This window comes from Carassius gibelio, chromosome B17 (assembly GCF_023724105.1).
Source record: "Carassius gibelio isolate Cgi1373 ecotype wild population from Czech Republic chromosome B17, carGib1.2-hapl.c, whole genome shotgun sequence".
Taxonomy (NCBI): Eukaryota; Metazoa; Chordata; class Actinopteri; order Cypriniformes; family Cyprinidae; genus Carassius; species Carassius gibelio.
Window position 1 is genome coordinate 22,125,547 of NC_068412.1, and position 128,686 is coordinate 22,254,232.

At 37.7% G+C, this 128,686-nt stretch overlaps 1 protein-coding gene across 4 annotated transcripts; it reads right to left on the reverse strand.

Annotated features, from left to right (window-relative positions):
- Positions 1–3,931: 3,931 nt before the first annotated feature.
- Positions 3,932–85,835, reverse strand: LOC127976210 (forkhead box protein N3). Of its 4 annotated transcripts, none has more exons than XM_052580478.1 (6): positions 85,533–85,835; positions 56,498–57,054; positions 41,349–41,485; positions 29,193–29,260; positions 10,176–10,284; positions 3,932–8,340 (listed from the first exon to the last, which is right to left on the reverse strand). In XM_052580478.1, the coding sequence occupies exons 2-6, from the start codon at positions 57,038–57,040 to the stop codon at positions 7,872–7,874; spliced, it is 1,326 nt and encodes a 441-aa protein (XP_052436438.1). In that variant the 5' UTR covers positions 57,041–57,054; positions 85,533–85,835; the 3' UTR covers positions 3,932–7,871. The 4 variants fall into 4 exon arrangements, with proteins under 4 accessions (XP_052436438.1, XP_052436439.1, XP_052436440.1 ...); XM_052580479.1 differs by lacking the exon at positions 85,533–85,835 and adding an exon at positions 83,868–85,492; XM_052580480.1 differs by lacking the exon at positions 85,533–85,835 and adding an exon at positions 74,815–80,494.
- Positions 85,836–128,686: the final 42,851 nt, after the last annotated feature.

Sequence of the window (128,686 nt, forward strand, 5' to 3'; positions counted from 1 at the left end):
CAGACTTGGTAAGCAATGAAATATCTTCCAGAGTCGGACTTTGGATTATTATTATCATGTTGTTGTTTTTTTGTAAACTTAATATTTTTAATGAATTTTGACCCTTTTTAACCAATTTCGACCCATTTTAAAATTTCCCATTGACTTGGACATTGATAGAACATTCAGCATCCAACACTAATGATGTCATTTTAATATATCATTGTAACATTTTAATGATTTCCAATAGTCATCTTTTGTACATTTATTTGCATAATGAATTGTGATTTTTATTTTATTTTTTTATATCCCTTTAACAATCTTTAGACATTGAATTATACACCTGTTCATTTTCTTAATTAGTATTTTAGTTCTTGTTATACTGTAAGTTACTTTATTATCCTTAAAACTAGATTAGTTTATTTGAGAAGTGTAAGATATTTCAAATGTTTTCAGATAACATATCTTGATTTTTTTTTCTTTATTTATTAGTAAGCATGCTCAAAAAATGGGGTAAGACAAATATACCGTTTGTGAATTAAGTTTCGCTTTGTTATCTGTTATCCTTGTCAATTTTTTTCTCAGGTAAATTGAATTTTTTTTAAATTTGAAAACCTGAATTTTTGTGTTTGTTTTTACACACCTTAAGGTGGCCCAGTAGTCCACAACACAAAAAAAACATGCCACAAAACAATGGAAAAAAAGTCACAACACAAAAGAAACAAGCCACAACACATCGGAACCTAGCTGCAACCCAAGAAAATTAGCACAACACAACAGAAACAAGTTGCAACAGAATGAAATTAGCACAACACAATGGAAATAAGCCCCAACAATGGAAACAAACCCCAACACTAAGAAATTAGCACAACACAACTAAACATGCTGCAAAACACAATGGAAACAAATCACAACACAACAGAAACCAGTCTCAACACAGCGAAATTAGCACAACAAAACGTAAAAAAGCTGCAACATAACAAGCACTACACAATGGAAATAAGCCACAACGATGGAAACAAGCCACGATACAACAAAATTAGCACAACACAATGGAAATAAGCAGCAACACAACAGAATCAAGTCTCAACACAATGAAATTAGAACAACACAACGTAACCAGGGTTTTTTTACTCTCGTTATAGATCGATGAAAGATATAGCAGAAATGTCTAACCACTCAAACCCTGGTGATTTCGTCGAGAGACCATGTAGATCTGGAACATATGCCTTTGCTGATGAAGTCCTGGCACGTTTCGCCAGCCATGTATGAGAGATTCCAATTTCTCCTCAAATCCCTCGACTGTGCCCTCATGCAAATCAGGCAGATTAAGGCAAGATGTATGGACTTGCAAATGTATTCAAACATTCTTCCCTTAATGCCACAGATTTGCTGTAATACTCCCATATTTGTGTCTGACTTACAAAGACTGACAAATTGAAGGCACCACGTGGCATATTTGAATGGTTATTATCTCATAGCGCATTAAAGACTGCACTTATTGATTAGCGCTGGCAACGAGTGTCTTGGTTTCCTGCTACTTTGCAAACGAGTAGAAGTTGCAGTTGTAAAGTGTTAGGCTAAGTTCACACTACCACTGCATCCGAAAACTCTAAAATGCTGACTTCGGAGGCAGCATTCCAAGGCAGGAAGGCATCAGGACTCGTACTAATCCAAATTCTGCTTTACTTCCTGTCTCTGGATGTACTTTTTTCTAATCTAATTTTGGAGACAGCATAGATGTATCCTTCGCAGCTTTTGATGTCCCACAATCCTGTGCGTTCCATTCTGTGATGACTGAGCTAAAAAAAAATAAAAATAAAAAGTTGGCGTCTGAAAGTTGCGTTTGGTGGTCACTTCATGTGTAAATGTATATTTCTGAATGACTTTTTGCACTTTTGATGTTATTTCTAGCGGGAAATCAGTATTATAGTATTTAAATATTTGTTTAGTTATCACAAAAACTCTTTCTATTTTGTTGTAGATCATTAAAACATTACACTGCCTCAGAAGTCTGAAATCAGTTTCATGAGGTTCATATAGGGGTGGTGTTAGCGCAGTGGGTAAGGCACATGCCTTTGGTGTGAGAGCCCTGGGTTCAAATCCACTGTGAGACGCCAATGTGTCCTTTTTTTATGTTACGTTCTGCCGTTAGACAAAAAAATAACATCCGGATGTGCTGGAATGAAAGCCACCTCACTTTGTTTCCTTGGCAACAAACACATGCAATATGTCTTTTGGAAGTGTGTTTTGGGGCTGCGCTCCGACTCTCGTGGGAGATTTCAGAGGAACACTAAGATAGATTGACTGAGTAAATGAAACAGCCTTTTGACTGCCAGAGTGATGTTTGCAGAGATTGTGCGATGAGGTCACAGGCATGCCAAACTCCACACAAACACACACAGACAGACCAAATTGAATAATGACATTTGTTTGGCGTTTAGTTTTGTTTTGAATAGAATGTTCTCCGGAATATGTCAGTGTAAAGTAAAGGGCGCATGTTACCTCAGCTCTGGTAACCTGTGCGTAACCCTTCCAAAATAGACAAACTCTGTATGTCTGTGTCTGGAAAAAAGCTTCTTGTACATTTTCAGTCTCTCTTTTCCTGTAGTTGCATAGCAACACAGGCGAGCATGGGTGTGGTGACAGGGCGCAGGGAGGCAGTGTGATTTCCAAATGCTAACTCTTTGATTGAGAATAGGCCACAGACTCCATCAGGGTTTATAAATGATGTGTATACAGAGTTCATTTTGGTGAGACTGGCAGACATCATCAAACTCTTTCAACAATTTTTAATGTTCATTTAATTTATGAAGATCATAAAATATAGTGTCAGTTTTGCATACAGATTTATTTGAAAATGTAAATATTTGCACTGTATCTTTAAGAATGTAACTGTAAGCAAAACCACTTATACTTTACAATCATATTGTTTGTTAAAGTCTATCATCTGTAAATGTGCAGTGTGTGAAGTTGGGAGGTCGGTGACTGGGAAGGAAGCGACAGTCAAGATCAATATAGAAATTGTGTCATGTTCCAGATACTGTCACTGCTGGAGTTTAGTCATGTGACATTCTGGGATCAGTACAATAAGATGACATCAGCAGACAAAAGAGAGAGACACAACATATTAAAGAGAATTTAGGGTTTGTAAAGGTTAACAAAACTTTTTGAGTTTTTTTTTTCTTTGTTTTAATATGTAGTAATTACAAAATTTCCCACAGTGAGATTTAAGGTCAGTAAGATTAATTTATATATATATATATATATATATATATATATATATATATATATATATATATATATATATATATATATATATATATATGAGAACTCGTGTTCAACAAAGGATGCACAAGCACAACAGCACAACTGTTTTTATCAATACTAGGAAGAAATATTCAACTGTTTTCATCAATAATAATAAATGTTTCTTCAGCGACAAATCAGCATATCAGAATGATGCCTTTTTGTCACTGATCACGTGACACTGAAGACTGGAGTTATGTATGCTGGAAATTCAGCACTGCCTTCACAATAATTAATTATATTATAAAATATATTAAAATATAAACAATTGTTTTAAATGGTAATAATCTTTCACAATAATACTATTCATACCGTTTTTTTTTGTTGTTTTTTTTGTTTTTTGAGCAGGAGAAACTTCTTTTAAAAACATTACTTTTAAATGGTTATGTAGTTTATTCCTACAATGTAAGTACATGTATATGTTTTTGATTCGTAGTCCTCATTGCAAACACATTTTATGGTGAAACAACAACATTTAGAAATGTCATATTATTCCAATCCAAGACAATGTCGTTAACTCTGGTTTAGGCAATTTTTTTTCTCTTTCTCTTCCAGTTAAACATGTTGAGTATTATATGATTTTATTTGCAATAATATCAACAATGGATTTAGAGCTGCACAAAACCATCATGCTAGTCCAAAATCACCTTTGCAACTTTTTTTTTTATTGCAACTGGAAGACAATACATCACAGAAACTTGATGGTAGGGTTGGAGAAAAAAACAAAACAAAAAACAAAACAAAAACAAATAGAATATGTCATAGCAATGGACAAAGTGGTATTTACATTAATCGATAAAATAGTTGTCTTTGGCAATATGATTCGAAGTCAAAGAAAATATAGAGTGCAATTACACCTCTATATTGACATATTAGCAGGGTGCACATGCCATCAGACTGAATATTTCATCACAAACCAAATGGACTCCGTTACTTTCATCTTAAACAACTCAAACACTTAACAGAATGGCAGTTAAAAGGAACCTTTAAAAAAAAAACAAAAAAAACAATGGGAAGAAAAAGAAACACTTCACCTCCTATTAACATTTTTTTTTTTTGGCTGTCTCTTCTTTATGCTTTTTAAAATGTTTCAAGTTCCTTCGAAAAGAACTAGAAAGGAAAAGTTCCGTAGTGAGTGTTGTCTTTGAAGGAAGGCAGTGTATAAAGGACTCATAGCTCTCTCTACCGGTTTCCCAGTTTGAAGCATATTGAACGGAAATGTGTTATGACAGATGTTTATAAAGACCAGCAGACAAGGTTATAATCAGGGTTATTTTGCGTCAATAAATGTCTAGCTCGGTTAGGGAAAGGCATGCCAACTGGAGACATCACATTAACACTCATGGGGCAGATATAACATTCAACACGCTACAAAATATCGGGTCGAACCATCATCATCATCATCGTAGGATGAATGGGGAAGGCAGTGTGACTTCGTGAAACACAGCAATGCAGTGTGATATTAACAGATATAATGGAGAACATCTTAGACATGAGTACTTGACAGAAATGCTACAACTTCTTGAAGTGTGTGACAGACATATCAAGTATGCATCGTCCATTTAGCAGTGTATAGAGCAGAGATGTTCACAAGTCTTTAACTTGGAGTCCGAGTCAAGTCTGAAGTCTTTATCGCCAGAGTCTGAGTCAAGTCTCGAGTCTTTGGTCACGAGTCCGAGTTGAGTATCAAGTCATTTAACGGCTCGCTAAAAAAATCTCAATCAGAATCCTCATGTACTGAGATATTCCTATTTACTAATCTGTTTTATAGGCTACAGACAAAATACATGATCTATGATCTGCTTTGTAAAAAGAAGGGGTGTTAAGATGTAATGTACATCCAGCCTGTTATGTTTTAATCCATTACCATGTTTTTCTGTAATCAAATTCTATAATAACAGTCCAATCTACCATGACACAGATGTTACAAAACCATACAAATTAAGTATTGCTTTATGATATAAGTCAGGGGTATTCAATTAAAGTTCAGGGTCTGGACAATTTATTGTATTTTTTTTTTTTACATGTATTGTATTTTTACATTTATATACATGTAAGGCCACGTGACAGATTAAAATAGCATACTGTTTTAGTTTTTTCAGGGTTTAGTTCCTGAAATCTATTACTATTTCATATTTTACTTAAAAGCATTATCTACTAGAAACAAAATAATCTGAACGCTCTCATCTTGAGCAAAAAAGAAAGATAACTAGCAGTTACAAAGTTTAAGTTCTATGGTAACCATCTAACATCAATTCTGGATGGATGCCGGGATACGGATGCAGTCCGCCTTTTGAATATCGGCTATAGAAGTATTTAAGGATAAAATTCTCAAAAATTTTCCCGAGTCATTTTCCTCGAGCCAAGTCAAGTATGGAGTCATTTCAGGTCAAATCTGAACTGAAGTCAAGTCTGAAGTCAATAAAAAAGCGACTCGAGCCCGAGTCACTAACTCAAGTGCCCATCTCTGGTGTAGAGAGTCATTACTGGCTTTGGCACTGAATCCTTAAGTTCTTTACTATACGTTAAAACGGTAAAAGTGCAATTCGGTGAGGTCGTGAAGATATATACACAAACGTTTGCACTGAGCTCTGGTATCACTTGTTTTTATTGTCTATAAGTGCTTAAATATATATGCGTGGAGGCGTAAATAACCGTCTGACTGCCTGTACCGAGAACCACTGAATCAATACTGATGACTCCTGAACAATGCTACATGTAAATATAGGAATAAAAAAAAAAAAAAATGAAGATCCAAAGTCTTGTGGAACAAAATGGAAGACCCTGAATAAATCACAGACATGCACATCTGGATTACATATGGAAGTAAAGCAGGCACGACAGCCGGAAGGGGACCGACACTCACTACGAACTTCTCGGACATTGACGTAGCGGGTATTCGAGGGTATTTGGGGCGGCCGCTAGAGTGGACCGAGACGGCCTGAGTCCCAGTCCTCGTATTGCAGAGAGAGTTTCCCAACAGTCAGTGTTTGTCCCTGAAGAAGGTAATTGTTAAAGATGCCTGCTTCAACACAAAGGTGATGAGGACGACAAATGGAAATCAAATCCGACAAAAACAACGAAAGAGACTAGGCCTATTGGCATATTTATATATGAAAATAATTCATGCTCCATGCTAAATACATTATTTACCTTACATGAACTTTGATTTTTTTTTTTTTAAACGGTCTTCTTTTATCTTTACAGAACCCATGCAACACGATTTGGAAAATCCTGCTGGCTACATTGCTTAAATTAAGAAAGGAAATGGTCTAGTGTTCATTTTATACAGTGTTTATCCTGACTGGATGAAATTGCTTATTACATCACGAGGGTTTCAAAAAAACAAAAGTTGTAAAAACGTAAACAAATGAACAAACACATAACAACTCCACAGTCATTATTTTCTGCTATTAAAATAAAATTGGCAGGTATTGTAGCTTTAGCTCCGAGTTTTCATTTTCATTGTGCCGAAGAAAGAGTATCACCATCCACTATCGGTTTAGATGGAAAATATCACTCAATTTGATTGCTTAGGAAAAAACTTGGGCAGTTTTAAGATACTTATTGGTAAATGTATCACTTTTGACTCCAAAAAACACTATGGCTAAAGCTTATGTCTTTACCCTCATCCCAGTGAACTCTGATTCATACGAGCCAAAAGAACAACTATGAGTGTTTTCCACACGATGCTTTAACGACCAGAGCATCAAGGGAAGTGACATCACAGAAACTGCTTGAGGATTGTCTTTGGCACTGCCCTGTGCTTCTAAAACATCTTATATTACAGCAGAGATTACAATAACCCATAATTATCACTAACTCGAGAACTACTCTGACACAATTTGTTGTCATGTTTTTAAAGGATTAGTTCTCCCCAAAATTACAGTTCTGTCATCATTTATTCACCCTTATGCCGTTCCAAACACAAATTAAGATATTTTTAATGAAATGTGAAATTTCTGTCCAGTTGAAAGTGTTTTCAGCCAAACCTCTGAGCTTCTACAACCAAATCTGAATGTTATAAACACTGTTTGCTTAATTTTTGTATAAGACTAAATTAAATCTGTTCATCAGACAAAGCAAAACCTTGGAATAAACCATTTAATGTATGTGGATTCGTTTTTTTTTTTTATGATCTCTTAATGATCTTATTAAAGTGTCAGAGTTTTGGTTGAACAGACTTTCAGTGGAGGGACAGAAATCTTTCAGATCTGACAGAATTCAATTTGGTTAAAACAAAACTTTTGGGGTGAACTCTCCCTTTAACTATGACAATGGGGCAGGACAATTTTTACTATCACTTTTTTCTCAGTCGAATGAAATGTTTTACAGAATATCTTCAAAAAGGGAAGGCTATGGCTTTAATCTCCGTAGATTAAAAAAAGAAATCACAATAAAATGAACTAAAAGTGAACTAAAACAAAGAACCCTCAGCGAAATGTTACCTATAAAGATAGGAAAACAAAGTGATTGTTGATATTGCCACAAATCAGTAGAATTCACCTGATGTCCTGGAAAAAAAATAGTAAATTCTATTCAAAGTGATGTTTTTTTTTTCTCTTTATAATACAGTCAGTTCATTATTTTTGCTCTTTCTGCCCCTTTGCCGTCCGGTTGGTGATATTGTTCAAACAGGCCCTGACTCCTGCCAAATGAAGCAAGGATCCGGCCGCCTCCTTCATCTCCTCGTCGTCACTTTCCGGAGGCTTCTCCGTGCGCCTCTTCTTTAGAGGAAGAGTGTCACTGGCCACTCTCTGTTTGACTTTTGTCAAATGTTGCCGTTTCTTGTGCTGGGCCAGAGCGAGGGCGTCCACGGACCATTCCTTGGGCTCCTTCTTGATTTTGCTCTTGTCGTCCTCCTCTGCATCGCTGCTGGCCTCGTTGGCGTGGAAGCTCACCTCGCTTCCATCGCAGTTGGCCTCTTCTTCAACATCCGAGCTGGAAGATTTGGCAAAACTGTAGGTGTGGTCCTCCTTGGGGTCGCTGTTGACCAGTGGAGAGTTACAGGTGGGCTCGCCATCACTGGTTATTCTGTATCCGAGTACTGACCTATTAACACAGACGAGACATGCATTAGTGCAAGTGCACACATGCTGTTCCTGTTGTACTGTGCAAGTGCTGAGTAAAACAAATGAACTACATGCGCTTGCTGTGTAATTATTTTGTGGAGCTGCTTGTAATTATACTACTATAGCAATTAATTATAATAATATGTGTAACATGGACACTCTGTAATGATGTTTCGCAGTTTTTTGCACAGATGGCAACAACCTCTGGAACACATGAATAAATTCATCCCATTTGTTATTATATAAAGCGAGTAAATCTAAAACACAAAATCTGTCGAGAATATTTCACCTAGGTAATATTTCACCTAAAATCAAAATAGAAAAAAATTATATTTACAGTACATACACTACCATATTCAAAATGTTTTTGAAGAAGTCTCACTAATGCTTAATTTATTTGTTCAAAAACACAGTAAAACAGTAATACTGTGAAATATTATTGCGATTTAAAATAATTGCTTTCTGTATGAATATATTTATGAATGTTTAATTTATTCCTGTTATGCAAAGTCGAATTTCAGCATCATTCCTCCAACTTCAGCCTCATATGATATGTCAGAAATAAAATAAGTTTAATATGCCAGTTTGGTGCTCAAAAATATTTCTTATCATTATAAACATGAAAAACAGTTGTGCTGCTTATTTTCTGGTATGCACTGCAGCCTTCGAGCGCCTCATCCTTAAATGTTAAAAACAATTAAACATTTGTCTCTGAAACACACTTGAGCTTTGAAGCACCTCTTCAGTCGGCCAACAACATAATTAATAAGCAAATTAATTGCTAGATTACAAAACTCTCCATTTTGGGCTAAAATAATGTGATGAAAATGGCAAATAAAGAGAGTTGAGCTCTCTTTATGCCTCTTACCCTCAGAAACCGTAATGAAGTGTCTTTTAAGTGATGCTTATTTTGTGCTTCTGGTCACAGTTTATATAGCAGTCGCTCTGAGTGACAGAGAACATCCGGCCGAGCTTTGCAGCAATGTTAAAACTCCCTCTGTGGTTCGAAAAATAGTCCTAAGAGCTTTTCCACTTCCTCCCTCATATGTGCATTTACGATTCATAAATTATAACCACAGCACAGCAGGCTAAAGAAACTGTTTCAATAATTAATGCTTAAATGCAGTGTCACTCATTTTAAAGAGGCAAAGAGGCAGTTTGACTCTTTGGATTGTATGCAGCCTGTCACTGCGCGATATGTGCATCATACAGCATCTGAGAGCCTGAGCAGACCCTGTGTGGAAGCATATGGACAGAGGAGAACTGTTCCTGAATGCTCTTTTCATAACAGAGGTAATTAGAGATATTTAACAGGTCTAGGTTTTTGAGCTTTCTTAGCACTAAGTTCTTATTCTATCCTTTTAGTACATAACACATCTTCTATTGAGCTGCAGCAGAGCTCGGAAATCTTGATTCCGTGACCGGGCCAGACCCTGAGCACATTTACCTTCAGCTGAGGGGACATTTCGTTTAGATTTTGCAGAGTGTGCATTGACACTAGCATGCAGTACCTGAAGGGTGCATTTGGTCATGCCATTAAAAAAAAAAAAATTGGTGTTTGTGATCAATTATACATGTCACATCATGCATGCCAGAGTACGGCCTTAGCCCGGATAAGACTTTGCACTGATGTCTGCAATGACCTGGCTGCTCTGATCTAATGAAATGTGAGGAACAGAGCAGCCAGACTTAAGAGAGTCAAAGGGAGAGATAAGATATGAGCCACAGCACTGCAATGTAAGCATGATTCCGAGCATGTCAATCATGTAATGAGTCGGGAAATGGGCTGAAAGTGACCAGAGGGACAGGACTGACCTGACAGCGGCTGTCCTGCTGACAATGGGGTTGATGGGAAGGGGTCGGATTCCTGGGAAGAGGCCCTGGCTCATCATTCGAGCTCCATTCTGAATCACTCCCTGAGGGACTGAGGAGAGAACACAGATAATGTACATTAATGCAAACGCTACCCGATAGCCTATGGGAGCCAAAATACACAATGTAAACAATCCTCTATTCATCATGTATAATAGCAGATATACAATCTATTCAAAAGCGCCACACCATGTTTAAGCATTTAGAAATCTGCTTAAAATGTTCACATTCCAGTTGTTGATGCTGCAAAGATGAAATTTCCCTATAGTTTCAAATACACTCAAACAGACAAGAGCTGTCTGAAATAATCGGTTTGAATCTGTTAGGCTGGCTTTTAGAAAATATTTTTTTCTAAAAAAAATTCTAAGAGTGAAAATACTGTTTTCCAAGTTTTTCATATTCAGTCATGAAGCATAACCACAAACCCTATGGATGATTATGGCTTTTCTAGTTTACTCATAATGGGAGATTAAAGTAAAAAACTGAAAACATGAATTGTGCTGCATCTGAATTAAAGGGTTAGTTCTACCCAAAATGAAAATTCAGTTATAAATACACACCCTCATGTCGGTCGAAATCTGGATCCTTTCTTCTCAAAGAGAAGAAATATTTAATGAACGTTTTAGGTTAACCCACCTATGTGACATGGACTATTTTATTGATGTGCTTACAACCTTTCTGGGCCTTGAACATGTTAGTTCTGTCTACACTCTTAAAAATAAAGGTGCTTCAGGATGCCATAGAAAAACCATAAAGAACCTTTATCATCTGAGGAAACTTTCTGTTTAACAAAACATTCTTTGTGGTGAAATAAGGTTATTCAGAATATATTTCAGATTTGACTGAATTGACTGATTGGTCCTTTGTGGAACCAAAAAAATATTTTTCCATGGCATCGCTGAGAAGAACCTTTTAAGCACCTTTATTTTTAAGAGTGTATGCAGGGTCATAAAGCTCTCAGATTTAATTAATAATTAATGGCATTTTGGGGTAATTTTTGGGTAAACTAACCCTTAAAAAAAAATTTAATTCTGATTTTCATTTATTAAAAAAAAAAAAAATTGCCAGGTCACATAAATCAGTCACATGATTTAACAAGGATGTGGTCTGTTATTTGATCGCTTGAATTATTCAATAAAATGCTGACAATGCTATATGTAAAAAAGTGCCCTTCTTAAAAAAACTCAAACAAAACAAAAACAATTGAAAGTCAGATTACACCATTAAAATATGAGAAGTATGTCAAGAAGAAGAATCCAATTACACACACCCTTTAACAAATATGTATTATAAAATGTAATAAACATGTATTATTCTTTATTACATATGACTTTTTCATGTAGGTCACACTCCACATTCAAAAAACGTTCATTCATCCCTGTTATGTGCATCAGTGCAGCATCCTCTTTTAATGAGGGTTAACCAAAATTAACCACAATTTTGGCGCTGCATTCAAACAGACCTAATGGCTGCTGCCCTTCTCATAGTCCAACTACAGGGCAACTTATAGCTCCTTCTGGAAAATAAACCTGGACTGCTAGCAGATGGCGAACACAAAAAAAGGACAAAATAACCATCCATTCAGAATCCAGCACACTGATCTGGCCATTAGGCGGGAGCATTGTTGCCTAGGCAACCGGTCCCCCTATGTATGCCATAGTCGCGGAACTCAACTAGGTGACAGCGAGATCCGGCCTCGAAGCCGAAAGGAACATCTGGGCTGGCTGGGTGCCCTCTTCACCCGCCTCTCCACCCCGAGGGAACACACTGCCATAACAAGGTGAAGTGATGCCCTGTGACAGAGGCCGTCCCAGCTAACCGAGTGCACAATGAGAATTGACAGAGATGTGCGCCTCTCCACCAATTAACGTGGATGGGCTAGCAAACTGAATAGCTAATGATCTCGCCCCATTGTAGGCAGTTCATGTTGAGCCATCCATCCAGGCATCAGAAACAACAGCAGGACACAAAAGCAAAGCGCATTCACAGTGCAGCCACATCAGGAAGGAAGCCAGTGAGGCTTTTGTGCCTGGGGATGTTCCCTCTTTTATGTGGATGAGAGCTGTTAAACAAAGGCGAAAAAGTGTTTGCTGGCTCAATAGAAAACAAATAGTGATCTGTGATGGCAATGAATGCGCCATTGACCGAGATTTTCTATGTGGCATTATTCGACAGCAGGTAATAAATAAAGAACCGTAGACGGTGACTTGGGCACACACGTGAGCTGTGCAAACATCAGCAGTGATTCGGCGGCGTGATGCCCATGGGAAGGTGTCCTGGCGCTCTCACAGGGCCACTGCAGAGGCAGTAAGCACACAAATGCTATCCGACTGTTCATCCGCTCTCTCTCTTGGTCTTCCTCTCAAGCGTATTAATGTCGGTGGCAGATGGCTCTGGAAACAGCGGCCCTAATGCACAATGCTGTATTAAAAAGTCAATTTCTCTCTAATTCTCTCTTTAACAACTGTATTCTAACAGGGGACAGCTGAGTTGGGTATCAGCGTAATGTTTGTTCCCACTGAAAATCTTATCAATCACTCCATTTTTATGCCATGCAAACCTTTACTGTAAATCAGGGTTATGATAGTTAACTAAATCCATTTAAAATATTTTGATACTTGTAATAAAATAAAGTTTAACTGAAATAAAATATTTTTAAATAAAATATAATTTTTTACAATTTTCATTTGGTCTAACAGAAATAAATGTAATAAAATATATACAGACAAAAATATAAAAATTATAATACAAATGAGCAAAACACACAATAAAATTGCTAAAATTTTAACTATAATTAATATAAAATAAAAACTATTCAAAATATTAATTAATAACTTCTGTTTTAAAAAAAAAAGTTATCAAAAACTATACATATATAAATAATTTAATAATAAAATAAAAAAATATATTAAAAATAAAATAAAACAAAACATTTTTTTGGAAATAGTTCTTGTTCTGAAGCATGCTAGCAAACGTAAATTTTAACGTAAAGTCTTCAGAACCAACCTTTGCCATATTTGCCCACCAGGGGGGCTCATTTACAACAAAGCAGGCATCTAAGTGAACAACACTTAGTCCACTCACTTCCATATTACCTTATCAAAGTAAAAAAAAATTACATTAAAGTTGATTCTGCACAATAATGCTCCCTTAAAGCCCCTCATCACTCAGTGCTTTTTTATACTACAAAAGTTTAAGTAAATGAAGCCTGAGTTTTCATTTTTGTGAACTATCCCTTTAATAGAAACTCCTTCACATGAAATGTCACAGCAGTCAATCTGTAGATGAGTCGTCCTGACAGCACTCCTCCTTGGGCAAACTACACATTCAGTAAGAAGTACCTTAAAAACGCTGCTTATACAAAGAGTTTGGGGCGAGAGTGCTCTTGGCCATTGTTTTCTCACAATACAGCTGGGGGCTGCGTGATTCGTACATTCGGGCCTATGACACGCACCACTGCTTCTGTAGAGCTGTAGAGCTTCTTCTCTAACAAAAGCCAAACAGCAGGGACTCCACATCCTCTCAAGAATCAGCCTCCGCACATGGGCTCTATGGCCACTGGGCTTCTTTCTGTATAAACACCAGTGGAGGAGGTGTACTGAAGGAGCTTTTGTGTTCAGCTGGCACACTTCTGTATGAACAGGTTCAAGTAAGCAAGGTCAGAGGTCATGTAGAATGACCCACTAAAAGCTTGACTATGATATAGTGAGAAAATCCTCAGCTTTGTGGCTGTAAAATGTACCGGCAACACAATTAAGAACAATCCAAAAAGAACAGTGCTTATTTGTGTATTAGTATCAATTCAGCATGATGATCTGAGATGATTTTCAATAAAAAAATAAAGTCAATTGTCTTTTAAAGAGAGAGTTCAATGCTGAAACATTTACTCACCCTGATGTCACTCCAAACCTGCATGATTTACTTTCTTATGTTGAACCTAAAATAAGTCATTTAATGAATGCTGGAAATCAAAAAGTTGTTGGTCTCCTTTAACTTCCATAGTATTTCTTTTCCTACTATGGAAGTCAATTGTGACCAACAACTGTCTAAGTTTGGAACCACACGAGGGTGAGTAAATGATGACGACATTTTCATTAAAAAGCTATGATGTCATCTCAGATGCACTACCATATTCCCCAAAATAAAAATTCTGTCCTAATTTACTCATCCTCAACCTGCAAATAGGTCTTTCTTTCATCTGTGGAACACAAAAGGAAATATTTTGAAGAATGATCACTCTGCTCTTTTATAATGAAAGCAAACAACAACAGCAACAACAAAATCATAGAAGTTCCATAAAAGTAATTTATATTATTTATATAATTTTAGTCTTTAGACTATACAACAGATTTTCTGGGAAGTAAATTTTTCTGAATAATGTAATATTATTTAATGAATAAAAAATATTGATTGCACTATTATTTAAAATGTCTAAATGTATTATTATTGTCAATTTTAAATGAAAAACAATTCCTTTAAATAAATGTTATTTTTTAGATATAAAAAGAAAGATATAAAAGTCACACTGTATAAGGGTTAAGCAGCCACAAAAATGACCAAAAAAGGCATGCAATGTGGAGCCAAATAAAATACATTAAATAAAAAAAAATGCACAAATTCCTGTCCCTTTATTTTCTTTTGTTCTGGTGCTGAACTCATTTTGGAGCCATATGGAAATAAGACTAAAAACTGAGCCAAACATATATCACCTGATTTTAAATCAGCTCTAGGAATGTCTGTGCCATAAATATCCAATTCAGTGAGTAAAAAAGAGTCCAGATTAACACCAGCAAGACTTAATGGTGACTACAGCCTTGTAGAAATGTGCCTGAGAAACAAGCATTTACATGCCCGCTCATTTAATCTAATACTGCATACACTGGAATCACTCCTCCGGGGTATAATGAGCGAGACACAGTGAGAAAAGAGATAAAGACAGATAAACACACAGACAGACACTGAAAGGAAGAGGAAAGGCGATGAGAAATGCAGATGACAAATTCCCTCTACTGTAAATTTGGCACCTGCTGTTGTGTAATAAAGCCCATGCATTTAGCTTAATTCTTTTCCCAGACGAACTATAGGAAGTATATTGGATTTGAGGGGATCGGTTTTCAGCTCGAATAGTTGCAGCGTGATAAATGTCAGCATTAGCCGGAATTAAAAGGAAGGAGCAGTCAAGTGATACACTGCTATCTTGAGGCATTGAGGCAGGAATAGCGGTGCAAAACGATGCCGGCGTCTTAAACAATTCTCCTACACGCTACAGAGAGCACTCGGCTGTGCTGATGGATTCCCGGGTTGCCATGAGAAGTCCTTCTGCCTTTCACGGCCAAATAGAAAGCCCCAATACACACTCGCGAGATGGCTAGCGCATACATCACATGCATAAAGCCTTGAGAGACAGAAACCGAGTTCAATAGCAGATGCCTTTTTGTTCATCGAGCCACAGCGGCTGCCACGGCACAGAACCGAATCCAAACAAAACGCCGTTTAAAGATATCATTTCAGGAGGAGTTGCTGTCAGTACACTGGCAGAGATCGAAGGGCCCTTTGTAGGTCACACAGTGACAAGGGACCTCCTTAGGGACTAATCTCCCGCTCGCTGCTTCACAACTATTTAGCAGCCTGCCATAGCAACCCAGACTGACATCTGAGTGTTCGCATTTCACTCAGATCCCGCCTCTCGCCCCGGTGACCAGGAGCAAGGTCAGGCCGCAAAGATAAACAGCGCACAGAGTCTCAACGTTACGCAACACTCCCGCCGACAGAAAGCAGATGCGAGCAAACGAACGCTCTTTTTAAGTCAGCGCCGGCTGCGTGAAACAGAGGCAGGCGGGATGCCAGCGCATGTTTTGAAGGCTCGGCGTGTGAGCTCTCCTTTGATTCTTCAGACAAATGAACATGTTGAAGTGCTTGAAGAATATCTATTATTCACAGGGTGGAGAGCCAGCGTTCATTTAAGTGCTAGACTCTGATGAGATTTTAGCACACGTTGTCAGGCACGCAAACTTAACAAGGGCCCCGGGGTTAAGCATTTTTAAGCGGCACGTCTTCAAACACAGCCAGCGTTTTTACAAATAAACCTGTAGTCGAGGTCAAGCTGAGGTATGCAAGTTTGAAAACAAAATAAATCAAGTCATTTCACTATGCTGGGTCTCGCCACACTCTTAAAGGGATAGTCTTCCCAAAAACTGAAATTGTGTCATCATTTAGTTGCCCCCATGCTGTTCCAAAGAACCTTTATTTTTAAGAGTGTCTGACAGTATCTGTCTTTTTCATGTTGCAATTGCTACATACAATCAATGGCATAGATCATCAGATCCGAATCCACAAAAGCAGCTGTCCCAGTTAAGCATTGAGCCATAGTAGAGGAACATCCCTCCATCTGGGGGTGAAAAAAAATCACAAACCCCTGTGAAAGGTCAATTACCATTTTTATAATGATGTGGATGGGGATTTGCTTGTTTGCAGCAACGACTAAGTCTAATTGCGCAGTAAATAACACAAAACTCCTTCCCAAAATACACCGTGTTGGCAAACAGATCATAGCCGTTGGATATTAGTGACTGAGGGAGGAAAACAGTCTGAGAAGGAGAGAGAAAGAGACAGAGAGGGGCAGAAATACTTGAGAAGGGGGGCTATAAACCCAGTCAGACTCCTAAAGTTAGTGTTTTTGTTGCAGTGGGCGAAATCTATAGTACACACACACATCAGAGCACTTTTAAATCCAAGTGCTTTTAAAAACTACTGCAAGCTAAAAACAGAAAGACATACAGTTTTTAGGTGTGCTGCCTCTTCATTTTCATAAGATTAAAGCGACTTCTGTATCTAGAGTGGGTCGACTCTACTGTACTGCTATAAACTAAGCTCGGAGGCATTCGACGCTACAGTGATGAATAAACACGAAGAGCGTGTTTGTGTGGGTGCCATCACGTGGTCCGTGTTGATATGCAGAAATTGCTCTAATTCTGAAAGAAGTCAGTAATTTCCCTCAGGTGCCCGCCTCAGGCCCCGCGGCGGTGCGTAGGCCTCGGGAGTGCTCAGAGATTAAGGGCTTACAGTTGGCACATTAGCTGCTAAATGAATCCTGCCCTGTCACTGGTAACGGGGCCACCTAGCTGTCAGAGACATTTCACTGTAGTTCTACTCCACCCCTAAACATACCCTTTAACAGGCAAATGTACACAAATGCTTACACACTTACAGTAGCTAATCTTACGGAGTATGAAATATAATTTTTGTTTTGGCCACAGTGCAAGGTGAGAATGCAATCAGAAAAATATAAATATTTATACCTGCCTGACTTCGAAGTTTATATTAAAATATAAATGATCATAAAAAAAAACGTCATTATTGGTTTACTAATGTAGTAGTCAATAAATACAAAAAAAGGCCAATAAAATACATTTTGTGTTTTCTTCTACACATTTTTAGAAGTGTAAATATATATTTTTGAGGACTTTGTGAAATTGTTTTAATAAAATAATTTAAATTAATATATATATATATATATATATATATATATATATATATATATATATATATATATATATATATATATATATATATATATAAATAAATGGAATAAATGAACTTTTCCAGGATATTCTAATTTATTGTGTGTGTGTGTGTGTGTGTGTGTGTGTGTGTGTGTGTGTGTATATATATATATATATATATATATATATATATATATATATATAGCACTAATTTTATCTTTAACTAAAAAAAGTTAAAAAAAAACAGTTAAGAAAAAAAAGTTTATATACAATATTTATCATGAAAAAATCTAATTTGCTTCAATCTCATATATTTTAATTAACTAAATATTACTTGTTCAAAAGCTAGCCATATTTAAAAATATTTTATCCATTCTTTTCAACTGAATACGTTTTTCACCATGAACAGATTTATGTTGATTCTAAGCAATTTGAATAAATGTATTTTTTTAAATATGCTTATTTACATAAGAGCTTTCATGTTTTATTAACAGTAAGTATGATTGATAAATCTGTCAAACACTGATTAAATGGTGTGCATTTTAATATACAATTAAAATACATCTTAATTTATTTTGATGTCCTAAAAGGGAGGAAACAGTTTCAGTAAATTCTTTGCCACATGTATAGCCAGAACCAAAACACACACACTTGGGTGGGCAAATTAGCCAACCATCAGTACTCCAAATTCAGCTCAGTTTTTGTTATGAGTGTGGGGTGTTAAGTTTCCCAGCGGTACCCCACAGGAGGGAGATGTGTTGTTTTCTCTCTTTGCTTTGGTGCATGTCGATACATGCTAGTGGAGCGTGAAAAGCCACTGCTACAACAGCGTCCACTCAAACAGTTCTTCTTCTCCCCCCTTCTGTCTTTATATCCCCAAACAAGGATTGTGGGCAGTGTGGCAGAGCAAAACACACATCAGCCGAACGGGATCAAACACTATGGAGACACTCAACATGTGTGGACACCAGTCAGTCTCACCCCCTCTGGGACACACCCTTCTCATAATGACCCTGTCCTCATGCTGCCCTCCACAACCCAGCAGATAAGCCACTAGCGTCTGTGTGTTTTATGAGCCTCTAATGGCCTCCACACGCATGAGTAGAGCTTAAAACAGTAGAGCGCGCTTGTTCTGTCCTCCCCCCTCTGCTAGCCCAGCTAAACACAAATACACACATGCTGGACAATCCTCTCCCTCACGTCTTTAAAAGGGTAGTGCACCCACTCACAATGATATTTACCCACTCACATGTCATTCCAAACCCCTTCCAATGCTTCTTGCTTCCACAGAAGACAAAAGGAGATGTTTAGCAGGATGCTCAAGCTGATTTTTTCCAAAGTGAAGAGTGATCAGAGGCTATCAAGCTCCAAAAAAAAAAAAAAAAAACATAACAGTAGATGACATGGGAGTTGTGCATTGTATTTTATGTTTTTGTGTGTGTGTGTGTGTGTGTGTGTGTAAAGAACAGACAAAAATAGAATTTGTTAGTACATGAATTTTTTTTAAAGATTTTCTTTGGAAATCCATAATTTTAATTTAATGCATGTAACCTAACAAAATATTATTTGGCAAAATATGAATATCTCTTTTTTTTTCTTAATTTGATTAAAAATCAGTTTTAATTTGATTTCAATTAATTAGTGAAATCTTCATCTTCAAGTCATTTTATAGAGATAATTTCACCTCAAAAAAGTATGAGACTTTATAGAGTACAATGTATATGGACTAATTTAAAGAAGCATTTACTCATCCTCAGGTCATCCAAAATGTAGATGAGAACAGATCTGAAGGAATTTAGCATTTGATCACAATGTAGAAAGCAATATCATGGATAGAGGACTCGTATTTTAGCCTGAAGCAATGATTTGAAGTTAAAAACACCCTGATGGATTTGTTGATTACGAACACACAGTACAATGTTTTGTACTTTCTCTGTACAAAACATTAATTGATGGACCAAAGTTGAATGGATCACTTGTGGATTACTGTGATGATTTTATCAGCTGTTTAGACTCTCATTCTGACGGCACCCATTCACTGTGATGTAATGCAAAATTTCTCCAAATCTGTTTTGATGAAAAAACAAACTCATATACATCTTGGATGGTCTGAGTGTGAGCAAATGTGAACTTTTGAGTGAAAAATTCCTTTAATTTTGCTTTTTGTCACCTTTAGAGCTTGACAGGTCCGGGTCACCATTCATCTTTTTTATACTACAGAAGAAAGGAAAGTCATACAGATTTCACACTACATATACTAAAGATGTGAGTACATTATGCCAATTTTGGGTGAACTATCCCTTTAAAACTCAATTTACAGATGCCCACAATGATATGCAAGAAAATGAAGAGCTGACAGGCACAGACTTTTTCCTGTTTTTTATTTTTGGCTTTGCACTGTAAAATGGCCCGGTGTGTTGAGTCGAGGAGGATAAATAATTAAACAGCTCTTTAAGACGTCTCAGTGAGTTCTTCAGCACCATGCACTCAATGTAAGATCTCCGGACGTCTTCCTTCCTCTTGCTTCCTTTCGCTCCCCTGGCCGGGGCTTGCTGTCGCCATGACAACTGCTCACATTTCACACACTCCAGAACAGTATATCATGCAAAGGCCGAGGCTAAAACAGGAAATAGCGCTCTGTGCTCAGTGGTGGCTTTCAGAGGCGTGTTTACAGCCGGTAATAGAAACCAGACGCATGGTGGCGACTATAAATGTGGATGCTGACATACACACGATCGGTGTAATATTATAATACACAGCCCATGTCTTCAGAGTGTATTTATAGAAGTTACTGTGAGGAAGCAGAGAAATCCGGATGCACTTTATATAACAGAGACAATGACTTTCAGAGCCAGACTGTTCTCAGGTCAGTTTACTGTGTGATCGTCACACTTAAATCCACTTGCCACTGACCTCAGAGCCCCTGTGAGCAGTCAGAGAGAGCGCGAGAGTAACGAGGTGAACCCGAGGGACGCGTCCAGATAAGACCTTGACGCCACGGATGGTTTATTTGTTTTGGCATTTTCAGTAAAGCGGACATAAAACAGAGCAAGACATTTTTTGAAGGGCACGTCAATGGAGCAGCACAAAGCGCTATAACAGCGCACGGAACATCCACACAAATCTTTTTTTTAGACAAACCTCAGAAGAGGAGCCGCTGAAGCACGGTGCAGGGTTGAAAATCAACAAAGACTTTCCTGTCCCAAGCCTGTCTTCCACAACAAAAGGGCCATTTGGAATTCGTGAGGACACAGAGGTGCTGATAGTGATCGAGGCTATAGGCCAAGATTTGTGTACAGTACAATGGGGGAGTGCTGATTGTCACAGTTTTAGTGCAGCGGGGAAAGCTGCAATCTGCTGACTGGTCAGTTTGGTTAGTTTCTCAGATTTAGTTTTGAGTCACATGGTCGAGGAAAGGAATTAAAGAAGATTGTAACAATTGCTGTCTGTCTCTTTTCTTCGGCCCTCTCTTTCTCTCACTCTCACGTAGCATTCTACATACATGCTGGGTAGAATTACTGTAAATGCATATGTTTTATTTTTCATCTATATTGTAACCAATTCAAGCGTAACCAAAATGAAACAGCTCAATTACATACACTAAAATTTGAGATCAGTAAGATTTTTTCGAAAATTCCAAACTTTTATAGTATGTGCTAACTAGTCTTGATTTGACATTACCATTGAAGTGCTACCTATTGCAATACAATATATTCACACAATAGCAACGCTCTCCTACAGCTTTTGCAATTCTGTGCTTATTTCTATCATTGGTATAAGTAGCAGATGGTGGTAATAGACAAGAAATGTGCAGTTTTATACCATCATGCTTACACATTCTCCAATCTTACAGCCTGAACCACTGTAGTGAAAGCACCCTTACAGCGGGACGGACAGTGATTGTTGAGATCGGACAGCTTTACAGTAGCATCCTTCAATATAATTTACACATTCCACAGAAAAAATAGCACGAGCCATGCCACTTGACGATTTCAATTTGCTCAGCAAGACGCAACACCCACGAAACTCTGTCTGTGAGACGGGCGAGAAAACAATGCGAAGAACAGATGATCTGCCGTCAGTCTCAGAGATGAGCATTCACTGCCTCTGAAGACCAAAGACTATATCTCTAGTTCTGTCCTATCTGGTTTATGTCTGGCTCCCTCTTATTTTTCTCTTTCCCAAGTGGAAAGTTTGAATTGACAAGGAGAATGGGCTTTGGAGGTGATGACCCACACAGAATTAGTGCAACATCATTGTTCATCGTTAAAAAAACAACTAATGCTACATTAAGTTCTAAGCTTCATCCTGAACTTTTTTAGACTACGGACAGGAATTTTTTCTTTCGCTCAACCCAATCTATTCCACCCTCATTCTTTCTCTCTGTCTTTTCATTTTATTGTCATGAAATAGATAAATATGAAGTCTTAAAGCTTATTAAATGAGAGAAGCAAAAGGAAGGCTTGTATGCATGTTTTGAAACAGCGAGAAACTGTATATTTGTGCAGTAAGCACACATCAAATCTGACTGGGCGTTACTTATAACTTATTAACAATAATTTTCTTATGTTATTTCATTGAAATACTTCTAAAACATTTTCAGGTTTAAATACAATTTTGGATTCCAGATTTGAATGTGAATCCCATTCTACATTAACATTTATACAGTATGCTTTATGTTGGCTGGGACCTTGCGAAATGAGGAGACAAGGGTTCCCCAGATGTTTCTCCCTGCTGGAAGGCATGTAGCTTTTAGCGCGGACCCCCCATTGTAAGCCGCGGTGGCATCAGAGGCAGAGATGAATACATTTCAATGTGACTTCTTAGTCACTCATCTGACTCATGTAGGCTCAAAGCCACCGCTGTATTAGAGAATGAAAGAATGACTGAAATGAAAATTCACGCATCTACCTCTAGAGAAGACAAGTAATGTCACCGGCATGACAACACAGCGCTCTATTGTGCTCTCTTTGCACTCCTTCTCTCAATGTTTCTCTTTCTTTCAGCTAATTCAAAGAGAGGAAGAAATGCAGAACAATTATGACACAGGAGCTATTTATTAGTGATGAAATCTGAGGAATGGCAGGTGAACTGAGAACAAGGAACATTGTCAGCCTGATCCCCCGAAGCAAAGTCTCCAGCCAAGAGAAAATCTCTATGGCTATGTTCTTTTTTTTTTTTTTTTTTTTTTTTTTTTTACTGTAATTTTGCATTTCTGTAGACAGATTTTCAAAAGTAGCCATGTGTTCTGATAAAACCAATTGTTTTGGACTTAAAATGCTGATTAAGCCAAGTTACATTCACATTATCTTGGTCTGTTAGCCCACAAAATGCAAAATGGTTACACTTTATATACACTTAATACATTTAAAATAAGTGTTGTTTGACATTCTGGGCTCAGTTCAAGTTGAGCTCAATCAACAGCATTTGTTGTCTCTGCTTGCCCTTCCTTTTCTTAAAAAAAAGAATAATAATACAAATAAATAAATAATTCTGCAATTAATTTAAGAAAACTACGTAAGTGTTTGTATAAAATTATAAGCTTCACATTTCTGCTTCTAAATCTCTTAAAATTGGCCTTAATCCTTCCATCGTACGTCGCTTAAAAAAAAAGAAAAGATAATTAGAGGTGAGTTGAAATGCAAAAAAAAATATTTTTAACAATAATTAAAAATGTTCAATTGAGCTTAACTTGTATTAAACCTGGATTATTCATTTAATGTACATATGGCTGTGATGTCATATTTATCAAATTAGGTTACCGATAACACTAATAACATTACAGTTAGGGAACGTTGAGCAAGGATGAAAGGAGGGAAAGCGCATAAACAGACACACTCTGACATGAACGCACATTCACACACTCGCATACACAAACTAGACGTGACTACATATTCAAAACACGACTCAGTTTTGTCACATCCATTTTGATACAACTTTCGTAGAACAAAGAGGAGATAAAAGAGGAAACATGCAAGACAGTAAGGCAGGCAGGAGACAGCGTTCTCGTTCCAGCACACACTTGCAGGCGTTGAGAATAATAAGGTCTGAAAAGCATTACTGAAAGAGTTCCACAGCTCCGTCCAATGCTGACAGCCTTTCTTCTCAGCAAGCGAGTGACTTAGCCCCTGAATTTCAAACTGTTGCGGCTGAGAAAAACTACACCGAGATGTGTCTCGGTGTAATTCTTCAGAATTCAAAAACAAAAGTTAATTTTATCGTCTCGTCTACATGATGAATAGTCGGCTTTTGGGAAGAGAGTTTTTTACAAATTTGGTTTGTGCACTGTTAAGTTGTGAGAATTTTTCTGCATTTCTTTGTTATTTTTTAATTGTGGACGTGATCGGAGAATATGCAAGCACTTCCAGTGCATATGTCAAAGCACATCAATGATGTTTTGTGTCCTGATCCTATTGGTCCGGAATGATTCAGTGCAAACATGAAGTGAAATTTACTACTGTATAACAACTCACAGATCAAATTGAGTCACAGAGAGGGGAAAGTGCACACCGGGTAACCAGGACATCTATTCAACAAGACTTCCTTCCTCTTTATTTTTAATGTCATGCCTCATCAAAAACACTGACCTCCTCATATATGTGCACCTCAATGAGCAAATCATGCATCTTGATGAAGAAACCATTAATTAACCTTCCAGAACAATGATAGAAAACACATAGCACCCTAGAAACACCCAAGGGTCCTCAACCAGAGGTCACCGGCTCAAATTTTTGATTTTGCTAATACTTTTTCGGAAGAAAGTCAGACATGTATAGTGTTGAAAGCCAAATTATTAAATGTCATTTAGTCCCATTGGTCAGTAATCCACTATTTTGTAGATAGGGGTCAAAATAGCAATTTTCACAGATTCAAAGCCAAATTTCAAGGGGTAAAAATGACTTCAGAAAGATGGGCAGCATCATAATGTTATTTTTACACAGAGATTGGTAGGTCTGTTAGTAAAATCTGATGACTTTAGGAATATTTGTTGTATTGTGTGCCAATGGTGACCATTCAAAAATAGGGAACCAGCACTTTTCAAGTTTTTTTCTCCAACGTTTGCATGCCTGCAGCTCAAGGAGTCTTAAAGATAGATACTGGGTCTTAACAAACTTTCCTTTTGGGATCTTCATTATTAAGGCCCTATTTGGTTTAGTTCCAGAGATACTGGAATTTCAAAATGGCTTCGGGAGTAAATAGTTAAAATGTACACATTTTCAGTGGTCAAAAACCAAATGTGGGTCAATTTGCAAATATTTTATTTTAAAGAGGAAAGTCTGAAGAACAAATTATATTGAAACTAGTGATGTACCTTCTGTCAAAACAGCAGCATTGAACATACCTGTCTGGGTGCCATAAATATTATTTTTCTAAAGTTTGCATGCCTGTAACTCAAGAAGTATTATATATATTGCAATATGATTTTAGATTCTAGTTCTTAAAAACTAAGATAAAGTTTTCTTTTGCGATCTTCGATTTTAAGACCCTACATTATTCAGTCCCAGACATATTGGGATCTCAATGAGGCTCCATCTTTTTATACTGTTGAATATGACTTAATTTAGGGGTTGATAACCAAATGTTGGTCACTTTGTATACAGCTGATACTTACTATATGTAAAGCAGAATGTCTGAAGAATAAGTCATGTTAAAACTTGGAATGCATCTTGTTTCCCACTGTCAAAACAATATGCACAGAACATATGGTCAAGTTGAGGCACATAACCTTTCTCTCTCTAAAGTCTATTCACAGTTTTTGAAATTTGGTTGATGTGACACGGAAGAACCCCATAGCAAATACCCTAGCATTATGAGGGATTTCCACAATTATGTAAAAAAGTTATAAATCACTGAGCCTCCTTTCACCAATTTAGCAACAGAAGCAGAGTTTGTGTTCTACGGCATTTCTAAACACAACCACAGCTTTCTCAAGGCTTTGAACTTCAGAGTCGCTACTCAACATGAAGAGGCTGGGAAAAAAACAAGAAAGAGCAAAAGAGAGGAGGGGATGGGGGGGGGGGGGGGGTTATTTGGTTCGTTTTTATTGGAGTGTCAAAAGGGCTTCCACAATCACCAAATCAATCCCAACCTACTGGTAGCTGGGCGAGAGGGGAGAGGTGCTTAGCTGTGAGAGAGTGTGAGAAAATAACAGACAGAAGACAGAGAGAAAGAGAAAGCAATGATCAGTTTTGCATTGAAACTGAAGGAGTAAATCTCATTGGTAATCCCTTATTAAATAGTTGTTAGAACTTCTTGGTCTTTGTGCGGTTCTGTGCTTGTCCTTTCCGTCAGTAAAAAGTCTGCTAAAATCCAATAAGAGGGCTGGATATGGACCGCTTGTCACAGTGTGCAGGATCAGCACACTAATTTACCACAAGCTTTTACTAGAACAAGATCTTAGGAAAGAATAATGCTACATGCACTTGAAAATAGCAAAACCATTGTTCAACTTTTTAATAAAATAAAATACACAAATGCATACTTGCAATATTATTCAAAAGTTTGGGGCGAGTATGTTTTTTTTTTTTTTTTTTTTAATTGATACTTTATGCCACAAGGGGGAAAATTATATTAAAGACATTTATAATATCAAAGTTGATTTCATATTAATACCATTCTAAAGCCATATAAATGCTATAAACTTTCAATTTATCAAAGAATCCTGAAAAAAATTATTGCGATTTACACAAAAAAAAGCAGCACAATTGTTTTCAACATTTGCAACAGTATTTTTTTCTTAAGTCCAAATCAGCATATTAAAACGATTTGTGAAGAAATAGAAAAAAAAATCGAATAATAATGTTTTTAAATTAATTAAAAAAATAACTATTCTATTTCCATTTCCTTCTCACATAACAAATCAATATTTCATGTCTGTTTATTTATTTATTTATTTGGGTGGCCATTGCTTTAGCAAACTTCCTATCTAAGAATAGGCTACGATCAATTCCTGATGGCCCTACACAGAATATACCGTTTCACCCAGAAATACATTACATTATGGACTTTGAAATTCCAGTTGACTTCATCAACTCGGCTACACATGCCCCAGTCAGTGTTCACACTCACTTACAATTTATGACATGTTATGAAGTTTCTAGTAGACTTCAAAGAAAGCCATTTTGAAACTAAATGACCTCTGGGCTTCCATAACTGACAATGTGCCAGTGATCGACCTGTCACCAATAAAAGTCAAAAGACCTGCAGCTAGTCCGTCTAGAGACTTCACTGCAAATCTTCATCCCAGAGAGTATAAGACGACAAAAATCGAAATATTTGAGTCTCTTTGTACTTTAGAGTGACAAGATGAAGTTTCAAATGATATCTGAGGATGCAAGTCAATCACGTTCTGAATAAACTCTAAACAGCACTCCGTCAGACATCATCTCCAAACACAGGCAAGACAACAATTTTCAGTGCTTGTTCAGTATTTGTTACAAAACCAAAAACAACATCTCCTTGATAAATGCTATCTCTGAAATAACACTTTCTTCTCCTGCCTTTGTTGAACCCATACCAAATCCATCTTTCTCTTAAAAAGGACCGTTTAGCCTTAATAACTTTTAGCCTTTTGAAAATTTCCTCCAAAATGGATAATCATATCAAGCTAGCATCTTAGATCTAATTGATGTTTCAATAGCTATGCAATAGACAGGGACTTGACAAGCAGAAGAAACTTTCACTTTAATGTTTAATGGCATATCTGAGAAAGAAGGATGTGAAGGGCACAGTACGTGTGAATGTGCGTCAGTGTGCGCTAGCACTTCTGAGCTCAGCAGATGCCCCTCCTACAAACGTGGCAGCCGTTGCAGGTGTATCGCTGTCGCCTCCCCACGCGTCTGATAATATCACAGCCACAAAAGAGTTTACAAAACACACAGCTAACTGCCAATTATACTGAACAAGTCGCTGCCTGCACGGCCCCTGATGCAGCGCTCAAAAGCTGCTCTTCTAGAGGGTGTGTTGTGATTTAAGCATGTTGAAGAGAGTGATGATATAGAACCAGGCAATCATTCGCACACATCAGATACTCATTATGGTGCAGGGGTTTATGTAAAAAAGCAAAATAATGATCAGGCTGTGAGTAAGCAGCTAAAGTTGCTCTTGGAGGTGGATGTCTGCTGGGCTTTGGGCTGCTGTGAGTGTCACACTCGCACCTCGGATGGAAAACATATTTATCATAACAGCTCTCACACCGCACTTCCATTAGTGTGCCGCTTTAAATGCCACCAGGTTAATTAAATCTCTGATTACTGTGATTCACATGTGGAGGGAATCCAGCTAATGCTAAGGAGAGATTTAAAGAAGGAAATTGTCAGGACAAGAATATCAAGCATATCAAGTGAAACAATCCAAGCCATTGGTCAATTAATTTCGTCCGTGTCAATAAGTCCACCACTAGTATCAATGGACCACAGTAGGCATTGCTCTTAAATTGATTAAAACTGTGTTTTGCGCACATGAACCAGGCATGTGATTCCATGCATAACTTCCTGTCCTCCATCAATAAAAAGCAGCAAAATTCATATGTAATAAATAGGAAGTCTATTATCTTTAAAACATTACTTACTGCTACTTTGCATTGACTAAACAAACTAAAAACACTGTAACTGTTATCGTGACATTTACTCTGCAATTGCTTGGGAGCAAGATACTGAGGAAAAGTGCACAACGACCCATCCAATCCTCTGCCTGCTGAGGCTAATGAGTGCAATAAGGCATTTCATTGCAGCCATTATTAAAATAAGCAAGGAAACAGCCACAAGGTCTAGTTTTAAAAGGTTTGCTATCGTGGATTCAACTTTAAAAGGGTTCTGTGTACAAAACCATTAGTTTTTTTAGGCAGACAACAAGCGCTAACCCTGTATAATACACATAATCATCTAATGGTGGAATATTTTATAGACTGCCCTTCAAGTTTAAAAAAAATTAAGTGACCATTTTAATTTGATTCCCAATATATTACGATATATCCTTTTCTGTAAAAAAAGAGTAAATGAAAGCCACAAGGATGCACAATACCATCTACAGACAATCATTTTATCCATTTAGCTTTCTTTGAATACTTGACACTTCAACAAGTTTGTTCAACAATAGGGAAAAGGACATGCACATCAAAACCGAGGGAAAAATTTCTCAGGATTACAGAATGAGAGAGAGAGAGGAAACAACTGAAGGCTGGCAGGATCCAAATGCCACATTGAAAAGAAGTGTCGAAAAACAGTCTCAGATTCGAAGCAGCTCTTTTTAAACCAGGGCAAACAAACCAAACAAACACCCACCCAGCTTATTCCTTTAGGAGCTAGCCAGGTACACGAATATGAGCTTTTTGTTGATGGAAGGGCTCATCTAAAGAGCATGCAAATAAATCAAGATCCCTTCTTGTAGTAGAATTGATGCAGATAAAAAGGACAAAATGGTTCAAAGCGTGTAAATACGGTAAGACACATCACTCTACCTTGAAGCAGGACTCCCTTGTTTTTTCTGTAATAAGGACTTCCTGGCCAAATTGGAGTACTGGACATACTGTAAAGAAAACACAGTGGAGAGAATGATGAGAAAGTGACACAAACAGATGATGTACAACTGACAGATGGACTGCAGTCCTGAAAAACAGACAGCAAAACGGCATGAACGATATTTTAAGAAATGAGCAGTGCCAAAAGACAGAGCGAGACAGACAGAGAAAGCTCAAATCCACAAAGAATTACCATGGTGACTGTAGCTTCTGCCAGTTTTTATGTTGATACTGTAAAATCGTAAATGAAAAAAGGATCACAGTTCAAGTTATCAAGTTATGAGATCATGTTATCACAATTTTACATTAATTATATTAACTGATGCAGCTAGAGATGAGCAATGCCACGTTTTCAAGTAAAATGCTTAAAAAAACATCGCAATGCAATTACCAAAAGATGTCGGTCTGATTATACATGGCTGTTGTAAAGGAAAAGATCAGATCATATTCAGTACTCACTCTCAGGTCATTCAAGATGTAGATGATTTTGTTTCTACATCAGAACAGATCTGGAAAAATGTAGCATTACATCATTTGCTCACCAGTGGATCCCCTGCAGTGAATGGGTGCCGTCAAAATGAGAGGCCACAATAGTGAACATCACAATAATCCACAAGTAATCAACACAACTCCAGTCCATCAATCCTAAATCCATAAATTTGGTTGTCCGTTGTCCTTTCGCATTAAAATCCACCTTTATATTTAAATCTGTGCATATTTCACTCCTGATTCAGACATTTGACTTTAAGAAAGTCTTAATGAAGGATTTGTTTCATACAAATACACAGACTTTCACTTCAGAATGCATTACCTGATGGACTGGAGTGGTGTGGATTATTTTTGGATTATTGTGATGTTTTTATCAGCTGTTTGGTCTCTCATTCTGACGGCACCCATTCACTGCAGAGGATCCACTGGAGAAAATCTATCCAAATCTTATTTGATGAAGAAACAAACTCATTTACATCTAAAATGGCCTGAGGGTGAGTAAATTTTCACCAAATGTTTATTTTGGGGTAAATTCTTCCTTCAAGTATTATAATAAGATGAATTTCAAAAGAACTTTTCTACAAGGTAAGTGATCACCATGTGAATTGTCAGCTGAAGGAGCTACAGTAACAATTAAAGCAATAAATTGATACATTAAAAAGAATCCAATAGAAGATCTAGTAAAATAGAAAACTAGTAAACCTTCAACAACCAAGTAGTAAACTTCTGGTACAATGGCAGGTTTTTGTATGGGAACTACAATATTTCTGCCCCAGGAACCAGCAAACAGCATTTGACCAAGTAAACAAAACATGGAGGCTTATGCAATGTTGAGACACGACTATGCAGCAACATAGTCATTACATCCTCTTTCAAATTGAGCCCTCGTAGCTTTAATCATTACTTTCTGGTGGTGAGATGACAGGCCGGCGCAGGTGATGGTGCTGCAGACTTCAGTATGAATTACACATTCAGCTGAATTACACATCCCCGACTGGTTAGACCTTTCTTTTCTTTTTTTGGCACAAATGAACTGAGCGATCAGGAAAAGCATGTCAGCGTCTATATATATTTCATTTGTATTTCTGGTTTTATAAAATGCCTGAAAACTTAACATCTAAATATGCTTGTGATGAACAGGAAAAAAGCAAGTTACTCTGCTGTCTGCAAGAATCAGACCTTCAGGATTCCTCACATACTGTATAGAGGCTATGGATTTTTCTTGGTGATCATGGACATCCTTTGAGAAGGAGGTCAACAGGTCCTTCATGAAAAGAAGTGATGGTGTGAGGCAGGATGTGTGTATAAACTCAAAAGGTATCTGAGAAGAACTTAAGGAACAACAGATCAACGTAACAAAACATCATTCTCAGATGCATGCGGTTCAGTATATTATTTACATTATTTACATATTACATATTAGTACAATAAATCAAATAATATATAATAGATTTAGTACTTATGTTATAATAAAATTACATGATAAGCATACATATAAAAAAAGTAAAGTGATATAAAATGATCTCATTAGTACAGAAAATATATATATATTAAAATAAATAGTATTACTAAATATAATATATATATATATATATATATATATATATATATATATATATATATATATATATATATATATATATATATATATATATATATATATATACAGACAAACTATCATAAGTATTGCAACAGAATGTTCACTGTAACAAAAAATGTAAATATTACATTTTATAATCAGTATAGTAAAAAAGTATTACTAAATAATATTGAATAATTACATTTATCTATTTTTAATTATGAAAAAATATTTAATCTAAACAAAAATTATTATATATATATATATATATATATATATATATATATATATATATATATATATATATATATATATATATATATATATATATATATATATATATATATATATACACAGTATAAGTTTATATAAATACAAATTCCATTTAAATCATATATAAAGATATATATCAAAGTAATAAAAACTAATAGAAAAGAGTAAAAAAGGAAAGATAAACTACTGTAAGTGTTGCAACAGTGTGTAAACTGCAAAGTAATAAATGTTGACCAAATACAGTACTCAAGAACATTTGTCAAGAATATGAGTGCTTCAAATATGATCAAAGTTCACAAATTCTCTCACAAATTTTCTCTTTGTCTTTTCCATCTCCTCCAATGCAATCTTCTTCCTTCAGTCGTGATTCCTCATGCTCCATACTGTTTGCATTCCCAAACACTGATCATTTGTGACGGCAAATATGAATTTCCTGACCTTTTTGTTTGGGATTTGTGAAGTACTGGAGCATGGTTTCACATTTAGCAAAGTTTCAGAAATGGTTTATCCACGTCTCTGTTTTCTGACAGTTCCTTCTGATCTGAATATGTTTCGCTTCAAAGGTTACGAAATGTATTTATTTATTTATTTCATGGATTAGCTGCTCAGTTTCCATCGATTATCTTCTCATGTACGATTCCTCCTCCGTCTCACTGTCTCGCTCAGTGCTCACTGTGAGCTTCACAAATCTAATCAGGAGCAGTCTAATCTTTAATTTAGCCCTCTATCCACTTTTTGCCTCCCCGTAGATTCAGTATGTGCAGACATTGGCTCTGTCATCTCCCCCTTCTTAATCTTCTTAGAGTATATTAACTAATTGAGAATTAGAACAAACAGAGGTGACACAGGGCTTTGAGCACATTTGTCTACGTGTTGTATTTAAAAGCCCAAGACTGCGGGTTGATGGGGCTGTTTTGGCTCTAGACCTCTTGCGATGAAGGAGCGCTCTATGGTGCGTGGCATCTCCAAGCGTGTGCCAAGGCTAATAAACACAGCACTGCCACTTCACATTTGCTAATCTCCACAGAGCTCTTTCAGACTTCAGGTATCTGCCCTGACAATTGAGGATAATTTAGTGTGAGAAGTAATGGAACCTCTCTATTTCTTTGCGGATCCATTAATTACAGTGTTCCGTCAGAATGTGTTTGATTTTTTTCCCCTCTTTTTTCCCGTTGAGAGTGATTAAAACATATCTCGGCACAGCTCAGACGCAGCTTGAGACGAACATCTTCATTAGCATACTAGTCGCCTAGCAACTGAAACATCTCTAACTTTGAGGTTTTTTCACTAACCTTACACCTGAGTACAGCACACAGTCATTACTAATGTAAGGATCCACCAGTTCTGATCCACTTATCCCCAAAATGAACACACACACACACACACACACACACACACACACAAACAGCGATACCTAAAACAAGCAAAAATGTCAAACTAAATACAAATACATTTACTTTTGCTCCTTACAACCACAATAAATGAGACTAATATCAGAAAAGTATACAAATATTCACTCCACAAAAATCAGAAATTGCGGATTAAGATATTAAGTTGAAAACTTGCAAAACAGAGAGCTAAAGGCAGAAATTAATATTAAATATTTAATGTTTAATGAATATGTAATAATATGAATAATGATAATAAATAATATTTTGTTATATATATATATATATATATATATATATATATATATATATATATATATATATATATATATATATATATATATGCATATTAATTACAATTTTATTACATAGATTTTATATAAAAATATACAAATGTATATTATTTAATATTTAATGTTTATGGTATTTAAAAAATATATTTTTTAATATTTATAATATTTTACAAATCTATATTTGATGATTATTAATTATATATATAATTATATATATTAATATTGTATGCAGTGTTTAATATTTATAATATTTATTTTATATTATAATTTATTTACTTCTTATTACATAAATGATATATTATAAATCAAATAAATTTTTTTAATCTGCCAAGATTTGATCATTGTGGCATAATCTCTCTCTCCTCTCTCTCTCTCTCTCTCTCTCTCTCTCTCTCTCTCTCTCTATATATATATATATATATATATATATATATATATATATATATAAATTATTATACAAAAATAAAATAAATATCTAAATAAGATAAATTATATAAAACAATCTGACTACAGCCATCGATAACAAATATTCATCCTTACTATCTAAGAATAAACAGTGTACAGTTCCAAAGTATTCGAATGAAATAAAACATACTCTTTTGTTGATTTAAACCGTTATGCGTAAGTGTTCACAGGAAAAGAAAAACTGCTGGCTGAAGAACAGTAAGAAAGAGCAAGATCCCTGCGGTGCTGGGTTCACCGTGCCATCTCTGCCTCTTTCTGCTTCTCCTTGCGTCTCTTTAGCAGTCAAGAGCAGTGCTTATACTCCTAATGCACATACGCTTTGTATCGGGTTACAGCTACTGTATGTGTTGCCATGGACACAGCATGCCTCATGATAGACGACCCAGGTCCTTATTTTAATCAGCTGTAAGAACCCAACCAAAAAAGCAGGAAAGCTTTTATGATATTACGTTATTTATATGTTATTATGTGCCCTCCACTCTCTGAACATAATAAAAAGAAATGAGATCTCCCGCTGCAATTATTTGGCCCATGGTTTCGCCAGTATAATCGAACACATTCAAAGAAGGCTACAATCAAACAGCTGCTGATGGAATTTGAGCTCATGAGGCCTGATGTGGCCTTGTATCAATAGCCGCTCTTGTTCTTGACTAAAGGAACTATTACTGTTACTCACAGTTAACATTAGGGATTTGAAAAAAAAACTCCTATTCAACTTAAGTGCAAAACTGTTTGTGCTACAGGCATGAATGATACTGCAAATCATACGGCTAGTTGCTTGGAAGACGAACATCTAAATTAAAGGAGGGAAAATCAGAGACTTGGGGTGTACTCTTTGGCCTTGGGACAATGTAGGAACCACCTAGCAACCAGTCAGAACACCCTAGCAATGTCATGGCAAACACCCTACAGGTCTCAATGCCGTGTTCTAGTATTTCCTAGTATTTTGCCGGAGAGTTTTGCATGGGCAAGCACCCCTCATTTTATTCAAAACATGTAAAATTCTATTTAAAACCTGTTGTATAACAGCACTTGAGGGGTGGAGGGGGGAGGGGATACGTCAGGGTACAGGGCCTGGAACAGAACAGAGCTGCTACCTCAGCCTGCATATGCATATCCTGGTAATCTAAGCGGAAACGACCCCGACTGGCTCCACCGGAACCTCTTTGAACCTGCTCTGTGGGAACGTGGCTCGCTCCTTCAGCTGAAATGCTTTTTAATCAAATGTTAAGGCCAACTATGAGAGCCAAAACCTGCTTCTTGAGGGCTCTGGCCGTGCGACTATGACTGTCAGAGCTTTTTCAAAAATGTTAACATCAATGGGGAAGGGCGCTCTTTTGCCCTTGCTGGATGTTGGAATGTAGAGTACACGGGCCACCGGCTGCAGTCATGCTGGGTATATACCCCATCTATTTTTAATCTGTTTGCTCTGTTAATGCAAACACTCACACCTTTCAAGGAACAACCGCTTTCTCCATCTCCATCAGGAGTCGGCCAGGGTTATTCATTTTTAAACAAAGCTTACCTCCTTTTGCTTGATTCTATAATCTCATTTCAAATCCTATCGCCCACTACATTTTCCTTTTACCCCTACAATCGCAATCCTCTTTAACTAATCTAAAGTCTAATTGGTGCCAGCACCGGTTCTCCCCTGCAGGTTACTTCTCGCCTTGAGATTTTTAACTTTTGTTCGTGTGAAATCTGAACTGCTCTCACCCGGGATCACGGCTCACAATGGAAGCTTTTTCGGGGCCAGAGGGTTGTGAAGACCGCACACAATTAGTGGAAGGAATTTCGGAGCAGATTCTCGCAGACTTCTTAAACCTGGCAAATTCCAAAACCTTAAACGTGACATACAGCCAAGTATGGTGACCCATACTCAGAATTTGTGCTCTGCATTTAACCCAACCATAGTACACATACACACAGCAGTGAACACACACCCAGAGCAGTGGGCAGCCATTTATGCTGCGGCGCCAGGGGAGCAGTTGGGGGTTCGGTGCCTTGCTCAACGGCACCTCAGTCATAGTATCGCCGGCCCAAGCCTCGAACCCACAACCTTAGGGTTAGGAGTCAAAATCTCTAACCACTAGGCCACAACTTCCCCTATGCAGGGGTGGTAGAGTGAAAACTGAACATTCCACAAAATGTTTTGCAAAAAAATATTCTTAAAAGATTTTTTAAATGTTCTTCACACTCAAAAAATGTAAAAACTGACCATTGAGAGGTACTTTGTGAAACCAAAAATGGTTATTCTATGGAATGACTGTGGAAAACCCCTTTTTGGAACCTTTATTTTTAATAGTGTGAAACCTATTAATTCCACATGAGTTGGAAAAAATTTATTTAGATTATTAAAATATTCCTCACACTAATAAAAAAATTCCTCTTTCAAGAATTATCCACTGAAAGGTTCTTCAGGGAACCTGAAAAGGATCTGCTATTACAGTGCTACAAAATCGCCCCTTGGAGCCTTTATTTTAAGTGTGTAGACGGTGAAACTCAAAGACAGCGTATTTGCAATTCGAGATTCATCTGTACAAACAACTAAATCACAGCTGGAGGGAAGTGGTTTTGGAGCACAATAAAAATGGAACCAGACAGAATATTTTCCATGGACTTTTAACAGGAAAAAGGCAGGCTGTTGACAAACCTCCAAAAGAACAAAAATACCTCAAAGACAATAAATCTCAGACGCTCTTCCAATGACTGCTTACCGCCACCCAAAAAAAGCCACAATCTTCCACAACCTCTTTTTTGTTTCTCTAAATCACCTAAAGAGACGATAAAAGGGGTTATGAGAGAAGCTAAATAAGATGTTTGTGTATGTTAAATTAACTTATATACTAAACACTCAAAATACCTCAATCGCTCCCAAACAGTCTTTCTGCTAAGGATTTTCTCTTCAATCCCATATTAATCAAAGAGACATGTGACACATTCCATCAGAGGGTTCATCAGTCTGGACTGCTGAAAAGCTAATATATCTCTGAACTTTATAGGAGGAGAAGATTCAAGGGTTTCTGCCAGATATTGAAAAGCCCCATCATTCAGAGCACCAGCCATTGGAGAAAGCGTGGAAAAGTGGGCTATCTTGTCATTTAGTGTTACTGAGAAGACTTGAAAGTAGGAAAGGTGGGGGCCGGGGCACACAAATAAACCTAGAAATATGGGAGAGAAAGAAGCTAAACAACACAATACCCGACTGGAGCTTTTCATCAGCTTGTACATTGAATTTGTTTTCTTAGTAATGCGTTTTTACCCACGGGCTGAAAAGACAACTATTAAAAATGAGAACTATGTCACTCTCGGTGCATTCAGCGTTTTTTTTTCTTTCTTTTCTTTCTTTCTTTCAGGGATTCATTTAAAATTAATCTCCTAAAGCAACTGGACCTCCAGTTGTCATCTCCGATAATTCACGCATCCTCAAATTTTTATGAAGACGGACAAAAGCAGTTACAGAAAACCCTACAATAGGCTCCAAGCCATCTGCGGTTGCTATGGAGAGTTGCGTTTTTCCAGGGCGCTAGTGTATTTCTCGAGCGCTAATGGCCTGTCCTTTTGCCAGGCAACAAATAGCCCTGTGATGCAACTGCACCTGTCTCGGCTATGTGTTACCATGGAGGCGTTCCTGTTGCTATGGCGACCATCACGCTAATAACCTCGCAAGGGCAAACGCGCGTTGGTGAACTCCGAGGCCCAGCTGTTCCTCCCGCACTCTCGTTTTTTCATGTTTCTCAAATTCTTGGAGGATATTAAGGAATGTTTTTCTAGCTGAGCCCACACTCGGCCATTTAGTGTAGTCTAGGTTTCTTGCACCAAAACCGTACAGTATACTATCCTGTCAGTGACCTTTACAGTGTACACAACAACATGACAAACAATACAAACATAGAATTTTTTCCATATTACACAGGTTTTTTTATTTGTCATGACAGCAACAAAAGATGTCTTTGTTACTGTTTTGTAAGAATATTACGTTTGCATTTACATTGATTAGTCAAAATTACGTAGAAGGTATAAAATGATATAAGCAGTGCTCAATCGCAAAATACTATGTAGAATTTTGCCAATTAATTGGAATTCGGAATGACAGGAAGGGGAATTTAGTGTACTGAAATGAAAAGAAATGTTTTTTTTTCATCCTATATCCATAAAAATTTCATTTTATTCATAAGGTCTAAAAACCTTCAAACTTTGAGGCTTTTTAAACTTTTAAAAACTTTCACACAAGACTTAATAAGATGTTACTGTACATCTATTATGTCCCTTTTTCCAATATGTAATATAAGTCTTAGGTGTCCAGAGAATGTGGAGTTTCAGCTCAACATACACGACAGGTCATTTATTATATCGATTTGAAAATGGCTATTTTGAGTGGAAGCAGAAACGGGATGTTTTCGTGCCTGTCTCTTTAAATGCAAATTAGTTACTGTTGCCTTCACAGTTCCTACTTTAGATACTCTGAAAAAAAAACATCTGTTTGGTTTTGATTATCATTTCTATCATGCTGAAATCATGTGTTTTAAACCATATTAGTTTAAACTTCTAATATACGGTTTACCTAAGCTTTTATAAGAAAATGTTTCTTGCTTGAATTCTGCTTAAATGATCTACCATAATGATAAACATGGCAGATTGTGTGTGGATCAATCAGGGCGGGGTCTCTGCTAATATGGCAGTGTCCGTCAACAGTCATGGGCGGAGCCTGTGCAAAGTGATGCCATATTGTACATAATTTGCAAACTGCTTTTTTTTTTTTTTTTTAATCATTATAGGGGGGTTGTGTACAAGGGTGGGAGTTTACAGTATGTTCAGAAAACATGGAAAAGTGAATTTTGTATAATAGATGCCCCTTAAAAATAACAGAAGCTTTGATTTTAAACTTTGTGTGTGTCTACAAAATACATCAAACTATTCTAATTTGAAAAAGATGCCCTAAAATAATTTCTGCAAGTTTCCCCTTGTTTAATTGAAATCACCTCCTCCCTCCACAGTGAATAAGGACACATACCTATCCACAGGGATTGATGATGACATCACCAGAACAGACTATGCATTCATCCCATCTGTCTACCTGATCAACAACCTGAAAAAGAGCTAAACCCCTCAGCTTGCTACTCTCAGGATCTAATAATCTCCATGCTATTGCTGTGATTACAAAAACTGCAAAGATGAAAGAGTGGTGTGTTAAAAAAATTGAGCATAAAAGAGGAGTAAGTCTGTGTAAGTCTATGACTCGTGTGAACCTTAGGAATGCTATAAAAAGCTTCATTCGGCTTCCTGGGAGCCGCAGTGGCCAGATAAACACTTTATTACACACTGCTACACACAGATTCACCATCTGGCCTGAGAGAAAGAGGAAGCTGAGTCTGTGTGTGCCCAACACTACTGTGCTATATTATTCACACACACAAACCTTACACCAGGGCCATCAGAACGATCTGAAATGTGAGGGCGAAACATAGTATAAACAACTAGATGAGGTAGAGCTCGTTCAATAAGAGTAACAGATTTGCTAAAAAAAAAGCATTTGCTAGAAGAAGTACCTCTTTTTTACACACCCAATATATACGGCAAGTAAACACCACATAAGACTCATTAGATTTTTGAGGCTGCAAGGTTCTTTGGAAATTCAAAAATTCTTAATGTTCCATTATAAAGTTCAGATCTGTGAATCGGTATCATCTGTTAGATCAGCACATGGAAAAATCTAGAGATTTAAAACTTCTTTGTGGACCTTAAAAAGTTCTTCTATGGCATTAGGCTGTAAAATCTTATATGCTTCTAATTGGAAAGTTTGTTTTTAAGAGTGTGTATTTGAAAAAAGTATTGTGAGGTTGTATAGGCTGTTGTTTTGAAGAGGTGTAGGCTAGAGGGACCGTCCTCTGTGATCTCCTCTTCCCAATGGGCCTCCGCGTCTTTGAACACCTGGTGCTAATAACCAACTCAGTGCTGTTCCCACACAACATTATCAGCGGAACAAAACTGACTGCAACACTCTATACAGAAGGGGAATTAACTAAGAATGAACTGCGTCCACTGATAGCGTCATATATTTGCACATACTGTCTGCGCTGTTTTAGCATGTGATTCACTAAAGGAATTATGCAAATCAGGTAACAGCACAAACACAGCCAAAATATAACTGCAGAATGCAATTTGCACAACACTATTCCATGAGTTTATGGATGACTCTGAGTGCTAGGGTCTTTAGAATGCAAAAAAAATTCTTGATATACCAATAAACAATTTTTTCTGCCCACAATATATTTTAAATATATGCTAAATCAATGTGTGTTTATTAATTGAAAATGCATGTTTAAAACTTTAAATGGCACAATATTTTAGATGAAACTTGTACTCGAAGAAGCAAGTACAGTATGCACTTCCAATCTTAAAATATATTTTGGGTAAATGTTTTTTTTTTTATGTACTGTACTTTGCACAATGTAAATATATTTTGCTGAAAATGGTCCAACATTTTACTATACTATTACTAAAACTTACAGAAAATATATGTATGCAAATATATTTGTAAAACATTGCCATTTCAAAGTACATTAAAAATATATCTAATGAAAAAAAGGAGAAGGGAAATGTAACAGCGTATACCATTACAGCAAAAAAACGAAATTATATATATATATAATTGTTTTGGGGGGTTTTTGGGCATAAGAGTGTTTATATATGTTTTCATTGATGATAACAGCTCGTTCAACGTTAACTTCTAACCAAATACTTTCTATCTATCTTGTGCAATCAATAATAATCCAAATAACATAAAGCATGTACCTGATACCTGAGGGTGGTTATTCAATAAGACTGATTTAGCAGGTGCAAAGGTTTAGAAAAACATTTCAGATATAATCAGAAACCTTAGGATAAAATAACACCAATTATCATTCCTCTCAAAAAGCCTTCCATCAGGTATGTGATGAGTTTTACTGAGTATTCTGTGCAGTTGGTCCAACAGTGCAATTTCGTCTCCTGCACACATGGATTTTGGGAGAAAAAAGTACTTATTTTGTTTTTTTTAAAGAAACAACCTTGTTCAGAATTTGCTTGTCGAGCTGTGAGATTTCTGCCTTGATGAAGCAGCAATGTGCTGCTGGAGGGAGAAATGCAGGCCATCATGACAAAACCCTATCCCAAAACATCTGAGCGCGGCTCCCTTCTCCGCCTCATTCCTTAATCATCTCGCCATGCTTGAGCAACACCTGAAACCCAGCCGATCTCTCTTACTAGAGCTGTCCGCTTTAATTCAATCTCTTTAAAAGCATCCATCTCCATTTTCCCTTTCTAGCCTCTGAGCTGGCCGCCCATTTGTTCCATATCCTTTGTTAAGGATGATATGCCATTTCAAGTTTTACAGTAAAGCAATTATTTTGTCTTGCACAGTCGAGTGGCTGGGAGCATGCAGACCTGTTAGCCGGATCAAAATCAAATGGAGCAGAGAGGGAGCCGCTTGGAACCCAACGCCGGGTCTCGCTCTGACAACTCCGCCTGGGGGGAACCGATACCAACAGGGACAAGCGCGCAACACGGAGTGGGAGAGAGACATTGGTGAGGTTTAAGGATCGATGTGTCCAGTGGGCCACTTGCCTACCTTTGATATGCCTGAGGAGAGGTGGGAGGCGTGGTGAACACCTGGGAATAAGGATGATAAGGCGTCTTCTTCAGCGCCTGGATGAGATTCTGTCTGTATTCGGGGTCTATGCACCAAAGGGAGCCCTTCCCGATACTCTGTGGAGGAGGAAAAGGAGTATATAGTCAGGACAGAAAAAGAAAAACCATCTAAATGTCTCAAGAGACAACAATAAAGATCAGGGCAGCTAGCAGAACCAGTGAAAGATATTCAGCTGTCAGTGTCTTGTGGTTAAAACTGGTGTTTGTGTACTTCTTCTTTTACCTTTTGACTGCATTTAATTGCCAGCTTTTCTGGTGTGTGGATTTTAATCTATGGACATCCGTTATTGAGCTATACATCCCTTTGTTGTGTTAATTCCCTTCACATTCCAAACATCAGATCATCAAGAAGGAATGTAATCATGAATATTCAATGATGGATAGCTGAGAATACAAGTACTTTTTCTATCTCTTGAAAATGGGCCGTCTTAAGATCTTTCAAATCGTAGTGTGCTCTTTTTAGGCATCAAAGGTGTGCTAGGGTTAAATTCTAAAGCAGCATAACATATATCCTTTGCAGATTTACAATTCCTGAATGCACTGTGAAAGGTTTAGAGAAATATGAAGGAGTGGTCACATTTCCTGTCATTTTAAATACTTACTTGGCAAAATAAGGCAAATATGTTTATTTAGTGAATTTCTGAGTTAATGCTTTGCTCTGGTTACAAGATAAGGCTGAGTTTGTTTGGTCCAGTACAAGGGAAGAAATGAGAACCAGACCACCTGCATTCCCTTGACCTCCACATTCTCCAGTTCATTAAAGTGAAACGGGCAGAAAAAAAATGCATCAAAAACCCAAGACGAACAAACTACAGCTAGCACATACAGTATGCTACAGACCACAGACAAACTCAGCATTTTAAAGAAAACAGCACGGTGAGCGAACGCTCCTAGTATATAAATCAGCTCTCCTGACAGATTCTGCTGAAAAGGAGGAAACAGCAAAATGTCACTTTGAAAGGGATAGCAGGAGAAAATGACTTGAGCTCATTAGTACAGACTACAATCAGTGTCATGTTACTAAGCCGCATTTTTCAGCTCAAGTTATCCCTGTACTGTCAGAGATTTACACAATCAGCAAACCACCGCGACGGAACAAAGTGTAGACTATCACCGTGCTCCTGTAAAGTCAAAGTCATTTCCTTTCACTCAGGCCCTTCAAAGCGATGGACAGCGTGTGCTGTTTTGTTAGACAGACTGTGTGTTCTCAATGAATCAATAGTCATGACCTTCAGATATAACTGACAGAGTGTCATACTGTGTGGCCTGAGGTAATACACACACACACACACACACACACACACACTGATCTGGTCCGTGTGTCACGTATTCAAAGTTTGCTAAACTAACAAACCAGACATTGCTTTTGCAGGAGGTCTCACACCCTGAAATCAGCCGTCTCTACTGACCGCTGTTAATTACTTTGAGTTAATTGAGTGTTTTTTGAAGGGTTTTTTTGAAGCTGCCATGAGATTTTTTCATCTTGAATACTACAGTAGATTCCCCCGAAAAGGGCTACGAAACGATAACACACTCTATTGATTGCTGCAAACCCCAGAGCGAGTGCTCGGCTCTTTACCCACAGTATTTGGCTTCAGTGGAAAGATTTGTACCAGCGCAAGTCAAACAATTCAAACCCTTGGAGTGTTTTAGCAAACAAAATAAACAGCACATTTATTGGACTCACAATTCATTTACACTCATGTCTCGATGATTTAAAGCTTGCACCGTGAAATCGAAGGTACAACAGCAATGATAAAAAAAAAATCTAGTGGTTAAATAAATAGTTATAGGATAAATTGTTATAATAATAAAAATAATATGAATAGTAATATTACTATTACTAAAATTACTAATTATAATTTATACTTTATTATTTCTAGTTATAATTTGTATTATAATTATACATAATTATTCCAGTAAATAATTGAATTGTTGTAACATGCCATGTAAAAAAAAAAATCCAGAGGGAGAGGTCTTTCTTAGCAAAAAAATTCAATTTTCTTCTGAAAGCAGCGAATGCATTTATTCTTAGCACAAACTGACATTCTCCACCTAATTAAGCTGTCAACTTTCCATCAGCGTGTTTTAAAACCATACCTGGACCAACCACAAAGATGAATTGCACCATGAAATTCAATCCTTAAATGGTCTGTCCGGTAGATGCTCTGATGGAAATGAAAAATAGGGGAGTTAAAAGAAATGAACAGGATGGAAGCAATGAAAAAAAGGCAAAAATATAGTGAATGGTAAAGAAAAAAATTTAAATAAAATAAAATAAAATATAACAAAATAAAATAAAATAAAAAATACATTAAATTTAAAAAAAGAAAAGAAAAAAAAAAGAAAAGAAAAAACTAATAATTATACTAGTATTATTAATAATATCCATATTATTATTACTGTAGGGAAACAGAAAAATTAAACCAATATTACCTATATTTAGCTTTAAAGCTTTTTTGTCTCTTGGGAACAGGCAAAAGTTTACGATTAAACAAAGACGATCAATTTTAACTGTAGCATCATAAATCTACTACTGCTGAACCGACTAAAGTCAGTTTCTCTTGAGAATATGACATTCTGACAGCTTCAAGTAAAAAAAAAAAAGTTAAAGTTACACCCCTGAAATATTAGTTATACGCAGTGACTACGTTCCCAACTGATGTATTTGAGAACTATGTGTACTTTCGGACACAATAACGCTTCCGACAGGGCCACATCCGTCTTTAAAGGGTGTGATATGTGATCCTGAGAGCATCAGATTATTCATATGCCCCGTGGAGAAGAGGCTGCACTGGTCTGTCTTTCCAAATGTTCCGTAATCAGGAGAAATCAATAGGTTTCAGAGCACTTTGCCTCAGATTTATCTCCATCTCCTGACAGCTGCTGTGTCCGTCTGAAGTCCAGCTCAATGGCACCAGCCAATAGAGTCTCCAATCAGAGAGAGGGGGTGAAAAAAGGGAAAGGAGAGCCAGGGAAAAGGGGGGAAAGCACTTGGATTACACTGGTCTCCTAGGCAACAGGCAATGGTGGAGTATATAAAGACTGTTTGATAGTCTTGGCAGAGAGATCTTTCATTCTCCCTAAGAAGCACAGGCCTCTGAAGATGCTATATTCCATTATAAGCACTAAAGTTAATCCTATCAGTTCCTGAGCAAAATGAAAGACCTGCTATTATGAAGCACCCCCCTCCCCTCGACCCGACTGTCCAGAGTCCCCCCTTTTATGCTCACAACTTAAAACATGTGAAAAAAGGAACTGTGTGGAAATATTTAACCCAAAAAGCCAAGTTTTGGACCCATATCTTAATGAAACAACTGCCCATTATACTATCACTCTGCAAAATACAAAAACACCTGTTTCATTCTTACTTTCATTGTTATGACTGCTTATATGGGAGTTAAAAAGAAAAGAAAAATCCTCTAACTTAATATTAAACTATAGCACGTTAATCAAAGATACGTTCGTGCTACAGACATTAGTACTATTAGATTTAATCAGTGTTATTTTAATATTTCTATACTATTACTATTAGTTATTATTAATATTTTAAATTAGCTTTTCATATTTTTATTTTAGTAATATTGTTATGTGCTTTTTCATTTTTATTATATATATTTTTCTATTTACGTTTTATTTATTTTTAACTAAAGACTTCGTTTTTGTTCTTTTTATTTTTTTTTACTTGCAGTAATTTTAGTGTTTTAACTTTTTATCTAATATTTCGAATTAATATTTAATCAAACATTTTTTGGATGTGTATCTTTTCTGTAATCAACTGCTCACTTCAGTTTTTAAATCTTTGAAAAATTATAATTCAATAATGTTAAAACTAGTGCTGTCAAACAATGAATGGCATCCAAAATAAAAGTTTTAGTTTACATTACATATGTGTGTGTAAAGTGTATATTTATTATGTGTATACAAATACACACACATGTATATATTTAAAAAAATATATGTTACGTTTGTATAGTAAATATATTTACATGATATAATATATATGAATAAGAATATGTACACGTGTAAATATTTTCAAAATATATGCTGTATGTGTATGCCTTTATATATACATAATAAATATACACAATACACACGTTACCCTAAAATGTTTTTGTCTATTAACTAAACAGGTGTGGAAAAAAATACATTTAAACGAGGGACCTGAGCCATTTCTAAAGATTAAAGTTCACATTTATTTGGGAAAATACAGTTAATTACTGCTCTTTAAAGTGAAAGTAAAAACACAACAAAGAGATGAAAGACACCGGATTCTGCTAGACTAAAACACTTCTATTTCTGAAGAAAACCAATTCGTTTCAGCAGCACAATGCACTGACTTCCCAAAGCTCTGTTGGTAAGGTGATCTATATAAATGCAGACATCGACCGTTTTGAAACATGGATAAATCAAGGTGTCCAAAAGGACATCATTGCTTTGGTCTCCAAATCCCAGCAGTCATCAGCTGCTAATGGCTGCGGCCCCAGAGTCGTCATCTCTTCTGAGGCTCTGCGGCTTCAATCACATGAAGGAGCAGAGAAGCGGTAAGCTCGCTCTGTGATTGGTGCAGACACGATGACCTCCGTTCATATTGGCTGAATTCTGCACACAATGGCATTTTTAAAGCGGGTCTATATTGTGGAGTTCTGCAGCGGAGCATTAAGAGACCGATGACTCTACTCTCCTTCAGAGGCTCTCAGTGCATTAAGAAGGGCAAGAAAGGTCATTCATAATGAGGATGTTTGGAGAGGGGGATGCTTGGCTGTTGTTGGTTCTATTCACTTAGACGAGTCCAACACATCACCCCCATCCAACTTTCGCTCTCTCCTTTCAGTCTTTCTAAGACTTTCTGAAGGCTGAGTAGAGCATGAAGATCCACCATGGAGGTATCTCATGAAGGACATCAGAAGAACAATCAACACTAATGGCTTTTTACAAACAATTTAAACAATGTTATGAAAAAGATGATGCCAACTCTGAATTCTGATTGGATGTCAGAGTTAAATCCAAACTATTGTAAAATAGCTGATATATATTGTTTTACAATGCCTTGGTTGTAACAGAGTCTTTCAATCTGAAAAGTGATATACTTATGAATGCACACCAGCTGAATTACGTATCAGTTATGAATCGAAGTTGATAAACGGCAAAGCAAACATAAACAGCCAACAATACATCTAATGCATCATATTACTTGACAGAAAAATCTATTATTTATATAATAATAATAATGATTATAATAATAATAATTATTATTATTATGTAATCAAATTTACAATATATGCACCTTACAATACTCGTTACATTTTATAAATATACAAAAATATATGTTTTTAAACTGATCATTATTAAGATTGTTGTTATTATTAATGTTACTAATATATTCCCATTATTTATATGATATAAATCATATGTATTATTAAATAATACAATATTACCACATATAAAATGCAATATTCTAGTCTCTGTAAATGATCAGAATATGATTTTGACCATCTTTTTTTTTTATGAAACTATAAAATAAAAAATTAAGTTTTAGAAAACTACCAAAATGTAGTAACAGATTAATAAATTATTCTAAATATTTTTTTTATAAAATTAATATTTTATAAAATTATAATACAATTGTTTTAATAAAATGACTTTTTCTCTTTTCTTTCTGTCTCTCTCTATATATTCTATATTTTTATTCTAAATCATTCTCTATACTTTCAATATTTCTTATACTTTCATCTCTATTCTAGTATGTACTTCTTAAAATGTTCGCAAACTCTTGAATTTTCCTCTACATCCTTGGAACAGAAATGGATAAATGGATTTTCAGCACAAGTTTTCTGTAAATGCCTAGCGATGTAGGATTTTAAGAAAGTCTTGCTAAATCTTTCAAGAAAAACAAGTTTAAACTAAGTGGCTTGGTTCACCAAAAGCTAAACTGAGCAACGCCACTGACACAACCACGATCAATAATTTAGTTTAACGACATGCAAAACTGGTCCCAATAATGAGGCTCACATAAAAAACTCGGGTTTGCTAATGACCTGTGTAATCCTAATTAAAGAGGATTCCTTTGCAGAGCCTGAAGCCATCCAGAGTAAAGCAGATACAAAAGTAAAAGCTGATGACATGATAAATTGAGACATGTTCTGTTCCCACAGTGCAGTCTGTGCCAGAACAGTACCCAGGACAGAGTGTGTGTGGGTGTGTGTGTGTATGAAAGCGTGCGTGTGCATTCATACCATCTTATGAGTGTATATGCTGTACAAGATCACCAGTGATGAAGGGTGGCCAGATCAAGCCCCGCTGAGATGTAGTCCCGCAAAAATTGCACAGTCTTGAGTAAAGTGTCTCTCTTGGCGTTCACTCACCGTGTTTATTCTGACACAGTCAGTGCACGCCGAGATCATACGCAAGCAATATGGTGTCCCCCACGGGAGCAACATACGGCCACGAGGCGTGAGGAGACCAAGCCTTGGAATCAAATCAGTGACTCAACTTGTGCAGGAAGTGACCAGACTCACACATTCCATCATATTTTAAACAAAGTGACCTTTTATGTGAGTGCAGTTAATATAGCAGTGCAGTCTATTTCCACCTATTGCCTGTTAACTAAAGCGAAAGTCAGCTTCCTATCACAGAAACGGAATAATATGCCTCTATAACAATTAATTTAAAATGTAAATTAGATGAATAAGTGAGTGGAGCCACGAATATAAAATCTTAAACTGCATAAAATATTAAATGTATTTGTTAAAATGTATTCAAATATTACATAAAAATACATACAAATGTCTTTTAATATCCATATAAATTCTTCATGAGAATTCTGAAGAATAAAATAAAATAAAATTCATTTTAGGTGGAGCCATGAAAGATTGAACCATTACCACTGAAAGAGCAGTATAATAATAAAATAATAGTACACATTGTTGTATAAAATGCTAAATATTATATTTATTAAAACTAATTTAAATAATACAAAATATATTCCTTAAAACATATGATTTTACAATCAAAAATAAAAACAATAAAATAAAAAAAAATCTGAAGAATATGTGAGTGGTGCTCATGCACAAACCACTGCTACCAATGGGTGTTTTTTTTTTTTTTTTTTTTTTTTTTTTTTTGTGCAGTTCTGTGCAGTTGCTAGATCATTGCTAATTAGTTGCTAGATTCTCGCCCAAATCTCTACAATGCTGTAATATTTAAGCAATTTGAGATGTAATTAATGGCCCTTAAGTGCAAATGGTGCAGGACGAGCTATGCACCAAAATTGAATTTGTTTGTTCAAATACATAAAACCTTAATATAAGCATCAGACATGGGGGAAAAGTGTTATTAATATATGTTATATATGTTTTATGTTATAAAACTGTTATTAATTAAGGAAGGAGACAAACAGACAGCCAGATATCTTGAGGACTGAACTTCTCAGGTTCTCTTGTGTATCAGGCTCCTGAAGCTCTGCCAAAAGGCTCTTTAAGCTCAGACAATTGACAAAAGAAGCTGATTTCCATAATCAGATGGTAAAGATTTCTAACACACAGATTATCTCATTTAACAACACTTCTCACCCTGACAGACTTGTATTCAACACAGATTCAGACACACTGCTCTGTCGGTGAAAAGACCTAATGATGAAGCACTTATAAGGGCTATATCCGTAACAGACTAACAGACAAGTCAAGCAATGTATAAAATTGCTCAATTGTACGGCTCAAACGACAGCATTAGCTGCAATTATCCTTTCATCTGTTCAGTGTTAGTCTTGCGGTAGTCCCAACACGGATCCTAAGTGCTAGCACAATTCTGCTAGGTTGTGTTTTTGACCACTAAATTAAACTTCTGTCATTGTTCACTCACACTCAAGTTGTTCTGCTTGACTTTTAATCTGTCATGGAACACAAAAAAAGATTGCTTTTGGAACTGTACATTGTACCTTTATTTGATAAAAAATCTACTAAAAAACAGTAATACTGTGAAGTATTACTACAAAATTAAATTATTATTTGCTATTTTATCATATTTAATAATGTAATTTATTTATGTCATGACAAACTGAATTTTCAGTAGTCATGTATTATTAATAGCAATGATGAAAACAGTTGTGATGCTTAATACTTTTGTGGAAAAGGTCATACATTTTTTTTCTGGATACTGAATAGAATCACATTTATTTAAATGCAAATATTTAGTAGCATTTTAAATGTCTTTACTTTTGAATGCATCCTTACTGATGAAAAAGGTTGTCATGTCGTAGATTTTCTTAGCACATTCACAATAGCTCATAAAATAACAATTTCCATAAGTTATTATCTAATCATTCTTTTTAGTTTATTCTATACATAAAATCAGTCTAAATTATTTGTTCATGAATCTGACAAATAGTTGTATCTCAGCCAAATATTGTACTTTCCTAACAAACCATACATCAGTGGGGATGATGATGATGTATAAATCTTTCAGATGATGTCTAAATCTCAATTTCAAAGAATTTACTCTTTTTGATGTTTTTTTGGTCCATGATCACAAATGAGATGGGAGTATTGCGTGCTACACCACCTTTCTAAAATGAAGTACACAGACGAAGAACTAATCATGCTTGACCTTTCCAATGAGACAATGTAATGCGTGAAGTCTCGGATGTGCATCGCAGAGCTTCTGCAAGATGAGCATTGCTGGTTAAAACATCTATACATTTATTTTTTTTAGAAAATGAATTATTATTTTTTAGAAAATGAAAATCATACAGGGATTGGGTAGAAACTGCAATTTGTGCCTTCAATCCGTAGATCTCCATTTAGGTCCACTATATGGAGATAAATCCTGAAATGTTGTCCTCAAAAAAATGTGTTAATTTCTTTCTTAGACTGAAGAAAGAAAGGCATGAACATCTTAGATGACATGGGCTGAGTAAATTATCAGGAAATTTTCATTCTGGAAGTGAACAAATCCTGTAAGTGCAAGATTCAGATTCCAGAAGGTGCTGACATCCTGAGAGTCAGCGTTGTGCTCCGTGTCTGCTATTGATCGGCAGGTACTTTGGTGTCAGCATCAGGATCCCTAAGGGACGGCCGTGTAACCCTTGGTAACCTAGTGCCGCCTACAAAAGTCAGGCGCACTGGTGACGTCAAAGGTAGGTTTGTGTGCAAATCTCCCGCAGCTTCCCTCGCAACCAACATCTGTCCACAGGGAACACAACAGCTGGCCAGGGAACACGTCAGCGAGCAGGCCGGCTTTATCTTACATCAACCTGGCTTTCAGAGCGAGGGATAAATCATGTCACGCAGATCAGCGTTATCACCGTAATCCTTCACGCTTCCATATAGATGGGGATTGGAGAGCGGGGATCAGAGAAAGCAAAGATAGTGATATATACAGTATATGACACATTGCTCTTTAAACAATTAAACTTCTGAACTCAATCAAATGTCTGAGCAAACACCCAGAACATCACCATTACAGTGCTGACGGTATGGAAAATGCTACCTGATGGAAAAGCCAATGTGTGCTCTTCCACCCTGTGTTTCTTCAAAAACGACTCCACTGCTACCTGTTCAACTGCAACTCTTGTGTAACCTCGTCTTGTTGCTATGGAGATCATATCAACAATGGAACAGACACATTAATCATCAAAGCTCCCTCTATGTGTAAATGCAGATGCATGTGCCTGTATGTGAAACAGGCTTTGTAAGGGACACATGAACTCTGGAGATCCACCCATATAACCACCACTCAGGTGCCTAGTTCAGATCCTGTGTTCATAACAGTGCCATGGAAACAAATGACAGGGTGTCATTTCTATAGCGTTCACTCTTCACCAGTCACTGCACATGCACGCATGAGACCACTAAAGAGTTGCAGCACTCTAGTGCACAGAATTTCAGTGCAAAACCATGCTTCTTATTTCACATACGCAGCAATACCAAGGTCATGGGTTTGATTCCCAAGGAATGCATAAACTGGTCAAATTTACCTCGAATGCATTGCAAGTTGCTTTGGATAATAAAAACACTTGCCAAATGCATTAAATATGAATAGAAATATTTATCAAAAAGCAGCTTTTATATAAAGCTACTTGCAGTAAAGTAAACTCTATATTTATCAGTATTTTCATTCCCTGGGAATTTAACTTACTGTATGACCTTTAGCTCAACTACTATATATATATATATATATTAGGGGTGTAACGGTTCACAAAATTCACGGTTCGGTTCGATACGATACACTGATGTCACGGTTCGGTTCGGTTCGGTTCGATACGTTTTAGATACAGCAAAATGTAAAAACATCTCAACTTTTCAGAATGCCGCAAGCGCACCGCGGGTCATGTGACAAGAACTAACCAATCAGCTTCATCCTTTCCCGTAACAACGTTGAGAGCTCAGCCAAGATGAAGGATCAGCTGATCATAGTTGTATATGGATTGCAATTTTGAAATAAATTTAGTAGCAGAGCTACTGCAAGCGATTTTTAGAGCTGCAAATCCATTTATCCTTCGCTGAAATTTCCGCGTCTCATGGAGAGAGCACGTCATTGTTGCTTAGCAAAGACAGACGCCTCATGAGCGCTTCTGCCCAAGCGCTTTGGAAAGGAGGAGAAAGACGTGCTTAGCGTTTTCCATGCGTTTTTAGGCACGATATGTGAACGGCCCCTAAGGCGCTCGCTCACTCAGCACGCGCTGAAGGCTCGTTGCAAAATGTCGAATGCCTTTAACAGACCAGAAATATAAGATCCTAAAATAACCAACAGGTCTGGTGTTTGGGTTGGATTCCCTGTAAGCTATAGTTTCTAAATGCTGCAGGGATAGTTTGCTGCGTGCATGTTTCTCCTTTTTTTCGTCTTTTCCCAGATAGTACTGACGCATATATCCCAGATATTCCCGCTGGTGTTTTTTTTTTGTTTTTTTTTTTTATTCCCGCTGGTGTACCCTGTCATGTTGCAGATGCGACATACCGTTGTTTTTTTATCCACCACTCTCTTGCCATCACCATTATAGCTTAAAGGGAATCCAAAGTGCAGCCAAACACCAGACCTGTTGGTTATTAGAAGATCTTCTATTTCTGGTCTGTTAAACGCATTGGCTATTTTGCAACGAGCCTTCAGCGCGTACTGAGTGAGCGAGCGCCTGCTGAGTAGCCTAACATAAACATATAAGTTGGTGTTTTTTTCTTCTTCGGGAGTGTAAGGGGCGTTGCCTGTTACGTTGTTTGGGTTATTGGGCTACCTTGTTGAACGCATATCATTATATTTCTCTCTCTCTCTTTTTTTTTTTTTTTCAAATATAATTAATTACTCCAACGAACCGTTCGGTATACATAATGCGTACCGCGTACCGAACCGAAAGCGTCGTACCGAACGGTTCAATACGAATACGCGTATCGTTACACCCCTAATATATATATATATATATATATATATATATATATATATATATATATTTATATTGTAGTTCAGCTGAAGGACATAAAGTAAGTTCAATTCCCAGTGAATGAAAATACTGAGAAATATAGATATATATTTATTGAAAAATTTTAAATAAAATATTTTTAATTATTAAATCATTCTTGGAATAGCAATATTAAATACACCTTGTTTCTATGCAAATAAGGACTATTTTAGGATGTGCCAGATTGATAAATGTTACTGCTACTTGTTTGATATAATTTAAGATGCACTATTACCAGTCAGGGAAGCTGGTTAAAGAGATTCATTTTTTGTGCACATTTCCTTGTGATTATTGAAGTTGTAATTGCATACCCCTCTGTAAAACATTTACCTTTTGCTGTCTTCAAGCCATTCTCTAGGTACATTTACATGAACAGGATTGAAGTGCGCCATGTAACACTAATTGTGTTGCCGTATTTGCACAGTTACATTATTTGCATAATTCCTTTGTGAATCTGGTGCTAAAACAGCGCAGACAGCATGTGCAAATGACGCTAACAGCGGGTGCAACTCATTCTCAGTCCGTAAAAAGCAAAAACAACATTTTCTTGAGGTCTGGATCTCTTAATTTGATTCTCCTCTTGGCCGAAATTAATTATTCTTCTGTAAACCCCTGGGGATTGCACATCTATCAAATGTTTGTTTATTCAGACTCTTATTTTGCTGGTTTAATTTGGCCCTTACTGTCTCATTATGTAGAGTGATGCATGATTGCATAGCAAATCCACAATGAATCTGAAATTAAAACAGACTTAAAATAGTCATCTCATTCATTAAGTAGGCCAATGAGGCTAGAGAAATTAAATCAAATAGCAAATGAACAGGCATACGGCTAATCATGACTTTGTGACCTGAAACTTTTTTTCTAAAAAAGTATGAAATAAACAACTCTGGAAAACTTAAGAGACAACATTTAGTGGTAGAAGCTTTACCAACATTACTGTGTTATGCAATGTTAGTGGTGTTTGCTAAGGTTGTCATCACTGTTGCTAAGATTTAAATAAAGTGATTTATGTAATGACCTGGCAGACAATAAAAGAACCTAAAAATGTTATGCACTCACATTAAGAGTCTAGAGGATTTTGACCTGGCACTCTAAGGGAACTCTCACCCTAGCAACCACATACAACACCATAGCATCATGGCAACAACTCCTGCAGATGCAAGTACCATGCTGCAACCCCCTAGATCAGGGCTGAACTTATGAAATCTGGTTTATTTGTTCCATTACATTTTTCTGGATTCTGGATTAATTTTAAATTAAATTGTGTTCAATTGTATTAAAAAGCATGTTTTTATTTTTTAAAAATAATGATACTATTAAAAATAATGTAACAACAATTTTATTATTAGTATTAGTACTACCACTACATTAAGTAAAATTTCTGTTATGGTTTCTTAAAGTTAAACCAAACTTTTATTTTGACGGGTCGATGTAAAGACCTTTAGGTTTCTGTTTGTATGTGATATGACAATATTTTGCTCAAAAGAAACAATGAAATGCTAATGAAGTGACATGATGAAGTTGTTTATGTGTATATGTACCCCTATACTGAGGCGGCAGAGATTGAAAATGGCATGAGCATCACGCACGCTTCAGTATCCATGTAGTAAATGAAACTGCATGTCTGCACAATTCATTCACACTGAGACACACAGAACATGCAGAATTCATATCTAACTGGTTTTTTAGTGGCTGGTCCATAAAGTGCTTTGATTTAAGTGAACTGACCTACTTTTGATGTATCCAACCAAAATTTGGCAAGTTCCATAACATTCCACGTTATACAGTAAATTATTTTTGACTGTATTTCATGATTCCATAGCACCCTACTAGATCTCCCTAGCAGCCATGCTGGAACATTCTAACAACCAGTCACAACAACTTAGCATCAAGTTTGCAAGTTGTGCACAAGCAACACCCTCGAAAAACCACTTAGACCACCCTAGTAACAACCTAATAGCCATGCAAATCACCCTAGCATCATATCGACATGTTTTGCCCAAGCAAATCTGTTTTTTTTAATGCATTTTTTTAATGCATTTTCTATGTATAATAAAGAGGTTTGAACTTCCCTGAGATATTATAAGGCTCTTTGTGCAATAAAGAAAAAAAGACAAGAAACCTTTAATTCCAAAAAGCCCAGAGCTCAAAACTTACACAGTTCATTTGAGAATAAAGAAAAACCAACTCGACACTGTGGATCTCAACAAGGCACAAATACATTTTGGATGGCAAAGCTGTTAAATAAAATTGGATGAGTATATTAGAAACAAGCGCTAAAATTATATCTGGAGTCGAGTCGAGCATCACAGCAGATGAAAAACAGCCCCAGTCCTTTGAGGGAAGATTTTAAATTGAATTTTAACTCAATATTAAGCGACCCTAAACGAAGAACATGTGGACTGAATTCCTCAAGTTAAATATTTTGACCAGGTCCACTAAAGCTGATACTGCTTCAGGAGACAAAACACTCATTCCGCAGCGAAAAATGGCATATATGTTCTTATTATTGGGGCAGGAGTGAAGGGGTTAAATCAGGCGACACTATACTAGCATCAGTGGATTAGCCATTCCCAGCCAGAACACTTTCTCACACACACACACACATACTCACACAAACACATCAGTTTTCTCTGTTGCTACAGCAACAGCTTACTTTCCATGTCAACTGCAAAGCTGTTTCTATGGAGACACATATACAGAAAAAATTCTTTGCTCCACAGCCAGGGACCAGATGGCAGTGAACTGTAAGAGTCACATGGAATGGCTTTACTGTTCTGACTTTTGCAGACACAAGCACACCATAAACACACACACACACACACACACACACAGTATTCTCTCAAAACATTTATCAGCCTTTGTCTAGAATCAGTCAATACTCCATGAGCATATAATGAGTACCAATTCATAAGTTCCATCCCCTTACAAATAATTATTCTCTTATAGGAATCAATTCAATCAACATTTACTGATAATAAACTTGAGATAACAAGTCACTCCCCTAGATATTGACACATTCAGCACACTCCTGCAAAGCCTCTTTTGAAAATACACTTAACTACACTACAGCTTAAAAAAAATACAGTGATGTTTTAAACAGGCCAAACCTTTCTAGCTATATTATATTATAACATTTGGGAAACTCTCCAACAAGGTTAAATACATTTGCATTATTTAATGCATTAGATATCATGAACTAATACTGAAAAATAGACAGTAATTTGGTAATTTTTATTTATTTATGATTAACAAATAAAATGTTCCAATTGATTCACATTTTATGAATCGGTTCATTGCTGATCTTAACAGTTTGATTCACTGCAGATGAACTGGAATTCCCAGCAGTAGCTGACAAAGGCATTTACTATTGCCTTTTCTTGCAAATCTATAAGGCTATATGCAAAAAAAATACAAAAATAAATAAAGCTGTTTAGCCTGTTTGTCACATTTTTTAAGTAGCTATTTTCAGGCTACTGAAAAAAAAAATGTTAAGCAAAAAGTGAAGTCAAATAAAAAGTGTAAAAAAGAAATGAAAACTAGAGTAAATTTAGGTCAGCACTTCCCACTCTGCAGTTAAAGATTGATGTCTCGATGCAGAGTGGTTCTGGCATCCTTACCTGACTCCTGTCCTTGTCCACTTTCTTAAAACACTTATTGAGAGACAGATTGTGCCTGACTGAGTTCTTCCACCCCGTGGGCGCGTTGGCAAAGTAAGGGAAGTGTTCCAGGATCCAATTGTATATGTCTTTAACTGGCAGTCTCTTGGAGGGGGCATCTTCTATGGCCATGAAGATGAGGCAACTGAAGGAATAAGGGGGTTTGCAGTTCGGGTTCTGCTTGGCGTCGTAAGGGATGTCCGAGTGGGCCGGGGAGGGCGGGGTGTCATCGTCCAAGTCCTGGACGGGGCTGACGCTCCTCAGCACAGGGTCACCGAAGCTGTTGAGCAGGTTCTTGCTCTCGTGAAGCCAGTTGAGGTTGGTGAGTTCCTCGTCCTCCATGCTGCCCTTCTCTAGTTTGATGGTGGGAAGAGCCAGGTCCATCTCCTCGGCCTCCTGCAGGGCGCGAGTGATAGAGCTCGCCTGATAGAACTGGCTCAGGCCGCTCGCGACGCTGACCCCGGAACTTTCCGGCTTCTTACTGGGAGGCATAACCGGACCCATTTAGACCAAGGCTCCTACAGAAGACACCAAAGAGAACACAATCACAATCACAGAAGGTCAAAGGTGAAACGAAAACACGTGAAGAGCACCATTTGGGACAGTGCGAGAGAATATGAAGCAGGTTTCACACATGAGATATTTCTCAATCCGAAATCCCGTGTTGTACAAGTTAACAAACTGACAGTCTTGGAGGATGACTAAGATCACTTGATGTTCAGATCACTGCAGGAAGCCCTTGTTTCCATCCAAGGGACAAAACATTCTCTGAGAGCACAAAAGAACAAGACTATGAGATCCATCCTACTCTGTCAACAGCAAGAATGCACGGCACGCAAGTCTGTTTTCGGAGATGATGGAACAGCTATCTAACAGCCGAAGAAGTCTTGCTGTAGTGTGAAATATCTCAAGTAAATGGAATATAACGCTCAAGGTCATCAACAAATGATCTGCTCTGTTTTATGTTCTCTCAATTGCTCTTTTTATAGATGCCACACACAGATAAAAATACAGATATCAAAACATATATAATGTGACAAATAGATGTAATGGTATAAAAATTTCTCATCACTGTTATAGTGACCAAAATGATCAGGGTATTGTTAAAATGTGCTGGAAATGTTCAAAAAGCACTGACACATAAATCGTTTTACCAAGTTAACATTTTTTTAAATCAACAAACAACAAATAAAATGGCTTTTTGTTTTGCATAAACACTAAAACAATAACATTACCAATAATGTCCAGATTTTAGATGGCAGCATGACTGACAACAGTTTATCTAATGAACGTGTAGTGTAGAATTATCGTGGGGAATTTTATCACGATTTATTCAAACCGGTAATAATCAAATAAGACAGTAAAGTCAAGAAACAATAATGTTTCTCAAACACCAAATCAGCATATTAGAATAATTTCTGAAGGATCATGTGACACTGAAGACTGAAGTAATGGCTGCTGAGAATTTAACTTTGCCATCACATATTTTTACGTTATTGTTATATTATTGTAATTTTTTGCGTTTTAAAATACATTAGATAACATTACATTTGAATTGAAATAATATTTTACAATATTACAAAGAATAAAATCTGATTGAATATTTATGCATTACTTAATATTCATGAGCTAAGTCTTGCCCCCACAACCAGCATAAATGACAGCCATAGTATTACTAATCTAAAAATGACTGACTATCTATTTCAATACACTAACCCATAAAGAACTGGGTGTGACAGAGGGGAAAGATATTATAAGGGCATGTCAATCACTGAATCAAATACTCCGAACATGACACCAGAAAAACAGTCTGCGACCTTCCCTGTGATCAGTCACAAAGATCAATTCATGTGGCGCTGTGTCTCCTGCCTCGCTCTCTCTCGCTCAACACACCTGGTCCATCTGCAAAAGCAATTACTAGAGAGCCACCATCAAATATGACACTGCCGAAATTATTCTACGAATCACACTCTGCGCCCCCTCTTCAAAGAGCCGATTACGTTTTTTCTAAAACACAGAGACCTCTGCTTTACACTGATTGTCATTCAGAAAAGAGAAAGACTTAAAGATTATACTTCGGCACATACTGAGAGAACAGTATTTTGAAGTGGAACGAAATCGCCTCTTGTTCGAACCAGCCATCAGCACATTGAAATGCAACGCGGACACTAAAATCATTCATGAAAAATCAATGTACTGCATCTTCCCAATGAGAAGCGCTCATCTCACTCAACCTCCGATGGGGCGCTCCGGTCCCGTGAGCCGCTGCACAGGAAAATTATATTACAGCTGACAGTAAAGTAATTTAATTGCACTGTTGCCATGACAACGCGGGGTTCTGTTTAGGCCTAATTTGCTGGCAACTGCCAATTGTGTCCCGAGAGACCCGAAACATCATTCTTGACCATTATTTTCGACTTCAAAGAAAGTTTTTGCAAAGTACTTGTGAGTTTCACACAATAAGGAGGAGCAATGATGTGAATTCTGTTTCCCTGGTTTGCTGTCATGTTAACATTTATGAGAAAATAAACAGTATTTTGCCATTTTATTTAGCTCAAAATGTGAGAGGGTCACTTGGAACATGGAAAGCTAATTTGGAACACTTTGCTTTTAGAATACCCTCAAAATGCAAACTTTCACACTGGCTGTTAACACCAAAATAAGCCCAAAGTAAAAGAAAAGCATGCATGCTGGTTCCCACATGAGTTAATGTTGTGAAAGACACATTATGCGTGATGACCAGGTTCAGGTTTGTTTCTGCAGGATTGTGTTTCTCTGGCAAATAGCTGTAAATGTGTTCCAGCCGTGCGTCCAGATGACAGCAGAAAGCCAGATCACAGAGGGTGGGTTAAAGCTACAGATAATTAGGCATGATGCTCTGATCAGAGCCCAAATACCATCTGCCTGTCTAAATCAACATTTGTTTGGCAGCCTCATCATAAATCAGTGATTAAACACATGCATACATGCAGTTTGCATTTAATATAGTCATATACAGTATGGTACATCTGCATACGCAAGCGGCCGGCCGTTGGGCTTGAATAAATTAATGTCCGTCCGTGTCTGCCATGTGTTAAAATGCTTAACGATATTCTATAATCGGCGATGTTCATTTACATGCCAGTATGAGTGACATAACAAAGACAGCACGATGACAAAGAACATCACTTTGTTCCCTCATCACCCATCTTAACATCTGACTATTAACCACATGCACAAGTGCCAAGAGAGCTCCTCTATTCAACACGCAGACACAGACCGTCCTGATATTACAAGCCAGGCGACTGCCAAACTGTCATTGTTTTGCTCGCTTCATTGGGAGAGCTGCATTAAAACAAGCACGGAACTCATTTAAAGTGGGTGAAGAACAAGTAATGAGTCTATTCATGCTGGTAATAAATCGCTCACTGAGTCACTCAGTGACAAAAACAAGAAAAAGTCAACTTTATGTGCAACTCGACTTCTAATATGTCACATTCTCAACAAATTAGACTAAACTAGGTTTTTACAGTGTTAGAAGAAAACGCGAATGGTGCGAAATCCATTAGAGGTTGCCAGGATGATGCTAGAGTCTCAGAGTTTAAATCTCCTCAATCTTCTTCTCTTTTCATGCAACCCTGGTGATGAACTAGGTGTCAATTGGGTTTAAACGAGAGCAGTTTCCTAGTAGGGTTTGTTTTGTTGCTGGAGGGTAAAAGTATTTAATAGAACCACACTGTTATAAATAATAAGTAACATAATAGTAGAAATATAACCACACTGCTATAAAAATTCAGATTTAAGAATACTTTGACAAGCACTTCAGCCTTACATCAAAACAATTGCCATCCATCCCACAAGACTCCTATTTCCTTACTCACATCACACTTAATATCAACCTGACATATAAATGGGCCTTTGAGAAAGTAAAAATAAACTCTGTACCTGCTCTGAGATTTCATTCATAAGCTTGGCGTAGGCTTCTCTCAGCTCTTGTGACAAACACTTTCCTTCCCTCTAGACAGAATCACATTTATATGTAATCTCACACCACGGTATATTCCGAGGCACTCCAAAGTACGTAATAGCTCACTTTTGAGGGCATAAACACTCCACAGCCTACGTCAAAATCCCAGCAAGCCTTGACTCATCTGCTCGGAGTGTTTACCTGTAAGAATTCGCTCAAAGGGTGTGACTTGCGGAAGCTCCTCCTCTTTTGGGGAATCACATGTCATGCCCTACTAACCTAACTGGCGAAGCCCCTCCCCCGGCGCGTCTGATTGGACGCAGGCCCGTGAGCGCCTATGAGCTGCAGAGACACGTTTCAGCAAAAAAACAGAGACAACAACTGTCATTTACATGAGGAAAAACAAATTTAGCTGGAGGACTCCTGGCATTTTCTTTGAAGCAGGTAATCCACATGTTCGACGCTATGAAAACAAATCCAGTCTTGGTCTCGGCTCCAACAAAAAAAGTCATGTGCTGTCCATACTCGAGAAACGAAGGAGAGGTGAAAGGTCACGCTGTCTCAGCCGCAGAGGCAGTAAATAGCTGCACTCAGGCTCTTTTTAAAGCGGCTCTCTTATCACTCCACAACAGAGAAGTGGCAGGTAGAGATTTCATACGGCTCAAAGCGAAAACCATGTCCAGCTCAAAGCCTCGACTAAGCAGACACAAAACAAGCACTCTGCGTTCAAATAGCCCCAATTACACAAGAAATAATCAAAGGGCTTTAATCTTGGCATGAAAAAACATTACAAAAGTTGCAGCGAGTCTTTTTATCCCATTTGAAACTACAGCTTTTAATTACAGCTGGTCTGCACAGCTCTCTGCTCACAGTATTGTTATGCCCAGAGCCAAGTATTGAGCAAGAGTTTCCACAGCTTAACGCGGTTATCATGGGTTAGTACTTGCAGAAATGATTTATAACCACCCTTTTGATTAATCTACCCAAGCCAAAAAACATTGCGCACAGACAGTCTGTGAACAATTTCACTATGAGATGCTGGTTCACACGAGTGAGCATAACTTTCCTTTCATGCATAACCAGGAATGTTTCATGTTTAATACAAGTTCAGGTTTGTTCAACAACATTCGGGAGGATGTTTGACAGAATATGTAAACTTATAAAAACACCGTTTGAGATGCAGTCTTGTCTTCTCTCTTATCTGCCCAAGAGCAAAGCCTATTTCACCCTCTGTGAGAGCAGACGATATCAAAAACGGTATCTAAACACAGCTGGTATATTAATGAATGCCTGGCTTAATGGAATCTCCTTTCCAGTGTTGTGGAAGCTACTTTGAAACCATGGCTTGCCGACCTACACTTTAAACTAGTCACAGTACAGTTAATAACCACTTACAAAAATCATTTCTAAAAGAGACAGCAAGTTAGTAGCATTTAAAATTTCTAAAAAAAAGTTGTGAAGAAGGTGTTTACATATTTAAAAACACCATATACAAAAAATATTTTTTTAAGTAATATATTTTATAAAACAATTATTTATATATATTATTACACATTACAAAGAGGCATCAATTTTTCTTCACTTGTTTTCTTTTAATATTTATAAAATATAAAAAATAATATTTTAAATATTAAATATAGTTGATGCATTATAAAAAGTAGGCTATATACATATTATATACCAATATTTATTCAAAATATAAATACAAATATGTAATTAGGTTGTAATTTATATATATATATATACACGATGAAAATGAAAATATAGCCATGAACAGCAACATGAACAGCAACATTTAAATAAAAATTATTCTATAAATCCATCAAGAAGACCTAAAACAGTATGTAGATTCTCAAATTGGTCTTTTTTTTTTTACAATTAATTTACATGAACTCTCCAAATGAATCAATTCACTAGAATGAATCAGATTTTCTAGTGCTACATGTGAGTGCGTCTGATTTAACTCGCTCGGCAGTAAAACCATGTGCAAATTACAATGCGACATTGAAAACAGCAATGTACTGTAGCTTTGTGGTTGAGCTACACAGCTACTAGTTAGAAAAAGGCTGTTGGAAAAACTACAATACTTTGAAAACAACCAAGTGACTTTCATGCTACTGAAAAATGTTAAATCGGTCAAATTACTACATTTAATCTCGAGTGCTCCTTTTCCCCCTCCTAAGCCTTCCTTTTAACTACTAGAACAAAAGTACGGTCAACAAGGAAGTACTCTTATAGTTAATTCCACCTTTTCAGGAGTATCTAAATGATCCTGTTCTAATTCAAGCACACAAAGCTGGATTTAAGATATGATATTCTAAAATCTCACAACGCCCAATAAGCAGATTACCATGAATGTTCTACCTACTGGCCGGAGCTCATTAAAGCAGAAACAAAGACTCGATAGTGTCAGAGGCTGCATATATTTTCCCCAGAGGTCATTAGGGTAGATTATCATTGTTCGGAGGTGATAGAAGCTCCAGTTCCTGCTCGTTTCAGCTCTGGCTGGGCTGCTGCCCGCGAGGTGAGCTTCAGTCAGGCTGCAACTGTGTCACCACACACACTCCGAGGCACACAGGCGTCCGTTACCCTGGTAACGGAAGGATGGCTGGGACAGAGCGACAAGCTGTGTTAATTCTTTCACCCGTGAACCCCAGAGGATCCCCGCCATTTCTCTTCATTTCTATCGGAATCAGAGACCCCATTAAAACTGTCCGATTTTCAGCACATCTCAGCTTATTACCACCAGATTTCCTTATTGGATACATCAGAGGCAAAGAGAGGTACAAATTGGACAAGAGCTTTGAATAAATGCTGTAATGGATCTCCATACAAGTACAAAGCTATGTTCAACCGTGGATTTATATCCATAATGTAATCATGCTTAATGGATCTACCAACCCCCTCATGAAGCAGCCTCCATCATGACCATTCTTTTTAAGATTTCTGCTTTACATGCTCGTTTGTAGTTTCTTTAAGGTATTTTTTTTAATTACTATTATTACCTTACATGTCTAAAACCATTATTTTTCACACACAAACAAAAACATCTTGTTGCAACATTTTACAAAATGGTGATATTTGACTATATTTGGTCAAAATCCAAATGTGGTTCTAAAAGATGAAGTGCTATGCAGGCTATTTAAGACAATATTGGCTGATCAGATGGCGATGCTGACCTAACATGCAAATTGTTTGCCCTCTCTCTTCACCGTTCCAACATCTCAGTCCTCAAATACATAAAATATTACCCTTTTTAGACATAGTTTTTGAAGTAAAGAGTAAAGAAACTACCATACAAAATTTATTGAAACAATAGTTCTTTATTTACCCTCGTAAGATCACAAGTACCCTTGTAAGACTCCCCATAAAAATACTTTCTCACTGGATCTAAATAATTTTCATAAGTGACCTATTTTGATGTCAAAAAGTGAGTAATATTAACATGTAATATTAACATTTACACAGTATAGGCTGTAAATTACATTAAATAATAAATTGTGTATTGTTAGTTTTTTCATAATGTATTTTATAAAATATTTTTTATGTATTTTACACACTAAAAATACAATAATTGTTTTTGTTTTGTGTGCGCATAAAATATATATATAAAATACATTATATAAAAAATAACCAAGAAAATCTGAAAAAAAACACACACACACACACATGTTTGTTTTTGTGAAAAGTGGGGACATCCCATTGGTGTAATGGTTTTTATACTGCAAAAACTGTATATTCTATGGCCCTACACCAACCCTACAACTAACCCTCACAGGAAACTTTGTGCATTTTTACTTTCTCAAAAAAACTTCTGTATGATTTATAAGCATTTTGAAAATGGGGACATGGGTTATGTCCTCATAAGTCTCTCCTTCTAATACCTGTGTCATACCCATGTCATTATACAGTGTTGTACACACACACATATATATAAATATATCTGCACCAACAACATCAGCAACTGGAAAACCCATGCAGGGCAATGATTTCAGCTTACTTCGAATTAAACTACAGACCTTTCTGAAAGCAGTTACGATCCTCAACCATTAAGCAACCACCACCCAGGACAGGCCTGCGTGGGGCCGGAGGGGACAAACGGTGATAAAATCATAATGCCTGCTGCTCCCAAGCCGGCAGAGACGAACCGCATTCGCTGATAGTGAATCTGACAGAGCTGCTGCATTGATGCATATGACCAGCTACACCGCAGAGCCCGCTTTTATCACACCGAAATCAAATGGACCCAGAGCTTTTAAACCATGTGGACACACATAGACACACACCTTGACATTCAAATTCCCTCAGAATTCTCCTCCCATAGGTTTCTATCTTCTCCGTGGCGCTTGCCAGACGGTGAGATTGCGCGGCGGTCGAGCTGGGCTGAGGTTTAACATTTCACAGAAGGTCAGTGAGCATAGTGTGATTTGAAATCCAGCAGCTTTATCTCTATTGTAGAAGCCGGCCATCTCCCCATGAATGCCACTGCCCTGCTGGGGCTCAGCTAATACAGCAAAGCATCCAGGCATGAGAGTACAGGCTAATCTAATCCCAATGACAGAGGCGCGAGCAGCGAAAAACGTCCACACAACTCTCCAACACATGTATAGGCATATCTCGACAGGAAACACAGAGGATGATGGGTAACTGTATCCTAGCCACCATGCTCAAAGTCCCTGTTGTTGCGAGCGTCGGCTCAGGGCCTGCGGAGAACACCCGCGAGACAGGAAATTGAATTTGCCAGTGTATCTGTGACAAGGGAAACCAAGTTAGCAGCTGAGTCCAAGGATGCAGGGCCTCAAGGGGAGAGGGCACTTAATGAAAATTAAGATGGTGCTGCTCACCCAAACCACTCAATTCAGCTGATCAGCAGGCCATAATCAGATAAAAAGTTTAGAAAGTCCTACAAAAAATACTAAAGGGAAGTAACAAAAAGGGTCTGACTAGCCTGATGTCTCTGAAGAACGTTTTAAGCTCTTAAGAATTTTCAAATGCTAATTTCCAAATTTTCCAAGTCGCGTTCAACGTTCAAATGCATTACTGAAAAAAAAAAATCTTGCTCCAATATTCATGTACAGACAGTCATGTACATGAATACAATAAAGTACAATAAACAAACAAACAAAAAAACATGAAAAGTAAAGCCTCAAGAAAAATCATTCTTTTATAATCATTCTTTTATAATATCTACCAATCATGCTAATAATTAATAATAGTAATAATAGTTACATTTAGTTAGTCACATAAATCTGATAGATTTTTCCATTCCCACTTTTCAAAACCTAAGCCACTGTTTACATTATTCTTGCTTTATTGTTTATATTTGTCGTAGTGCATTATTTATTTATTTATTATTAGTGAATAAACTACCACTTGCCTAATGAAATATATGAAATTTAATGTTGATTTAGATTCATATTGAAATGTTTAAATAAAAACTTTGCTCAATAGCATATTCACATGTATTCATTGCTTTCATTTTCAGTTCTATCATATGAATATTACTTTTGTCATCTCAAATTTTACACAGTCACCTCTGATAACAGATCCTCTTAAGTGCAAGAAGAAAAATCTGTAAAGCTGCTTTGAAACACTATGTACTGTGACAAGCACTATAGATATAAATGTCAATTCAACCAAACTGAATATTCATTGCTGCTGTGATATTGAGAATTGTACAATTACTCTATCGACAACTGAAGTGTTGTAGTACCACAACAACCTTACTAAAAGCAAAAAAGTGGTCCTTTACTGAAGATAAAGTCCTGCAGTGAACCACTAAAGAACCTTCATTTTTAAGAGGGTATGTGCAGGCGGGGGGAAAGGAAACTTCTTCCTGTTCACTCAGGCCCTTCTAACAGGCTCCTAATGAAGGTGTGCCTCATGGGACCTCTTCAGTTGTAGTTTTTCTATCTTTCTTTTTCTTCAATCCCAAAAGAAGCGAGGGATCAGAGTACGGCTGCTTTAGGTTTAATAGCCACGTTAAACGGGCACAAACTGTCTCAATGTGCAACGCGTTTCATTAGTAAACAGCACTCAAGACGGCAGTGCCTTTTGATACAATAGCACGTAACAATGCAATTAATGGTGTTATATGCAGGAGGGGCGCGGTCTTGGGTGCACTGGGAAGATTATAATTGTTCCAGTCTTACTACCTCTGGGAGCCTGCAGCGGGAGCATTTATTACCAGACCAAGAGAGAGAGAGAGAGCAGCAGTTATACAGTGCACCATAAACAGAAACAGAAGTACTCTTCCAAACTGTACTGAGCTGCCTCAATGCATAATCTTGTTACTTATTTGGAATTATCTACATCAACCAATTTTTTTTTACTCCTCACAGATCCTAATGGAAGAATCAAGGTTTCAATTTAAATACGTTTTGGCCTGGATCATGTTCAAGTCTGTGTTATAATTAACTAAAACCTTAAACTATTAAATTTTTTTTTTTTTCAGTTTTATTTTAATAACTAAAAATATATATAATAATAATTGTTACCTTGGCAAATAATTGTAAAAAAAAATTAAGCTGAAGCTGAAGCACTAAAATAATTAACTGGATTAAAATCTAAAATAGAAAAAATGATGATGATGATGATGATTATTATTATCATTATTTTACAAAAACTAAGAAATGATAGCACACAACAAAAATAAAACAATTTAAACTACAATTTAAATTTTAAAATTATATTGAAAATATGACATATAAAAGCTAATTCTAAATATTAATACAACTATATAAATAATACTAAAATAGCACTGATTGAAAAAATGTATATATATATATATATATATATATATATATTAGTGCTGTCAAAATTAGCGCGTTAACGCATTCGATTAATTTGAAATATTTAACGCGTTAAAAAAAAATAACGCAATTAGCGCGGTTGCAGTTTTTTTTTTATTTCCAGTTGTGGCCTATGTGTGTTCAACGTGCAAAGAAATATGGATAAGACCAAGGAAGGACTTTTAGACGGAAAGTTTCAGTATAAAACTCTGCCGGATTACTCTTCAGTCTGCCACAAGAAACATTACTCTTCATTTAGTCTGCCACAAGAAACAGCAACATTAAAATCATGAACTCAAATGTCATTGTTTAAAAAAAAAAAAAAAAAAACAATGACTGTAACAGTGCGTAAATCAGACCTTTCTGTAACGCTAACGTTAATAAGCTTAAACGAAAATAACGAAATAATTGTGTAGCGGAGTATTTTTTGTACACAGTGCCGCGAACTGTCAATCACTCCTGTACGCGTGCATCACTGTCCTCCTCAGCTGCAGCAACTTGCGCTCTCTCTCTTCATCAAGCTTTAAAACAAAAAGGGGACAAAAAGATCATATTGTCTTTGTGCATAGGCTATAGATTAATTACATAAATGAATATCTAAATTTGTGCCTTGCCGTCTACGGTATTTTTTTAGAACTTAGAAAAAAGATGCTGCAGCCAATGAACAGCCAGCGGGGGCTGCAGGACGACTCAACCTCCGCAGACAGTTTTTAATGTTTATCAGACAATAAATACTCAAGATTTTGCTTTAGTATAACTCACAACGAGTTTCACACACCTTCTCCGGCCACGTTGAGTTGTTGACACTTAACAGTATGAAAAGCGACACATGCGCTATTCACTTGTATAACTTAAGGGTGAATGGGTAATGTAGTTTCTGCTCTGGGTGGGATGAATTAGGAAGCTTGCATTGTGAAGGGCGCTCTGAAAATCGGCAGTGCAGGTAAAAGATTAAAACCTCTATTAAAACAGATGTCCAAATGAGCGTACCGGTATGCTACAGGCACGTTCTGGGCGCACGGAGAGGTGGCGGTACGCTCAAGAGCTATATTTGGAAGTGGCGGTACTGAGTACCTGTGCGTACTGGCCCACTTAAAGCACTGGCAATGACTATACTTTGGAATTTTTTTGCAGTCCACTTAGAATTCAACATGGAAATCATTTTTGTTTTTTATTGGCATTGATTGTTTTGAAATTCAAATGTGGCTCAAATATGGCTTTCAAGCCAACAGTTAATTTGGAGGATATTGATGGTTTATTGCAGGTATGTTGTTTACATGAGAAAATCTGTGTTACAAGTTAAACAAAAATTCCAATAAACAATCATATTTTGAATTTAAATAGTTTCTTTGTCTTGAGATTACATTAATTATTTACATTTTACATTTACATATCCAAAAAGTTTCAGTCTTTTAATTGCGATTAATCGCGATTAATTTTAAAAAATTGTGCGATTAATTAGTTAATTTTTTTTAATCGATTGACAGCACTAATATATATATATATATATATAAAGTGGGTCTCATGGTCTCATAAGCATAAGAATAAATACAATCTGGGTGATACAAGTAATAACACTGATATATTTGTATATATAATTCAAGTATTGCAGAAAATATACGTATATTCTTATTATTCTTTCTATTAATTATTATTTTCTTAACTTCTTGCAATGCATTCTGACATTGCATCCTCTGTGAACAATACATGCGCTGCCGCCTTAAAATTGGACTAAAACAAGTTTATTTAGGATGCACTATGTTTTTGGAACAAACTTTGTCTTAATATGCTGCCTCACTAGGTTTCGGAGCACAGCAACTGACTCTAAAACAAACAGCAACTGCACAGACACAGCATCCTTTTTCCACATGTACTACTCAAAGGGGAAGACAGCACGCAAACCGCTCGTTCTTAAATGAAAGTATATTCGTCCCTAACCGCAAGCATTTCGGAGCACATTCCTTTTGATCTACGTCTCCAATGTCTTCCAGAGGAGTCAATAAAAGCTATACACCGGCTCCTTTACGAGCCCTGCAGATATATATTAGAGGAGTCTTACTGATTCAAAGCACAGCCATAAACACAATGGCAGGCCTGGCTCAGTGATAAGCCTCCCTTAGTGGAGACTGATGTTATCAGAGCGAGCACTGGACTGAGAGAAGGACCAAGGTGATGTTGAAGTCCTTCAAGGGAAAGGGAGAGACCATTAACTCAGTAAATCACAGTTCAGTGTAGGACACAACTCACACATAGGCACATCACGGCCCAGGAAACAGATTCCCGACTTTCTGCAGAAATCCTGCTAGATGAGGTTGTAAAGCAGTCTTAATCTTTAACCACCAAGCCTGGATCAGAAACGTTCATTCACGCACCGATGATAATACCGTCTCCTGTATCTCAGGATCCACCTCTAATCACCCAGCCTCCTCTTCCACAGTGACAAACAAGGACATAAACAGAAACAGAACATACACGTTAATGCCAATTAACAACATTGTAGTCAAGATACATCTATAAAACAGATAGTTCCGGTCCTTGATTCTGATTGGTTGAGCCGCACTCAAAGCTGTTGTAAATTACACTACAAACATACACCTTTGTTTACTTCTGTGTTACTATTTAACCACATTGTTTGGATCTCCACTTCGCGTCGTGCCTAACAAAGCCCCTTTGCTGTTATAAATTCACTGTAAACCACGGCTTCTTGGGGCTTATTGCTTTAACTAAGGCTGGGTTTTGACAAATTTCAAGATTGAATTCCATTCGATTATGCTTCACAAGCTCGCAATTCGTTACGATTCTGATTTAACTTCACTTTAATATTGGTTATTTTGGATATATAACAGTTACAGTACATGAAAAGAAATTTATGTATTTCTCAAGCAAAAAAACTCAACTTATGCTGTAAAATATACATGAGAGCCAGTTGGTACTACATTAAAATCAGCTTAAGATTAACTTTAATTAAACTCAATTAAGTGTTTATAATATTAAAGCTATAACACTAATTATCTTTCAATTAAATAATGAGATTTCTACTCCAATTAGTTTTTTTTTTTAAATATAAACATTTAAATGGTGCTATTTAAATGTCGTAACAACTTAACGGATTTATTTAAATATTTACTATTAAAATAAAATATTGACAAATAGTAAAAATTTATATTGTAATAAAATGGACAGAATTCGAAATCTGAGACTGTTTTATATTAAAAGTAACAAATAGCAAAGCTTATCTTGTGATTTATTGAATGGGAGTCGCGTTACAATGTTCCGTTTAAAACAGGCAAGACTAATCGATTCTTGGGATTTTAGAATTTATATTGTTTTATTAATATGTGAATGGATTAAAATCGAAAAAGCAAATTTTTTTACCCTGCCCTAATACATACAAACACCAACACCTTTCATTAATGTTGGGCTAATTAGATTTTCTATTCTGTTAACCTAAACCAAACCCACGCAAAAACCTCTTTGCATTTACTTTAAGACATATTTTGTATATTAATTGAGCCATTTTCTTTATTGGGTCATCCGCCGGCCTCTGCAGTGTCGACAAAACCTGGCCCGCGCTCTCACACAAGCGCACACCTCCAGAGGTCAACTGTGGTCACGGAGATAAGCTATCATTCATCATTGTGGCAGGCGGCGCTACTGAATTAAGCTCATGGTACAGTTATAACCAGAGGAAGAGGGTTCATATCAGTGCTAAACAAAGCCGTCTCAGTGATAGCGGGGTCAGTGAGAGCATGTGAGCGAGATTCTTAAGCTCTCCTGCTCATTTGACCTGCTCTCCTTTCAAACATGATCACTCCACATTCATTCAGCTTTCACATAAAACAAGATCTGTTATTTTGTAAAGCAGCCTTGAGAAAGAGGTCATTTGCGTGTATGAAAATGTTCTCACAAATATAGTGAAAAGACTTGTAAAAAAGGCCAACAAAAGAGAGAAATAATGTCATTTTTAAATCTAATAATGCCAAAAGGTGTCCTTGTATCTGAATATTCCTACTTCTTTACAGTATATATATATATATACACACACACACATAGATAGTATGCTTATCTTGCATTTAAAGTGGCCGCAAAACAAACAAACTTGTTGATCTTGGGCAGACTGACTACAATGAGGGTAACGCTATAAGTTAATCTCATTAAATATTGTTGAGGACGAAGTATTAAGGTCCTTTACCTAATAATGTATAAAGCACTCTAAAAATACTCTGATGCAAGTAAATGTCATGAATTGAAAATGTTACTTAAGTAAATATAATCAAGTATAAACATTACTTAATGCAAGTATAATCAAGGAAATGTGTGTAAAAGTAATCTGGGACTACTGTAGCCTGGTATTATTTATTATATCATTAGATTATTATTCTTGTATCGTTACTGCACATCAGCAACTCACCAGAAACATGAACAGTCTCAGACACCTTGGTCCACGTATCATTTTTAATTTATTTTTTTATGTCCCTGAACGCAAACAGAGACACATCATAGATTACTGCAAAACCGCCACAGCAATAATCAACCTTATGCTTGGGAACTAATGTGGTCAGAGCTGCGTTCTCTGGAATCCTCTCAAGCGGTGGACTTCTACGTTCTGATTAGTTGCTGCCCCAACACGTCATAGCTCATTACCATGAAGTTGCCCTGATTTCTCCTCGGCGCTCTCAACAGCCAAGTCATGCCACGCCAATCCTCGCCGCTAGTGGTGGGCGATACTGCAAAATTTGGTATCGATCCGATACCAAATACATATAGGGTCAGTATCGCCGATACCAATTCCAATACGATACTTTTTACTTAAAAAAAAAAAAAAAAAACTTTTGTGTAGGGGAGTGCAGTAGGTCTACGCTCCTCGGCGCATTGTGTCAGTGAATCACGTGACGACACAATAACAAATCACAGCAGAGCAGCAGGAGGGGGAGGAGTAGCAAAGTGGACCAGGATGTGGATGTAAAAGCAGCACTTGCTCAGGATTGTAGAGGTAGAAGACACAAGAGCAAAGTATAATGAACGTAGATGAGAGATATTTAAATTAAAATATCGATTCAATTACAATTGTATCAATCCGATACCAATACCAGTGTTGGCATCGATACTATCGATATTTAGATCGATCTGCGCACCCCTACTCGCCGCTGCTCGACGCCGGCTCACATTAAAAAATGAATGACTTAAAACAGAGATGCGTTCAGGAACACTGTTGGCACATTGCTATTTTGAGGAACTGAAAATAGGCTGCGCCATAGACCCACTCAAACCTGGAAATATTTATTCGTTATTTAAAGAGCACATCAATAATATGCACTTATAGGCGGGTGCACAACGCGCATACACATTTCTTATTACACATACAGGGATGCCCAGCAGCACATAAAACATTTTTTAAATGAAAAATGACATTCCGTACAGTAAATGGTGTGTGCCATGGTGCAAGCGCAACTGGCTTTTAAAGGGATGGGAGATGAGACTCTGATTGGTTTATTGCATGTTACACCCAAAAAACACCCATTACTCGTTAAGAGAATAGGGACAACCCATTTAGACCATGTGCCCGGGTGCGCCGACCATTTCCCGTTGTAAAAACTAGCAAAAGTGGATTCAGACATGTCCTGAGTGCACCTGCGCCATGTGCTTAGATTGTTAAATAGAGCCCATAGTGTATTTTTGTGAGATATATTTTTTGTGCACTGATGGCTGATCTTAGCATGAGCGTCACTGTTCATCTGTAAAGGATACAGCCCTTAATGAGGTGAGTAAAACAGCTGCTCTCTGCACCACTAAATTTAGGCAGTCAAATCACACACACATAAACATGTGCATGCACAAATACTCATGCACCGGCAATGCTGGCACAGCATAATTAAAATATTATTCATTGCATTTGATTTGCAGTTAAGGTTAAATGGTTGCAAATTATTTATTCCTCAATTAAACAGCACATGTGCAAAGGTGAACACATTAAATTGTAAATACTTGTGTCAACTGTTTTTTTCCCTATATTTTTAGCAGTGTGGCATTATTAAATGGAAATTGTGCCTGTGGCGGAAACTAAAATTTGACCCAGGTGAAAATACAAATGAACCCAACTGTCATTTGTAAAACACAAGCGTTTCATGAATGCAGGAATTATAGGAAACAGCTGCCATATAGTGAACAGATAATCCATGATAATGATAATGATAATTCAATGCTCAACTCAAGGCCCTCATCCATAGATTCTCATGGAAAATTAAACCAGCAGAAGACGATCCATCTTCTTTTAAGGATCTTTTTCATCAAAAAATATAACTGATTAACTGATATTCCAGATATTCTTCTGAAAAGAACTGTTAAAAAAAAAACCTTCATAAAAGGTGAATGTAGAAAGAGAAAGAGTGAGATTGAAAAACTTCATCATACACTTAATTCACATAGCCCAGTGTATGGAGGCACAGTTTACTATAAAACAGAAATAACTGCACAAATTTACCTTAATAAGGCCTACTGTGATGTCTGCAGTGCTGGAGGCAGTACTACAGTTTCCCAGTGTGCCGCATATGTGGAACAAATTATTAAAATATTCTGACAGTGACACAACAACACTACTGAAACCACATCAAGGACAAAATAATCATCAGTGAAATCATTAATAAGAGAATCTGACTCATTAAAACCCTAATTTCTTTCAATCTCAATAATTTAGAGTGTATCTCTGCCTTTATATGTTAAGTGTCCCTATCATTGTGCGTAAACAGGGAATAAAATATGGAAAAAGTAAGAAAAGTAAAAGTCTGAAAGAAGTCAGTATGATTTTTAAAAAAGAAATAAATGAATTGATATGCATTAAAGATGCATTGAATTGATGAAAAGTGTCAGTAAAGACATTTATAATGTTACTAAAATATTTATATTTCAAATCAATGATGTCCTTTGAACTTTCTATTCAGCAAAGCATCTAGAAAAACTCATGTTTGATGACGTATTTTTGGTCAAATGAATGCAGCCTAGGTAAGCATAAGGGACTTATTTTAGAAACTTTCAGTGACTTTTTTTCATGTCCTGAATCTAGCAGACTCAAATCTACTTCTCAAACCTGGGCAGGAGACAGATAGAGGTAATCAAAATATATATCCTGTTCTTCTCAATCTCTCTCTGCCTCACTCATACGCACATCAGCGGGAGCCAGAGTTTGATCAGTGGCAGGCGCACACTTCCTTAAAGGCTGCCTAATCTGAGGGAGTCAGGTGTTTGTACCTTCTGCCAAAGCTTTGGCAGAAAAGTGGAGCCACGCAATCTGACAATGCTCCTCTGACACAGTTGCCTAGCAACGGCGAAGCTTGGGGTCTCAAGCTGATGGTCTCAGGCAAGATTTATCATCTCTGACGACTTTTATTTGATCTAGACAGATTAACGGGCCCTGCAAGAAGCGGAGGACATACAGGCGTATAAAACCCCCTCTCCATAAACACACATTCGAGCATAAACAGCAGGCACGGATAACAGATGTAGAATATGTCTCTGGCAAGAGAAGACAGGGAAATGAGAGTTACCTTTCCGAAGATCTCTCTTTCCTTGCTCGGCAGGCTGAGAGATCTTATACATTCGGCAGTCGCCTTTTGCTGCCAAGTGCGGCTGATTTTGAGGAGATGAGAGCTCTGGTCTTGGCGTGGTGTGATGAGCTGTTGGGAGACTAATTGCGAAGTGTAATCTGCTCTGATTAGCGGGAGAGGAGCGGGCAGGTGTGAGCACACACACACACACACACACACACACATCGGCTCGGGCCGACGCAGCTGCAGCCTGACCGCGTGCCAGATAAACAAAAGCCATGAGGCCGAGGCCACGATAACACACAGTCTCTGTCGCTATCCTCTGCTAATTAACCACCAACACACCTATCACACGTTACTGCCTGCCATATGTTTACATCCAGATGAGTTTTCATCTCAGCCATCTTCCCAGGAGCGCAGTTCACATCCAATTCTAATGCGGCAGTGACAAACTATTTAGGAGCGCACATGAGAAGCAGGCAGCGCATACATCTTGTTTAGATTTCTGTAGCTTTGTCCTGGGCTAGGAAAGGCGCAGGAAAACATATGCCGTGCTTGAGTCAGCAGGATCTGGGGCTGGCGCATTAAGTTATCACGCCTCGCTATCCCTGCCCACAGCTGACACAGGCAATTAGAGCTGAGGTTAAGATCGCACAGCCATGGACCAAAAAATGCATATCTCCCTGTTTCATCGTTCTAAAGGAAATACACGGGGTTCTCGCAGAATTAGTGCTGGGGCAGCACACATGACGCCATGGAGGACATTTCACAGTCTTTGCGTAACCTTGAGGTACAACCTCTTGGTTCAATACCAGGGTCGGAAATTAACAGGGGTTTTGGGCAAAAAAATCCACCAAAAAGAACAAAATTTAAGATACGGTGTTTATATTACACACAATTATATTATGGTTGTCGCGATTAAAGTGAAAATGTGTTGACTGCAGCTTAACATTTAGATTGTCGCATTACTCATTGCATCAGATTTCTTTTTACACATTTTTTTCTTTGCAGTGTTGTAGTATTATAACCAAAAATGCCACCAAAATGTAAGATAAGGTGGCAAAAAAATTCCCCTGTACAATTCTATTATGGATGTCGTGATTAAAGTGAAACGTGAAGATAAATGTGCTGATTGAGGCATTACATTTAGATTGCAGCATTACGCGTTGAAGCAGACTTTTTTTTTTTACTTATTTTTTTTTCTTTGCAGCGTTGAGTATTTTAACCAAATTCCACAAGTATGCATGAATAAAATGGCCAATGGCCAACCATCAAAAATACTGGAGTTTTGTTCAGCACATGTAGAAACTGCAAAAATTTATAAAGAAATTAATTTTGCAGTCTAGACAGATTCAGTAATTGTAATAGAGCGCATAACATACGCTAGAATGAAGTCATGACCTGCTTCGGTGATGTTTCTTCCTGTTTTCTGCATACGATTTACTCCCGTTTGAATATGTTTTTTCAAGCTACTAAAATAACCAATATGAAGTCTCAATTTTCTAATCCATAAAAATGCATCATTTTTACAATATCAAGAGCAATAATGATTTTTGTCATAATATAACAGGCCTAACCTGTAATAGGTTTATGTTTTATGTTATAATTTTCATACTCTGAGTACAGTAGGATATGTACATTATGCATTTGCTGTGTAAATACATGCAGCTTTGAGCAGCATTAAATAGAAACTAAGCATGAATGCCATGTCAAAGGCAGTTTCTGTTTTACCTCTGCAGTGTAAAAATGGATTTTGTTGATGTTGATGTTTTCTTTTTTTCTTTTTTTGTGAACGGGTTAAATTTAAATATTTGACATAAATGACAGCAAAGACACAATAAAAAAAAATGCCCCTGGAAATCAACTCTAGGGGGCTAATATCAGTTAATTTCTGCCCTTGTTCTACACACAACCATTAAACCAAGAGTGGTAACCTTCCAGAGCAAGGTGAAGGGTATAAACCGAAAGAAGACGAGACGGCCATGTTTACTGTTCTCCGGTTCACTTGATCTCTGTGTCAGATGACAATTTATACATGTCATTCCATTACCACACCATAAACTGTCCCCAGTGAAACACCGCCCTGCTAATCAGCTCCCTCACAAACAGAATTAGATTTCCAATTGAATTTGTTTCGGCCTGGAAAAATATGACAAAACGCTAGGACAATGCAGCCTGATGGCCATGGAAGGGCGGTTTTCTTTTGATAATCGAGTTAAAACAAAACATAGCACTAGGGAGCGCTTTCACATGATGCTCTGGCGTGGAAAGTGTTCGCAGAAAGGGGAACGAATCTACATTCCAAACAGAAAATGGCTGGCCAGAGGTCCGTCTCTTTATTTTCCCTTTGGTGTGTGTTGTCAAGGCATCTGAAGACCTGTGGTTCTTTCACTTATCTTCAGCAAACACTGGCGGAGGCTGACTGTCACAAGCCCAAAGTTTGTTCTTGTTGATAATGTCATGGCAACACAGGGAACTGGAAAACTGCACTCCAGCTGGGATGGTGGCAAACACGCTTAAAGCACACTAAAAAGCAAGACCGACTTCAGAGGCGTTTTGTGTTGCTACCAAAAACATGAGAACATGAAGCCAGCTGTTTGGAAGACAATGGCCATGTCATGTCACCAAAGGTATTAAACTACTTACTTATATTAGTATATATTTATATTTTAGACATTTTTTGGTTCAAAATGTGTCTTTTCTAGAATTTGGGAGAAGCACAAAAAATGTATCTTCCTGCTGTTGTTAATGAGTGTACCACACCATACCTATTGAATGCAAGAAAAAAGTAAAATGTAAATATCCTCCCACAATTTCCCCAAAAATACTTTTTACATCAAAGTGCTAAATAAATTAATAAATAAAAAAAAATACATACATTTAAAAAAGAACCCAGGTCTCTTTTAAAAAAAAAAAAAGTTGTTAAAAAACATTTTCTGTTGCTTATGAATAATCTCACTGAAAAAGACTTACAACAGTGTTCATTTTAAATGCTACTTGAAGCATTTCATTCCCACATTATCAGAGAAACCACAACTTCCAGTGGACAAATCATCTGTATGCAAGATGAAGCGCATTTCTTCAAGATCTGGGAAGAGATCGTGAGAGAAAAGCTATCTAGGGTCATTAGTAGGGCTTCAAAGTCACTCTGCCCTCTGACAGAGAGCGTTTGACAGGTGCTGCCGAGGCAAAGCTTGCCGCAGGAGAGAGAAATGATACTGTCCTGATTAGATCGTCCACCTTAGGGAAGGTGCTGATGCACAGACATTCTAAAAGAGAGGAAGAGGAGGATGAGAGTGGGGGCGGGGTGGAGAAAGAAAAACTAGAAGTGCGAAATAGAAGAGCTGTCAAATGTGCAATGTTTCTTCCCCCACGTCGCACTGTCCCTCCTCTGGTGTGGTCTGGTGCTTTACCCCCAGCGGAGACGTCTCGGTGCGATGTGTCAGTCAACAGACCCCTATCCTCATGCTGTTCACAAAACTGTCAGGCTCCGTGCCAACCAGCCAGCCTGCGTTACTACCACGTCAAAATAATCAGACGTTTGAGAAAATAAACCACTCTTGCGTAATCCACAGACCTGAAAATTCACTTGTTAACCGGGAATGGCACCCAGAGCACTCCAAGCCCTCGCCCAATCAAGAACCGATCCTCATCTGGCATTTCATTAAACTCAAACAAGCATTACAATGCACTGGCTCACATCAAAGCAGAGTAATTCGAGGGGTTAGGCTCATCAGCGCTGGCCACTTCTCTAAAGTCATTAATGAGGGCTCAGGCCAGGCTCAGGGCTTTCCACAAGTCACTAACACCTCTACAACCCCTCTTCATTTGATGAGCACATTCATAAAGCCTGAGGAGCTGGGATTGCTGCTTTAGAAACGGTCCCATTTTCCAGGCTAAATGAACAGTTATTGAGTAAAAACAGGTCAAGTGGACTGGGGGCACACTGCTAAGTAAAGCTAAAGAGAAAAGTGTTATATCAGGGGGAAAAAGTGCGTAAGCGTGAAAGCAGAGGCAGAATGGTAGTTGCTCGGCATCTATGGGAAGAGGTGGCAGCACAGAATGAGGTGATTTGCACATTAAAAGCAGCAAATGTAGTGCAGCTTTGAGGAAGCCACCAGCAAAGAATTTACTCTCTTTTAATAAATAAAGCAAGTTGACAAAAAACCCACAAAGTTCGGCGTGATAAAACACTTTCGCTTGAGTAGTAAATCGATGCGGAGTCAGTGCCTGGATGTCAACAATGTTTTGAATGTGTTTTGATACTGAGAGGTGACAGTCATTCACTGAAGACACATTTAGCCTTGGGCTTGTGATTGGGCACAGGATGTGTGTGTGTGTGTGTGCGCACACGGGCGTGTGATGAATAGAGAGAATGATACAAACCATAGTGCGCTGAAAATGAAGCTGAGAGCCACCCTGCTGCACAAGAGCCCCGTAAAATACAGTTGTTTATATGCTCGACAGCAGGGCTGTGCCCTTCCTGACAGAACAAAAATGAAAGCAATATCAATGAAATATGACACTGATGATAGATCGGGAGAGGAGATGGAAATGACTTGATTCTCCCGAGTTTTCCGAATGAGATCCGGCCTGCGAGGATGTGTTCAAGCTGAACTCTGAGATGGCTCGCACTTGTCAGGTTTCTCAAACAATCAGGGCATCAGCTCCGCTGGGAGTTGTCTGAAATGAGCAGAAAACTCAGCAGGTTTGTATGAAGCCCACGGCTGAAGTGCGGTACTGTTAATAAACCACCTCTAAAGGATAAAGCTAGATCCAAAAACCACTTACTCCTACTACATAAAACGATACCGACTGTTCCAATCAGCTAAACTCTACATTTTCTCTTAAAGCTGACTCCTAAATGACCTGTATGTTTTTCTGTGTTAGAGAAAGCAAGTGTCCCTATTTCCTTGGGTGCAAACATCCCTCGATGTAAGCAGGAACAGACTGTGTCCACTGGCTATATAGACAGAGTCCTCAATGCCCTTGATGCCTACAGAACAGAGGACAATAGGATCAGTTTGAACAATGCAAGCCCTCTTAACAACACTGATCCAATAGGCCCAAAAACACAGTCCGTCTTCACTATAATCACACCACACACACACACACAAAGCCACCAGAGCTTAAACTCAGAGGAAAAACACCTGATTTCTTCTCACTTTAAATTACGAATTATTCAAACCTTAAATCTTAAAAGAATCAAATATTTTAAAAAATTTTGAATTGAAGATTTGACATGTCAGTTAATTTGTAGAACAGTGAAAATTTTCAGACCGGACTGTTTTATATTATGCTACATAATATATAGGCCTATGTATGTGTGTATATGTGGGCATATCAGGACACAACTCTGTATAATGACATGGGTATGACACAGGTATTACAAGGAGAGGGTGACTTATGAGGACATAACCCATGTCCCCATATTTCAAAACACTTATAAACCATACAGAGTGAGAAAGTAAAAATGCACAATGTTTCCTGTGAGGGTTAGGTGTAGGGTTGATGTAGGGCCATAGAATATACAGTTTGTACAGTATAAAAACCATTACGCCTATGGGATGTCCCCACTTTTCACAAAAACAAACATGTGTGTACAATAAGTTTTTATTTACATAATATATATGCATGTGTACTGTGTAAATTTATTATGTATTAATACACACACATACAGTATATTTTTTTACATTATTTACATTTATTTACATGTATATATCTATTTGTAGAATTTATATTATATATAAATGTATTTAATATATAAACATAACACATTTTTCTTAAATATATGACATGCATGTGAGTATTTATATTTAAATAATAAATAAATAATAAACACAGTACACACGCTTATATTACAAAAACATTTATTTGGATGCTATTAATCGTGATTAATCCTTTGACAGCACTAATATATAAATCCTTATATATATATATATATATATATATATATATATATATATATATATATATATATATATATATATATATATATATATATATATATATATATATATCCTGTCTATCTCTAGATATATCTATCTATCTATATTTCAAGATTTGAATATCACAGTTATTGTCAATACAGGTATATCGTGATACCCCTAAATAAATAAATAAATAAATGATATTCAAATGATATACTGGAATTGGCAATAACCACAATATTTAAAATGAACAGGACTCTTATGATAACGTGACACGCAAATATCCTACTCCAGTGCCAGTACCTTGTTAACCTCCCAGGTGGCAGTATTGCAGAAAATAAGTTTCCTTTATTTTACTAGTCATGGAATGGGAAACAATACATTAACCTGTAAACAGCAGTTCCCTTTCAGTGGGTCACTCTCAACATCACGTCGGATGACCGACGAATTGGGTACGACATGAATTCTCCATCCCCTCCTTCAAGGAACAAAAGTTAAAATACGTAACCGAGACGTTTCCTGTGTTCATTTATTTAAATTAAGGGGTGATTCTTACTGCATTTTCTTTACTCGTCTAATTTTTGTTAAGTATTTGCAATCAAGTCATGGCCAATACATGTGCATAGCAAATCTATTACACAGTTAAAACAAATCTAGAAACATTGGGTGACCACATTGCTACTTTAAACTCTTAGATGCACATTAAAACTGAATTAGAAGTGTGTTAACTGCATGACTTCAATGGCGCCGGGCACTATAGGTTAAATCCTCCATTGTGCCTTCAGCAGAGCACCTTTTGACCCAGGTGTGAACTTGAGTGTCAATACCATTCTAGAGTCTGTTGTTATTTGATTGGCAGAGGTCTGCTGGGGACATAATTCCAGTGGATTGGAGAGCCAGTTGTGCAATTGTAACCCCTATCTCCCGGGTCCTCACCGCCACACCTCGTACTTGCTTCAATGCGGGCCTTGAACCCGGGTCTCCGGCAAGAGAGAAGGACGCACTAACAAGGAGGCTAAATGACTGCAGCCACCTCTCATTCTCATTTTTCTCTGCTGGAAACCCAAGTGTTTACATCAAATGTACAGTTATTTTTCCCTCCTGTGCAACCAGAGAGGCACCAAAAATAAGGAAAGATTGTGCAAAAAGGAAAGAAAACCAAGAGAAAAGGTGGTCTAGAAGGGGATAGAGTTCAATTTTAGATTAAAACAAGACAAGTGTGAGATTCAAAACATGTCTTTGTAGCTCACTCATTTTTAGCCAGAGCTCAGCAAGCGGTAAACGTGCTTCCCAGAGGTACTGCTGCCAAGGGTCTATCATTCATTAGGCTGCCACCATCATCACATGCATTCCAGACACTTAATCTCTAAGATAGAGATAAAATAAAAAGCTTGAAGGTCACCAAGGGGAGAGAGCGATAGAAGGGAGATAGCATAGAGGGGTGAAGATGTATGGCCTCATTTTGATTGAGGACGTGACGCTTTCAGTCACACGCGACAGAACACCCGATGAGGAGATGCATTTTGACTGGAGACCTTTATCACAGACTCCAATAGTTTGCCGAGCTACACATCACAAGGAAACAGCCTTGGAGTATTCCGCTGCAAATCGCAAGCGAAAACATTTAATAGGACTATCTGAGTCTACCCTCTTCCGTATTCACTTTACGCTCTAGAAGGCACGCGACAGTAGAGCGTTGAGTGAAACTCTGAATCTGAACCATCATGCATATTTCCCAGTCTTTCCCATCAGGTGTTTTTTTGCCCGTCTACTCCTCTGATGTTTTGACATATTTCTCTGCCTCGTCGAGCGCTCGTCTCCGATTTGCCTTGCTGTTTAATGTTCATGAGGGGCGGCGCAATACTCTGCCCGTTGACAACCCACTGGCTGTTGTTACAAGATCTCAGACAGACAAAGAAGACGAGGTGCACCGCTGAGGAGCCCCACACTCCACTGCCTCAAAATAAAAAGCGCTTTGACCTCCTCGGCAGCCAGCTTCACCTCTCAACTGTGACGGACGGACAGCGCCCTAGTCTCGTCCCGCGGCCCAGCGTGCTTGAATAATGCCAACTCTTTGCCCGCCCCAAGCCAACAGCCACCCACCATACTGGGAAACTTCTGATGCTTAATCTCCTGAAATGCAAATGTGCCAAATAAGAGATGGGGTCTCGAAGGAGAGACTGTCATGTTGGCGAGTGTAAACGGACATGGTTTAACCCTCCTCTAAGACCGGCTCCGACAACCAAATCTGAACTGTAATAGTCACTTTCTAGGCAGGAATTTGTGTGGCATTTGAATTTGAAAGGGTGTACGATGGGGCATACAGTTTTGTTCAAGGATACTGGATCTTTCAAGAGGCTTTGTTCTCATGCCATGATGACAACGGCGTTGCGCACCAACTGAGGAGAAATTGTCAAGGCAACATGTATCGAATTTCACAAAAGTTCTGAGCAAAGCGATTTCCCTCCCCTCTCCAAACCTCCCGCCGAAGACGAAACAAGCGAACCACGACACATCCTCTTACTTTAAAGAAAACAAGCGGCTGACACATTTCCTGCCAACAGGCCCTTTCCTCAGATAACACAAGAATCCTGTCAACAGGAAGCCCTTTCACTGGCGGCTCTGCCTCCCTTCGGCACGTCACACAAAACAGCTCCTCAACCCCAGCCCCCACAGCCTCCCTCCAACTGTTGAGGAAAACTTGCAGAAGATGCTTGCTAAAAACAGTTTGCAAGGCACCGGACTTAAAAGTGTGGGCTGTAGCCTCGAGTCCTTCAAATGCTCTTGGTCTGAGAGGCAGCATTTTAACAGCCTCAACAATACTCCTGAAATCAATTAATGTGCAGCCGGTGGTATCAACATTACACACAGCCTGCCATTACATCAGATCCCACAAATAGCTCTGGCCAGACGGAGGGACAACGTTACGGTCCATGCAAACCACTGGAAAGGGTGCACACAAAAGCACAAACATGCCCTCTAGGCACGGGTCAATGCTTTAGATTTGTTAAAAGCCTTCAGTTCTGGTGCGCTCACCAGAAGTTTACACGAGTGAGTGCACGAGCACGGTAACGATGTATACAGGATTTGAGAAAAGTTTGTAAAAAGCAAAGCAGAACTCACGTTAAGTGCTGAGTGCATTTGAAGAGCAGTGAGAGAAGGCAACCTTCATAAGGTAGGGGCTGTACTGTTTGAGCAGCTGCTAATAGGAGAACTGGCAGAAGAGTGTGGGAGAGAGAGAGACAGAGAGAGAAAGAGAGCAGACGCTTTCTGCAGGCTGCTGTGATGGCATGCAGGCTTTTTCCCTTTTTTTTAGTAAGGGGGCTTATCTTTGTCTCTATGGTAACTGTGTCTCTGGGTGGTTATTAGAAACCCTGAACTTCCTGTGCATCTGCAGGATCAGCCAATCACGCGCCGTGTTTTCATAGGCGGAGATAGCTCGTGCTATAGGCACTGAAGAGCGGCCACATGAGGGGGCCATGGAAACAGAGTGTAAGGGAAAACTTACAGCACGGCACGACAGGCCAGTTTGCATAAAACAGCCCAAAACTATCTTCACTGCACTCAGATTTATAGAAACTAAAGTAGGTTATTAATCCTAGAGCTCATTTTTTCCAGCAAAACAGCTTTTTCCAAATAGGACAATGCCATCAAGCTATTTCAGTATTTTTTAGGACAAAAATGGAAACTCTTGTGGAAAACACAAGCTCAGCATCTCTGATTCTCAGAAAGAATTTGCTATAACACTGTGGTAAAGAGACTGGCAGACAGACAACCACAGAAGGCTCAGAGCTCAGCATTACGGCCAGAGTTACCAGAGTCCAGCTCTAATGACAATAAATCCACAGGATGTGCTATGTACAAACACACTCATGCGGTTCGTTTTAACACCAGACTGTGGATGAGCAGAACTTAATGCTCATGAATGCAAATGAACAGAGAGCATGCAGGATTACAGTTGCAAGGCAAAAAGCTGACATGGAGCATGCATCCAGGACAGGACTTTCAGCTGTTGTGCACAGAAAAGACAGCTGAACTGGAGAACTGAAACTTAAAACTATCAGATTACCATGAGAAAGCTTTGTTTTCCCAGCCGAAACTAGAAATGAACCAACAGTAAAAAGTAATATATGCCTGTTTCTCCTTGCAGACAGGAATGGGAACACACAAAAAAAGCGATCACTGCATAGTTTCCCAGTAGTCTCCTTGGTTTAAGTGGGTGAAATTGCTTGGAGCAATGTGGCTCACTTCTTCCCTGCGCTGACTTCTTCCCTGTTTTCCAGCCAGCAAGTACATTCAAACTTCACTCGGTGGCTGCTTTATTTAACACCGCATTTGTTGACAAGTCTTGGAGCAAAGTTCCCCACGCAGAACCCTGGGTGCTGAACTCGAGAGCATCAAATACAAACAATGCCGACCAGAACAGAGTGTCCTACCCCCTGAGGGCGAGATGTTGCTTCATCGGCACCAAGGAAAACATCAACTGGTCTATTAGGACAGTAAGGAAATGACCCCCAAGGCAAGCTCAGCAATAGACAGTCTAGACCTCTTCCACTGTTTACAGCTGCATTCATTCCTCAGTGACAGGAGCGTGCCCTCTTTCCTGTCTCTGCTGTCACAATATTTCATCCGGTGTAAGTAGCACATGTCCCACACGTAACAAGACTCACCAGCCAGGAGCTCCCAGCGGCATCTTTATGCCCGCGAATGCTCTTGCACACCGGCTGACTCCTGACAAAACAGAAAGCTTTGATAGATTACAGCAAGAATGATCAATCACACACAAACCTTTTAATCCAGATTGTCCTCTGATTGGCTGCCTCCGCATGAGCTCCAGATTTTTAAATCCAACTGGTTAATCCCTCCATTTCTCTCAGCTTCAGTATTTCAGCAGTGACCACAGTGAGCTCTAACATTCACTTGGCTTTTTTCTCTCCCTCCCTCTTTCTCTCTCTCTCTTTGCACTCTGTTCTGAGACCGCTCACTGAGCTCTGGAACTAAGGGAGCCTGATGAGGAGGGAAGAGACTCGCTGGGTCCTAGTGTCTCTGGGGTTAACTGAAAGAATGCGATTGTTTTATGTGTAACCCAGGGCTACACTCTACAGACGGCTGATAAGTCCTGCGCTGTGCCAGATCCACTGCTGGGGTATTTGTAGATGGATAGAGATGGAGAGCTGTTCGATATCCATTACCTGGAAAACAATATAATAGTTGAAAGACCATTTACAATCTAATCTACTAAAAAAATAATAAGAATAATTTTCTTACTCAGTATGCTTGTGTTGTCTGCAGTATAAATATCTAAACATACTTGAAAAATATCTTAAAGTTATACATATCTTGTTTTAAGCTGTTACTTTTTTGCAAAATGACATAGCATATCAATTCCTGTTTTTTCAAGTAAATATATAATTTATCAACCATGAGAGGTTTTTACTGTATATGATATAGGTTTTTTTTTTTAATTATTTTTTATTTTTTATCTAGAAGTCATGGAAACTCTGATATAAGACTGACCTCCTTGTAGCATTTTCCCTGTTTGCTCAACTTTATTAGAGTATTTACACTGCTGCTTTGCATACTTACAACTTGTGTGCTACATTCCTAGTCTCCTGGAGAAATACAGTACGATAGCTGAAAGTGGTTATACACTGATTAGATTTCTCTCTTCATTGTAAGTTCTTAAATTTAATCTGCAGGTTTAACATCAATGATATCATGTGACTAATTAAAATGCAGCAAGATTAAATAGAGGCAACAGAAAATACTTTATGGTTTAATAGCTACTGCATAGCGTTAGTAAAAAAAAAATGATTCACAGGTCATATTAAATGGTTTTATATTTCATGGTGCTTTTTGGAGACTGACAGTACAAATCTACTGATGTGTAAGGAAAAGAGCATCTTGTATATTCTACCTAACATCTGTTACACATGAAGATCAGCTGATGAGAATATTTATTTGAAATAGTCATTTAAAGGGAGACTTAAATTGTTTTTAACCTCTAATTCAAATAAATTGCTTGAGTGTGTCATAACAAAATACTTCCATGACATCAGCAGCATCCAACAAAAATTTCTTCCAAAATGTCAAAACCCCTACTTTTATCTCCCTCGCTATCCTTAGAAAACATACTGAAAACAAAAGTCTAATTTTAGCTCTAACCTTCAAAACATACTAATATTTAAACGCCAAATCCTTTGCTACCACTCTGAAGGGTTTACTATAGCAAATGTGGCAGCAATGCTAAAACTATTATGCGCACGGACACTACAGCCAGGGCTATAAATATAAGCAACACATGGAGCGGCAGACTGCAAAACAGAGGGAAATTTGGGCTGCTTATATCTCTCAAGAGCTGCACGAATCAGGCCGCCGGCCATATGATCAGCCTGGGGGCTGAGTCCACCTCCTCAGCAGGGAGCTTTGTAACTGCGCTTCTCGTTTCTTTTTCAAAAAACAGATTTCGGGGGTGAGGGGGGGCGGGGGTATATATTGTAAAATACCCTGGATGCTTATGTGAAAAATGCCTCGTGAGGAACATAAAGTGTCTCAAATGAAACTTGGCCCTCATCTAAATAACAGTTGATTAATGTCCTCACAATGAAAACTCAGTTGCTTACCGCAAATCTTGGGGGCCCCCCGTGAACCATGAGATGGGGCCCTGGACACAAGTGCATACAGGCACCAGTGTTTCTTCTCAGGGGTGAAACAGCATCTGATGGACACAGACATGTTATTTTTGTTCATTTTTCTTTTATGCAGATATATCTTTCTAAATATTGTTTCAGCCAGTAGAGTACGCAAATTCTAACCATGATAATTCTAAGCATGATATTTTTTTTTCTCCATGATTGTGATTTAATTGTAAACACATTTATGTTGAATTTGCACAGCATTAAAAAGACAAAAAACATGCAATCTAGTACCTGCTTTCATGCAACATGTACGCAGCATAAATTTGCGCTTTATATGAAGTTTAACCCTAACATAATTGACTCATAATGGCTTGAGGGTGCAATGTTTGGCAGTGTGTATATACAGCTGAATTGTGAGCACATTTTTACTATAACAAAAACTGTGTAAAGGGAAACAAATGCCTGTGTCATTGACTGATGTGTAAAAAAACAAAGCTATTGGCTTTTATGTTATGTGAATGAAGCCAGACTTGTGAGCATGAGAGCTTTCCAAAACTGTACATTTTCAGTACATTTCAAGCAGTTAAACGTGTTTAAAAAAAAAAAAAATCCTTTCAGTAACAGAAACCGACTGAGCTGCCAAATGCTCTGGCCTCTGAACGTCTGGCAAAAAGATCCAGTTTTTGCAGCAGCTGTAGGATGGAATTCTGTCTGTGTTTCCTAGTTCAAGTGCGTATAAAAATAATAGCGCATCTATAAGGCAAAATCTGTATGAGTAGGTTGCAAAAATGAAATGTAGCAAAAAGTGATTTACTTCATTTTTATATATATTAACATATATAAATGACTTGTAATTAAAAAAAACTTATCATGAGAGGAAATGCACATCAGAATTTTGCCTTGTTTAACAAATGTATACAGTATGATTAGATGAACAACAATATAACACACCTGTGATTGCACATCAATTGAATTTTATTTTACACTCATCTATGATCATTATGTTGCTTGGCAACCATAAAAAGCCAGCAGTTGAGCTAATGAACTATATTACTTAGCAGGAGAATTGTTTAAGATCATTAACAAATGTAATTATTTATTGAACGTAAGTGTCTGCTATCATATTGGTGTTGCCATTTAATAAAAACAATGAGCCACTTGAGGATGTTACAATGATTTTTCCAGAACACATTTCCCATTACACTATGTTAAAATCAGTGGCTTACTGTTTGAATGTAAATTGTACAGTGAAGTGCTCCATAAGCACTCTAGTAAACTATAAGAGAATAAACAAAGTGGGAATAAAAACTATTAAAAAACAAATTATAATGTCAATGACACTGTTGTTGATACAGAAATGGATTAATGTCCATACCTTTCCTATATCACAATCTTTTTCGCTGTACTCATTAAAATGATTTACGTACAGCAGTCATAAGAATAACACAATTAATGCTCCTCTCTGTTAATTACTCCACCTTCCTCTGTCACACCTTCGAATGCATTTGACAAAAAAAAGAAAAAATACAAAGCCCAGATGAATGTCTTAATCATATAATACTTTGCCCAAGGCACTTAAGTGAATTAATGTAGCATAATTCCTGAGCGAAGTGCTTGCTTGGTGCAATCAAAGGATTAGAAATATGTATTTTTCAAATGATATTTCAGGCAACACTTACCGAGAATAAAATATGAATGTGTCTCTGAACTAAGCAGAACACTGGTAAACAGTCGCGTTGTTGCCTACAACCAAGAAGTGATTTCTGTGTGGTTTCATCTTCTATTGCGAAACATGTTCAGTGAATCAGAGTGAACCATTTGCATAGTGTACAATTAAAAGCAGAAAATGTTATTTGGTGGGAAAATGCTTGAATTGATCTCTGTGTTTGATTGATCAATATCAGTAGAGTAAATTTTACAAAACCAAGACAAAAACAAAGAAAGAAGAACTCAAGAAATCTTTCTTCTGTAAGAAAATGAAACCCATTTTAGAATATATTTTCCCAGACATTATTTAAAATTTTGCAAATTTCCCACCATTCTCATTGCCAAGCAAAAAACAAACCAATACAACTAAAACTCAGACTGTATTTAACACAATTAAATTCTATACAAATTTTGCAATTTGAAAATATATTTGTATAGTGCTTTCAAATGCTTTTCAAACTGCCTTCAAAGTAATGTTTTTCATTTTTTTAGCATAAATTAGTGTTTAGAATTTACTAATTATAAATAATTACTTATTAAAATTAAAATCTACTGACAGTATTAATAAAAATAAATAAAAAATATAAATGCATTTGTTTCATAGTGAATGAATGACTAAACAACGAAACGGTAACACTTTAGAATAAGGTTCCATTAGTTAATGTTAGTTAATGTATTAATTAACATGAACAAACAATGAATAATACATTTATTACTGTATTTATTCATCTTTCTTAATGTTAGTTAATGAAAATACAGTTATTCATTGTTAGTTCATGGTAATTCACAGTGCATTAACTAATGTTAACAAGCACAACTTTTGATTTAAATAATGCATTAGTAAATGTTGAAATTAACATGAACTAAGACTTATAAATGCTGTAGAAGGATTGTTCTTGCTTAGTTCATGTTAATTAATACATTAACTAACATTAACTAATGGAACCTTATTCTAAAGTGTTACCAACGAAACAATTAACAAATATTATTGATCGGGGGCTGAGATTTGACGTGGGCATATTTTCAGGAATTTCACCCAGTAAATTCTAAATGCTGCATTCATCCTGTTTTATTTATGCTGCATTACCTGAGTCAAATCTACCTAAGCAAAAATGACCTGAACACAAGAGATGCAAGAAATGGAACAGTGCTCTTGCCTGAGTATGAATATGATCCAGGCGCGTAATAAGATATAATGCAAACCATACTACTTAAACCACTCAACCGATTCCCACCGACAAAACTCAATAAACATTGTTTACACAGCAGAGGTGGACCTGCGCACATCTTTAACTACTGCTCTGTTTTCTCTGCGCTCGGTGGCAGAAAATAACTCAAGAGAGCGCGAATAAGAGTTGCTCCCCCATAATTGAAATAAGTGGTGAAATCCGTTAGCTTCGAATCCTCCCAGTGCGATTCAGGGATGGGTAACTAGTCTCACACTATGAGCTGAAATGTTCTTTCACAGGGATGCAGCATCAACTCATATCTATAATGTGACACAAGGGACAATAACCATTATTATAATCTATTGAAGTCTGGGAAGCTAATAGACACCCAAAACAGAATGAGGCGGCGCAGCCTCGCTGCTGGGGAGAAACGAGGGTGATTGTTTTTCACTCTCTGCGAGAGTGTGAGCAAAGAGCAGAGAGAACGGGTGATGGATCTAGCACAGCCACGCGCCTGCCGACCGAAAAATCAATCACAGTAATGGCTGGCGCTTCCGCAACGATTCTCCCGCAGAATGAAACGTAGCTTTAATGTGATATGCAAACAATAAAAACGGAGTGCAATTCTTTTTCAATAAAAGAAGGCACTTTTCACACAACAAACGCAGCATGAACAGGAAACTAATGTCGCCATCCCTCCATCCATCTGTCTGTCTCGCTCTTTCTCAGGGAAAAGCACTTGTAGACGGAGCCGTCTCTGACGAATGTACTGCTGGAAGACAGAACAGGTCATGTTAACTGCTGTCTCTAGAATAGCGTGTGGCAGTGCCTATGGCTACGCTGAGGACATAAAACCAGTTCCTGTGAGTCCAAACCTTGCTATATGACACATGATGGCTCTCTAAGCTTCCAGGGGCTTTCACCACCTTGCACATCCTGATGTGACCAATTGGGCCAGAGTAATCCATCCATTGTTTAGTTTTTTTACATTTATCATGCGGGGGACACACACAGTGCAGATGGCATAATTTGTTGAGATCCTCACCCGGCTAATGGCCTAAAGCCCAAGTGGGTCATTTGCTAAGAGAAATATTGGGCCTTTTGTCCACTCAATCCTCACACACAACCTACACTTACCTACTGTACTACAGCGCCAACAGCCAGCCACAGGCATTTGTATCAAGGACATGCTGGGTTTGAATTAATGCAGTACATTAAAATTTGTGGGGCATAGCTGAGATTTTATAGCTGGTAACAACTGAGTGGAATCTAGACTATTCATTTGTTTTATTGACAGTGCGGCTATCAGCAGTTATGTGTGAGGCACACGTTTGAACAAAAGAAAATAATTGCAAATATGTCTGCAAAACTTCCCATGCAACATGGTTTTACTATAGGAATAATGATATTGTGGCAAAATTGCACTAAATGCATTCAAAGCAATCTATTCAGGACACTGTTTTTAACAGAAATACAGAGTTTCTGAAAATAGCAATGTTAAACTCTAAAAAATAAATAAGTACACAAGGATTAAATAAAAAACGGTTTGAGACCAGAAAATATAAACTTACCATACTTTAGGCCCATCATATATCAGTGTGCAAGAGCATCTGCTTTCCTCCATCGGATCTGCATGACTTCAACTGGCAGTAATCAAACCTTTAGGAGTCATTTAAATGCAGTGGATGAAAAATAATTAACAGGTGTTTGCATGTATTTAAGCCTCGTGAGAGTACCAGAATTTAAACGTCAAAGGTTGACAGCACATACATTATACATTAGCCACAGGTGGAAAATAAAATGTGCCGAAAAATCAGTGCCATTTAATAAATATCTGCACAAAATTGAAAATCTAATTGAATCTGTGCACGCGTGTGTCATGCGGGATTCGCTTTGACACACTCCGCTGCATTTTCCCCGATAAAACATTAATGAGAGGAACGCACAACATTTATAATGTTTGCCTTTCACCCTGATCATAACATTACCGAGACATAATTTGATATTTTTACTGAAACATTTTGGAAAAGTTACTCTCTGAGCTCAAGCCTGTCGAGACGTGCAGCAGATAATGTGTGTAAAAGCACTATTTCTCTGGAAATCAAACCTTCTCTTCATGGAAATCATAGTTTCAGAGAAGTTTATTTTTGTTTTTTATTATTTAAAACAAATCAATGCTTGTGTCCATCTACTGTACAGCGAGGGATAGATAGATAGATAGATAGATAGATAGATAGATAGATAGATAGATAGATAGATAGATAGATAGATAGATAGATAGATAGATTTAAAAAAGTTGCAGGTTCACATTCATCAGGGTGATCGATAAACAAGCAAAACAAATAAATTGCAGCTTTCCCCAGTATATTGGAAAACCATATTTTCTTCCTTCCTCTGGAGAGTTCTCATCAGATTTGCTGCAAGATATGTATTTTCTGTAAGCAGTCGCATCATATTAGTCAGCATGGCCTTAACAGGACTCTACCTTCCCTAGTATCCAGCTCCCTCAAACTTATGATTCATTCATGCCTGAGGCAAAGGCAAAGGAACTAGTTTCTTTAAAAGTGGGCCAGAAGCGTGGGGCCAGTGTGAAGCCGCTCTCCAAATGGGGCCCTCTCTGAAAACACAGAGAGAGAGAGAAGGGGATTACAGACACAATACTCGGCCATGTTCTCCATAGCCAAAACTCCCAAGGGTCTGCTTGAGTCCACACAAAAGCATTGATCTCTCTTTATTGATCGACTTTATGTACCACTTTTCCTCCTCCTGCTCCCCTCCATCTTTTTGTTTTCTCAGTGTCACCCTGCATGCTTGCCGTGCCAAGTAAGAACTCCAGATCTGTTTGTAAAGGCCTTGGAGAGCTGTTCATTTTCTTCTTGTGCTTGAAAGTCTTTGAGGTAAGAACTCAGCTCCAGGTAATTGCCTCTTAGATCAGTGAACACGAGTGCTTATTCCTCAGGTTTGAAATATTGAGTGGCTAATTTGATTGCTGGTTTATGAGTTGAATGAAACACGTACAGTACGTTAGTCAAATGATGTCAGATTTAGGTCCTAAATTCCTAATGTAATTCCTATTACTTTAATAATTAAAAATAAAATAAAAATAAAAAATTCACTCAGGAGGTCTACAAATATTCAAAGAATTTTTTTTTAATATATATCACCATGCTTGGCTGTATGTCACGTCACTGTCACTGAAGCTGTCAAACCAATCCCAAACTGTGAAAACTTAACACTGGACTTCAAGCAACTTGGGCTATGAGCTTCTCCACCCTTCCTCCAGACTCTAGGACCTTGGTTTCCAAATGAAATACAAAACTTGCTCTCATCTGAAAAGAGGACATTGTCCAGTCCAGTTCTTCTTCTCCTTAGCCCAGGTAAGATGCCTTTGACGTTGTCTGTGGTACAGGAGTGGCTTTACAAGAGGAATATGACAATGGTAGCCAAATTCCTTTACACGTCTGTTTGCCTTGTCCCCAGCCTCAGTCCATTACTTGTGAAGTTCTCTTAAATTCTTGAATCGATTTTGCTTGACAATCCTCATAAGGCTGCGGTTCTCTCGGTTGGTTGGGCATCTTTTTCTTCCACACTTTTCCTTCCATTCAACTTCCTGTTAACATGCTTGGATACAGCACTCTGTGAACAGCCAGATCATTGGCAATAATTGTTTGTGGCTTACCCTTCTTTTAAAGGGGGTCAATGACTGTCTTCTGGACAACTGTCAGATCAGTAGTCTTCCCCATGATTCTGTAGCCAAGTGCAGCCAATTCATCACAATTAAAAGAACCAAAGACTTAAACTACTTCAGTCTGTGTGCATTGAATTGATTTAATACACAATTTGACAGTTTCACAATTTGAGTTGAATTACTGAAGTAAATGAACTTTTCCATGACATTCTAATTTATTGAGATGCACCTGTATATATTTAAATATGTTTAATAAAAATAAAATAAATACTTTTTATAATATAAAAATGAATACATTATGACATGTTTTGTTTTTTAATGGGGTGGGTCATGCCAAAGGTAAATGGATAACAGACAAAAATCCACAAAACTCTTATTATGATTTCAACAATATGTTGACTTGGTTTATATTATTACTAGAGCCAGACCGACATTAGGGAGTAAAAAAATCAGATATCTAATTATAACCCTATGCGTTTTATGTGCCATAAATAAACATGATCTTCTTCCAACGGACTGGCTGTCTACTCTTCCAGACCAGAAAAACTCACACAATGGTATCACACACTGTCTTTAAAATCCGCTTGTGTGAGCCATTTGTCCGTGATGCTGAGAAAATGAATGTTTAAATCAATAAACGTGCAACACAAATGCATCAAATTCTGATATTAAACCAATTGATTAGCTTTAATTCATTAGCGCAGCAACAGAAAAGGCTTGTTGAAAAATAATGATTTAATGTTGGTGCAATAATGAATCAAAGGCAGTGAAACAGAACAGCACCTTTAAACATAATACAGTGATAAGAGGCTCTTCAGTGGCTGCCAGTGTGATATTTACACAAGTTAATTGAGCCAAACCCTCTGATATACAGTAATGTGGGTTTTAGCTCTGTTTGCACATATAATTAGAGTTCAGAGACTCTGCACCCAGCCACCAAGGCGTGAAGGACAATGAATCTTGTGGGGTGCATGAAGGCCACATTTGTTGCATTCAACACCATATGCAGCCATGAGACTTAAAGTGACTTAAATGTATCATTACAGCCTTTTGTGAGATCAAGGTCTTCCTACAGCATAAAACGACATAATATTCTCAATTAATATATTACAATATTACCTTAAGTGCCTTCATTAAAGTGACTTCAGAGAGTAATTACATCATTAATATGACTTCAAAGACTAATCAGCGGTAAATTTCTAATTTACTAATGATGCATGTGCCGTTTCTCTACGTACATAAGGCAGATTCATTCATTTCTACAATACGCACCTGGATTGTGTATTTTAACTGGGAAATCTTACTATCCTGTTGCCACACTACTGTTAACATCAACACAGCAACATCAGTGCAGCTGAATTTAAGGCAGGACTATCTATTTTGTCCAATGGCAGGAGTGAGTATTCAAGAAATCTGTTCGAAAACATATTTGTCATTTTATTGCCATTCCATTTGGAAACACCAGCGGCAAAGCAAGTAAAATATTTATCTGGATATAAAGGTTTAGAAGATCTGTTGGATTTCCTGAACCCATAAAAAGTCTTGAAGTGGCACATAAAATAAGAGAAAAAAAATCAATTGAAACAACCCTTCAAACCGAAGATGTAAATTCCATCCATGTATCAGCTTCATACCTCATTAAGCTAATACACAAATAAACGAAGAACACGTCTTTAATTTTTGGATGTGATGAGTGATCTAGGGTACCATGAGGAGACGCCGCCTCTGTTTTGTCAGTTCGTCAAAGTAAATCACCCGTCATTTTTCATCCATTCTCTCCATTACGTTTGGGCTCTTGTGTGGCTAAACACAGCTTTAGGGAAAGAAAAGGAGGAAAGTATCTATAAATCATGTTTAATAGGCCCCCCATAAGGAAATCAATATGCTCATAGCGCCTTGGAATGCGCCTTCACCATCGGCATTTATCAGTGACTGTCAGCCTTTACAAAAACTAGCTTGGAGCAGAAATTTTTATACGTTTAACCCCAATACAGATGGTGGCAAACCAAATGGAAAATTGAGAATTAGGCTGCCTTCGATTTTAATCTTAATCTTGATCACTCAGATTGCATACATGTATCACAGACATAATTTCAGAATAGAAAGCACGGTTTAAAATATGTCCTTACCTCTCACTTGGTCAAACTTCCTTGAGGAGCATATTTGGTGTAGAAAAAGGTTTTTTTTTTGTTTTTGTTTTTTGCCTTTCATTTGATACAACATTGTAGAGGTGACTTTAAACGATGAAGAAGATGGGAAATATGAGAAAATCTGACAAGACCGATACTACCTTGTTTCATTCATGTGAACACCTCGGTTCAAAGCACCTGCTAGGTCAACGATTAGGCCACGACTTGTGTACATATTTGGGCATTGAACCTAAACAATACCAGTTATATTGAATTTCAAAAACACAGCCCATAAATTTTCCCTCTAGACATTGTTTTAAAGAGCATCATGTTAACAATGACTTGACTTTCAGTAGCAGTGGTGACAACAGCATGAACAAGCTGCTTGTGACAGGTCTGCTCAGACCGAACTACACAAGAACGCCACAAAGACAGCACTGATGGACTGCAACAGAGCTTCTCGTCTTCCACAGATAGAGCGCTCTATGGCAACGCTGTTTCTGTTGAGCAGGGAGCAAGGTCCCTCATTTGTATCTGCCAGTCCTGATTAATGATATTTCATCCTTACCATGTTCGCCTGTTCTTTTTTTTCTCCCCCCAACTTGCTCTCTGTGTTTCTCTCTCATGCTCATTTTAATTCAGATACACCAAGCTGGTACAACTAGGACTTATTGATGATACCTAGACATACGGTGCTTCTAAACAGCCCATGACACATGCAGACCTACACGTGTGGAAACAGACTAACTCACATGTGCACATCAGATTGTAAGAGGACTAATAAAAGTAAAGTGATTGCACATCTCAGTTTCTCCCACAGAGAAACACAGAAAGGATGACATGTCAGTGCTGTATCTAATTTTCAGCTACATATATAAAATATAAAATATAAAAACAAGGGAATTTGTGGTATAGAAGTCTATGTAGACTAGGAATGTCACAATATAGTATTGATGGCAACCTTGATATAAAAAATAAATAAAAATAAGCAGTGATAGCATGTTTCTACTACACAATGATAATATTGTAAATAATCCAGTGTCTAGTTGACACTTCAACATGATAGGTGGCAAAAATACATTTTCACACTGGATGCCAACCATGATTGTGTAGAAAAAAGTTGTGTAGCTAATACTTAAGCATAAATTCATGTTGGAGGAGATGACAGACGAAAGCAAGACACTCATCAAAAAAAAAAAAAAAGTGTTTTGTATCCTGTGAAAAAAACAGTTTGCAGGAACTGCCACTCAATGTTGTTATTTTTGTTATGGTTAAATGCTTGTTTTGTAAGTGATTCATTGGCCCCAAAAATCCCACACAAAATAAACAGTTACAGATAAATTTGGTTTATAGCACTGTTAATTATATATATATATGTGTGTGTGTGTGTGTGTGTGTCATTTTTTGGAGATAAAATTGTATTGCACATGCTCATTTCTCTATTTGACATTTAGATTACCTTTGCTGTCATTAAACGCTCAAAGTTTATCTATATAAAATAAAACAAAAAATCTTTAGTTAATTTCTAAATATTTTTCGTATTGTACATTTTGTGATGCCTACATTCATTTGTAACATTTACAATGGTTGATTTTACTGTATAATCTTTTAATTAATATTTCTAATTTATTCGTTAATGACTGATCGTATAGAAGTGATATTATCTCATTGTGGGTCTCCCTTTAACCTTGCCACAATATTAATACCTAAAATGCTAACAGAAATTAAAAAGTTAAAAACGCGGCCCCACTGTAACTTGTTAACATTTGATAAACTGAATGATTGATTGTATTGAGCGTCTAAACTTAATAACCAGCACAGCATTCCAACAAACACACCTCTTTCAGAGCCTTTTTTTTTGTTTGCTCCACACACTTTGATTTCAGCCAGACCATGTTAAATCTTATCATACATTCGCTTCCTGGTTGAGTGTGGAGTTATTTTCAAATACGTCTGGTCTTGTCCACAGACCACAACTGTCAATTGTTGAATTCTTTTTCTCGCTATCAGCTCATAGCAGCTCCATGGCATGAAAAAGAATGAGAAAAATAGAAAAGCTATCCTCATCGGCAGAAAAAGAGCTACTGAGAACACAAAAGAACACTGTCTATTCCCTCAAACGCCTGGCATAAACAACAAGCACACAATGTGTTAATCTACAGCTCTTTGCACTGTTGGCAAGGTTTAGACTGAAGCCATGTCGCAAGACAGCTCTACCTTCTTTCCTCGCATTGGTTTGGCTCACGGTGTTGCACGCTCTCTCCCACAGCACAATACGGCAACTAAACTGGAGGATTCGTTTAATCGAGTTTTAAAGAGGAAGGTGAAGATTAAACTAGCGCTTCTCTGTTTACATTTGAACAGTGGGCCGTTCCCGAAAATGAACCTATGAGTGGATTAAGCACATATTTGATTATTTTTCTCCAAGGCCATTTCCTTACTTGATGCCTCCTGAGCCCCCTGATGGATTGAGGATAGAGCGAGCGTCATGTCATACAGATGAAGACTCAGGACTGATTACAAAAACAAATTAATCTTTATTCAGATGGGAGTGCAGCAAATCTCTCGAAACACAAACAAGTATTTACAGTTTCATAATCGCATGTAACAAGACGAGTCGCATAAAATCCTCCCTGAACGATTACGCTTGGGCTTTTTAATATACAGTATGTCGCTAGCAGGGAGTTCTGCAAAAACAGAATCCGAATGTGATAGTTAATATTCAATTTTAGGCAACCTGCCTATTTTGCAGATGGAAATTGAACGAGGAGGGAGAATTGTGAAGATCCGACCCCTTACTTCATTTTAGAATTCATTTTAAGAATTCATTTTAAGAGGCACAGGGTACAGAATATCAGAAGGCTGGGATGGGAATATTGTTCCCGCATCTAGTGAAGTAGACCCTGAGAGGCTGGGTTAAATTTAATGTAGTTTGTAAGGCAACTGCACAATAGAAATGTGTGCTTCTCTATTACATAGTGCAGCCTCAGTCCAAATGGATCGATACAACATCAAAACTCATCATCAAACCCAAGTGTCAAGCATTTGAGGTTACTCTGCCTTTTCTACAGACAAGGCCAAACGGTGTTCTCTAAATTGCTAACAATTATCTATTGGAGAGTCAATGTAAAAACCTGACTATCAAAGCTTAAAATCAAAAGCCACTGGGTTGTGAATACATGTTGTTTTATTGGAGATCTAGTTGTATGTTTTTTCTGAAGCAGCTTTCAGACTCTTATTTTGTCTGAAGATGTTTACCAAGCCATAGCTGATGACACTTTCAAAGTCCTTGAAGCTGATATGCCCATCAGAATCGTGATCTGCATACCTGTGCAACTGAAAACATGAACAACATGTACATTTGTTAATGTTTGTGTATAAACCAATAAGTATAGCAAGGTAAGATGGAGGAAGAAGCTTCTTTTAAAAAACAGTATCCAAGATAATGATGATGTGAAATGCAAAAAAGAAATAAATGGAAACATTTTCTAATTTAGCAGTTTAGTAAAAGTCTATATTTCTCATTACAAGTGTGCAATGGTAGAAACAGACCATAAATTCAAATTACATGATGCAACTCAATTGGCCTATACAGGTTGAAATGAATAATGGAGATGTTTGAAATGTAAATCTAATGCACATATTTATTCCATTCCATGAATTAGAATTATTTTTTAAATTAAATCGTTAAAATACCAGTAACAACATGCCTTCTGAGTGCCCCAAAGGTCTAACTTCAACTTTAGTGTAAAATAAATTCACAGATTATCTAATTTTATCTCATTATTATCTTATAACAATAATTAGATAATAATTTAACCTCACAAATTGTTTAGATAGATTCAGAAGAGTAAAAAGTATATTGGTAGCACTTTATTTTACAGTCCTGTTCCTCATGTACATACTATGTACTTATTATAGTAATTACAATAACTAGTACTAGTACTAAGTTATTACTAACAAGTACTAACCCTGAACCTACCCCTAAACCTACCCCTACCCCATGTATTTACCTTGTATTACCAGAACTTTCTTAGATAAATACACTGTAAGTACACTATAAGTACATGTTAGTACAAGTACTGTAAAATAAAGTGCAACCAGTATATTAAGTGTGGAAGAATATTAAGAGCAAAAACATTCAATAAATGTGTTAATATTTAGTTACATCTATGGTCAAGGCATGGGGCATCTTCCCCTGGAGGATATCTTATAACCCTACAACTTTTTAAGTCAAATCATCACAAGACATTCGATTACATCCTGAAGATACAGAAAACATGTAAGATCTGATTGGTTTGAACATTTTAATAGCATTCAGTCTAAAGCTGACTTTTAAACGGCATAAAAAAGTGCTCTGTAATATTAAGCCAGAACTCAAAAAACACTATTGAGTATCTGTCAGTGTCTGATATAAACTTAAACTGAATAGCAGAGTTAAGTAATATGCAATGCTTTAGCTCTCTCACTCAAATTCGACATGACATCCTTTCTTTGATCTGTATCCTAGGCACTTCATGATTAACATGACCTGCAATAGTATTCCCTTTGAAATGCACTAATGCTGATGATGCAATCTGATAATTCATAAATGTGATGACAAACGAGTTGCATGGACGTTTTATGGTTATGCTAACGTGTAGTCAAATGTCTTTGTGGGCTGACACAGTTGAATACCTGTAGAGGTGGTAGATAAATCTAAGCTCTCAGATGTGAAAGTGACTGATGTTCACCCTAAGCTTGCAAGTAAGTGCTGGTGGAAGTTCGTCCCTGTCCAGGTGGTACTGTAGATGTGCGGAGAGCTGCTCATTTTCAGCTGACTGAGTCTTTTATCAGTCCTGAGGGGGAAGTCATGTGGCAGAAAGAGAAGCCTTGACTCTAACTAAAGGTCTTATACCAAAGCCATGAATTTCAGGAAGTTCCAGTTTAGAAATGAAATGAGCTTTTTCAAGCTGGAAGGGTCACCAAAAAAAGTTTCTTGATACTGAGAAAAAATGAAGCTGAGAAAAAATACATACACTATCTCATCCGGTACCATGGTTATAGGCTCACGCACATTTGTCTTTAAGTGTCAGTGTCCAGTGACTGTCTCATCAGTCTGTGTCTTGGTTTGATGCTGTAACCAAGTGACTTGCAATTGTCCAGATCTATCACACACTTATAGCTTCTGAGAGCAAAGCTCTTCTCTATTCTCTCTCTCAAAGCAAGCGCACATTTCACATTGGTGAATGAGTCATTCGTGACATAACGAGCAGATAAAGACAGTGTGACCAAATTGAATCGTGTCTGAGGAGCAGAGGACATTGCAGAGCAAATGGGCTGACCATTTCTTACTCAGTGCTCACTTCCTGTTTCAAGGATGAAATTAAAATAGCTATTCTGCTGGAGAGAGATCTTTTTTTCCCTGCTTTTTTGGTTCAGCTGTTTATCGTCTGCAAGCGCAGAATGAGATTGCAATCACGTAAAACTCATTAAGCGGATGTTTTTACCAAGACCGAGATTAATGCAGATAAAAACCGCCACAGGAAAACTGCTCCTCCAATTGCGGATGAGGAAGAGCAAACAGCAAACATAAGGGAAGAGATATAGAGGGAGCGGGAATTTTCCTGCCACTATCTCTCACTGGGGTGATTTCTCTATTACTCTCAACAGCAGACTGATCGTGTGCAAACACAGCAGATGTGAGGGAAATTTGGTAGCAACAGGGAGGAGAATTAAAACAACATTAAGCATCCAGCAACTGCAAAATCACACTTCCCTTTTCCATTCCGTTAACTCCCATTCAAATGGAAGTGTAGCATACATCTAATTAGATTCTAATGAAGTCCTCCCCATGGAGGAGGACCATTGAGACATCATGCATGCCCCTATCCTGGGCTTCTGCACCTCTCTGAAGATTTCAACAGAAAGAAAGATGGCAAAGAGAGAAGATGACTGCCTGAAACTTCACAAACAGCTTTTGAACACCTGTGCTACTTCCACTGATTAAACGAATAAGGCAACATATCTCTCTTGCTAGCCTGCAATCAAGAGGTTGCAATTAAAGTGTGACAAGGTTGAGCATAATCACGTGTGAAGAGGATTGCCTGGACTGATAATCTAATTTATGTAGCAAAGCGGACCGATTCCTGCATTGCCGTGTTTGATTGAGTGATGTGATATTAGTACTAAGGCTTTGCATCAAACAGACTGACAGGTTGTCATATAAGAGGTCTAAGTGTTGTACACAGAGGGACTGTATAGTCTTCATGTTCTTTATCTTAGCAAGAAGAGACACGAGTGATATTTTAGCTGTCCCTTTTGTTAGTGTCAAGCAAAGTCGGTCTGCGTTGCAAAGCCCGTTCATTGTTTGAATGAATTTGAACGATTCTACAGTGGTGTGTGATACCAAGTAATGTAACTAGCTAGCCTATTCGTTCTGTAGCTAACGCCTTAGCCAACACTTGTGATGCTGATTGCCCTACACTCATTTTAAAACTTTGAATGTTTAAAAAGTGTTAAAGTACATGTGAAAACAATTATGTTATGATTCAGTTAGAAAATATGTAACGTTAAGGTTAACTTAACAAAACGTAGGCTTCATCGTTAATATATTCATCGATGGTAATTGATTTAACTATGATCTGAGCAGCATTTTATACGTGCAGAGACATTTGATGTATTTTAGAAAACTCATTCTAATTCATTCCCACTCTTCTTCGGTGGTAACTTAACCCAACTCCGTGCTTCCTGTAATGAGAGCTGTCAATAAAGGTACAAGGATGTCCCTGTGTAAAAGTGACCAATCATAAGAGGGTCAGTGCCCTCCTTGGTTTCCTCCCCCAAATTGTCAAAAGTCATTTAGACTCGAGGGAGCAGAAATCAGATGAGCGAGCAGAAATCCACTGCGCGAGCAAAACAGCACTCCGCGATCAGAAGCCCGCTGCGCGCGAGCAGGATTCCACTGTACAAGCAGAGTTAACCTATGAGAGTATGCCAGGCGCTCACTCGCAGCTACATGTACACCTTTCGGTTGTTGAATGTTTACTTGAGTACTTTTATCATGCCAGCTGAAGGTTCATTTTTGCGCTTGTGAAATAACATAATGCGCTCGTGAGCATGTCTTACACACTAAAAAATATTGCCATAGTATGTGTAAAGATCTCTAAGACTAACTTGCTCTATTCTTTTTTATTCTATCTGCTTTCTTTTTATTTATTATATTATTTAAAATCCCATGCTACGTGTACTGTGTTAATCTAACTGAGACTTGTTATAGCGCTTATATATCATTGCTCTTTTTGTTGTTTTTGATTGCTTCCACTGTCTTCATCTGTAAGTCGCGTTGGATAAAAGCGTCTGCTAAATGAATAAATAAAATAAATAAATCTGGTTTGAAACAGATTTTGCAATGAAAGAATTATAATTTTGTTACTTTGAACTTCCAATGCTGGTCATTTCGGTAGGGTTTTCTGTCAGAAGATAGCCAACTGCTCTAAAGAAGGGCTGAGTTGTTGGTCCCTAAATGGCACTGCCGTTCCATGTGCACAGGTGTCTTCCTCCTCAGGCTTTTAACTGCTTGGGTGCTTTTTAGCCTTCAGCCAGAGATGAGGAATATCTTGGGGGCTGAGCAGCGATGAAGACTCATCGAAGCATGCAGATCCTCTAATTACCACATTGTCAGCTAGAATACCGTCATAATCAGAATAATGGCGCATGGCTTGGGGATGTTGTTCTTATTAACACGCAGTGTGGCAGCTGTATCTGTGAATGCTCAGCTAATCAACTCAGCTGAGAATCTGCCAAGTCATCCGCCCAGGCCATGACTCCTACGAAACCCTCACTGTGTGTGATCTGTGCCGTTTCTGATAATGCACCACAGAGGGGCCAGATGGAACCTGAACGTAGCAAGCACGACGAGCCAGTCTTCTTAGTCACACAGGATTTGTGTTGGGATGGAAATCAGCATGGAATTGTGAGAGAGTGGGCAAGATTTGCTCGGCAGCAATGTGTTGGACAGCCATAAGTGAGATAAATATTGCCTAGACGATTCGTTTGTCTCACACCTCCGTGCCAGGATTCCCTGTGGAGGACACTGCAGCCTTCCCCGGAGATAGAAAGAGGCGGGTGATGACATCATCAGCATGGCCCATAGGAACAGGTGTATTCATGTTTTTATTTCCTCTTTCTTTATTTATTTCATTTTGGAAGAAGGGGAGATGGGGAGGAGAAGCATGCAAGACCGCAAGCGCTACTCTGTCACTGTCAAGAAAATGCACACTTCGCTCCTGTACTGACGCTGCATAAACCTGAAGGAAAAGAGCTCTATTGGCCTAACTTTTCTCTACACCAGCACAGTTTTTATTCTAAGACACATAACAATATGAAAAGTGCTGGGGTACAGGGGTTTTCAAACTTTGATGTCGACACCCCTCCTGTATAAGCATGAAAAGAATTCAAATGAATTTGTATACTGATTTTCACAATAAATATAAATCCATAACTTTTAGTTGACAGTCCTAATAATATATATTTTGTAAAAAAAAAAAAAGCCAGTCAAATACCCTTGCAGCCCTCTGGTCCCTCAGTTTGAAACCCCATGTACTACAATATCTGTAGAATAGGGGTATAACAATTCACTTTTTTTCTCAAAGCATTGATTATAAACCCTGACAATGCAATGCATCGATCTTGAAACATGGATTTTTGAAATGTGAATTGCCGATTTCGGACAGTAATTGATTTAAAACGCTAAGAATCAAATGAATCTCAATTTCTATAGCGATGCAGTGCTTTTAAAAAACATACACATTTAATTACTGCGAGCACAAATTAATGGAGACCTTTAACAGTGTTCATGCCTTGCATCTCTTCTTCATGCACTCCACTATTTACCGTCTGTGACTGTCACAGGATTGTGCTCACGCTCTGTTCGTCTCACATTTTTGGAGCTGATGTGTGATCTCTCCTTAGGACTCGTGGTCAGTAATGCTAAAGTGAAGTAGTTTTACTTTTCTGTAGTTTTTCAATGGCTCTCTGTCATACTTATGCTCATTACCTGAGCAGTCGAAGGCTGTGCATTTATTGCATGGACAAAACAAAAACCTAAGCGTCTAAAGCATTCGCACAGTTGCAATGAATGATAAATGTGTTTTAACAATGTCGTTGAACCCAAATGTACGAAGGAAACCAAATAACCACAGCATTAACAACAACCTTGAAATAAGAGTGCAAGGTTTATCAGTAAATCAGCATAAAAGTAAAGTTTATTTCTATAGCAAACAGACATCGGTGCGTTTCCTTTCAGGATCATCATTTGCCAATAGACAGGAAAAGTTAAATACTATAGCATTTTATTTTATGATAATGCGATAGAGAGGTTTTCACACTGAAAGAAAAGTGATCTCGAGCTCATAGAAGTTAAAACTTGCCAGGCTATCTGCAGCTAAGATTAATAAAAAGCAGAATGAACTGAAACATTAAGACAATCGACAAAATAAAAAAATAACCTTTATGAATTATGCAGTGCTAATTGACATATTATTTATCACAGTACAAACACTATAAAGTACATATGTCTAACTTGTTATGTGCAGAAAATTTTAATAATTGTTTGTAGTATATAAAACAATCATAAAATCACCATTAAGAAAAAATGATATATTACAAATGATTGAATTTAGGGGAATAATTAAAAAAATCCTGTGCATGTATTTAAAGAATGCAGAATCAAACTGTTACTCGAATCTAATCTAATTTAAAGAGCCAGTAAGATGAAAATTCTAAGCTTCCTATCACTGTTTATAAGTCCTGTAGGTTAAAAACATTATTAAAAAACATTGTCATTTTGTCAAAATATCATTTTAAAATTACCTAAATTCTCAGAGATCCCCAAATGGTTCGCGCGAAGCTGTTCAAAAGATTCAGTTTCCTTAAACCCCACATTTCGGAAGCATACTGTGTTCTGATTGGTCAACTAACATAACCAGTTTGGATTGGTTGTTCCGCAAACACCTCCACGGTAAACTATGCGTTAGCATCTGTTTGGGGTGAATTATGTCTTATTCCTCTCATCGCGAAGCAAACAGTAAAATAAAAAACTTGAACAGTCTCGCTGCTTTTTCTTCTGTGTGGGTGTATTCAAGCCGCGCGCTTCAGTTTGAATCTGAATAGCGCGTTCAGCGCGGGGGCATGGTCACATTGGATATAACGAAGGGAGACATGAAAAACAGACATCGCGTTGTTTTCATATGGATTACTTTATCACAGAATTTCTGTTAGCAGCACTTGTTTAGTTTTAAAGTAGACATGTCAAGCTTTCTATAGATATCTCTCTCATGTCTCTTGGTTGAGTATTCACGGAGTTACACTTCATTTTAATGACGTGTTTGTACATGACGATCAGCGCAGACAGCACACATACTGATAAGACGCTCGGGAGAAAACAGACACATAACTTCATAATCATACTTCGCGTTGTGATTCGGAGATGCTCGTTGGTCTAAATAAAGTTGGTAATGAACCATCTTTTATGGCCAAATACTTTGAAAATCCCACTGTACTCACCGAGATTAGAAAAGCAGTCATCAGTGAAATGTTGTGAACACAACAAAAGGGATTTGTTGTACTGCTCTGGTATTGTGGTGAAAATGAATTTTAGCCATTGGTTCTTCTGATCTTCATTCTTTGGCAGTGAAAATAAAACAAACTTGCCTTTACAATTAAAAACACTGTCTCCTCGACATGATGCTCTCACACCAAACAGAGCGTCTGTGTGGGGGGGTGGGGCAGGTTAGAGTTCCGTTTCTCTCAACACGGTAGGCAGAGATTATTATGCAAAGTGTTTCTAGTGTCGTACATAGAGATGGGCAAAAGATTTGAAATCTATAATGACTCGTTTCAGCGATTCAGAGTCGACTCCTTACTTTAGAAGCCAATAACTTTATAAATCGTGTACTTTTTGGTTTAATTATTTGCACATTGTTTACACAGATGGACAGCTACATCATACACTGTAATACAGGTAATTTTTGATTTCCCATCTGTGTGGCTCTTTAATTGTGAATCAAATCGAAAAAAAATTGTTCTGAATTTGCAAAAATCATTCTTGAATCGTTTGAAAACCTATGAATCGTGACTCGAATCGATTCGCTGTCTACCCAAAGATTCACAGCCCTACTGTAGATAGATCAGTAGATAACTGTCATCTTCTCTAACACACTGTTTCAACATCCAAAAAGGAGAAAGCTTAGACATAATCAGGTTCTACTTCAAATAAAGAAAGTGACAGACATGCATATGGCACAGGAGCTCAACAAGCAATCAAAGATGCATGCCAATGTAGAAAAGAAAACCTTCTGCTCTTTCATGCCAGTGGGTAGGGAAAGAGCCACTGCACTGCTGAGATGTGCTCTGATTGTGTCTTAATTGGGACACATCATAGATCCTCTGACTGTTTCATTTCATTTGCTCTTCTTTTGTCCTAATAAGAGTGCACAAAGATGGGTGGAGCTGGGATTCTGAAGCCCTGCATTTTCACCTGTGATAAATGGAGACCTGCTGCACCGTGGGAGAGATGTTACGGCCGCAGCTCAATTTTATATTAACAAAATCACTTCCATTAAAACCACTGCACATTGCTGTCATGGCAACTGCTGAAAGTATCAATGGGAGTTGTGAAATGTGCAGCAGAAATTTCTTCCCCGCCTGTGGCCCCCAGACGTGATATTGATGCCGCTGTCAGGGGCTGCTGGCTTCCAGCTCCACAGCTACCTGTCGAGCCTACAAACAAGATGCGGGTTAATTCTGCCAGTGTACCACAAGAATCTACACATCTCATCCCCATGTATACACACATAAACCCTCAAGCTGCTTAAGCATGAGGGAAGCTCATATATGTGCCTAAGCAATGTTTTTTTAGCCAATACATGCGATTAGCAAAGCTGCAGTGTTTGAGTTATTGAGTGTGTAATATTACAAGCTACGACCTGTAAAGATGAACAAATGAAAATCTGTTTTATCTGTATGTACAAACCAGGGGTCAACAGTAGGGATTGTCTAGACAAGAGGAAACTGGAGCGTTGCTGGGATCCCTTGTATCCTCTAGTGCTCATGGAAAGGTAAACTGTTCATGAAAAAGAATTTGGAAAAATCCAGGTCCAAGCACAAAAGTAGAAAAGCCTTTATTATTTAAAAGGGCTAAAGCATAAAACACCAACGCATATCGGCCCACTGGCCTACATCAGGGTGTTGGTAACAAACAAACAGAATCAAGTCATACGTATAGGGATGGTCTGTTGACCCAGGGCCAGCATGAGTAGGCCATGCATTTTATAAGTACATGCGTAAAATTTTAAAAGCACAGTTTTTTAAATCAAATATAAATACTTTTCCCAGTCACTTTTTTCTCAGCTAAATAAATATAACTTGCAGAAATTTACAATGTAATCAATATTCTAATATTAGACCCAGGTATGAATCTCATGAAGTTAAGCATTTTATTCCAAAATAATAAGTCAAGGCAGCTAAACAATATATTTTATTTGTGAACTTATGCTCAACTTAGTTGACATTTAAAATTTGTTACATTTTTCTGATCATCAGTCATCAAAGCTTGGTAAATATTGGCAGAAACAGAGCTTTACCTGGTTATATCTACTGGTAAGTGTGTCAGTTGTTTACTTTTTTAAATCAGTCTTCCCGCTGGTGCCATTGTATTGTTCATTCAGAATGATTTGGTTCACATGAACCAATCACAGACGATCACTTCTCAAGAGGTGCCGCCGAATCCAGGTCGCTCGCTTAGATTGTTTTTATTTACTTTTTTTACTTACTTTTGCTTTCTCTTTTTGCTCACATTTCACTGCTGGTTATATATGCTCTATATAATTGTGTTTATTTGACGAATAAAAATCTTGAATCTTGAATCATGACAAGTAATTTCCAGTCACACTGCGATGAAGGCATTGCTTACTCTCACGTGACTTTCCTCCATTCATTCTCAATAACCCCCCAATCAAATTCACTGTACTCTTTATGAGATATGTTAAAACCCATATATATATATATAAAAACGCACATGTACACAAGTAGGAATGTCATAAAAGTATAAATCTAAACTAATGACCTGACCTTCTGTTGAGAGCGGTTGCACTCAAAACACAGCATGCAACAGCTACATTTCCATCTGAATTTCTCTATTTGGCCCTCTTCTCTACTTCACAGGTGGTCTGCAAACACCAGTCACTAGGGAAAAAAGAGAGCAGTGCTAGCAGGGACAGTCTATTCTTAACAATCTGACAGTAGTGCCTTGAAAACTAAGCTGTTGTTCCAGTAGTCCCACACACCCAGAAAGAGCACATGCCAAACAACACTCACGGCCTGTCAGATGAGCAGTCTCTTTCTCTTTCACTCACACACACAAACTCGTGCACGCAAACACACATCTAGCTAACACAACACAAAACCGTTGCACAAGCACACACCCAAAACCAATCACCTCCCTGTGCACCCGACATTAGGATATAAAGCACTAAAATATCTAAAGGAGAATGCCACAGTTTGATTCATGCCATGCTTAAAATCCTGACACGTTTTCAGCACAAAGCCATGAAGGCGAAACTAGGCTATAAAGCCACAGCTTGCAGCTGTAAATTAGAATGTGCTTACCGGGAGGAGAGATTGATGACTACGTAGTGTGCATCTTGTGACTTGCTCACTTAGTTAATAGGGCTTCGCTGTGACTTTCTACATCTGCACTCATCCCGGGCGCACCGGCTTCTTAAACAGAATTAAAAGAGATGTCCAAGTGACATCCTTAAAAAGCTTGTTGACCAATTGGTTGAGGAGGCAATTTCCTAAAGAGAGCTTTACAGGTGGTAAATGGATTACGTAACTGGGATTGAAAGTCGCGACGATGGGGCTTTGTGGAGCATGCAGAGGAAAACGAGAGGAGCTGTGTTGTTTGTTCCAAGGCTATGGATTTCTAATAAATGTTTACCGCTCGCTTTGGCCCCAAAACTCTCAACAACAATCCGTTTTAGTCACGGGAAGGGAAAGTCAATTTATTTAAATCCAGCTCTTATCCTGAAAACTCATTCTGGCTTCAAACCCGTCCCAAGCCACTGGCTCCATTTGGCATCGCTGTCATTTCCAGCCGTCTTCTTAATAACTCCTTGACTTAACCCACTTCCCGACGCAGGGGCCCTCGTATTCAATCATCGTCTGCTCCAAGAGAGACCAATCCTCTGTTTATATTACTCCACAATTTATCCCACTTTAAAAGACTGCTCGGAGAGTGAGAAAGGAAGAGAGAGAAGACACTGGAGGCTCTTTACAATAAGCCTGATTCATCGTGAAAATTTCCTCGTTGTTTAATCAGCCAGTGTAATGAGAGAGTGTCGCAGTCTATTCAGACAACTATTGACTCTTCTCCTCTATTCAAACACTTTTGCTGCTTTAGTTCTCTCTGCACTTCATAAGCTTTTCCAGAAAAGCCTCTTAATGGAATGCGAGTCAGAGAGACCAGCGTTTTCTGACAAGCGAAGACACATTCGGGAAAACAAAACGAACAAGGCTGCCGAACGTGGAACCTGCTCTGGTACAAATAAATCCGTTGAATCGCTGCCAGTATTGTTCGTTTTGTCGAGCTTGGAACACAAACCACGTAGGACAGAAAGCAGGCAAAACGCAGCCTCATTGGGTAATCAATCCATTTCTGTGTCCCTGCAGAGACTTGAACAGACATCTCCTGCCCCTACTCCCATTTAGGCCAACAACCAGGGTATCAGACAGGCACAGACAAGTTTCTGTTTCTTATTCTGGAGCTGGTCTCTTTTAGAACGGGCCTGAGTTTTCAATGCCATGAAAGTAATGTGGTAACTATGTTAGTTCACAATATCCACAAAAATGTGCTTAAAAGAAAATTTTAACAAGTAATTTAGTGCCTTTATGTTTGATAAGGAAAAAAAACTGTTGATGGGGACACTGTGCAACTCTTACACATCGGTGCATCAGTATAAAATTTAACAATGCGACGCACAATTTTTTAAAATAAATGGATTGGCTACAGGATGGCATTTGTATCACAATGCATTATTTCTAACACATTTGCATCAGTAAAAACTGATTTATTTATATATAATTATTAGCAGTGCTCCATTATGCTAATAGGTAACTAACACTATGGGGCCCTCGAGTCAATTCTCTTTTGCATTTAATATAGGGTTGCTAACCTTTCCGTATAATATGAAATATTATTTAATTATTATTTAAGGCATCAGTTTATCCGGTATTTGCATGCAGACATACATCGTATGAACATCTTGACCATACAAATAACAAATAAATTAATATTTTTTTCAACGCATTGTTTGAATTGTGAACGTAGCCACTCAAGGAAGGCTTTAAAAGTGAAAAGTGAAGTGATATTCAGCCAAGTATGGTGACCCATACTCAGAATTTGTGCTCTGCATTTTACCCATCCGAAATGCACACACACAGAGCAGTGAACACACACACACACACACTGTGAGCACACACCCGGAGCAGTGGGCAGCCTTGCTCAAGGGCACCTAAGTCATGGTATTGAAGGTGGAGAGAGAGCGGTTCATGCACCACCCCCACCCACAATTCCGTCCGGCCCGAGACTAGAACTCACAACCCTTCAATTGGGAGTCCAACCCTCTAACCATTAGGCCACGACTTCCCCAAAGACCAAGACCAAGACCAAGACCAAGACCAAGACCAAGCAGAATCCTCTGCCGCTTCTCATTCCTGCTTCACAGTGAGCGGGAATCATGCTTGGTTAAATGCAAAGATGTCATTATTGATCTTAAGCGCAACATCCAGCTAGAAAACAAAATTTTAAAATTACAAATACCTGAGGGAAGATATCTTTCACTATTGTACGTTAATGTTGTTAAATAATGAAAATTATACATTTTTAAAATGTCTATAAGCACATTAGCACATTCTTCTAGCACATTTTAAGAAGAACAGGAAGAAGCCATTTAAGTGGTGAGTGATATTTAATTTTATTTGCTGGGCTGTTGTTGATTTGTAAGATTATTACTCGATAATATTGTTTAATTTATATACATAATTTTTTGCCTCCTGTAGGATTATGACATATGTATTGAGTTTTTGCTTTTTTTTTCACTAGTATATTGTGCATATCTTTATATAGTATTTGTGTAGCTACTTGTGTAGTTGCTTGCGAACTATCTACCATATTGAATATTGCATAGCATCATATTTTTTCCCATTGCATCGTATTACATTGAATCGCATTGTGTTGAATCGGATCGCACTGCATCATAACTGGGGTGAATCGCATTGCATCGTTAGCTGCTTCATATGTATCTTTAATGTATAGGATCGTTGGCTTACATCGAGCTGTGTATAGCCTCGGCCTCATTTATAGAGATCCCTACGGACAGACGAAGAGAGGAATCAGACAGACAGACAGATGGACGGACGGATGGATAGATAGCAATTTCTATTCTTAATTTTGCCCAATACTGTTGATTGCTGTGAGCGATCTTGTTTAGTATCAATTTTACCACATTGCATAAACATAGAAGGTTCCAGATCAAGGCCGGTGAAAAAGCGACGAGAGTGCACTCTTCAAGACAAAACAGAACTCCTGCTACCGAATTACCATAATATCAAAAGTCGATTTTTGCTCATGTCTACAGAAGGAGCCACGGTTACAAATCAAGTGTAAAATTTTTGGGTTATACAGCAGGACTTTAAAGCTCAGCGGAGAGAGTGGGCGTGGAGTATCTGAGCCCAGTCAGGTACAGATGAGAAATCCAGAGGAGAAATGAGGTTCCATATGAGGAAGCCCTGCTGGGGATGAAATGACCCTAGTATTGAAGAGGTAAGGATGGCAGCTTTCCATGTGCGTGGCTCTTGCTGCTGATTAGTAGGACTGATGCTCTCCTGCGTGAGCCGGGCCTGTGAACTGATGGGACATCACCAGGGTTCCACATCGTCTCCATTAACACTTCATCTCGCTCACCTGAGGGGAGCCGAAATATGAAATCAAATTATAAAGAGCAGAGAGAGAGAGAATCTCTGAGCAGACAAAACATGTACAGTCAAACTCCTCCACTCGACCATGTACAGTTTATCCCCCACACACAGGTTCTGTGGTTGAAACTCCAGAAACACACTCTCCAACAGTGCTCCGGTTACATATTCAGATCAAACGCTTCACAGTACTCTCCAGCTGAAGAAAGCGCACTGATCCTCCAACTTCTAGTGCTCTTGTGTTCTTGTTGGATGTTCCTCTGTGCTTTGTGACTGAAAAAGAGAGCATTTTCTTTGTGTCTTAAAATATGCCTCTGCTGCTTCTGTAGCAAGTTGCGATTTCTTTTGTCAGAGGCAACTGAATGAAAAACCTTCATCTTTCCGGGAGGGGTCGGGGGGGCCCACTGAGACGCATCACATGCGACTTTGTCGAAACCAGTGGAAATGCGGCGCGCTGTTGGGAATTTATGTTTTTAATTCGATTTCTCTTTGCTGTCTAGACTCTGCTGCAAAGACGGTACAGTCGTCGCATTTCCTGACTCTCTATGGAGACATATGCCACTTTTTATCGTGCCAGGGTTGATATATAGATGCATGCCACAGAAATTAATTTCAGGGTAACAGTAAGGAATTTTGCATAAATATATTAATAAAAAAAATTAAAAACATTAAAAGTAGATGCATTAGATAAACAATAGCAATAGCTCTGGGAAAGTTGCAGGAGGTCCTCTGCAATATTGTTATGGACAAACCACAGAGGCCACAGAGCGTGCCGTCGAAACCATAAGAACCCCCCTGTGGGATGTGCACAATGGCAAATCATGCTAAACATAATTGGTGAGATGTTTTGCCCCCTCGAGATGACTGCACTCATAATTCATGCTATTGTCCATACAGACGCATTCGTTTGATGGTTCTCCGATATCTCTTACTCACCCCCTCTCGAAAAGTCAACACATGCTTGGGAGGAAATTCAAATGTGGAGCACTGCAGCAATTGTCAGGAACAATGTAAGCCTTTGAGATCAGCAATGTGAGTGGGGGTTTGTCAGGGAGGAAAGCCAGAGATGGTCTCAGATATAGATGCGGATAGACCCTATAGGGCTTCTAGCCATGGACATGAGGGGTGTACAGTAAAGCACAGATACAAAGTATTAGATTACAATCCAAGCAATAATATCAATGCAATAATGACTTAACTTCAGGAAGAATAAATCTTGTTAAATCTAACAAGAGCAGTCTGTATGTATTTTAAATGAGGTCACAGAAATAAAAATATGTTTATGACATCCAAGAATGAAGTAAAAACAAGACATATCAGAAAAAAGAGAGAGAGAAAAAAAAGAAAAAAATACAACTTGCTGCTTTAAAATGAAAAACTGAAGGAAACAGTGTATTTTTTGCAAATCCTCTGCTTTGAGAACTCATTGTGCCGGGTGACTGATGGTAATTAGTTGAAATTAGGTTGCAAGCCGGGCCACAGTATATCAGAGCAATGCTGTTCTTTTTACCCTTGCTCTAATTTGTATATAATCTTTAAGCCTCTTGATTGAGCTCTGGAGTTTTATCATTTTTATATTTTAAAAACTGGAATAAAAAATATATACAACATATAAAAAGCAATTTAAGGCAGCAACAAACAATCATTTTGACAACTGATTATTCTTCAGATTATATCCTGGATTATTCAAACCTCGTTCAAAGTGGTTCTACAAACAATTTGCAGTAAAACAAAGACAGTATAATATATAAAAACACAATATTTGCAAGTATGGCTGAAATATAAAAATAAGTTAAAAAAATAAAATAAAATAAAAAAACTCTGACTTATGTATTAATAACACTATAGTAAACTAGTAACACACTGATTTGGAATAGTATTTCAAATAAATACCAATATTTACATTACATATAAAATTACATAAAAGATTAATTCCGGTTTATTAAAAAAAAAATCCAATCATTCTGTCCTGGTCAAACTGATGATGAGTTGTTGTAGTCCTATTATTGCTTATAAAAGTTGTTGCACTGGATCTGGAAAGAATATACAAAATAGACAAAAGACTATTGAGCATAGTTTCCATAACACTCCAAAAAGTGCTGGATTTTACAAATTAGGTTTATTGGCAAGCGGATACATTACAACACATTCAAATGGCTTTCCAGAAGGAAAAAACACCGCTGAGCTGGGCGAAGCTCCAGAGAAATTATAAGTCTGGGGCAACGCAATCTTTAATCAGAGGTCAAAACAGAGAATCTATATCTATTAAATGAGCATATTTTCTAAATCAAAGCAGATAGGACAGTCCACGTCATAACACTAAGGTGAACATATTGGCATACAAATCACCAATGAGATTAACATTGATAATGCATTATACATAATTAATGAGCTATATTATATCCCATTATTTTTGAGAAAGTTTCAGCAGTTTAACTGATTAAGAAGATCATGGAATATATGGATAGAGAGAAAAAGTAACTAAGGAAAAAAGTTTGTAAGTGGCATTATGCCTCAGAGGTTAAGACTGCAATCATTCACATTATCTCCACCTGAACGTTACCTGTTCACGGCTGGCCTGTTGCATCCCGATAGATTGAATTTCTCAGAGGGACAATGTAATCACTTCTACCTGAGGTTGCCTTATCATACATCAAACACAGATAAGAGCAATGACAAGCATTTCTAATGAATGAGCTCTCAAAAACACTATGACTTGGAGGAACTGACTGACTGTGATGGATGACTAGAGTGAGAGGCTTTTAGAGGTTTCTATCATTTTATGCTGACTTCCCAGCAGCCAGCTTTACTGTGAGACTTACAGGATAGAAAATCAACTGCCTGCTTGGGGGAAAAAAAGTATAAAAAGAGTTGTTGTGCTTGTCTGTAAAGAGGAACATTGAGTTGGTCCTGACAGTGAAGGCACAGTAGAGATAGAAGACTGGGAGCTTGTGCATATGGCACTGAATGATGGGATAGATTCCACATTCCGTCTGATTGCACGAACATTGAGATGCAGTGCAAAGATAGCTACGCTACGGCTGTGACGAACAGATGTCAGAATGTGAGTCATCTCTTCAACAAATGAAGTCCACAAAATGCATCTGTGAATCATTCAGGAATGTGCAAAACTACACATTTTCAGTGAGTGGCCTGAACTGCTAGTCAACTAATTGGTCTTAAGAAGCAAAGAATGCCAAATAAAAACCGCTACTAAATATATAAAAGCGTAAATAAATTAAATGCACCATTTTACAGAGAAAGTATAATAAAAACATCTTGCTCTAGCTGTTAGTAGAAGTTTAATCATAAAAATACATCACATAAAACCTAATTTTAAAGGGGGGGTGAAATGCTATTTCATGCATACTGAGTTTTTTACACTGTTAAAGAGTTGGATTCCCATGCTTAACATGGACAAAGTTTCAAAAATTAAGTTGTACGTTTGAAACCTTACGGTTTTTTTCGAGTATGGGTCTGTGTGACGTAAGATGGAGCGCGCGCTCCCATATAGCAGAGCAGAGACGAGACGTTCACTGACCAGAGTGAGAGACCGAATTGTCACAAAAGAAGTGTGTTTTTGGTTGCCAGGGCAAGACAACCCTGCATAGATTACCAAAAAAAAAAAAAAACAGCATTAAGGGACCAGTGGATGGAGTTAATTTTTACAGAGCATCAACGGAGTTGTGCAAGTGTTTTTGTTTGTTCCCTGCATTTCGAAGATGCTTGTTTTACAAACAAGGCCCAGTTTGACGCCGGATTTGCAGATCGCTTATTTCTTAAGGATAATGCAGTCCCAACGAAAAATGGTCACAATCGTGTGTTGGAACCGCAGGCGGTGAGTAAAACTGCTTCAAATATCTCTGTGTTGTTAACTTAGCTATCGGCGCGTAAACAACATGCGATATTGGCATCAAACTGCACTTTCCACATGTACACCTTAAAAAAAAAAAAAAAAAGACGACATAAAGTGGAACTTAGTCATTTTCCAAAACCGCTAAGCAAATATATACAGTTTCAATACATACCACATAGAGACGTCCTGCTGTAGTCGTTGCTGCTGCTGCTCTTGTTCAGTTTCAGCCTCTGGATCTGATTCTGGATCATATATTCATAAATATATGGCCGAATCTGACTGTTAGCCATGGTTTGTTTTGGATGATGTTTTTTTCCTCAAGGTAGACGCTCTCAGCGCAAAAGCCTACTCGCGCTCGTGATTCTTTAGCTCCGCCCACACGTCACGCCTTCAGCCGCTCGTGTTTTTCCGGGAAAAAACGGTACAGACTATCTTTCTCTTATAAATATAATTAAACTAAAGACTTTTTGGAATTATGAAGGATGCAGTACTACTCTATAGGTACTCAAGATTAACAGGATATTGAGTGAAAATGAGCATTTCACCCCCCCCCCCCCCCCTTTAAGACCAGCAAATGGATGTACATTGATAGACACAGTAAGCTGATAACACTTGTTGTTTCAGACAATAATTTGACCAAGAGACGCTCAGGCTGATCAGAGATCTGCTGAAGATGCCAAGTGAGCCGCTCACCCCACGTTTACTTAACCACAGCCTTCTTCTAAGAAGTATTTACATTTTCTGCACAAATGGAAATCCAGATATTGCGCTGAAGGGTAAACAGCCCCTGCTACAGAAAAACACGGGTGATTGAGCCCTTGTCTGATTTGATTACAGGTTTTATACATCAGCTATAACGGGGGGACCAGTCAGTACAGAGTGCTCACAAGTCTGCCACTTGACAGAGCAAAAGCTGAGGGATCCTGTGCTGCAATTCATTCATTAGCATGCTAATTACATCCATTCACAAATGAAAATACCCACAAATGCCCACTGCCTTGTCAGAGGCAGAACGCACAAATCCATTAACTGCTGCGTTAGGTGACGTGCCGCCTCCTACATATCTCTTACGTGATCTGCTACACTACCACTCCCATCCACACTGAGCTGAGTTTACTACTGTATGGGGTGATAATATTTGCTAACAAATTGGCTTTGCAAACTTGACAGAATATGATTAGCACTCAGTGTGAGTGGGGCTGGTGCTTCGCTGAAAACACTATCAAATTTATGCTGACACGCAAAGATTATGAAACCATTTAAATGCTACTTTAATTCTGAGGCTTTTTTTTTATTACTCAACCATTTTCTTTGTGAGCATAATATAAATTAACTTGGGAGACTACATTTTGAAAACATTATTTTAAATGAACTGCAGAGAATAACAAGCTATTTCTGGCAAAGTTTGATCATAAATCCTTTTCTTCAAAAGGAGCAGTTCAAAAAACAGCAATGTTGCATTTCATAATTATAATTTCAAAAAAACTCCTGAAGTTAAAAGTTCTTCAATGGTTTATCCCTGTTGAAAAAACCAGCATCTGCTGGTTAGGTATGTTTTGAAGCGGGGCAGCTGATTTGAGCTGGTTTAAGATGGCACTTAGTTGGTCATGAGCTGGTTTAAGCTGGTCGTGAGCAGGTCCTGACCAACAAAGGGCAAGTTTAAACCAGCTCAGACCAGCTGCAATGTTTCAAAACATACCTAACCAGCCTACGCTGTTTTTTTTTAACAGGGATACCAGCACTTAGGGTTCAGAAAAGAACATCTGTATGTTTGTGTACACTTTTTTTTCATTTCTATACGAAACAAATTAATGGACAAAAGGACAATATTTAATATTTTTGCAACATTGAAAACATTCTGGTTAACAGTAATAATGGATGACAGAAATTTAACATGTGGATGAACTATTCCCATTACAAATGTTTTTATTTTATTTTTATATATATGCTTCATATCAACACAATAGTTATTCTAGGTACTGTTTTCTTATATTATTTAGCTTTTTGCCATTTTGGTGAACGAGACAGACAGCTGACGGAAATAGTGAGAAAAGAGGAGTGCCAGAATCTAACCTGTGTTACCAGTTTGAATCAGCACCACCACTCACCGAACCCCCAGACCTCTGAATGGACATTATCTGTTGACAGAGTAAAAGTGAAGCCCTAGAACACATAGTAGATGCTTTTATAAATTCTACTGAAGAATGAAAACATCTCTGTGAACCTAAAAAGGGTCATGAGACTGTAAAATCTCTCTCTAGTACAGGCTATAACAGTACCCACCGTTGTACTCTTAATAGCCTCTATTTATAGGTCTCTAACCTGAGAACAGATATATAACTCTATAGTGAGTACCCAATACCAGTGTGAGGTGTCCTCTGACCCCTTTCATTTGTTTAGATCACTTGTACCATCTACAGTTTAAAGATGATATAAATGGTTCAGGTGTTTACATCAAATTACCTGTGACACAGGCAATGCAGTCCGCAGGCGAAATGCGTAATGCATTCAAGTTGTAAAACATACTGCCCTCAGGCAAACACAGTTTTCAAAAGCTTTTGATTAGCAGGTAACTGATGAGGACACTTCTCTCTAACTGTAGAAACACATCTGCTGGAATGGAAAGGTATCATGAAAGAAAATCAGTTTTGAGCTGGAGAGACAGTCTAGCTATTAATATATAAACACTCAAGTATCTGCTTAAAACACAGTGCCTTGATAATATGAACAAATAGCAAATTACAAAAATTAAAGGTGTAGTCTACACACAAAAAAAAAAAAAAACACATTTTTGCATAATTGACTCACCCTTATTTTTTTCCAAACCCATATGAGTTTTCTTTTTTATGCCGAAGATAAAAAAAAATTTTGGTCACACTTTATTTTAAGGTCCAGTTCTTGCTGTTAACAAACCATTAACTATTACGTTTCCTGAATAAAATCGTATTTTGCTGCTTATTAATATAAAGTAAGATACTTGTTAAGTTTAGCTATTGGATAGGACCAGGGATGTAGAATATGCTAATGCAGAATATGAGCTTTATAAGTACTAATAAACAGCCAATATGTTGATAATAGGCTTGCTAATAAGCAACTAGTTAACAGCTAGAATTGGTACCTATACTAAAGTGTTACCAATATTTTGAAGAACGCTGGTAATCAAACACTTGATGGTCACCATTGACTTCCATAGTATTTATTTTGGAGAAGTCAACAAATGTTGGTTCTTCAAAATTCTTCTAAATATATATTTTTTTGTGTTCACAAAACAAGACTGCAAAGTCTAAGAAAATACAATTTCTGGGCTTCTCATGCTTCATTCTCGTGCTTTACCATTAATAATGAAATGTGTAATATCGTGTAGCTCAGCAAGGTGCTGAAGAATGCTTGTGTTCTGTGAAAGTGTCCTGAAATTCGCTCGAGCTGACATCAGAGGCGTCACTAACGTTGTTAATGTTGCTAACGCACGGTTTGGCTAGGCTTGAGAGCCCTCAAGCATCTCCGACCTTGACCCTGCTGAACAGCCGGCTTCCAGCAGCAGATGACAATTTCCCCCTGTACTCTGCTCAAGGGGTCTACCGGCTCCATTAAGCCGGCACATCTGTAACAAAAAGCTCTAATCACTTCAGTAGAGGTATCTAGTGGCATCCTGGACATGATTATGAGATCAGGAGCGCTGAGAGATCGTAATCATTTAATCCTCTCAGAACACAGAGCTGCCGGATTTCTACAGCTCTCCTGTGTTTCCTATTATAGAATTCATTACTGGGATGGGGGAAAACAATTTAGACCTGAAAACCACAAAAAACAAGAAGTCTTCTTCATCTTGTCTGCTCCTAAAACAAACATTTCTAAGGAACATCGGGGGAACATCTGTGCGTATTGTTCAGACAAAGCTATAAAACGTGGTATTGATGTGATTATGAATTGGCAAAGAGGAGGATCTTGTCATCAAGTCATGCAGAATCAGTCTGTGTTCTCATAGTGGAGGCAGAGCATTGTTTCTCTCTATAACTCACTGTGCCGTCAACTTCCAATGACAGGGTGGAAAGAAGCCTTTTGCACTGAGAGCCATCTGCCCTTGTATACAATGACACAACGGGGAAGCACAGATCTGTGAAAAAACACACAAACACTCCCTCTCTTTTTTAGCATCAGAAAAGTAGTAAACGCAGAAAGACTCAGGTACTGATGCCAGGGATGCGGCAGAAACAGGCGTCTTCTCGTCTTGGGACATTTGCAACAGCTATTCATAACTGTTAACTCTGCATAACTGTACGTAACTTAACCTAGTTGTAGCATAAATGAGCATTAGGTTACATCTGATGCACTACTGAATATTAGACCGTTGAAGCTTATTTTGTTTATACGCAGGATTACATTTAAACTATTTTTTGAAGCCATTACAGACTATTACAGCTATTTACAGACATTGACAACCTCATGTTGCAGCTGACAGATTTAATTCCTTTCATCGATGATGTTCATGACAATCACAATTATTTATATTTTAAGAGACGTTATTGACAACCGTATTAATAAATGTTATCATTGGTTATCCAGCATGACACTATCCCAACATCAACTTTTTCAAGCATCTTACCCTGTCATTTGTGCATGCCAGGTTTCAGAAAAATGTATTAAAATAAATACTAATGCAGAAAATTTGAAAAAAAGACAATTATTTATGTATTGCACCCTGTGAAAATTATATTAAACCATTAAATAAATGTTTAAAAATCAAGTTCTTAAACATCAACCATGTTTAACTAAGATAAACTAAAGATAAAAATAGATGAACTAAAATGCACAGCTTTTTAACACTACTTCTGCTTACAAATTTAAAGGCTGCTTAATGAATCAAAAGGTAAATCTCATATTCTGTGATATACTGTATGTATACAAGTCCAGCAGAATACAGTTGTAAATTCTTGTATTTAAGTCCTTAAAATGGTTATGCTCACGCACAGTTTGGTTATTTATTGGTGTGCATTCTGTAACCGAACTCACACCCGTAAATTTTCAGGACTCACAACTGCATTCTCGGAACACACGCACTGTGTGAATGAAACAAGACTGGACAACGAGTTGTCTGTAACAGTGTGTGTTTTCATGTGTGTTTTCGGTATCTTACAGTGATGGAGAAATGAGCCGGGTGTCTTCTGAAAGTTTTCAATCCTGTCAGTTTTCCACCAGAGCCACTCCCCAAGATTTGATGATTGATTGGGCTCTTGTCGTGTCAGAAAGTGATAAGACTTTCAGTTTTATGGACGTCGGCATCTTTGTATCATTCATACAGACAGTTTTTTAACACAACTGTAAGCTGCTATGTAAACAGGACATTTAAAAACTCACATCTGTAAAAAAAACGTGGTTGTCAATCCCAAAAACGAACAATGTGAGCGTAGCCTAAGTTTTGCTTAAATGGGGACTTTTGCTGACAAAAAAACAGGGTTATCTGGCCTGGGTAACATGTAAAATGGGGAAAGAGTACACATTTCTCAATACAAATCTAGTTGAAAATTGGTGAATTAATTCTTTAAGAACCAATGGTGTAAACAAACTAGGTACACAGTTGTACAACCTTACCCTAGAGACCAGTGCTGACAGGCTCCCTGCGGAATTGACCACCCTGAAATTGGAGTCCAATTGCCCCAGTATTGAGGCAGAAGGCTGCACTGTGTGCAGGGTCTCGTGTAAGGGAGCAGGTGCCGACTGAACCCCCACTAGCCACGTACGACCAGGGGAACAATCTGATGGGTATACATGGAGCTCAAAGTGTGCTGATGTTTTTAGACAGCCCCATGTCACTCTCCTTAATGCGTCTACCACTACACACCAGCATACACCAAAAGCACTGTGGCAGTCAGCACACACAGCACAGCACGAGAGGAATCCTGACTCCACCTTCATGTTCAAAGAGATGTCTGAAGAGAAAAGAATGGTTTCTGCTCCCACACAAAGTAAGTGAGAGAGCCAACTGAAAAGTCACCACCTACAAGGAGCATTTCTTACTGGTTTACCTGAAGTGGAGTGGAGATAATTTAAGGGAAAGAAACTCCTGCTATTGTTTAGGCTAGGTCCTGCTGGCTCGAAGCATGTACCGCACGGTGATGCTCTATTTCTGTGTCGCCGGCAATGCACAAAATATGCCAGTCAGGCAGACGCCACGGAAATGGAAAAGGAGCTCATCCCTCCTCTGTGATAACCGGTGGCCCTATTCAAGGCACCCTCGCTGTATAATCTGTCTCTGATCTCCTGACTGAAGTCTGCCTGTTTGATAGGAAGGCCTGCGTGGCCACTCCATCTCAACATGTGAGGAACCTGTGGAGGGCCTGGGAAGAAAAAAAACAACATACTTCTGCATTCCTTGACAGGGCCCTGCTTCAATTTTGATCTCAACAGCCTATATGATGAAAAATGGATTAGTCGAAGGGTGTTACGACATAAAAGTCCAATATGGATGAGGAAAAGATCCAAGGGGGCAGCCTTGGTTTTTGCTCTGGGTATTTCAGGGCTTTCCACAGACGTCCGACAGACGCCCTTTGGCTGTGTGAGGGGGAACGGTTTGCTCTTTGTCTCATATCCTGAAGGATACACGTGTCTTTTTCACAGCCTCTAAGTGACAGAGATGTTTACCCCAAACACTGAAAGGATTTCTTATCTTAAAGGGCACTGTAAATAGTACTGTGTTCAGGTGGATGAAATCCACTGCAACAAACTTGAAAGGAATAAACGATTCGCCCTTTTCTTTCCTTAAAGGTAAAACTAGTCACAGTTGTAGGCAATGTATCAAACATCTGACAGTAATATCACCTATATTTATAGAAGTTATGTAATGGCTCATCTATATTATAAAATAGATAGCTCATGCTAGGTTGGAGCTGTTTTTGTTACCTGTAAATCTATTTAATTATACCTGAATTAAACTAAATATATACTCAGTGTTAAAATGTTATTTTTTAATATTCATGAATCAACATTAGTATGTTATAATTACTATTTACAACATTCCACAAAAGCAATAAGCCACTTGATGCTATGTGTTACAGTGAAATAACCACAATTAGTCAAGTCACTTTATTTACATTGCATTTTACACAACACAGATTGTTTCAAAGCACCTTCACCTGAGAAGGTTTTAGGCATTCATGATACATGGCACCCCGGTGACCATGGTAAAAATCACTATAATTTTAAGTCTGAGGCTAATCACCTCTTAAAGGGATAGTTCACCCAAAATCCTTTACACACCCTCATGTCCTTCCAAACCTGTTGAACACAGAAGAAAAGTATATTTTGAAGAAGCAAACGATTGTTGGTCCCCATTGACTTCCACAGTAGGAAATGAAATACTGCAAAAGTCAATAGGAACCAACAATTGTTTGATTACCAGCATTCTTCAAAATATTTTATTTTATATTTTATTATCAACATAAGAACAACATAAGAACAACATAAGAAAGAAACGTTGGAATGACATGAGGGTGAGTAAACCTCTTTAATGTGCAACATATTACATATTCAGTAGATCCATAATGTATAAAAATGACTTCTATCTTAAGCTACCAATCATACTTCACTTGTTCCTATGTGACATTCTGGTACAAAGACACACTTCTGCATATATACAAACTTTGAGATTTAATATAAAATGAAGCGTGTGTATACTTTAAATATTAATCACTCTCACTGCTAAAGGTGTTCTTGCTTCTTTTTCTGAGATAAAAATACATTTTGCTGCGCTATGCAGGGCTATTTATAAATGAAGGCTAAGTGGCTACACATACAAGCTACTGTTTTTGAAATGATGAACATTTCCTCTTGTTCTTTTCTCCTCAAGCAAAAAAACAAGCCTTGGTTCTGTGTAACCTCTGTGGTGAAGGTAGCGAGTGAGCCATGTGTGCCAGCAGAGCAGGAAACCCATTACATCTGAGGACTCACACTGAAGTTGTGGTGCTTGAGGCGCACAGTTCCTGGTGTGTGTCTTGTAAACCAGTCCTCTCATTGAACCCTCTACGACTCACTCGCCTCCCCCTCCTGTCCACAAACACACACACACACACACCAGCACCGTTTCCACTGGGACCCCTGTCTTTATTATCACAGCCCGGCAGCTTACTGTTTCCATGGCTCTGCAAGATGGATTAATCACACCATTTAATGTGTTTATTTCCCTCTGTCCAGGAGGCACAAGACTTGTGTGGAGGAGGTGGGCCTGTTATAACCGGCTATATGCCGTCTTTAATTGGCGTGAGAGGGGACATGCTGCGCCGTGGCCCCGAGTGGGACGCACCCATAAAAGGTGCACTGCATAAGGGCACCTGGGCCCCAAGGTACACTCTCACACACACACCTCCTCTTCTACTCCTAAATCTCATCCAATGATGTGCTAAATAAAAATCCCCCCAAATAAGCACAGCAGTGGAATGTCATACCAACACATGGCTGAAGATCTGTTTCCAAGACAACAGCTAAGAATGCCCACGGAGCACATGTGAGAGAGCTCACTGTGAATAATTTCTACTTTGACTTCCTTTGAAGGCATTACAGTAAGGGCTACACCTTTATATGAGCTTGAGTACCTATCAAAAACACTGAAACAAATACATATGGATGTGTAATATAATAATAAAAAAAAAAAAAAAACACACACAAAATGCAAAAAAAAAAAAAAGTCATATTTTATATATAAACAGAGTGGTTCTCACCTGTATAAAAATTGCTATCACATTGCTAAGATTTTGCTTTGTAGTTGTTCTGAGAACTCTTTAGTATGTTGCTATGTGGTTGCTAGGGCATCCAGGGTGGTTTCTTCTTGGCTCACATCAAAACATGATGTTTTGTGAAATCTGATCACTCTGAAAAGTGCTAGTACATTTCTCTGAAACAGAACTCAGATCACTAATTATTCCTGCATTATTTTGGATATGGACCCACATGTATGTTACTTAACTTAACTTGTCTGAAATTACTGAATTACTTACCTGAGTTTAATATTTAGACTTTGGAAATAACCCATAAAGGAACAATCAGATTTAATGTTCAGCAATTTTTTACAGAAAATCCAGTCATTTCTATTGAAATCTATTCAAATGGGAATTTCATTTGGCAAAACGGTTTCCCACTTATATTTTGCATATTGATTTATTGACCTTCTAGCATCATTACAGGTACCCAAGGACATATGTCATTAGGGGACACTGAATTATTTTGCTGTTGCAATAAAATGTCAAAACCAATTTACTTCATCTAAAATACCAACAAACAAAAAAAAGAAAGAAAGAAAATAATAAAATACATCATAAGAATACACAAAGTTCTTTTAAAGTCTGCAATCGTTTAAAAGTCTATAAATATAGGGAATAGGTGATCTCGTGAATTTTTTTGTTCAGCATCTGGGGATTGTCAGTTTATCTGAGTTTCTCATCTAGCGATAAGGTGAACTGCGTTGTGACTGGTGGTAGCCAGGCTCTAAAACTAGACTTGTATAGCTTCCTTAAAAAAATCAAGAAACAGTTGGACTCATCTCTTTGCTAGTGTACACACAGGGCCAATCCTAGACTTCTGAGGGCCCTACTTCTGCGGTGGAGTGGGGTATGAGTGGTTGTGTTCAGACGCATTGCTGGCGTGTTGTTAGTTTGAGGCAACTGAAATAGACTGCACCATTGACCATCAAAAACCTGGTCTAAAGTCAATGGGGCAGTAGTTTTTTTTGTTTTGTTGTTGTTATTTAAAGAGTGCATCAGTATAGGCGGGTTCGCAGCGCACGTACACTCTGCTTATTACACACACAGGGATGCACAGCAGCACAAAAAACATGGCAAATATAAAAAATTAAAGTACTGTAATCTGAAAGATTATTATTGTGTAGGTTACATAAATATAAAAATGCCTACATGTCATAATGGATAGTCATTGCATGTATCAGAATAAGGATACCTATTTGCTTCCGCATGAGCAGCTCCATTTCATCTATGGAGACGCGTTCTCTCTTTGCACTTGCAAATTCTGCCGTGTAAATAGCTAATCCGCCATGGCACAAGCACGTGATAATATGATGATAGATGATAATAATAATGCGAATTCTACTAATAAGCACATTATAAAATGCACTAAGGATTAGCGAGCTACTGGATTCATGAATATTAATCAGGTTGTGTGCGTTCGTAAGAACTAAATTGCTGAAATCAAAACAGGGACGAATAAAGGTGAGCAGCAGCCAATGAGATTGCCGTTTGCGCATTAGCTCCGCCCACTACCGGAAAACCCGACAGATCTTAAAAGCTGAAAACAAAATAATAGGAACTCCGTTATTTTTACAGGAAAATACAACAAAGTATATTGTTTACGTGTAGCGCGTCAATTCTGCATGTATGTAAGACTCTCTCGTTCTCTCTGCGTTCATCAAAGCAATGGCGAGTGGTATGCCTTTACAGTAGAGTTTACGGTACGTCAAACACAGGTGCGCTGCGCGTCCATTGAGATGAACTAAAAAATATCACTGATCGCTTGATGGAGAGAGAAACTCTGAAGTGCTAAGTCAGAGAGTGTTCAGCGAGTGAACATATATCTGAGATAAACTTATACTTAGCCTCCTACTCACATACTGGTGAGTAAAATCTAATAATTTATTGGCCATTGGCTAATATTAGACCTCATATGTTAGTCGCCCAGAGTGAAGATTGAGTTGCATATGCGAGTGATTTACTCGCAATGTAGAGGGTTGACATAATTATTTTTGGTTATATTTTATTTTAAGGTGTCCTTGTTAAAGTGTAATTATAAAAGTACTGAGTAATATTAATAAACTACATGTACTATATGGTTAGGGTTAGGATTAGGGGTTTGGCTCATGGTTACATGCATGTAATTATGTATACAGGTGCTGGTCATATAATTAGAATATCATCAAAAAGTTGATTTATTTCATTAATTCCATTCAAAAAGTTAAACTTGTATATTATATTCATTCATTACACACAGACTGATATAATTTCAAATGTTTATTTCTTTTAATTTTGATGATTATAACTGACAACTAAGGAAAATCCCAAATTCAGTATATCAGAAAATGTGAATATTTTGAAAAGATTCAATATTGAAGACACCTGGTGCCACACTCTAATCAGCTAATTAAATCAAAACACCTGCAAAGACCTTTAAATAGGTCTTTCAGTCTAGTTCTGTAGGCTACACAATCATGGGGAAGACCGTTGACTTGACAGTTGTCCAAAAGACGACCATTGACACCTTGCACAAGGAGGGCAAGACACAAAAGGTCATTGCAAAAGAGGCTGGTGGTTCACAGAGCTATGTATCCAAGCACATTAATAGAAAGGCGAAGGGAAGGAAAAGATGTGGCAAAATAAAGTGTACAAGCAAAAGGGATAACCGCACCCTAGAGAGGATTGTAAAACAAAATAAAAAAATGTGGGGGAGATTTACAAAAAAGTGGACAGCAACTTCAAGAACCACTACACACAGACGTATGCAAGACATGGTTTCAGCTGTCGCATTCCTTGTGTCAAGCCACTCTTGAACAACAGACAGCATCAGAAGCATCTAAAGACCAAAAGGACTGGACTGCTGCAGAGTGGTCCAAAGTTATGTTCTCTGATGAAAGTAAATTTTGCATTTCCTTTGGAAATCATGGTCCCAGAGTCTGGAGGAAGAGAGGAGAGGCACACAATCCACGTTGCCTGAGGTCCAGTGTAAAGTTTCCACAGTCAGTGATGGTTT

Excerpts from the sequence above, each read along its gene's own strand:
- LOC127976210 (XM_052580478.1), bottom strand. The coding sequence starts at position 57,040 with ATGGGTCCGGTTATGCCTCCCAGTAAGAAGCCGGAAAGTTCCGGGGTC. Across the intron at positions 10,285-29,192 it reads CAAGGGAGTCCTGCTTCAAG|TCCCTCAGGGAGTGATTCAG; the intron begins GTAGAGTGATGT and ends TTCTCTCCTCAG. Across the intron at positions 8,341-10,175 it reads AGCAGGACAGCCGCTGTCAG|GTCAGTACTCGGATACAGAA; the intron begins GTCAGTCCTGTC and ends CTGTGTTAATAG.